General features: G+C 37.0%; 12 protein-coding genes and 7 pseudogenes across 12 annotated transcripts; 10 read left to right on the top strand and 9 right to left on the bottom strand.

The window, feature by feature from the left end:
- Window positions 1–27,970: 27,970 nt before the first annotated feature.
- SAPIO_CDS7999 lies at window positions 27,971–29,239 on the top strand (annotated as a pseudogene; the record flags this gene model as incomplete).
- Window positions 29,240–29,401: 162 nt separating this feature from the next.
- SAPIO_CDS7998 lies at window positions 29,402–30,268 on the bottom strand (annotated as a pseudogene; the record flags this gene model as incomplete).
- Window positions 30,269–32,837: 2,569 nt separating this feature from the next.
- SAPIO_CDS7997 (L-xylulose reductase) lies at window positions 32,838–33,792 on the top strand (the record flags this gene model as incomplete). Its single annotated transcript, XM_016789735.1, has 2 exons — window positions 32,838–33,154; window positions 33,312–33,792. The coding sequence occupies 2 exons, from the start codon at window positions 32,838–32,840 to the stop codon at window positions 33,790–33,792; spliced, it is 798 nt and encodes a 265-aa protein (XP_016640639.1).
- Window positions 33,793–38,290: 4,498 nt separating this feature from the next.
- Window positions 38,291–39,901, top strand: SAPIO_CDS7996 (Uncharacterized protein; the record flags this gene model as incomplete). Its single annotated transcript, XM_016789734.1, has 3 exons — window positions 38,291–39,143; window positions 39,199–39,320; window positions 39,374–39,901. The coding sequence occupies 3 exons, from the start codon at window positions 38,291–38,293 to the stop codon at window positions 39,899–39,901; spliced, it is 1,503 nt and encodes a 500-aa protein (XP_016640638.1).
- A 526-nt stretch (window positions 39,902–40,427) lies between these two features.
- On the bottom strand, window positions 40,428–42,074 carry SAPIO_CDS7995 (annotated as a pseudogene; the record flags this gene model as incomplete).
- A 1,028-nt stretch (window positions 42,075–43,102) lies between these two features.
- On the bottom strand, window positions 43,103–44,295 carry SAPIO_CDS7994 (uncharacterized protein; the record flags this gene model as incomplete). Its single annotated transcript, XM_016789733.1, has 2 exons — window positions 43,103–43,641; window positions 43,701–44,295. 2 exons carry the CDS (start codon window positions 44,293–44,295, stop codon window positions 43,103–43,105), a joined length of 1,134 nt encoding a protein of 377 aa, XP_016640637.1.
- Window positions 44,296–44,628: 333 nt separating this feature from the next.
- On the bottom strand, window positions 44,629–49,584 carry SAPIO_CDS7993 (annotated as a pseudogene; the record flags this gene model as incomplete).
- A 483-nt stretch (window positions 49,585–50,067) lies between these two features.
- On the top strand, window positions 50,068–51,018 carry SAPIO_CDS7992 (annotated as a pseudogene; the record flags this gene model as incomplete).
- A 2,165-nt stretch (window positions 51,019–53,183) lies between these two features.
- SAPIO_CDS7991 (uncharacterized protein) lies at window positions 53,184–53,804 on the top strand (the record flags this gene model as incomplete). The annotated part of the gene is made up of 2 exons (XM_016789732.1): window positions 53,184–53,468; window positions 53,559–53,804. 2 exons carry the CDS (start codon window positions 53,184–53,186, stop codon window positions 53,802–53,804), a joined length of 531 nt encoding a protein of 176 aa, XP_016640636.1.
- A 1,266-nt stretch (window positions 53,805–55,070) lies between these two features.
- On the bottom strand, window positions 55,071–55,725 carry SAPIO_CDS7990 (uncharacterized protein; the record flags this gene model as incomplete). Its single annotated transcript, XM_016789731.1, has 2 exons — window positions 55,071–55,439; window positions 55,498–55,725. The coding sequence occupies 2 exons, from the start codon at window positions 55,723–55,725 to the stop codon at window positions 55,071–55,073; spliced, it is 597 nt and encodes a 198-aa protein (XP_016640635.1).
- Window positions 55,726–57,444: 1,719 nt separating this feature from the next.
- On the top strand, window positions 57,445–58,725 carry SAPIO_CDS7989 (Glycosyltransferase family 32 protein; the record flags this gene model as incomplete). The annotated part of the gene is made up of 2 exons (XM_016789730.1): window positions 57,445–57,866; window positions 58,038–58,725. The coding sequence occupies 2 exons, from the start codon at window positions 57,445–57,447 to the stop codon at window positions 58,723–58,725; spliced, it is 1,110 nt and encodes a 369-aa protein (XP_016640634.1).
- Window positions 58,726–59,631: 906 nt separating this feature from the next.
- On the bottom strand, window positions 59,632–60,134 carry SAPIO_CDS7988 (uncharacterized protein; the record flags this gene model as incomplete). Its single annotated transcript, XM_016789729.1, has 3 exons — window positions 59,632–59,678; window positions 59,794–59,971; window positions 60,066–60,134. 3 exons carry the CDS (start codon window positions 60,132–60,134, stop codon window positions 59,632–59,634), a joined length of 294 nt encoding a protein of 97 aa, XP_016640633.1.
- A 2,738-nt stretch (window positions 60,135–62,872) lies between these two features.
- SAPIO_CDS7987 (uncharacterized protein) lies at window positions 62,873–65,944 on the bottom strand (the record flags this gene model as incomplete). The annotated part of the gene is made up of 6 exons (XM_016789728.1): window positions 62,873–63,500; window positions 63,576–63,851; window positions 63,957–65,030; window positions 65,139–65,450; window positions 65,639–65,772; window positions 65,864–65,944. 6 exons carry the CDS (start codon window positions 65,942–65,944, stop codon window positions 62,873–62,875), a joined length of 2,505 nt encoding a protein of 834 aa, XP_016640632.1.
- Window positions 65,945–73,367: 7,423 nt separating this feature from the next.
- Window positions 73,368–73,874, top strand: SAPIO_CDS7986 (annotated as a pseudogene; the record flags this gene model as incomplete).
- A 545-nt stretch (window positions 73,875–74,419) lies between these two features.
- Window positions 74,420–76,470, bottom strand: SAPIO_CDS7985 (uncharacterized protein; the record flags this gene model as incomplete). Its single annotated transcript, XM_016789727.1, has 6 exons — window positions 74,420–74,634; window positions 74,758–74,941; window positions 75,036–75,482; window positions 75,562–75,851; window positions 75,920–76,274; window positions 76,390–76,470. 6 exons carry the CDS (start codon window positions 76,468–76,470, stop codon window positions 74,420–74,422), a joined length of 1,572 nt encoding a protein of 523 aa, XP_016640631.1.
- A 1,607-nt stretch (window positions 76,471–78,077) lies between these two features.
- On the top strand, window positions 78,078–82,859 carry SAPIO_CDS7984 (ABC transporter CDR4; the record flags this gene model as incomplete). The annotated part of the gene is made up of 6 exons (XM_016789726.1): window positions 78,078–79,112; window positions 79,191–80,732; window positions 80,791–81,729; window positions 81,819–82,052; window positions 82,143–82,372; window positions 82,451–82,859. The coding sequence occupies 6 exons, from the start codon at window positions 78,078–78,080 to the stop codon at window positions 82,857–82,859; spliced, it is 4,389 nt and encodes a 1,462-aa protein (XP_016640630.1).
- Window positions 82,860–83,626: 767 nt separating this feature from the next.
- On the top strand, window positions 83,627–84,574 carry SAPIO_CDS7983 (annotated as a pseudogene; the record flags this gene model as incomplete).
- A 687-nt stretch (window positions 84,575–85,261) lies between these two features.
- Window positions 85,262–86,521, top strand: SAPIO_CDS7982 (uncharacterized protein; the record flags this gene model as incomplete). The annotated part of the gene is made up of 2 exons (XM_016789725.1): window positions 85,262–85,349; window positions 85,455–86,521. 2 exons carry the CDS (start codon window positions 85,262–85,264, stop codon window positions 86,519–86,521), a joined length of 1,155 nt encoding a protein of 384 aa, XP_016640629.1.
- A 215-nt stretch (window positions 86,522–86,736) lies between these two features.
- SAPIO_CDS7981 (uncharacterized protein) lies at window positions 86,737–87,904 on the bottom strand (the record flags this gene model as incomplete). Its single annotated transcript, XM_016789724.1, has 5 exons — window positions 86,737–86,755; window positions 86,840–87,000; window positions 87,071–87,105; window positions 87,164–87,237; window positions 87,363–87,904. 5 exons carry the CDS (start codon window positions 87,902–87,904, stop codon window positions 86,737–86,739), a joined length of 831 nt encoding a protein of 276 aa, XP_016640628.1.
- Window positions 87,905–107,948: the final 20,044 nt, after the last annotated feature.

Genomic DNA, 107,948 nt, shown 5'->3' with positions numbered 1-107,948 from the left:
TAAAAACTAATAATAACTAAGTTAATTAAAAGAAAAACTAATAACTAGAATAATTAAAGAATTTGTAAAAACTTATAAAGAATTTATTTTTCCTTTTAAGAGAGGAAGGGAAAGAAAGGAAATAACTATAGCTATAGCCTATAGTAAGGAATAATATTCTTCTACTACTACCCTTGCAGAGTCTTAAGAATATCTCTTTTATTACTAATATTCCTTTTTTTACTATTATAATAATATTAGTTTTTTAAACTTTTAATAATTATTAAAAGCTTTTATTAGCTAGTAAACTATCTTTTTTTAATATTTATAAGTTTATAAGATTAAAAAATAATAAGGTATTATTTTTTATTAAATAATTAAAAAAAATATTAAAGATTATATAAATAAAAATATTAATTTTTATTTAAATTTTTTAATTAATATTTTAATATTATAATATTAAAGCTTTTATAAAAGCTTATTTTAGTTAATAAAAAGCTATTATAGTTTTTTTAGATTATATAAACTTTTCTTTTTTAATTTTATTTTAGTTTCTTTTAATAGAAAAGTAATTAAGTAAATTATTGAAAAATATTTAAAAATAAATTTCTAATAAAAGTTTATAAATTCTAAAAAGACTTAGATATCTCTAAATAACTTTAATTCTAGTTAATCTTAAATTAATTAAATTTAAATAAAGTTTATTTAAATTTTATCTTTTCTAATAATATAATTTAGGAAAGTTACTTTATTTTAAAAAAAACTATATTTCTTAATATTTATATAGAATTTTATAATATATAAATACTTTAAGATTTATACTAGATATTTTTAATAATCTTTTTAAATTTTAAAAAAGATTAAAATATTATTAAAATATATAATATAATAATAATTTAAAGATTTAAAAAAGTAAATATTAATTTTTAATAATCTATATAAAACTTTAAAATTTTATCTAGTTTAAATATAAAAAAAATAGATATATTAATAGAATTCTTTAATTTCCTAATCTAATTACTTTCTAATATTTCCTTTAAATAATATTAAAATTAAAAGATCTTAAAATTTATTTAAAATTAATTTAAAACTTAATTTTATTATAGAAAGTAAAGATATATAAAAACTTTATTATAGAAATATAAATAGTTTTAAAAATTCCTTTAAAAATTATTTTTTAAAACTTATTTTTTAGTCCCGGAAGCCCGGAGGCTTATTTTTAGTTTTCTAGTTTTCTAGAACCTTAGAAACTTATTTTTAACTTTTCGGGTTCTGGAAGTCTAGAAACTTCTTTATATTCTAGAAGTCTAAAAACTTTTTCATATTTCGTACTAGTTTCTTAGTTCTAGGCTAATTTCTTAAGTCTAGGCTAGTTTCTTAGGTCTAGGCTAGTTTTTATTTTAATAAAAAAATAGAGAAATTAAAAATTAAAATCTAATAAGAAAATAAAAAATAAATAAATAATAGTAAAATTAAAAAGTTTTCTTTTAAAATAGAAAATAAAATTATTAATAATAATAATTTATAAAAAAAAAGTATTTATTATATAAATAAGAAGTAATAAGAAGTAAAACTAATAACCCTAGGATCTAGTACTTACTAGAACTAATTACTATTAGTTCTAACTAAAAATAAAACTCCCCTAAGTATAACTAATATATATAAAAAGCACTTCTAGTATATACTTTTTAAAAGAGAGAACTAACTTTTTATTATTATAAATTACTAATATATAACTTATAACTCTTAAAACTTCTATATTTACTATAACTAATAGAAGTCCTTTTTAATATTAATAGAATTATTATATAAAAATATTTTTAATATATATTTTTTTAAAAAAAAAAAAAAATTTTTTTTTTAAAATTTTAATAGTTTTATAATTATTATTTTTTTAATTCTAAGCTAGTTTCTTCTAAACTAGTTTTTTTCTAAACTAGTTTCTTTTAATAAAGAAATAGAAAAATAGTTTTTATTTTTATTTTTATTATTTATTATCCTCCTTCTTATATACTTACTTACTATATAAAATATATTTTTCTTTTAATATTTAATTATTAGGGTTATAAAGGTTCTAGGAATTAAAAAATAATAGTTATAAAACTATTAGAATTTTAAGGAAATAAAGAAATTAAAAGTAAAAATAATTATATAAAAATAGTTATTATATTAAAATTATATATAAGAAAGTCCTTATTCTTCTATTTCTTTCCTAAAAAAAGAAAGAGGAATCTAGGTCTATATATAATTATCTTTCTTTTTCTTTTAGGTTAAAAAGTAACCTAGTTACTTCTTATATACCTTCTACCTTCCTAGTTTTAGTTTCTTGGAATTCTAAAAGTTATTTCTAAAACTTATTTTTAGCTTTTTATATTTTAAACTAGTTTCTTAATTTTAAGCTAGTTTCTATTTTAATAAAGATATAGAAAAATAATTTTTCTTTTTAATAAGTTAATTTTTATTTAAATATAATAATAATATTATTAATATTAAAAAGGACTTCTATTAGTTATAGTAAATATAGAAGTTTTAAGAGTTATAAGTTATATATTAGTAATTTATAATAATAAAAAGTTAGTTCTCTCTTTTAAAAAGTATATACTAGAAGTACTTTTTATATATATTAGTTATACTTAGGGGAGTTTTATTTTTAGTTAGAACTAATAGTAATTAGTTCTAGTAAGTACTAGATCCTAGGGTTATTAGTTTTACTTCTTATTACTTCTTATTTATATAATAATAAAAGGTTCTAAGAATTAAAAAAATAATAATTATAAAACTATTAAAATTTTAAAAAAATAAAGAAGTTAAAAGAGAAAATAATTATATGAAAACAGTTATTATATTAGAATTATATATAAAGAAGTTTTTAGACTTCTAGAACTAAAAATAAGTTTTAGAAATAACTTTTAGAATTCCAAGAAACTAAAACTAGGAAGGTAGAAGGTATATAAGAAGTAACTAGGTTACTTTTTAACCTAAAAGAAAAAGAAAGATAATTATATATAGACCTAGATTCCTCTTTCTTTTTTTAGGAAAGAAATAGAAGAATAAGGACTTCCTTATATACAATTCTAATATAATAACTATTTTTATATAATTATTTTTACTTTTAACTTCTTTATTCCCTTAAAATTCTAATAGTTTTATAACTATTATTTTTTAATTCCTAGAACCTTTATAACCCTAATAATTAAATATTAAAAGAAAAATATATTTTATATAGTAAGTAAGTATATAAGAAGGAGGATAATAAATAATAAAAATAAAAATAAAAACTATTTTTCTATTTCTTTAGCTATCTATAATCTACTTTTAAATTATATAATTACTTTATTCTAGCTCTTAGCTAAGCTAATTACTTTTATTACTTCTTCTTTTAAAGCTAATAATACTTTTAGTTTAGTTATAGTTAGTTTAAAGTTTTTACTAAACTTCCTTATAATACTTTTTATAGTACCTTTTAGTAGTTATAGAACTAGCTTTTAAGTCTATTCTAAGTTCTTTCTAGTAGTACTTTTTATAAATATAAAATAAAAAAAATAATAATAATAAAATTAGTTTTTATAATAATATTAAAATTAAAAGATCTTAAAATTTATTTAAAATTAATTTAAAACTTAATTTTATTATAGAAAGTAAAGATATATAAAAACTTTATTATAGAAATATAAATAGTTTTAAAAATTCCTTTAAAAATTATTTTTATTTTTTTTTTAATTTATAATTAATATTAATTTTTTTTAATATAGTATTTATTTAGAAAAATATCTTTAATTTAATTAATATTTAAAATATTAAATTTAATATTTAAATTAGTTAAATATTTATATTTAACATAACTAATTTTACTATAATTAAAATAATATACTTTACTTCCTACTATATTAATATCTTATTAGCTTTAAATCTAATTAAAGTTTATATAGTAATATTTACTTTAATATAAGACCTATTTTCTAGATTTTAAAGAGAAAGATTAGTATTAAGATTACTTAATATCTTAATTTTAACCTTTAAATTAATTTTATAATTTTTTAAAATAGTTTTTATCTTTAAGCTAGTTAAAATTCTAATAATATTTCTTATTTTAACTATAAGCTTTATTTTATTTTCTCTTTTAATTTTTATATTCTTATTTATAAAATATAAGAGCTTATTAATAGCTAGCTTTAATAGAAACCTTCTAGTAATTTTAGATTTCTATATTTTTCCTTTTAAGTTCTTTTTATAATTTTTTATTAAATTATTAAAAGAAATCTTAGATAGTAACTTTATTATTTTTAGCTAGTAATATTTTATTTAGATAAAACTTAAAATTATATTATTTTCTATAGAATTTATTTAAAATCTAGTCCTTCTATTTAAAATTATTAAATACTTAATATATCTTCTATTATTATAACTTAAGAAATTAGTAATTATATTTAATAAAAGTAAAAAAATTTTCTAATATAATTTTTAAAAATATAATAATATATTATTTTTATAATTTTTAAAACTTTATATTAATTTTAAATAAAGCTTATTAAACTTTAAGTTTTTTAAATATACTATTTAAAAGAATTTTATTTTTATCTTTAATAGTTTAGTATTAATTAAAGATTTTATTTTAAATAATATTTTTCTTTAATTTTTTAATATAATATTTTAGAATTTTATATTAAATAGATTAGCTAAAATCTAAAATAAATAATCTTTTAATAAAATAAGTTTATTTAAACTTATTAATTTATTAGAAAAGTACTATAAAGGCTTCTAAGGTAAAAGTAGATTTATAAAAAAAATAAAAATCTTCTTTAAAAAGTAAAGATATCTTCTATAGTAAATATAAACTTTATAAATTAGAAATCTTAAATAATATTAAAGATAACTATCTTTTTAAATAATATATATATTAGTTATTTTTAAAATAAAGAAGATATCTTTACTAAAAAGAGAAATTAAAAAATTATAATAATATTACTTATAAATAATAAAGGAATTTAAATAGAGATAAGCTTCTCTATATAATTATAAGTTAAAAAGTTATTTAAAGTCTAGTTATAAAGGTAATAGATTCTAATTATAAAATTACTAGTAAGATTTTAGTTTAGAAAATAAACTTTAATTATTTTTAAACTTTTTTTTTTATTTTCTAAAAGTTTTACTATTCCTTTAGCTATCTATAGCCTACTCTTAGATTATATAATTACTTTACCCTAGTTCTTAGCTAAGCTAATTACTTTTATTACTTCTTCTTTTAAAGCTAATAATACTTTTAGTCTAGTTATAGTTAGTTTAGAGTTCTTATTAAACTTTTCTATAATACTTCTTATAATATCTTTTAATAATTATAAAACTAGCTTTTAAGTCTATTTTAAGTCCTTTCTAATAGTACTTCTTATAATAAAGAAGAAAAAAAACTTTTAAAATTCCTTTTAGAAGAAGAAAAGAAAGGAAATAATTATAATTATAATTTATAGTAGAAAATAAAGTTTTTCTAACTTATTTTTATAATTATATAAAAATATCTTTCTTTTTACTAATATTCTCTCTTTTACTATTATATATTTCTTTTTAAGTTATTATTTTATATATTAAGTAAGAACTTAAAATATAAATAAAAGGAAGAACTAAGTAATAGGAAAGAAAAAAAAATAAAAAAGAAAAAAAAAAGAAAATAGAAAAAAAAAGGAAAAAAGAAAAAGGAAAAAAAAAATTAGAATAACTAAAGAAAATAAAAAAGTTTAGAAAAATAAAAATAAAATAAGTAGATAGGGAAGAATAAGAAATTAAAAACTAGAAGAAAAGAAAATTATTTTAGCTAGAAATTAACTTTTAACTTTCTTAGTTTACCTTAACTAGCTAGATAGTAGTACTTAGAATAATAAGCTAGCTATATTAATTAGTAATATCTATAATAATAGGAAATAAACTAAGTTAATAGTAAAAAATAAATAATTTTAATAATAAGAAATAACTAAAATTAAAATAGTTAGAATTCTTATATTATAGTTGTTAGTAGTAATATTAAGTAGGTTAGAAATATTAGTTAGAATATCTAGAAATACTTAGCTAGTAATACTTAAGATAATTAGATTAGCTATATTAGCTATATTAGTTAGAAATATTATAGTAAAGTAGAAATATCTAAATAATTAGAATAGCTATTATAGCTATATTAGTAGAAAACCTTATAAAGAAATTCTACTAAGAAATTCTAGAAGGAATAGATATAGAAGGAATTCTATAGTAAAAGCTAAAGGAATTATTAAAGGAAATATTAAAGGAATTCTAGAAGAAATAAAATATCTAAAGAAATACTATATAAAATATTAGAAGAAGTATTAAAAGTTTAGGTAGCTATAGTAATATAAAATATTAAAGAAATAGTTACTAGTAATGGCTGGGAATTGTAAAATACTACTAGAAAATATAGGTTGAAGAAATAAATATTAGAAATAGTTAAAATAGTTACTAAAACTATACTAGAATAATTAAAGAAGCTATTTCTACTTTAATAAAATTATTACTAGAAATAGCTAAAAAGAAGTAAGAAATAACTTTTTTATTTCTAGAAATTATAAAATAAAGAAATAATTAGCTAACTTCTTTATAATATTTCTATTACTAAAATTATAGAAGAAATAACTTTTTAAAGTTATAGAAGAAAAAAGCGAAATAGAATAAAAAATAGAAAAAAATAGAAAAAGAAGAAAGTAGAGGAAAGGAAGATATTTAATAAGTAGGAATTTATTAATTAATAGTTTATAGACTTTAATAACTTCCTAAAATTAGAAGAAGTAGTAGAATTAGTAAATAGCTTTTTTCTTTCTTTTCCTCTTAACTAGAAAGAAACCTTTACTACTCTTTCTCTTCTTCTAATTTCTTTATATAAGAGAAATCTCTTTTAGTTTCTCTATATAGAAATAAAAAGCTACTTCTTTTATATAGTAATAGGCTAGGTACTAGTACCTCTCCCTAACTTAGCTAAAAAGAATAAAAATATTAAAATAAAGAAAGATATTAGGAAGAAATAAAGAAAGCTAGTATATAAGAAATATAGTAGGTAAGGTAAGTATAGGAAGTAAGGGAAGTATAGAAAGTAAAAGAAATATAGGAAGTATAGAAAGTATAATTAAAGAAGAATCTTCCTAAATATTATCTTCCTCTTCTTTAAAGGAAAAGTCTACTTTCTCTATTTTTTTTACTTTTACTTTTTCTATAAAAGAAAAATCTACTTCCTTACTATTAATAAAAAACTAAGTACCTCCTCTTAACTAATAAAAACTAGATAAAGATATTAAAAAAAAAAAAGATATTAAAAGAAGTAAAAATAGCTAAGATCTAGAAGGTATAATAGTAAAAGTTATAAAAAAATCTATTTAGATATTACTATAATAATAAAAAGGGAGATATTAGTAAAAAAGGGGATATTCTTATATAACTATAAAGATAAGCTAGAAAAATATTATTCCTTACTATAAGCTATAGCTATAGTTATTTCTTTTCTTTTCCTTTCTCCTTTAGGAGGAAAAATAAGTTTTATAAAATTTTATAAAGTTCTCTAAGTTATTCTAGTTATTAGTTCTTTTTTTAATAGACTTAATTATTATTAATTCTTATAGATTATCTTATATAATAACTCTAGATAGTTTTTCTATTATTTTATATATAAAAGTATTTTCTATTTAATACTCTTATAATCTTTAGCTTCCCTCTATTTAAAAGCTTCCTTTAGTTATAATATAGCTCTATTTTCTATTAATTAACTATTTCTAATATCTATTTCTATTCCTACTAAAAAAACTATAGTACTTTTTATAAAAACTATTCTAGACCTTTTTAACTAACTATTTCTTCTTATTTTTATAATATTTTAAGTAAACTATATTATTTTATCTTATCTAGAAGTTTAATTAAAATCTACTTAGAGAATTTTATAAGCTTTATCTATAAGTTATTATTATTATTATAGTAAATAAATTACTTAAGCTAAAACTAGAAAAATTAAAATATAATAGATTATAAAAGTAACTTAATATAATAATATCTAAAAAGTAAAGTAAATATATTAGCTAAAAGAAAACTTATTAATTAACTATTTTTAAAAGTAGTAAAGTTTAATAAAGACTTATCTAACTTAAATATTAAGGAGCTTAAATATAATAAAATCTAGCTAGATTAAAGTTTTATTTTAGCTTATTTAGAAAAATTAAAGTTTAATCTTACTTAATTTAGAAAATTTATATTTATTAATCAATTAATTATCCTTAATAGATTTAATATATAAGAAATTATAACTAAGATCTTTATCTAGCTATTCCTATTAGGAATAGCTTTAATAGCTAGGTAGTTATTAATAATAAAAGTCTTTAAATATATTATAATTATTATTTTTATAATTTTAATAATTAAAAATAAAATAAATAAAAAAGAATTTTATTATTATAAAAGCTTTTTTAATAACTATTTTAATATAATAAAAAAAGCTTTTCCTAATAGCTTTAAATATTATAAATAATAACTATTTTTACTTTTACTAATTTATTTATTATTAATATATTAATATAATATTTATTTCTCTAAAACTTAAAATTTAATATTATAATTAATATTATTTTTTATTTTAATCTTAAATTTAAATATAATTTTTAAAAATCTTACTTTAATAATAATTAAAAAAAGTAATTTTAATTAAATAAAATCTAATAATAGTCTTAATTATAAGATATTTCTTAATATATTTACATTTCTTATAATATAAACTATTAAAGATAAAGAAAAGTTTCTTTCTTTTAATAAAATAAATATTATATTATTTATAAAATATTATAAAAGAAATATTTTTTTTAACAGAAGATAATAAATAAAAAATTATAGTTTTTAAAAAAGCTATCTAAAAGCCTCTTCTAGCTATAAAAGTAATAATTTAAAAAACTATTAAAAGTTTTATATAATTAAAAGCTAAGAAAAATTTAATTTACTAATTTAAAGATAAAAGTATAAGAGTATATAAGAATTATAATAAAAAGTATATAATATTAAATAATAAAAGCTAGTCTAAATATAATTAGAAGAAAGTTATTAAGTAGATAAGGAATTAGTAATAGTTTATTAAAATATATAAGATTTTACTATTAATTAATATAAAAAAGAAAGATTTTTTAAAAACTACAAATAATATTTTTTATTTAAAATTTATAATAGATTATATTATATTTTATAAAAAGCTTAAAAATAAGACTTTAGATAAACTAATTAACTATATTTAGGATATTTGTAAAGATAAATTAGAGAAGGAAAGTATATAGTAGAATAATATTAACTATTAATAAAAAACCTTTTTTAAGCTAAAAGTTAGCTTTAAAGAAGAAAAATAAATAATTAATTATAATATTAAGATCTTTTAATAATTAAAAATAGTTAATTAACTATTTTATATTAAGAAAAATATAATAAGTATTTAAATTAATAAAGTAATAAAATAGATATATAAATTATAAATATATTTCTATTAATTAACTACTTTCTAAAATATAGAAATAAATAGATAAGCTATTAGAAGCTAGTTACTAAATACCTAAGCTAGATATTAGAAGACTAGAAGACTAGAACTTAGTATACTAGTACCTAAGAAATAAAGTAAATATATTAGCTAAAAGGAAATTTATTAATTAACTATTTCTAAAAGTAGTAAGGTTTTAGGAGCTATTATTAAGCCTAATTATTAAAAGATCTAGATATAGTAAAAGTTAATTTAATTAAAGTTTTTTTTTAATTTAATAAGAGAAATTAGAAGCTAACTTTACTTAATTTAGAGAGCTTATTTTTAAATTAGTTAATTATTAGAAATTATCTAATAATAAGTAGTATATAGTAACTAAAACTATTATCTAGCTATTTCTATTTAAGGTAGCTTTAATAACTAGGTAGATATTAATAATAAAAGCTCCTAGATTTATTTTAACTACTACTTTTTCTATATTAATAACTAAGATAAAAATAAAGAAGCTTTTTATAAAATTAGAGAGAGAAAGGAAGTAAGCTTTAGTAGATAACTTTACTTAAGTCTCTCCTAGTCCCTTTATAAAGTTAGGGGGAGGGAGAAAATAAGCTCTAGTAAATAACTTTACTTAGGTCTCTTTTATAATTTCTACTATTATATACCCTATAGATAAGCTACCTTTAATTTTTTTAGCTTCTTTATCTATTCCTATCTAGTTAGGGAAAGGTATCTAGTCCTTTACTAATACTAAGGAAATTAATTCTTCTTCTAAAAAAAAAGAAGCTAGCTAAAGTAGTTAAAGCCCTTAATTAATATCTATATTATTTAACTATATTAAGTAATAGGTAGTAAGCTATATAGATAGCTACTAGATATATTAATAATAGGATAGAATAGCTATTAAAAGCTAATTTACAACCCCCTATAATATAATATAATAAGAAGTATTTATTAAAGCTATTAGATAGCTACTAGGTTTTAATAAAAGTATACTAGAAATACTTATTATAAGAGCTTCTTTCTAAAAAAAAGAAGAAAGGTAAGTTTCTTCTAGTTTCTTTATAAAGTTAAGGGGAGGGAGGAAGTAAGCTCTAGTAGATAACTTTACTTAAGTCTCTTCTATAACTTCTACTATTATACTTCCTATAAACTAGCTACCCTTAATTTTTTTAGCACCTTCTTCTTTAGCCTAGTTAGGGGAAGGTAGCTAGTCCTTTACTAGTAGTAAAGAAGTTAATCCTTCCTCTATAGAAGAAGTAGAAGAAGTAGATTTTCTTTTTATAAAAGTAGTAGAAGTAGGTTTTTCCTCTATAGAAGAGGAAGATAATATTAGGATAGATATTTTTATAACTTCTACTACTATACTTCCTAGATCCTAGCTTTCTTTACCTCTTCTATTATCTTCTTCTTTTCTATTATCTTTATCTAGTCTCTATTAGTTAAGGGAAGGTATATAACCCCTTACTAATAGTAAAAAAGTAGATTTTTTCTCTAAGGAAGAAGTAGAAAAAGTAGACTTTTCCTCTAAAGAAGAAAAAGATAATATCTAGAAAAATTTTTTTTTAACTTTACTTTTTATACTTTCCTTACCTACTACATTTCCTACTACTATATTTCCTACTACTATATTTCCTACTACTATATTTCCTATATACTAGCCTTCTTTATTTCTTCTTAATATCTTCCTTTATTCTAGTATTTTTATTCTTTTTAGCTAAGTTAGAGGGAGGTACTAGTACCTAGTTTATTATTATATAGGAAAAGTAGCTTCCTGTTTCTATATAGAGGAATTAAGAAAGATTTTTCTTATATAGAGGAATTAGAAGAGGAGGAAAAAGTAGAAGAGGTTTCTTCCTAGTTAAGGAAAAAAAAAAGAAGAACTACTTACTAATTTTACTACTTTTTCTAGTTCCTAGAAATTATTAAAGTCTATAAACTATTAATTAATAGGTTTCTATTTACTAAGTATCTTTCCTTTCCTCTACTTTTCTCTTTTTCTACTTCTTATTCTATTTCTTATTCTATTTCTTTTCTATTTTATTTCCTTTTTCTATAACTTTAGAAAGTTATTTCTTCTATAGTTCTAGTAGTAATAATATCATAAAGAAGTTAGTTAATTATTCCTTTATTTTATAATTCCTAGAATTAAAGAAGTTATTTCTTTCTTACCTTCTTTTAGCTATTTCTAATAGTAGTGTTATTAAAGTAGAAATAGCTTCTTTAGTTATCTTAGCATGGTTCTAGTAGCTATTTTAGCTATTTCCAATATTTATTTCTTCAGCCTACATTTTCTAATAATATTCTATAATTCCTAGCCACTGCTAGTAGCTATTCCTTTAATATTTTATACTATTATAGCTACCTAGTCTCTTAATATTTCTTTTAATATTTTACATAGCATTTCTTCTAATATTTTATATAATATTTCTTCTAATATTTTATTCCTTCTAAAATTCCTTTAAGGAATTCCTTTAATATTTCTCTTAATAATTCCCTTAATATTAGTTATAGAATTCCTTCTATATCTATTTCTTCTAGAATTCCTTAGTAAAATTCCTTTATAAGGTTTCCTACTAATATAGCTATAATAGCTATTCTAACTATTTAGATATTTTTATTTCACTATAATATTTCCAGCTAATATAGCTAATATAGCCAGTCCAATCATTCTAGATATTACCAGCCAAATAGTTTTAGATATTTTAGCTAATATTTCTAGCCTACTTACTACTACTACTAATAGCTATAATATAAAAGTTCTAGCTATTCTAATTTTAGCTATTTCTTACTATTAAGTTTATTTATTTTCTATTATTAGCTCAGCTTATTTCTTACTATTATAAATATTACTAGTTAAGCTAAGCTAGGAAAATTAGAAGTTAATTCCTAACTAAAATAGTTTCCTTCTTTTCTTCTAGTTCTCCTCTTCTTATTCTTCCCCCTTTACTTATTCTATTTCTATTTCTTTAAGTCCTTCTTTCCTCTCTTTCTTCTCTATTTTCTTTCTTCTTTCTTTTTATTCTTTCTTCTTTCCTATTACTTAGTTCTTCCTTTTATTTATATTTCGAGTTCTTATTTAATATATAGAGTAATAACTTAAGAAGAAGTATATAATAGTAAAAAGGGGGATATTAGTAAAAAGGGGGATATTCTTATATAACTATAAGGATAAGCTAGAAGAATATTATTCCTTACTATAGGCTATAGCTATAGTTATTTTTTTTCTTTTCCTTCCTCTCTTAAGAAAAAGAATAAGTTTTATAAAGTTTTATAAAGTTTTCTAAGTTATTCTAGTTATTAGTTCTTCTTTAAATAAACTTAATTATTATTAGTTTTTATAGATTATCTTATATAATAACTTTAGATAGTTCTTCTATTATTTTATATATAAGAATATCCCCTATTTAACTCTTTTATAATCTTTAGCTTTCCCCTATTTAAAAGCCTCCTTTAATTATAATATAGCTTTATTTCCTATTAATTAACTATTTTTAATATCTATTTCTATTTTTATAAGTAGAACTATAATACTTTTTATAGAAACTATTCTAGACTTATTTTAACTAACTATTTCTTCTTATTACTTATAGTGTTTTGGGCAGGCTACACTACTCTGTCTTATTACCTTCCTCTTCTATAAAGGAAAAATTTACTTCCTCTACTTTTTTTACTTTTACTTCTTTTATAGAAGAAAAATCTACTTCTATACTATTAGTAAAAGACTAGGTACCTCCCTCTAACTTTATAAAAAGATTAAAAGAAACTTACTTTTCTTTTTCTACTTCCTAAAAAGGGGCCCTTAAAATAAGTACTTTTAGTAGACTACTTTTAAAGCTTAATAACTTTTTAATAATTTTAATAAAAATATCTTACTATATAATTTTATAAAGGATTATAAACTAGCTTTTAATAAATATCTTATCCTATTATTAATATATTTAATAGCTATTTATATAGCCTACTATTTATTACTTAATATAGTTAAATAATATTTATTTATTTTAGTTTACTTTTATTACTTTTACTTCTACTTCTTTTATAGAAGAAGAATTAATTTCTTTAATATTAGTAAAGAGCTAAATACTTCTCTTTAATTAAGCTAAAGAAAATAAAACTAGCTAAGCTAAAAAAGAAAATATTAAAAAATTAAAGATAGCTTATCTATAGAATATATAGTAGTAAAAGTTATAGAAAAATCTTAAGTAAAGTTATCTATTAAAGCTTATTTTTTCTTTCCCCCTAACTTTATAAAAAGACTAGGAGAGATCTAAGTAAAGTTATCTACTAGAGCCTACTTTCTTCTTCTCCCTAATTTTATAAAAAGCTTCTTTATTCTTATTTTAGTTACTAATATAGAAAAAATAGTAATTAAAATAGGTCTAAAAGTCCTTATTACTAATATCTATCTAGCTATTAAAGCTATCCTAAAAAGGATTAGCTAGATAAAAGTTCTAGTTACTATATACTACTTATTATTAGATAATTCCTAATAATTAATTAATTTAAAAATAAGCTTTCTAAATTAAGTAAGATTTAATTTTAATTTCTCCTATTAAGTTAAAAAAAATATTAATTAAGTTAACTTTTACTATATTTAGATTTCTTAATAATTAGGCTTAGTAATAGCTTTTAGGACTTTACTATCTTTAGAAATAGTTAACTAATAGGTTTCCTTTTAATTAATATATTTATTTTATTTTTTAAGTATTAATATACTAAGTTCTAGTCTTCTAGCCTTCTAGTATCTAGTTTAAGTATTTAGTAACTAGCTACTAATAGCTTATCTATTTATTTCTATACTTTAGAAAGTAATTAATTAATAGAAATATAATTATTTAATATATTTACCTTTATTATAAATTACTATTATATTAAGATATATATATAGCCTATTATTAATCTAATTTTAATTTCGATTTTAATTTTAATTTTAAATTTAGTTTTAGTTTTTCTAATTTTAGTCTAGGAGACTTATTTATTATAGTAATAATAATAATTTATAAATAAAGCTTATAAAGTCTTCTAAGTAGATCTTAATTAAACCTCTAGATAAGATAGAATAATATAGCTTACCTATAATATTATAAAAAATAAGAAAAAATAGTTAGTTAAAAAGGTCTAAAATAGTTCTTATATAAAATACTATAGTTCTTCTAATAGAAATAGAAATAGATATCAGAAATAATTAATTAATAGAAATAAGGCTATTTTATAACTAAAGGGTACTCCTAAATAGAGAGAAGCTAGAGATTATAAGAATATTAAATAGAAAATACTTTTATATATAAAATAATAAAAAAACTATCTAAAAATAGAGCTAGACTAGATCTATAAAAGATAAAGAAGAAGTTTATTAGAAGAAAAACTAATTACTATTAGAAAATATAACTTAAGACTTTATTATTTAATAATAAAGAAAAAGAAGAACTTTTAAAATTTTTCTTAGAAAAAAGAAAAAAAGAAAATAATTATAATTATAACTTATAGTAAAAAATAAAGTTCTTCTAGTTTATTCTTATAATTATATAAGAATATTCCTCTTTTTACTAATATCCCCTTTTTTACTATTATAATATAATTATATTTCTATATTTAAATATATACTTTTTACTAATATCTTATAAATACTACCTAATTATCTTATTTACTTTTTAATAAGCTTTTATAACTTTAATACTAGCTATATTTATTTAATATATTAAGTTTTAATATTAAGATTATAATAATTATTAGATTATATTAAGTTTATTAATATTAATTTCTTTAAAAATAAAATATATATTTACTATTTAGTTAGAACTTTAGCTCTCAAGTAGCTACCTTATTTAATATTATAATTTTAGCTAGAGTACTATAAGGTATTTACTATTATAATCTTAAATTAGCTTATTATAAGATAATTATAAGGGGTAATAATTAGTATAATAGCTTAAAAGATCTATTAGTTCTAGCCCTATATAGCTAGACCTACTCTTTATATTACTTATATATTCCCTCTATTGCGGTGGAACCTAGCTACTTCTAGAATATTGTTATACTACCTCTGTGGTTAAGTACTAGTTACTTCTTAGTAAGAGTAACTATATAACTTCCTAATCCTCGCGCTGCTGGCTTTGGGGATCTCTCCGATCCTGCCGCTCCTTACTGCCCTTCCGGCGGCCTAAGTCGCGGCCAGGTCGTGATACTAGTCTCTGATAGTTGTTCTTGGAATTTCCTATTCCTTAGCTGCCTTGCGGATGAAGTAACTATTTGCGATTGCATTAAGGAGATCTTGAAGGTCTTCTTATTTATATTTATTTATTTTTAGTTAGGAAAGGTTTCTGTAAAATATGAAGAAGACTAGATGTGAAATGGGGAAGAAAGGTAAAGTTGAAGTTGGATGGGATGAAATGGCGGTGTGGTTTTTGGGGGCGCGGAAGGTGGGGTCCTAAACTTATCTCTCACAGCAGGGCGGCAGTTCCATGGCCGAGTCCGACAGTGCAAACAAAATTGTCCAGGACCTCGATATATTGCTTAAAGACCTAGTCAAAGAGAACCGGCGCAGAAGTGGTGGCAAGATAGATGCGGGGGGCCCTTGTCAAGGCGCCTGAGTGCGTTGTATTGTCAGCGTTCTACGTCCGATTCCGGGCGGCCACCGCCGCCAAAGCGATGCCGGCCTGCAGGATCTCCAAGGTGTGGATGTGCACATTCGCAAGATCACCGTAAACAGAGTTAAGAATCCTTTATCAATCAATGCCAAGCTCTGTAAGTTGCCGCCTGAGGTAGTAGTGGGATTGTGATGGCCCGAGAAGATCGGCAGGATTCTGCGTCACCCCACGAGGTTGAATAGTAAACAAGACAAGCTGTGCCGCCGCCTCGCTTGAGATTATCAATACTCACCATAATTGCGGCTTGGCGACAACACTGATTGGGGCTTACTTCCTTTCTCCGGGAACAAGGCGAATCAGTGATAGGACAGACAGCATAAAGAACCAAACAAATGTAATCCCTCTGAGTCAACCCTGCACGGGACCGACGGCTCGGTCGAGTTCTTCAAAAGGAATAGTTCAAATACACCCATATCCATGCTGGCCATCGTTACTTTATGGCAGGTATAACAGCCCAAGACCGGAGAATGTGCGTATGGGGGCAAGTGGCATATAACGGCCCCCGGTCTTGTTAACGTTGCTGCACTGAAAAAAACATCATGATACTTGAATACCCTATAAGCGCGTCATGAGCCGTTATGATAGCCTTAGCGATGTTCTCCCTTTAAATTATAGGCTGTAGGGATCGGTCGGTGGTGCGGCATATCGTACGGCCAGAATCACAGAAGTCCGAGGTCGTTTCGCAGCATGATCTGGGTGCACTAGCTTGAATCCTGAAGGATTTCCGTTACACTAGCTGAGGTTTTGAGGGTAGGATCGATGACCTAATTGTTTGGCTTGGGGGGTGGGTTGGAGATGGTGGGGTTATAGGGGACAAGAAGAAAAGAGATACCATCCAATCTTTAAAACCAGATAAGGACGAGTATATAGAATTGAAGAGAGATATGAGGAGAAAGGGGGGGTTGAGGAATATAAATTAGGTCTCTTCTCCCCTTTCCCAACCGATTCAACACCTTCACTCCAGGAAGAAGTCACCTCCCAAAGACCACAACTGATCCACGCCCAGATCCAGCCTCAGAATATCTTCTCTACATTTTCTCATCTCTTGCATGACCACTGAGGAGAAGTACATATTAAGTCAGAATGAAGTTCACCAAAGCCGTATGTTAACTTTCCTTGTTCTTTTGAGATTCGCCCATCAAAAAGAAGATTGGGACTAACAGAGGACATAATGCTCCCCTGAGATAGTTTACTGCTGTAGCCTTCCTTGCTGTCGGCGTTTTCGGAACCCCGATCAATTCTGAGGCAGCTGAGAACCTGGAGAAGCGAGATGACTGCCTCGGCGGCAGCTATGGCTCATGCGTCGCAATTCTGTCCCAGCTTTGCGTTCTCCAATGTTGGTCGAGGAATCCCGCGGGGCAACTCTCGTGCCTGCAAGGATGCAATATGAACGCCCACGACGTTTGCCGCGACGCATGTTCGGGATAGTGACATGTGCTTTCCCGCGCATGAAGCTGAACACGCGAGATTCCAATTCTCCTTCTGCGAGTGTCAATTTCTATTGGGTCGATGGGGGATTTTGTTCCAGATTGCCCACTACATGCCTCCCAGCTACAGGAGTAGGCACAGTCACCGGGGTCGACACAGACATAAAGAGAAGAAGAAGATCCGAGAGAGAAAGAGAGAAAAGGGGTCAGAGGGGTGAAGTCAAAGGACGATGAGGGTAGTACGATATGTGGTGTTCAGAACAATTGAATGAATAAAACCGACTGCCTCCATTTGTCGTCCCTCAGCTCTCCACATTCTTAATGCTTGACTCCTACGAAGTACATCCTATAACTTATACTACAATCCTATCCTAGCTGATGTACTGGTACCAAGTAGATAATATGACAGGCGTAAGGTTGAGTAGATATATATTAATGGAAAAAGAGACAGTCAAGTAATATTCTCACAATAGTGCTAGTAGCGCGTGTATAATTAGAGTTTGGGAAAATAGATAAGATATATGGGCCTTTCCGCATCTCATATGCTGCTTCCTTGCAGCTGTTCCCTGAGCCAATCGCCGACCTGGTGTGCGAGACGCCGTATTTCGGGGCAAGGCCTCTAGCACAAACCAGTCAATATGATCAGTTTTGTCCTCCGCGTTTCCCATGATACTACCTAATGCCAGGTTGTGGCCCCACGTCTCCTCATAAATGAGGCTGGATTCTGTCATCTGTCCAGTTTTCTCTGCCCATGGCTCAGGCGCCCAATCGAAGGCCGAAACCAGGGCTCGATTATCTTAATTTTTTGTTTCTTGGGCGAATAATTGACGCACCCAACCTGAACATGAACTAGCCCAGAGAGGAAGCCTACAACAGTGGTCCCACATTCCAGGTTCAAGTCTCCAAGAATACAGCGTTGTTCGGTTTCAAACTGATTCAATAATCTTCCAAGGCTTCGGCAGTCATCGTCAGGAAAGGGCGTTACGGACGAAGAAGAGAAAGGTTATTTGCACCCCGCCTATCCAGAGAGCATCGATTTTATCGCTGCTCTAGAAAGTCTGTATGTAAAGAGCTTAAAGAATAGTAAAGTTATTAGTTAAAGAAGTTAAAAGGGAAAAAAGGGGGGAAGATTATCTTATCTTTAAGGAAAGAAGTAATATAGTTTATATACTTAGCTTATATATCCTAGCTCTAATAATATACTTATATAAATATAAAAAGAGTTATTATTTAAGTATTATTTTATTATACTTTAATATTAAGTTTAAAATTATATTTATAAATAATAATCTAATAAAAAGTATTTTATTTATTATATAAAGTAGTTAATTATATTAATTATATTTTATTTTCTCTTATTTTTTTATTTAATTAAAGTTATCTTTTAAATAATACTTTTTTATAGTAAGTATATAATAAACTTAAAGATATTTTTTATAGCTAAGTTTAGTTTTTATATAAAATTATCTTTTTTTTATTTTAAAATTATTTTATACTTCCTCTTTTAATATTAAATATTTAAGTCTATTATATTAGAAAGTTAATAAGTATAAAACTTTATATATTTAAAATCTATAATTATAAAAATAGTACAGTAATTATTATATAAAATATTATATATTTTTATATTATAATAAAAGATTTCTAACTTATATATTATTTTAAATATCTTAATTACTTTAAAATAAAAGCTACTTACTAGCTAGACTTTATTTAAAAAATTAAAGATAAATTATTTAATTTAATTTAAAAATATATATAAATATTATTATTTTAATAATATAAGAGAGCTAAATCTATATTATTAAAATATATTAGAATATACTTTTTTTAAATAATTTAATATTAGTTATATATTTAATTTTTATATTATAAGTAAATAAAATTAATACTTTTAAAATCCTTAATTATAAGCATATATCTATAAAATAATAATTATATTTTAAAAAGTAAATTTAATATTTTAGATTTATATAATAGTATATAATTTATATTATTATTTTAATCTATAGTAAACTAATTTTAAATAAAATTAAAAAACTTATATTAACTAATATATTTTAGTTTATAGTTATTTAAGTTTAGATATTTTTTATTTATAAACTTATTATATACTAATTTTAAAAGATATTTTATAGTATAAAATAGTTAGCTTTATATATTTAGTTTTAATATTTAATTATAATTATATTATTTACTTTAGCTTTACTTTTTACTTTACTAAAAGCTACTTAATATTATAACTTTCTTATTAAGATAATCTAGTTTAAGAGTAGGTAATAGGAAATATTTATTATTATTATTATTTTCTAGGTATTTAATATTAAAATTAGATTATAAATAATAGAAATAAATCTAAATTAGTAACTATTTAAAGTCTTTTTAATATTAAGGTTTATATAGAAATATATATTCCTTAAATTTATATACTATTACTAAAATAATTTTAAGAATATTATTATATTTAATAGCTTAAATATTTAATTTCTCTACTTTATTATAGTAAGACTATAGAAATAATATTATATAAAGTACTTAAAAAATAAAAGTAAAAACCTATATAATAACTATCTAATAGAACTATATTTTATTATTATCTATTATATCTAGAACTAGTATATATATTAAGAAATATATATTAAAAAGATTATCTAAAATATAAAGTAAAATAAAAGCTAAGCTTATATATATATAACTATATTAAATTCCTTTACTAATTATATAAAAAAAGTTAAATAATAATAATAAGAGAAAGTACTTTAGCTATAAAAATAAAGCTTTACTTATTTTTATTAATTATATTATAGTTAAATTAAATTTCTAATTTTAGACTTATAATAAGTTTATTAATATTTAATTTATATAGTACTTTATATTTAATAGCTAAAATAAATATATTTTAGCTATCTAAAGTCTTATATATATAAAATTAGTTTATTTAATTCTCTTTTCCTTTTATCTTTTAATAAATCTTATTAACTAATATTATTAAAACTAATATTAACTTTAATTTATTAGTATTACCTATATTAAAAAATATATATCTTAAATACCTAGATATAAAGTTATTATTAATAGTATTAAGATTTATATAGCTTTTAAAAGATATTATTTTTTAAAGTTTAAAATTATTTTATAATAGTAGATCTATAAATATATTATTTACTAACTTCTAAACTATATTTTTAATAATATTTTATATAAAATCTTAAAGCCTAAGCTTACTACTAATAAGCTTAAGTAATAACCTTATATATTTTAATTAATATTTAGATAAAAAAATAAATAAAAAAAATAGAATATTAATTAAAAGATTATTTTAAATCTTCTCTTATAAAATTATAAAGTTATTATTTTAAGATATAATATATTAAAAAAAGATTTAGCTAGTTAAATGAATAATATTATTTTATATAATTAGAAAATAATTAATTATTATTTATATAATAAAATAGAGTTTATAATAAGCTTTAAGATATTACTAAAGAGCTTATAGTTATAATTATCTTATTAGTTTTTTAGTTTCTTTATATTAATATTATTTTTCTTTATATTAATATTATTTTTTTATATTAGTATTTTAAATCTTATAATAATTTTTAAAGCTACTTAATTTCTCTTTCCTAGTCTATTATAATTATTATATAATATAATATATTACTTAACTAAGTAAAAAAAGTAATATTGTAATATAATTTAATAAAAAAATAAGTAAAAGAAAGTTTAAACTTAGTAAATAATAATAATAATTATATATAATAGATAATAAAATAGTAATAATTATTATTTTAAAGATATTTATATTTATATATAAATACTTAGATTATAGAAATATATTAAAATTAGTATAGCTAGTAAGTATTATATATTAGCTGATAATAATTACTAATAATATAAGATTTATTTTAATTTTTATTAATAACTTAATATTTAATATAATTACTACTATACTATAATATAAGTTACTTTAAATAATATAGCTTTTTTTAATATATATATATATATATATATATATATATATTAATCTTATTAACTCCTTTTTTAAGATTTCTTACTTTTTTCTATAACTCCTTTAATTACTATTATAATTATCTTACTAATTTATATTATAAATAAATTCTTTAAAGCTTTTTTAAATACTTAACTAGATTTAGATTTTATAAGTACTTATAAATATTATTATTATAAGTTAATATAAGTATATATCTATACTTTAATAATTATATTTTAAAAAGTAAATTTACTATTTTAAGTTAGTATAGTAGTATATAATCTATATTATAGCTTTAATATATAATAAGCTAATATTAGATAAGTATTTATTAAGCTAGTAAGATAAAGACTTAGCTTTAGATATATTTTTATATTAATATAAATAACTTTACTTCTAGTTAAAATATAATTATATAATATACTTAAGCTATATTAGTTAATTCTAAAATATAATTAATTTCTATAAAATAGATTAATACTCTTACTTATTATTAAATAAGTTTTATAATACCTTATTAATTAATATTAATCTTTTTTATTACCTTTTACTTTCTAATAGTATTAATAATTCCTTATAATCTTAAATTTTCTTTAAAAATATAATAATATTAGCTTTATTTAATATTAAAATAAATAACTACTTTAATTAATAAAAGCTTTTTATATTAATTATAAACTATTTATTTTAAAATATTATAATAGTAAAATATCTTAATATAAATTAGTATTTTATTATAAAAAATAAGTTACTAAGGTAAGTAAAGCTTTTTTTAAACCTTTTAGTAAATATTATTAAAGTAGTTTTTATTATATTTAAATTATATACTTTTTTAATATATTTATATATAAAAACTATAGAATATAGGTCTTAAAAGATTAGTAAGTATTTTAAGATTATCTTTATAAGTAATATTAAGATATAGCTAGAAATAGTAAAAGATATTTATCTTATTATATTACCCTTATCTCCTATTTTATATTAGCTTAGCTTATATATTATAATTATATAATTTATTTACTAAATTTTAATTTAATTTCTAAAATATTTTCTTAAGTTTAGAAATATTTTCTATTTAAGTTTTAATATATCTTATAATATAGATTATTAACTTTAATATTTAATTTAAAAAGAAGTTTAAGTTATTATATATATATTATTAAATATTAATATAGAAAATATTATTAAAATAATTTCTTTTTATTTTTATTTATTATATTATTATAATCTTTATATAATAATATTTCAATTTAATTACTTTTCTTTAATATTTTTTTTACTTTTTTTTATAATTTTTATATTATTTATTATTAATTTTATAATTAGCTTAAAAATTAATATAACTTATATATAAAATAAAAGTCTTAAATTTAATACTAGCTTATTACTTACTACTTTTACCTTTAAAAAATTTAAAAAGTAATTTATTATATTTTCTAATATAATTTTAGATTTTCTTAAACTATAATATTTTAATAAAATAATAACTATATAATAAAATATACTTATATAATTAAAAATAATTATTAGAAGATATAGTTTATTAGAGTTAAATAGTATAATTTAATAATGTAAATAGATCTACTACCTACTTACTAAAATAGCTAGCTATAGCTAAAAGCTATACTATAAAAGAGAAATCTTCTAATAATTATTAGATTACTTTAATAGTTAAATAAGATACTTAAGAAATTATTAATTAATTAGAATTTATATTATAAAGTATTATATCTAAAAAAAAAGAAAATTTAAAAATAAGAAAAAGTATTATTAAAAAAAAGTAGTAAAAAATAACTAATTACTTACTATAATAATATTACCTTTTACTTTCTTCTATATTATTATCCTTTCTTAAATTCTATTCTATAAAATAAAAACTACTATAGCTTTTTATATATAAGTAAAGGTTAGATATATAATATTCTAGACTTTTATAGTATTATTAATCTATAATATTATAATAGTAAAAAGGGGAATATTAGTAAAAAGGGGGATGTTCTTAAGATTCCACAAGAGTAGAAGCAGAAAAATATTATTCCTTACTATAGGCCATAGCCATAGTTATTTTTTTTCTTTCTCTTCCTCTCTCAGGAAGAAGAACGAGTTCTTCAATAAGTTTTTATAAGTTCTTTAGTTATTCTAATTATTAGTTCTTCTTTAAATTAACTTAGTTATTATCAGTTCTTATAGATTATTTTATATAATAACTTTAGATAGTTCTTCTATTGTTTTGTATACTTGAGTGTCCTCTATTTAATACTCTTATAATCTCTAGTTTTCCCTTATTTAGAAGCCTTCTTTGATTGTAATATAGCCCTATTTCCGTTAATCAACTATTTCTGATATCTATTTCTATTCTTACTAGAAGAACTATATTACTTTTTATAAGAACTATTTTAGACTTAATTTTGATTAACTATTTTTTCTTGTTTCTTGTAGTATTTCGGGCAGGCTGCACTACTCTGTCTTAATATAGTAGTACTATTACTAGTTGCCCTATATACTAATATAATAGCTTTTTCCTAGTTTTAATATTATAGTAGATTAAAACTTTATAATAATATTATTTATTATTTAATATTTTTTTAAAATATTTATAATTTAGTAATATTTATATATAAAAAAATAATTAGTTAATCTTAAAATAGTTTTTTTTATATAATATAAATTTTATTTTATATTATATTTAATATAAAATAATAATATCTAAGTTATTTTAATTAATTTTAAAAAGTTATTAAAATAATCTATATTAATAAGCTACTAATAGAGAAAATATTAAATATTAGATATTTTAAAGTTTTTAAAATTAAATAAATATTTTATAAATATAAATAAAGAAGTTTATATTTAATATTATTTACTAATAAATAGATTATCTAAAATCTTTAAGCTTATAAAATCTATATTTTAATTATTAGCTTTATTAATATATATTTTTTAATATTAAAAATATAAATATTATAAGTTTTCTTATTATTATTTTTTATATACTTTTAATATAAATAAAATAAGAAAAATAAAAGTTTCTTTTTTTTTATTATATCTTTATAATCTTTACTATCTTTATTATTAAAAATCTATATAATATTATTATATAAAGATCTTTAGCTATTAAGAAAGCTTTAAAGTAATCTTAAAATTTAGATAAGCTTTATTAAATAAAAATATTTTAATTAAAATATATAAGCTTTAATATTAGAAAAGTAAATTACTATAGCTACTAAAAGTATTTATAAGAGGAGAGTAAAAGAGAAAGTATAAAAAGTTAAAAGAAACTTATTTCTAAATTTATATATTTTTAAAATCTTTTAATTATATAATATAAGATTATTTATAATATTATTTTAATTTCTACTATTTTTTATTAAATATTTTTAAAAAGGTCTTATATTAATTTAAAAAATAGTAGAATAATATATATAATATATAATATTAATAAAATAAAAACTTTTATTTAAATTATATTTATAGAAATATTATAATATTAAAACTAAATATATTAATATATAATTTATAAGTAAAATTTAAAAAAAAGAATTTTATGAAAAGATAAGCTTAATAAAAAAGAAAATAATAATAATTAAATAATAATATATAAAAATAAATAATAGAAAAGTTAAATAATAAAGAAAAATATAAAAGTTAAATATATTTTAAAGAAATTAAAATATTATATAACTTTATTAATTATAACTTTTAATATTTTATAAAAAAATTAAAAATTATTAACTTTAAGTAAATATATAAAATTTTTCTATTATATTATTTAAGTTTTATAAAGCTTAGTCTACTTTATATAAGATCTATTATATATAACTAACTAATTCTTACTAAGTAAAGTTAATTAAATCTAAGATTATATATATCTTTTATATTTCTTTTAATTTTATTTTCTTCTAATAATATATAATCTTTTCTTTTATAAAAAAGATTTATAAACTTAATTAAATATAGAAATTAGATTTTAAAATTATAAAATATAATTTATTTTATTTTTATAAAAGTAATTATTTTAATATAAAAAATAATAAGATTTTTAACTATAATTTATTAATAGCTCTTTAAAAATTAATATTCTTAATTATATAATATTTACTATATAATCTACTTTTATAATTTATAATTTTTAAATAGAAAATAAATAAATAAATAGATTTTTAATTAAATAATCTTCTATATTTTATAAAATTTAATAAATTTTAATTTAAAATTATTTATTAGTTAATTACTTATATATAAACTCTATATATCTTCTTATTTTTTATATATATTTTATAATTTATTATATTTAACTAGCTTTTACCTTTTATTATTTATATATAATTATATAATCTTTTTATATTATTTTTTAATCTAATTTTTTTAAGATATAAGATTTCTAGTTTAAATATAAATAAAAGGATTTTTAAGTTAATAATTATAGTAAAAAATATTATATAAAATATTATAATTAATAATATCTTATATTTATTATATAATAAGTAGATATCTTTTATTATTTTTTTCTAAGTAAATTAAGAAGATTACTAATAAAAAAAGATAATTAAAAATAAAAAGGTTTTTAAATTAAAGAATTATATTATAATTACTAATATATCTATAGTTAATAAATAAGGAATTTTATATTTCTATAAATAATATAAAATATTAAAAAATAATTTATTTTAAAAAGTAAATTTTAAAGTTATAAAATATATTATATATTACTTTATAATAAAGTTCTCTTAATTAAAAATAGAGTAATAGTAATTATAAGATTTTCAAATATATTTTATTAATAACTTCTTTTTTAAAAACTAATTTTATTTCCTTAATATTAATATTTTAGATTATATAATCTTATTATCATAATTATATAGTTTTTTTTAATAATTTATAACCTTTAAATAAAAATATATATAAAGATTTCTAAGATTATATACTATAAAATAATATTTTATATTTTTTTTATTTAATAATAGTTTAAATAATTAATCTTTCTAGTTAATTAGCTAAATAATATATTAATAAATCTTTCTAATTTCTAATTATTAATTTTAATACTTTTTATAAAAAATTTACTTAAATAATCTTTATTTATCTACTTTACTATTATTAATAAAAACTAAATCTAAACTTAAAAAAATATAAACTTAATATATCTTTTTATTTCTTATATATTTCTTATATATTTCTTAAATTAATATAATTAACTAGCTTTTACTTTATTATTTATAAATAATTATATAATCCTTTTATTTTAAATATTTTAATTTAATTTTATTAATTAATTAAATACTAGATAAATTAATTTTTAAAATATATTAAAAGATATTATATATTATTTTATAATTAATAATATCTTATAATTATTATATAAAAAGCTTAGATTATAATTTTAACTTTTTATTTTTTAATTTCTTCCTAATTTAAAAAAAACTATTAATAAAAAAATAAAGATAATAAAATTTTATTAAAATATAATTACTTTAATAAAAGAAAATATAAAATAAATTAAATAGCTTTAATATAATAAATATTTATAAATTAACTTATTATTATTAAATAAAAGTAACTTTATATTATTTAATTATAAAATAATATAAAATATTATATTATATTAACTAATTAATAATAAATACTTTTTAATATAATTATTAATATTCTAATTTATAATATATAATAATAATTAATAAATTAATTTAAAATAAAAAATAATAATATTATTTACTTTTTATATAAATTATTAAAATATTTTATTTTTTTAAAATAGATAAATTTAAATTTAAAATAAATAGTAATTAAGTAATTAATTATAAATATTATTAAAATAAATTAAAATAAAGTCTAATAATATAAGGTAGAAAAAAAAGAAGTAAGAAGGTAAGAGAGTATCTTTAATATAAATAAGATTCTATTAATAAATCTATTTTCTTAAATAAGGGAAGTATTATAAAAAAAGAGAAAATAGTAATAAAGTTAAATAATAGTAATAATTAGTGAAGTGTTAAATCTGGATAGTAAAAATTTTGAGATTGTTCTGGATAGTATGGATCCTGGGTGCATCCGGTCAGTGTTGATTTCTTTCTCTACATTCTGCACAGTCCTTGACAGGATATGAGGAAACGGATTTAAGAGATTTTTTTCCCCCTACTTTTCCCCTGCCATTGTTCCTTTTATCTCCTTCCCTGTCTTTCCCTTCCTTCGAGGCCGTTACGAGCGGGATCATTACGGCCGAGTCGGGCCAGGCGGTATTTGTGTTTTAGTTGACGGACATATCGGTCTTACATAAAGAGATCCCCTAATCGATACTTAAGAGACCGAAGTCCCTTCCATTGAGTTCCAAATATTTATCTAATACATCTTCGGATCGTTATACATACGAAACTATTTGATTTCGAACACTCAGTTCCTCTCTCTCAGATTTGTCAAATACATTCCTGTATTGTGACCCATGGCACCTCTCAGGATTCTCATCAGCGGTGCTGGTATCGCCGGTAACGCCCTCGCGTTCTGGCTCTCCAAGCTCGGTCACGAAGTCACCGTCGTCGAAAGGTTCCCGCATCTCCGGACCACCGGCCTCCAGCTTGATCTTCGGGGCCATGGCATCCAGGTCTTGAAGCGAATGGGTCTCGAGCAAGCCTTCCGTGCCAAACTCGCCCCGGAACAGGGAATTCAAATAGTCAGTGGCTCTGGCAAGAGGTGGGCCTACTTCCCTGTTAAGAAGCCGGGCAAAGGGCTGCAGGGGTTCACCACGGAGTACGAGATTCTAAGGGGCGACTTATGTCGACTCCTGTACGATGCGGCCAAAGATCGGACCAACTTTGTCTTCGGGACTTCGATTGATAGCTTCGAAGAAAAGGGCGATACCGTCGAAGCTCGATTCGCGGATGGGAAGACCGATAGCTTTGATCTCGTCGTTGGAGCCGATGGCGTGGGATCTCGAACCCGGAAGCTGATGATTGGAACTGAATCAAAGGATCCGTTTTATCCCGTGGAGAACATGTACATTGCATATTTCACAATGCCTCGAAAGATCCGAGAGGGAGAGCAATACATTGCTTCGGCATACACCGCCACTGAGGGACGGGCTATCATGACTCGAAGACTCAACGCCGACGAATTGCAAGTCTATCTCAACTGCAAGTCGGATTCGGAAAGGCTGAGAAACGCCCGTCGGGGAGACGTGGAGGAGGAAAAAGTTGCCATGGCTGAGGTGTTCAAGGGCGCGGGGTGGATAACGGACGACATCCTGAAGTCACTAAGGGACGTTGGCGATTTTTACTGTGAACGCCTCGGCCTCATCAAAATGAAGCCTTGGTACAAACGTCGGGTGACGCTTGTGGGGGACGCAGCCCATTGCCCAGCGGCACTCACGGGAATGGGCACCACTTCTGCGTTTGTGGGTGCGTACATTTTAGCGGGAGAGATTGGAAGGCATTGCGGACGAGTGAGAGGCGCCAAGGAAGGAAATACCAAAGATTGCCTCCCTTTGGCGCTCAAGGCTTACGACGACAAGTTTCGACCGTTCATGAACCAGGTGCAGAAGGGGGTGGGCGAGAACACGGACTCCTGGCCATCGACTCCACTCGGGATCACCATCATGAACTGTATCTTGGGAGCAGCTTCACTGTTGAGGATCAATATTCTAGGCAGGTTCGTTCTCAAAGAAGATGTGAAGGGCTGGGACCTCCCCGAATACGATGAGTTGCTGCGGGATTAGGCGCCGAACGGTAGCGTTGTCTGAAACAGATTTTTCATTGATAATTCTCCACTCCCGTAACCAGCGATAGAAAACTAGAACGTTGACTTAATAGATTACAACATGCAGGAGCGGTGTTCAAAAATCTCGCACCGATGTATATCGCCTCATTTTGTTATCCATTCACTCCCGTAGCAAAGCCACAGAGACCGCACTCATGGCCCTCGCCATGGTGTTCTCGATGTGGTAGAAACAAGAATCCACAAGCCAGAATAAACCAATGGGATCCCGGTTTCCGAAGCTGGACTTGGCGTTCACTCGAGGAAACTGGCCAAGCCTGGGAACATCGACATCCTCGATATCGAGGAATGTTAGGAGCTTCTCCCACCGGGCGTCTCCCCGAGTTGCGTTTTTCCCGACCTCCTTCGGTTCGTCAATGAAGAAGGTCAAGAGCCTATCCTCTTCACCCCTTGCCGAGAAAAATTCAAGGGCATCTTCGGTGTGCCGCTTGTAGGTTTCCAAATACGCATCGGGGCAGTCGTCTGCTCGTAAACATCCGTAAATTTCCGCATGGCCTTCCCAGGCTCTTCTCCTCGTGTGAGCTTGTATGCTCCTGAGCCAATCGTGCTCGTTCTTCCTCAAGCTTAAGATGAACCTGGCTGATGGGAATTCGTCTGCTAATTCGCGATAGGCGATACACCAAGGAATATCCTCGAAAGCGTCGAATTTGTCGACGTGACGCTTCAATGCCTCGACATGGCCATGTATGTAGGCGTGATAGAGCCAGCGTGAGCGAATGTCCTCCCACCCAGATCTTCGATATCCGAGTCCAGCTAGCGCGTCCCCAATACTTGTTGTTCCGGTTTTGCTGAGGCCGATGACGAAGACCTTTGGTCCAATGCTGGGAGACTGGCTGCCGCTGAGTGAGGTAATAGGTGCCCAGGACAAGTAACCCAATGCAATTGCGAGCAGCAGGAAAACGAGAGAAGCCATTCGGAGCAGCGAGGAACTCAGCCCTATGGACGGGATCATATCCCCGCGAGTGGTCATGATGCCAGCGACTCAATCGGTTCAAGGAATACGATGAAGAGGGTACCAATTGTGATGCGAGGGGTGAGTGATTGACTAGTTGGAGACAGAGATTCCCCCCGAACATTTCGAGAGCGGCACTTCGGCACTTTTTGTTCATACTACCAGTTTGCTTTCGTTGAGTGAAATCTTGGCTCTATACATGAAATCTAACAGGGGTCGTTGACGCCGAGACCCACGAGGGTGACAGGTCTCGTTTGATAGGTTCGCGTTGCCGGCGCCAAAGAGCTGGGGCCGGCGCCGTGCCGTCCTCCGAACTAAACATGGTGAAATGGCGTCACTAGATTGGTGGTCCATTGCCCCGGGTTTTGTTTATTTCATTTTCTAATCACCCGCAATCTGTTGGCGTGGAATCTCTTGATAGGTGTGCCATTCGAGCAAAACATCCATCCATCTAGTGTTATAAGACGGCGTGTTTAATGCCAAGCCACGCCCAGACCAGCACCAAGTATCTCACTCGCTATCGACTTTACGGTGCGATCCGGAAAGGATTTTAAGATCCTATGTACTCGACCGGACCTCCACATTGGTTTCGGTTCGTGAACGACAACCTTAAAGTCTTTCCCTTCCCTCTCATCACCTACTAACTATTGCGGGAATACCCTGTTAGTACGATAACGGAACGCGGAGCAACATCCGAACTTGAGGTGGGACTCTGGCTAGACCCTAATTCTCCGAAATGACGGATGGTCGGTAACTAACATGCCAATATGGGGATCAAGTCATCCATTGTAATGTCTTAGTCAAAAGTCTACGATGCAGGCATACGGAGTTCGAGTCTCTTGGCGCCTCTACCGGCCCGAACCGTTAACCTTTAAGCGTTGTTTCGGTGAACTGGACATTACATCGCCTCTCGCGACTCCATACCTCCTGCCCGAACGCGTATCGTGAGTGCAGAGTCTACAAGTACTACTGTAAGTGGGCAGTACACTATACTATATCGCGTTGGAAAAATTAGAACCGGCCCTTCTGCCCCCGCTTCTAACTAGCCGGCCTGGAGAGGGGAGATCTTAACGTGGGGGGGCTGTTGACGATGGAGAAGGCATATTAAGAGCCAAAATCGTTGTGTATCGGAGGATGGGATGACCGCAGCAGTTCAAGCCCTAAACCTGACGACAGCCAAATTTCCACGGAGCACGGAGCTATGTTGAGCATTTTTATCAGATTCCTTTAACTGGACTAGTGCCAACGATGGACCTGAGACTAGAGGACAGATTTGCTCTGGGGCACTATCCTGACCGCCGATGAGTCAACGTCCCGTGTTCGGGGAGAACGTTGAATGCGTGCGATCAGGGTGTTTCCGCGGCGTGTGCCTCCTTGGCATTAGGTTCTCATAATATTTTCCAAGTCTATACTTCGTATTGTGCAAGTATTTGCAATTTGTCCATGGCTTCCTTCCTCCTCGGCTTCGTTGTTGGTGTTGATTTGATTTCTTGTTGAGGCAGGATGGCGGGATGTAAGACCTAGAGGCGGTGATAATTGATGCTACGTCCTATCTAGGGCAAGGGCATGGTGGGAACCTAAAATTCTGCAGAGAGCATGACCAAGCTCTGGCCGATCTAGTGAGCTTCGTGCAGTTAGCGTGAGGTAATCCTGGGATAAGCCATTGTTGCGGTTGTATCAATCATCAATCTCGTCAGCGATTAATCAAGCTGTTACTTATTCTCTCGCCTTCAGTTATATTCGATGCATCACAATCTATTATTTATGTCTGTCTGTGTAATGTGCGTAATGCGTCAGCTCGCAGCTGGGAGATGCACCTCTCTTCCATAATCATTTCCAATTATTCCAATTACCAACTTCAGCTCGTGTTAATGGTGACAAGCTTTCATGGTTCGGTAGTTAGGTGCAGCTCTGACGCACATGGCCTTTGTCCTGAGACATTATCACTTCTGCTTTCACATAGCTTAGATAGCATTCCAGTGCGCAGCTCGGACCTGCCCCTGGGTATCCGGAACCTGTGGGCACCTGGAGTGCGTCTAAAACACGCTGGGCGTGGGTGATAGGTCGGAAACGGCAGCCCAAAAGCTTAGCTCGCAAATTTATCAGACATTATCCAATCATTACTGAATTCATCCTGGTTAGCCACCTTCGTGGTAGAGAGGAGTGGAGAGCACGAATGGATTCACTTCATTTCCGTCAACACTCTAGCTCTTGTGTCTATTCCTGATTCTTCATGATCATTGGTAATAGCTGATGCAACGGGCCAAAGTTAGGGAAAGCTCCCCCCGCGCAAATCCGCGCCAGCTCACCGATAAGCCCACTGCCACCGTGACTGCAAGGGGGCCAATTTGGCTTTTTGTGTGGGCCGCATCGTCGAAATATTGGGAACCGATGGAGCCGAAGTCGCAAGCTACCGCAAGGAGGGTATAAAGCTCCTCGTCCACCTCTTCCCCTCCCCCCTTCTCTTTCCACATAGCTCGAAGCACTCGGAAACCCTAACCGCTACCATTCTCTGTGTTTCCCTTCAAACTCCGCCCACTCTCCAGAACTCCCCCATACAGACTCCTCTCGACAAACCTCATTCATCATGATCCCCATTCCCAAGGCTGACAGGCTCCACGACCTCTTCGACCTCAAGGGTCGTGTGGTCGTCATCACTGGAGCTTCTGGCCCTAAGGGCATGGGTATCGAGGCCGCCCGCGGATGCGCCGAGTACGGCGCCGACGTCGCCATCACCTACTCTTCCCGTAAGGAGGGTGCCGAGAAGAACGTCGAGGAGCTCCAGAAGGAGTACGGTGTTAAGGCCAAGGCCTACAAGCTCGATGTCTCCGATTTCGACCACGTCCAGCAGCTCGTCAACGACGTCATTCGTGACTTTGGCAAGATTGATGCCTTCATTGCCAAGTAGGCCCCTCCCCCTCCCCCTCCCCCTATTTCTCCATGTTTCTTTTTTTTTTTTCCCGTTTCTACCCCTCCTTCCCTCTTTGCTTTTCTTTTTTTTTTTTTTTTTTTTTTTTTTTTTTCTGTTTCTCTATTTTCCAAACACTAACCAATTCGACAGCGCTGGTGCGACCGCCAAGGGTGGTCTCCTTGACTGCCCCAAGGAGGACTGGGAGAAGGTCATCCACATCGACCTGACTGGTACCGCCTACTGCGCCAAGGCCGTCGGTGCTCACTTCAAGGAGCGCGGCACCGGCTCCTTCGTCATCACCGCCTCCATGTCCGGCCGCATTGTCAACTACCCCCAGGAGCAGGCCTCCTACAACGTCGCCAAGGCCGGCTGCGTCCATCTTGCCAAGTCTCTCGCCAACGAGTGGCGAGACTTCGCCAGGGTCAACTCCATCTCGCCCGGCTACATCGACACTGGTCTGTCCGACTTCATCGATGAGAAGACTCAGAAGCTCTGGAGGGACATGACCCCCATGGGCCGCAACGGTAACGCCAAGGAGCTCAAAGGTGCCTACGTCTACCTCGTCAGCGATGCTAGCAGCTACACCACTGGTGCCGACATTAGCATTGACGGTGGCTACACCGTCCGGTAAATTGCTGGAATGCGCAGAGGATCTGTGTGGGGAGTCTGGGCCCTGTTCGTCTAGCTTGTTTCGCATGTTGACATGGGCTTCTTTCTTGCCATCCGGATATCATCGAGACGGGCTAGCTAAGGGCTATTCTCAGCGGGATGCTTGGCGACAGAGACTGGATACATTTCTTACTTAGGAAAAAGGAGCTTATGAAAATAATCTATATTAATCATGACCATGGGCGTAGGCCTTCCCGAACCAAATGTGAACATTGGTGAATGAATTATAGGGTTCGCATCCCTGTCTAGAGTTTAGACTTGTAGACAGTCTAGCTGTAAGAATGCTTTGCATAGGTCTGGGCTTCGATTATGACGTAACGTGGCGGAAGAGAGCTTGGAGCTCCATTGAGCTTCATCAATCCGACAGAGGCGTTGCTATATCGGGCCTAGCCAGGGGCACACGGACGTCTCTTCCATGTTCTTGCAGTTTTCAGTTACAAATTTCCTCGAATATATCAAACAGTTGCTGCAATGTATCTATTGGACTCGTGTTCTATGTGTTCTCTTGGATGAAGCGGCTATCTGGACTTGCCACACCTGGCCCGGAAAAATCTCTAGCTACTTGTACAAACCGCCACTTCCTCAGAATCACAATGGCGCTTGTGATAATAGTAGTCGTCGGGCGAGGAGAAAAGAAGGAAAGAGAGAAAGAATATTATCCTCAAGAATGGGATTCTTATAGGCTTGGATGTACCGTATGCGAGTATTCTCTAAAGCAGGATATTGGGCTCTCTGAGATACATACATTAGCGAAACCACTCCCTTGAGAGAATGTCTGGGGACTCCACTGAACATCACAATCTCTTGTTCCCATAAACCGTTGCATCCCGGTCCTCGCTCGTCACTGGTACTTTACTCGATTGAATTTGGTTGCAGATCATAGAGAGCACATATCATTTTATGGGTATTCCCTTGCATGGACTCGGTAGAATATTGAGGAAGTGCCTCAAGCCTCTCGACCTGCAGCAGCGCCACGGTGCTCACTTAAAGTACATGACTCGCCCATCATCCACCCTAGATCAATATTGCTAAAAATAGGCCGGCATGAGTGGGACGATCAGTCCAGGGTGTGTCCCTCAAGGGTGTCTCTGTTGTAATGGTGTTGGGACAATGGGTTCCTGGCCCATTGATGTAACAATATTATTCCGTCAAGGCACATTTGAGTTGCATATATCCAACGCCACATCCTTGGTTTTTTTTTTTTTTTTGCGCTTTATACGACCTGACTACAGTGTGTAGATGTTAGTTGTCCACGGTTGAGGGATGGCAGGAAGTGCAGTCAATGGACTAGTTTTCCCGCCTGTCTCCGAGAAAATGTAGTTAGATGTAAATGCCACGTCCTAACAGTCAGATTCCCAACAACAATTGCCATCTCCATTGCTTGCATTTTCCTGCCTGCGTCCTGTCATACGACCTGGTCGGTCTGTCTCACAGCCGTATTATTAAACCACTTGCAGGGGACCTCATATCGAGCATGCGGGTTTCATTGCATGTCCTCGGCGGCTCACCGACAGGGAAGCTAGTGACGGGGAATACTCCCTCCGTCTTGGCTTTCGTTCGTTCTGTAGCAGGCCTTGTCAGGCAACTGACTCGGTCTTTGTCGACGCAGCCATGCAGATCTTTGTTTTCCATAAGCAAGGGGGAGACTCTGGAGCTCGAGCAAATTCCCAATATATAAGGGACACATCCTCTCTTGAAGGAATCGCCCCAAGCTTCGATCCAACCAGATAAAAGGAGAAGAAACCTAAGAACATTGTGTCAACCTCGGCGGTCAACAAACCCGAACCTCTCCAAGTTATACAAGCATCTCGATCGTTCTATTCAAAATGATCTTCTCCGGCGGCGCCATCTCCACCATCCTCGTCCTCGCGGCAACGGTGACAGCAATCCCGACATCCCTACTCCCTGTTGATGGAAGGGAATGCTGTTGCTGTAATCCTTCGATCCCCGCCATCGTATGCAGCTCCGCCACGAGCGATATATGTATATGCCCGGCTGTTGCCTGCCCGCCCACCGCGCCGAAGATGAAGAAGTGCTGCTGCTGCGACGAGTGCTCCATCATCCCGTACGACAAAAATTGCTACTGTCCGGCTGTCGTTTGCCCTGTGACGGCCGTATCCCCTTAGGATATGTCAAGGCAGATTTCCGATGAGTTGGGGGAGACGGTGGATGTGCAGAGTATGTGGCTTTTGAGTGGTTTCTAAGGGACATGGGAAGAGGAAAACGATAACGGGGATACATACTTCGCATGTATACCTTCTGATACGCGGGCGGTCATCTTATGTGGTTGAGTAAATGTAATGGCAATTCAATCCTTTTTGTTATTTTCCACGTCAATCGAACTCCGTGATTAATATGAACAGAGAGAACAATAATTGGCACGTTGAAACCTCAACCCCGACCTCGGCTTCGCGAGTCCGAAATCCGCGGGTAGTTTGTGAAGTATCTATTTGCTGAACCAGGCATAACAATTGCCAACTCACTGGGGTGAGCAGAAGTCCTAGGGATGAATGCTTCCTGGTTGGATGTTGGGACAGCGGAACGACTTCTGGGTTTGATTATGGACGGATTTGATCCAGTACTCAGGGAGGTAATTCTCTTTAGAAGTTGGATGCGAAGGTAGGTCGCATTTGACACGGCTTGCGAACCGAGCAGTCTTCGGCGAGTCCGAGAGAGACTAAAAATCACTCTTGGCCGGACAGCGTCTTCATTGTGGCTTCATGGAAGGTTGTCGCATTCTCCTAAGTTCCGTTCCCCAGATTTTAGGTCGGCACCTGCAATTTTGACGGTTGACAAATTGGTGTGACCTGGCAGCAGCGAGCTTTAGGTGAGGACGTATCCGTATCTAGACGGAGAAACTGGTGGAATCGGTGTTAGCTAGTCCGTCCATACTCTAACACCCTGGGAAGCAGCGTGACTTGCAGCATTGGAGCAATCTCATTCTCAAATCCCTGTCAAAGTGAGTGCTAAAGCAAAATTTGATTCTTCAGAGTGAAATTCAAGGAGACGTCAGGATCAGGAGCGTTACATATCATAGGATGAAATTTGATTTTCTCATCCTCACTCATGTCTGCGGAATGGCGGTGCACACGGGCTGATCCTTCATCAACCCTACGCTGCGACCCTCCTAAGTTAGCGCCTACCACTCTCTGTGGGTCTGGAAAGAAGGTTGGCGAATTACCATGCTCATGGGGCTTTTGCGGAGTGAATGATTACCCGGAGTGTTGGAACGGGAAGCAGGGGTATCGACAGCTAGAAATTAAGGCTTGGCACCCTGAGTTTGATGGATGGATGGGTTTGGCGATAATATCCATCTGGCCCCGGTGAAGTTCCTCTCTCTTCCTTTTACCAACTATGCGTCTCTCTCAGCTCTTCACTCTGGGTCTTGCCGCCACGGCACTTGCCCACCCAGTGGCCGATGTCGAGGCCGATGTCTCCAGCCAGTCCACACCCTTGAGAAGCGAGCGAGTTACTTCTATTCTTGCCAAGTTGTCGCCAGCGCGCTGAAATACAGGACCTGCCCGAGCACCAGCTGTGCGGCCGTCGGTCAATACCCAAACGGCAAGATTCTCAAGACCACTAAGACCAGCCTGGATCATATACCGTACGTGTAGCCCTTGATAGAGAGAATGATCCCTTTCCCTTGTTGACTCGATATGGTTCTAATATATTCACAGGACCTGGATAAAACTTGCGAACGGCTACTACGTTTTGGCGATGTATTGTCTCCCTGTCTAAACAAGGGGCGGAGAAGGATACGGCGATGCGGTTTCGGAAGTCGATTCTCTTTTATACATAGGATTACACGTTTGGTATGTACTGGAGACCCTTCAATGCAAAGAAGCACACATCTCCCGCCGTAATACTCCTTGTGTAGATGCATCGCGGATTCGTGTGTAAAAGAGTTTCGACGCTGCTTAGATCACAAATACTACACGAAATCCACAGAGCTCGGACTGGCGCCTCCCGACTCCCGACTCCGATCCCTGGCTGCGCAAGTCCCTGATTTTATTACATCCGGCCCTAAAGTGGTTTGTCCTCGAGGTTCTCGAAAGTTGTTGGGCGTAACTGACGGACAGCATTTCGTATTTGAATACATAGAACTATATTCTCCTTCCATTGCAGAGACAAGTTTCTTTGTTTATAATAACTAAGAGTTCGCCAAAATCGACATTAATGGCTGTCAAATCAATGATAAACTCTCAACGACTGTGAGTCCGATGTTAGACTTGGAAGGTGATGAGTCTAGCGTGCCTCAAAGAGGAAGCTGCAGAGCTTATATAATAGCATCTACACAACGGGTATTGCGGGTAGATCGGACCTTAAAACCCCTCTTGAGAGATGGAGTGACTCCATGGATATCTCCCTTTCTCCCAAGGTGTCCGAAATCAAAGAAAACTAGACGCTGCTAGACCAGCGTCGTTTCAAACATCAAATCTTGTCTTCCGTCTGACTCACCGATGAGTGACCTCTTTGACCTTGACGTTCAAAAGGCTCGGCTCTCCCGCCGTAGCCAAGCCACGCATCCAGACGAGCCAACACTTCCGCCTCTCACCACCCTCCGCGCCGCAGAATCTACGCTGCCAGACCCAAACTCTGCGGGCTATTTGTCCGGCGGGTCGCAAGAAGATACCGTCAAGCACATCGTGCGCGATATCATACCCGCCCTAAACGGTCAAGGCCTCTCGCCTCACTACTACGGATTTGTGACCGGTGGGGTCTTGCCCATCGCCGAATGGGCCGATAATGTTGTTTCTCGCATGGACCAGAACGTGCAGGTGCATCTACCGGACCAGACCATCGCGACGGCCCTAGAAGATGCGACGTTGAAGATGATCATTTCACTCTTGAGACTCGGAGATGCGGAGGCATGGAAGGGAAGAACGTTCACGACAGGTGCGACTGCGAGTAACGTGCTGGGATTAGCGTGCGGGAGGGAAGCACTTCTCGCGAAGAGACTGGGATCAGGGGAAAGTACCGGCGAATTGGGGCTACTGGGCGCATGCTTAAAAGCGGGCGTGACGGAGGTGCAGGTTCTAACTAGCGGCGGGCATAGTTCTCTGAGCAAAGCCGCCAGTATAGTCGGGCTCGGAAGACGCTCGGTGAAGGAGCTGCGGGCGGGTGAAGACGTGCCATGGCGACTCGATCTCGTGGCCTTTGAGCGGGAGCTGCAGAAGACGGGTACGCTGAGTATCATTTCAATAAGCGCTGGGGAAGTGAACACTGGCCGATACGGAGTGAATGGAGTTGAGGAGATGAGAAGAGTGAGAGAATTGGCGGACAAGTATGGAGCCTGGATCCATGTCGATGGCGGTATGTTTTTCTTGCATTTAGGCTGGATTTCCCAAAGTACTAACAAACATGATAGCTTTCGGTATATTTGCTCGTGCTCTAGAGGCCAAGCCAGAGTATAAAGTTGTCAGGGAATACGCAGAGGGCCTCGAACTTGCTGATAGTATCACGGTAGATGGACACAAGTTACTCAACGTAGTAAGTTCGCTTGACGCCCTGGGAAACAAACCAGCGACTGACTCAAGCGTTAGCCATACGATTGTGGTATGTTCTTCACCAAATCACCCGAAGTCTTGCAATCCGCCTTTGTCAACCCGAACGCCGCCTATCTCGCGTCTGGGTCCCAAGCGAGCATCCCTTCGCCGTTGAACATTGGTATCGAAAATTCGCGACGGTTCCGCGCCCTGCCTGCTTATGCTGTGCTTTTGAGTGAGGGTCGATCGGGAATTTCGAGCCTCTTATCAAACATGACGGACCTCTGCCGACGGGTCGCTGGATTCATTCAGCAATCAGAGCATTATGAACTATTGCCCGACGAACAGGCTCCCCTTGATGAGATATTCATGATTGTCCTGTTCCGAGCAAAGAATAAGGAATTGAACGGTGTTCTCGTTCAAAAGATCAATGATACAAGAAAAATATACGTAAGTGAGACGAAGTGGAAGGGCGAGAAGGCGGTGCGGATAGCGGTGTCGAATTGGATGGTGAATGTGTCCAGAGACTTCGATGTGATCTCATCGACCTTGAATGCGGTTGCAGATGGGAATGGAGACGATTGATATTGTGAGACGAGATTCATTAGGAAAGCCCGGTATTAGCCTATCCCCAACTGTGGCTCCAAGCCGGAGCGAATTTGGCCTGTGCCTAGATGCACTACGATATCAAGTGTATACCATAATTAAACCCCAAAGACTCATGTCTAGCCACCGCGGCTGGGGTTGTATTTGTGTTTACTAAAGCAGAGAAATCTCCCTAAGCCTCAGACCTAATAAACCCTGTTGCTGAAAAAGACACCATGAGCCTTGGGTTTGACGAGATTACTTTGTACTTTTGTTGGTGTTGTGCCAACAGCAAATCTGAAGATAAAGACGATGTGGTCGTCTTGGTGTTCGCAGTTTCTCGATTCTTCCCCCTGTGAGCTGCTGCGCGAGCTGTCCCCTGACATCCGGATACTCCCTCACCCACTCAACTTAAGAGCGTTCGAACTTATCTCGTGGCACCCTTCGAAACTAAACTGAGTAAACATTTATTCATTTTACAATAATTTCATGGTCTGCTCAGGACACAAGAACCCAAGTTCCATCCTCACACTTTCCGGCAGAAGCAAGAGAACTTAATAGGGACGTCAGTTATTTTCTCCAGAGTTTCGATCTTAGCGCGGACCACCTCTCCTTCCTCAGTCCGACCCAGCCTCTGCAGACATTCATGGTAGCCTTTCAGGCTCCAAATATTGTCTGGGTGCTGGCAGGGACGTGGAAGGGAATTATTTAGTCCTAGGTCGGCCTCGTAAACGGCTAGGGACTCTTCAACGTGTCCCTGTTCAAGCAACAGCGCCCCGAGCGCGTGACGCGCCGGCTGCATCCATCCCCAGGGCTCGTCGTAAGGGAGCTCGTCGTCTAGCGCCACCGCTTTGCGCAGGTGCTGGAAGGCCTCCTCGTAGAGTTTTTCGCGATACTTCATCTCACCAAGCATCATCTCGCGGGCAACCGCCAGGATGTCGGTGCACGTATTGTTGAAGAGGGTTCGGCTTTCCTGTACGCGTGAAAGCGCGGCATCAAACTCGGTCGCACATGCCTTGGCATCTGGGATGTTATCAAGGACACTATGAGCCACCGCCTTGGCATACCAGATCATGGCTGTCGTGACGCTGAATAAGTTCTGGTCGGTGGGAAGTTCTTGAGCGATGATCTCATCCCAGCGGCCGAATCGGACCAGTACGTGCTGTTTGACGGAGATGAACGACTCCAGCCAGTCTGCCATCGGTGGGGATTCAACCCTCAGAAGTTCCTCTGGCAGGGTTTCTAACATCTCGTTGGCGGTGGTGATTGCGGTTTCGTACCGTCCCGCGAACATGGCACCGTAAATCTTGAAGTGGTAATCATGGCATCGATACAACGAAAAGAAATTGAGCGGACCCCTCTTGGCGAGGAATTTTGAGTCGGCTTCGATTGCGGCCGAGTTCGAATCGATTGCAGAAGCGTAGTCTCCAGTGAGCACATCTATATGGCTGGGCATGTGGTTCAGGTGGCCTGCATCTGGAACAAGATTCCGCAGCGCATTGGCCGCCGGAAGCGCACGTTCGGGGTTCGGTGACATTTCGATGGCGTGAATATACAGGTGCAGGATGCCCGGATGGGCTATTCCCCCGTCAGAATTTATAGCCTTCTCGAGGACATCGATAATCTCCTGCGTATCGGCTCCACTCGCGGCAGTTCCCGTGTTGATATCCCACAGCTGCCAGGGAGTACGGTTCATCATCGCTTCGGCAAAGACGGCGGCAATCTCCAGGTTGTTCGGTGATTGGACGTAGGCCTTCCGCATCGCGGCAGCGAAGTCATCGACCCACTTTCCCATATCGTCGCCGGGCGACTCGGCCTGATACCTGTAAGGTAGCGCCTCTATCAGGAGGCGCTCGTTTTTCAATGCGCCCTCACGAAGTTCCATCGCCTTCTGCGTCGCCTCAAACGCCTCTCGGATCGAACGCGCGGCGTCTTCGGGGTCGAACGCGGCCCAGGGCTTGTTGTAGTTACAGCCCAGCACGTAGGCGATGCCCCAATAAGCCATTGCACAGCGGGGATCGGCCGCAAGTGCGAGCTTGAAACATTCATGGGCTTCCTGATGGTTGAAGGCATAGCAGAGTACGAGGCCACGATTGAACCACACCTGCGCCTCTGGTGAGGAGGTGGTGATTGTGGCCTGGTAGGAGCCGAGGTTAAAGTAGGGCGGGTCCATCTTTTGGCGCGGTTGATTAGTTTTTTGTAGTCTGGCTATGCTTGTCGAAACCGGGATTCGTGCCTGCCTCTCATTGAATGTGAGAACACTGTGAGGTCTTCAGCTGAAAGTCGCATGATCGATGCGGCATCAACTGAATCATCCACGACGAAGGCGAGTGGCATCACGTGATAGCTGCTAACGTCGATCGGGGTGCTCCTTCCCATCTTTGGTATCGTCAACCATCCTGCTTGACTCTAAGTGGGAGACGGAGCGAATCAGAGAGCGAACCCAGCTACTAATCCCGATCCGCCACTGCATCGCTTCCCATCCTCACGTGCCACATTTCAGTCCTTAATGATGCGGACTGAGCAAAATAGTCGGCGGAGAGCAATAGCCAGGGGTGACGATCCATGCAGGATCACTTGAGGCAGGGCAATTCAGTCCATCTGCCAACGGGTGGTTGCTTGGAATCGACGGGCTCCTGTAATCGTAGCGACACGTATCGCTATCTATAACGTTGGACCTGTTGGGTGGAGCGGAACTGTCGAGTCGACTGGAGATTGAGACGCCTTAGGTCTTTTGCATGGTATTATTGCGTTGGTCCTTTTGTCGAGTTGAACCGTGAGCTCCCCTGATCCCCTGAAGGCTCGAAGATGAGGGGCTGGACTTCACTAATGTCTTGGTGCCTACCGCCAGCCACAATACATAAGCCTAGTGTATATGTGGCCTATGGACTTCCCGCTGACCAGTCCCAGTTACTATAACATGCTGCCTATGCTTTATGCACGCTTCTCCTCGTGTCTTCCGCCTACTCTCCCTGACTGTAAAAGTGGCAATGTGAACACGGTGCAGAATGTTATTCAGCGTCCCGTCCCATTTCCCGAGATTGGTACGAAACTGCTTGCGTGCTTGTTCTCCTAATGGTCGGCTGGGTGGACCGGCAAACTGGGAAATCTCACACTCCGCCGCGAAAATAATCACGATCATACAAATTCAGCACCGCTACCAAACATGGTCTCCTAGAAAACCAACCTTATACCAGCTTCTCAGCCTGACAGAATGGCGTCTACTTGCTCATGACGTTTCAGGGCATCGTCAAAGGTAGGGTACCGCCCTCCATCTCCATCCGCAAACGCCTCGTACAAGCCGCCAACATTCCTGGAAATCTCAGGCAACTCCTTCTGCCAGTCGGCCCAGTCCCAATTGACTCGCTCCACCGAGTCCGTTTCAAAGTCGTGAACCTTTATCACGATAGGCTCCGTGAAGGCGTTGGCTTGGATGGCGGTGCCACCCGGCGATACCAGCCGGATCTCACCTTTCTCGCCATTGATGGTCCAGACTAGGGGTTCCTCACCGGGAAACGGTTGGCCACGGCGGAAACGGAAGAGAAGCGTAGATCCGTCCTGGACAGTTTTGGATGGCAGGAACGTTCCGGTGGCAATCACGAGATCAGGAACATCGGATTTGATAGTCTGGACGATTTTCTTTGTCTCCCGGTCTTGAATGGGAACACTGGGCCGCTGAAGTTGTACGACTGATTGTAGGTTGCCCACTTCCCCGATGGCAGTCAGAACGGCGTCGAAAACTTACAAGGCGCTGTTAGCGAAGGAAAAACAAGAACAGCATAGCGGCCCAAAAACTCACCATGTGCAAATCCGATAGTAACAACATTTCCACCGATGCTTCGGTCAGCGAAGTACGAGATGAAAGTCGGCAGAATGCTCCTATCATTGGTTCCTCCAGCAGCTCTAACCTCGGAGCTGAGGACCTTTCCAATCCGCCCCTGCTCGAGCAGCTCCCGGATCTTGAGAACAACTGGCGCTACCCGTCCCTGGGTGCCAATCAATGTACGAACGCCTTTCTCGCGAGCCAAGTCGGCTAAATCCCTGGCGTGGTCCAAATCTTGCGCCAGTGGCCATTCGGAATACACGGCCTTTCCCGCCTCGATACTGGGGCGGACTAGTTGGTGGTGCTTGTCAACACGCACGCTGCAGACGACAAGGTCGACGTCCGGGTCCGCGGCCACTGACTGTGGGTCCCCGTAGGCCTTTGTCCCGGGTGGAAGGTTAAAGTCTTTGATGGCCTTTTGCGCACTCTCGATCGAGGAGTTAACCAGGGCGACAATCTCGTATTTGGCCCGTCCCCGAGGCGACAGTAGGTACGGAAGGTGGGCGCCCTTGGCCCAAGATGTTGCAGCGGAATTAGATAGGCCGAGGAGAGCGACGCGGATGGGAGCCATGTCAAGATGTGATCAAGTGATCAGGTGGGATATGTCGTGGATTGTTGAAACCTCGGGTCTTTGTTTCTTCATGATCAAAAGTATGGAACGTAGGATGGAAGATGGGCTCAACTGAAATCTGCCAATCTCGATTACAAATATTGCCATATTTCCAATCCACGCGTCTGATGCAATATGGCGTCTTCCCAGTCCAATGCGGTTGTCCATAGTCTCAAGCCATCAGCCCGAGCTTATAAATCAGTTTTAGCTCTCAGAATATTCGCACAGTATCTACGATCTTGTCAAAACGTGATAGCCTGTATTAAAACTCGTCCCCAACTAAAGGCGATTCTGTTAATCTAAGAAACAATAACCTCCCTTGCAGTGGCACTGGCAACCAAAGGGCCGCCTGAACTGTTGTCGATTATGTAGATATGGCCCCCAATACTCCTCCTCCTCATAGTCGTCATCGTCACATTCGTATTGATATTTCCTAAGGCGCCGGCGTGCCCACGCTGTCCTCCTCCGTATGCGCCCCACCCCACGGACTCGGCGAAGTGGCTTTTGCGCGAGGAGACGTAGAGACTGGATGACCCATTCCCAAGTCACCTTCGGTCTCCGTGGGTGCGGGGGAACGACATTGCGCTCGTACTCGTCGCCACTCACGTCTTCTGGAATTCCCGTACAGGAGCTCTTGTCGTTGCCAGCCGTCCGCACCCACCGCGCACAGCCGATGCACCCATCCTCGTAAGCCTGCCTCATGAACTTTTGGGCGTTAGGTCCCACAAAGAAGAAGAATTCTGTTCTGTGCATTCCTCGTGTCGACCTCTGCTGCGCCGCTATGTCGGACAGCTCGTCGATCAGCGAGATGCATTTGGCAAAATCCGACGCCGCTTCCGCCTCCATGAGGGTATCCCAGGCAATGGATATTTGACAGCGGCTTCTCATCTGGAGGCACGTATCATAGACGCGTGGATATTGAGCTCTGACGTCTTGCATTATTTCCATGAATTCGTCGCAGAAGGCGATTCCCTCCCTCCATCGTTCCTTTTCGATTGCGAGCTTGATTAGTGCGTCGAGTATGCGCGCAGTAACGTCGCGGACATGGTCGGGATCCAACTGTGCAAAATATCCCTTGGCCAGTAGCCGGGAAAGCTCCTGATTTCTGGCAAGTAGGAAATCCCAGGTTGCGTTTTCCAGCCCCGTCTGCATCTTGATGAGCTTGAACTTGCTGATGGCATAGCGCATCCCCTGGATCGCCTCATCCGAAAGCAAGGTCATCCCTCCATTCAAAGATGGCATGGCATCTAGTTTATCGATCACCTCCATCGACTCAACAATGTCGGCCTTCCATACCTGTGTAAGGCGATCCATGAGTGCTGAATGTTCGAGCGATATCTCCAGAGCGTCTCTAACAGCCTGTAAGGGTAGTACTTCCACCGCATGTGTCGAGAAAACCCCATCGTCACAAAGCGCCTCCAGCCGGTTCAGCAATGTGAGGCCCGCTGCGTAGTTTTGCACGCCGAGAGCGTCGACGAGTTCGTCCATAATCCGCACCTCTTCCCCATAGTGCTCGGTGTTGTCGTAAATCAACTCAACCCACGCGGTGTCCTGGCCAAGAGCGGCGCTGAATCGCAGCCACCAATTCCGAAAGTTACCGTCCGTCGTTCTTTCCTCCGCAGCTGCATGCGCCCATGCGCTGAGAATCAGATCGTCTATGAGTCGCGTCTGCGATAATAATATTCGCGGAACACTCGTGCTAAGCGTTCCCCCAACGCGACCTGGGAAGAGAGATGTTTCGTACAGGTAGACTAAGTGGCGCATGAAAATGCGCCGTCTGCAGCGTTCCGCAGCGGCCACAGTAGACTCTGGAGCAGAAGCCTGGCGGAGAATGGTACTCATTAATTCCATGTGGCTAAGAGCCTTCTGGAATTGGTTTGAAGCCAGTGCGTCTTGTGTCATGTTCATATGGCTTGCGCAAGTATCCTCCCAATTCCCAGCTTCATGATCTTGTTCGAGCATCCCTAGGAGTAGCGCTTGATTTTGGTCGGTCTCCGACGTTTCTTTTGGTGGCGGGATAATTTCTCGGCTGAAAAATACTGATTGTTGAAACACGGCGAGGTTTACAGCCTCCAGGTCGAGCGTTGAATTATCCGTGTATTCCGCGAAAACCTCGTTGAGCTGATCCTCAAATGTCTCGTGCTTCGCTTTTGCATCAACCTCGTGATTGAGGTCAAACAAGCGCTCAAGGTGCTCAGAAAGCGTGAATATCGCAGCGAAGCGGTGGAGAAGCAAGTCGCCATCTTCAGAAACTTCATCTGGACTTGTATCCTTTCTTGATTTGAGAATACTATCTATTCCCAACGGCCCCTTGATTGCCTTCAACTGCTGCCAGGCTGCATGACTCTCCTCAAACCTTTTGAGTAAAGTGAGTGAGATGAACTCGGCGAGCTCAAAGTGGCCACGGCAGAGTAATAAAGCCTTCTCGTCGAGGCCGCCCACGCTCAGCGAGGTGAGGAGGGAGGCCCCCCGAGTTGCCAGTTCTAAAGTCTGTTCCCACCACTTCGCATCGGTGCTACTATCGCCGCTACCTCGGAAGGCGAGTGAAAGAAGGCTAACGCTCAGACATCTCAAGTATCCTTCTTTGTCTGCAAGCTGCGGTAGCTTGTACGGCATGAGTTTCAAGAGATCGAGATATTTCTGCCGTATCACGGCCTGCAGTTTCCTTGGCAGATGCGGATCGTCTAGGTCGGCGACCGCGGCAAAAAGCGCCAAGGGCCAATCGTCTGCCTTGACTTCGAATAGGCAAAAGTCTAGCGCGGTGAGTACGTTAAGACCGTTGATTCGAGAGTCGGCATGACTTTCCAGCATGCAGAGACTAAATACCTCTAACAAAGAGGAGAACGTTGTTTTCATCAACACGCGGTTAGAGAGGGATATAAAACTTGATAGATACGCTCGGCCGATTATAGTGAATAAGGGATGGACCTCCAGCACGTTGTCGTCGACGCCGGGTTGAACATAGCCTCTGTCGAGAACAAAAGTGCGAAAGCAATCATTCCAAACCTGTGCCGAATCGCTCTTTCCATGACTAAAGTCCTTCTTAAGATCTTCAGTGGCGATAGAACGGAACATGAATGGAAGGGATGCCATGCCGATAGCTTCTTGCCAGTAGTTGGCGAGGAGACAGAGCATAAAGAAGTGACTTGGACTAAATGTCATGGAGAGGTTGCGAATTTCATTGAACACTGTTGTATGCCTGATATCACCCCAGTCCACATCATCCACAGAGCTGAATAAACCCCTGTGCAAGGAGATAAAGAACTGGCGCCACGAGAGTCCCAGCGACTGTTGTAGTGGAACGACTGAGAGGATTGCTGAGGGGTTACCCTGCAGCAAACCCAAGACACTATCGAGCCAGTTGGCATCTTCATACGTCCACTTTTGTGTGTCGCTGTTGTTAAGTAGCTGTCTAGAAACGACCTCTACTGAGCCCGCCAGCGATAGACCTTGCAGGGTATAATGGTAGGGCCCAAAAGTATGCCCTAGTAGTTGTTCTAGGCCGTTGGGTTTAGACCTTCGCTGTGTGAAGATCATTTTAGTATCCCCTGCTCCTGAGCTAGCCAGTGCTGTCTCTAAGAGCGACCTGATATAGGGAGTGGTCTTAATTGCCTCCGTGCTATAAATGGAGTCAGGTAGGGGAGATATCGGGGCCGGTTCAAGCCCTTCGATAATGATGATGGCCTTGATGGGAGATAAAATTTCAAGTATCATGCGGAGTAGTGAGGTATTGTCATGAGACTGGATACACCTCTCGGGTAGACGCTGCTCTGGGTTGAGCTCAGTAGGCAGTTGGCGGATAAGGCTAGCAAGAAACTCGTCCGCCGACAACTCGCCCTCAAAGGCAAAGTCGATGAAGATGACAGCATCTACGTACTTAGACGCCTTCCATATGGATGCTGCGTACTTGAGAAACGTCGTTTTCCCCGCGCCACATAGGCCTGTGAGATAGACAACCCGCCCTTTAGCGAGCAGTTTCTCGAGTCGTAGAAGATCGAACTCGCGATCGTATACGGACCCGTCGATAACCGCTGGGCAGCAACTACACGAGCCCACACTTGCCCTTTGGCACGGGACAAAAGATGACTGGTGGTCCAATGCTGGATCTGCAAGGGACAAGTCCTTGGCCTCGCACCCATACGACACGACAACGAAATCGTCTTTGACGCGGCGCTTGAGCAAGTATCTGGCGGGGCGCATTGGTGACGAACGGAGAGCCTTTCGGGCCAGAGCGGTTGATTCGGAGATAGACATCCCACCCAGGATCAGAGCCTGGTAAAATGTATCGAGAAAGATGCGCGCCGCGGAATTGCTAATTTTGAACGGCATACCCACGACGGCTTGGACACCGCAACGCATGAATTGCACGGCGAGATTGGCCTCATCCCCATAGAAAGAACTAGCTGACTCGCAAGCGTTCAGAATGACGATAGGGACTCTGTACTTTCCGAGTTGTTTGGCCACTTTGGAACCTAAGACTGGAGAAGTTTCGTCCGAATCTTCGCTTCCAAACATGAGCACGCTCGCCTTCACCTTTGTTTCGGCGCGAGATACTAAACGCATGCTTCCGTGCATGTCAAAGTGAACTACGTGGAAGTAGCCAGGCCCATGAAGCTTTTCGCTCCTCTGCAAATGCTTTTTGAACGCATCCCAGGTGCCCGGTCGGACTATTTCCACGTTGAAGTGCGTGATTTTCCGCCGGTTGTTTCTCAACCGAGACTGAATATTCAGTAGGGTATCAGTGGCTAGAAACGGACTGACATCTTCATAGGTGGACGGATTAATGGACAAATCCCTTGCCACAATGAGAAGGATGTTGAAGGTTTCCGTTCCCTTTTCGCACACATACGAGTTGACTGGCGAGAGGGTCCGCGGCAGGCCTGGCCAAATCGATCTGGTAACAACCACTTCCCACCGGCGATGGCTCCACAGCCCAGGTTCTTCTAGGGTCTCCCAGAGGAGCCGGTGGATGTTGTTGTTAGTGGCTTCTTCTTCCTCTTCGCGACAGATCTCGATGCCCAGGATAACGCCGTCGATGCTGTAGGCTCCTGCCTCCAGCTCCGGTAGGAGAAGCGTCCGTAACGGGATCTGCCGTAGAAGGTCGCAAGGGTACCTCCTTAAGAGCTCTTCGGCATCGGCCGCTTTGTCCATGGAAAAGGGAGAGAATTGAACATATTTTTCTAAGTACCAGCGACAGAGTGAGGCTTCGTCTGGGGAAAGGGGGTCTTGTAGGTGTACATCCTCCAACATTTTGACATCATTTTTCGACACAGTAACAACCCAACCGCCATCATCAGAGCCCTGGGCTGTTATTCTTAGGGATATCCGGTGCGTTTGTGACATTTTGCTGGTCTCGCAGTGTCTCGCCCGCTCCACATTTGTTGAACTGCGAGGAATTTGGGAAATATGAAATTTCATTTCTGGATTTTTCGAAGATGGCGTGGGATAGGTAAGAAACAGTTCTTCCAAACCAACAAATCCCTTTCCAGCCCCCTTTGTTTCGACAGAACCCAGGGGGGCTCATATCCGACATTCACCTTCAGCCACCAACAGATTCCTGCAAGTGGCTGTGCAAACCAATCGCGCACCATCCAGACAAACCAGGGCCGCTGAGGCCTCCCTCCCCCAGTACACTCCCAGTCATCATTTAAAGCCGATATCAAATTGGGACTTGAGTGTGCTGGTGGAAAATTCCTTGTCCGCTTTTCTTTTCACAAGACAGAGGTATCCAAGATGTCGAATAAGAAGTACTTTGTTCTTCAAGATCCCATCCCCGCAGAAGACTTGGAGAGTTTTCCATGTCGCGTTGTCACCTCCAAGATCTCGCCCCTAGACCAGTGCGTCCCAATCTCCTTATCCGGAACTGGAAACCCCTCACGAAGCACCAATGACATCCTGCCGGGGATCCTTCCAAATCCATTGGAATATTCCGTCGAGAATGATATCCTACAGACCTCAGTTGAGCGAGGCATGTCTATCCAACTTTCATCTCTCTTCGGCAGCCACTGGTCCTGTGGTGAGGAGAAGAGTATAACAATAGAGAGCGCAGCCGTGAAAAAATATGCCCTCCATAACCCCGATGCCTATTTCCAGGAGTTGATGAAAGACAAGAGCTACGCCCAAGGAGTGCGGAATTTGCTTTTGAAAGTCTGGCCAAGCAACGCGTACCTCATCACTGGGTTCGTCACTGTGCAAGACTGCAAGCTGAAGATCGAGGAAACAACCACAAAGGGACGGGGTTTCGGCGCTGGGGTGCCGTTAGATGGCCTCGTGCCTAGTGCAACTCTGGTTCCACCTGGGAATGTGGGTGGCGAAATGAATCGGTCCTCGTCAGCACATCGCAGCTACAGTACAACCATTACAGATGAGAGGATCTTCGCCATCTCCTATTCTGCGGTTAAGCTAGCGTATAAAATCGACACTTCATCTCGATCGCTATTCTCTCGGACACCAGCTATCGGCCGTCCACAGAGATCTAAAGCCCACCACCTTGCCATGGGGGAGGACGGTGACCAGGACGAGGAGATCGGCTGCGATTCTGACTCCGACTCTGGTGAGGAGGATGCACCCGCCCACCCGAAGAAGGACCCACAGCTGAAGAGCGAAGAGTATAGCGAGGTAATTATCTATGATGGTGATTACCTTTTCACTGGAGGGCAGCAAGGGGCATATATTGAGTTATAATGCATGTAACCTGTTGGGTGAGAGAGAATGTTACCGAATTTGACATAATGCAAATTTCCAAGTTCACGGCCTGTATCGAGTCATTGGATATATCAATAATAGAATGTGGCGGTGCGGGCGAGGTACGGTTTCACACTTAATCGCCTCACCTGCCTCAGCCAGCTCTCGCCTAGTCTCCTGTAGTTCTCGTTCGTTCCAGGGGGTCAATGGTGATGTGCCTGTCATAGTTTAGCTGAAAGCCAGGCAGGAACCTGGGACGGATGCAAACTAGCGCCATGAGTCGTGTAATGCTTAGCTGAGCTTAGGTCCGAACATGTCTGTACCGGGACCGGCCTGTAGAGACCAGTAACCGCATCACCAATATAATGCGATTAGCCTTAGATGGCGCCCAAAGAGCCAGGAGAAGATCACGACTCTTAGACACCTGTTGACATGTATCCCTGCTCAGCTAGCTTTCGGTATGACTGTCCAGCTCTTACAGCAAATAAAACCAAACTTCTGTCCTTGTCTATTCCTCTAGCAGATGAGATAATTACCTTGAGGCCAACAATGGTTTGTTGGATTTGGCCTCGAGCGTGTCTTCAGCCACTGGTAGCAGCCAGGAACACGGCTCCTCCACTCGTGACAGACCGCTCCAGCAACTCATCGGTTGGCCAGCATCATTCAAAACAGGTTACTGGTATTTATTTGCGAAATGGGCCGTCGCTGTACCTCGGCTGTCTACTCGTAACCGGCGTGTCATTTCAATTGGCGGTGCCACCACCAGGGCTGCTACTGGTAACATTCCACGGCGAGAGTCTGATGCAATATTATGGTGTCTTCCCTTCCCAGTCCAATGCGGTTGTCCATACTCGCAAGCCAGAAACCTGAGCTTACAAATCAGTCTCACTCTGCACAACGGGTGATAAGACATTTTGGTGGGATGTAGATTACAGACCCTTGGGAGAGGCTGCATTAGTTTGAGGCAGTCGTGACTTCGTATAGAGTTGGAAAGGCTTGGGCTGAGCGATAGGGACAAAACGAGATTAATGGGGGGATTCACTTGGGGTTGGGCTTCTGGAATAAGTGATCACAACTGCTCTTTCGACCTCGTCGTCCCATAGATACGTAGACTTTGTCGATTGCGATACCCTGGCGGATACATCCTCAGAACCCCGTCCTCGAATTACTCGAAGAACGCCAGTAATAATGAACGTGTATGACACGCATACCTATGGTTTATCATGACAATGCCGCCTCTGTTACTGAAGATGGGGATGTGTGCAACACTGTGTCAACGTTTAGTCTCTAATTACTTCCAACACCTTTCACTGGAGGAAAATGAAATCCTCCAACAACTTGATCCTCCTTACTCCAGTGATAAGACTCCCACTCAAGTCATAAACCTATTACTCTAGTAGGGAATCTAGGAATTATTACTCCAGATAGCGATATGAAATAACTCTAGAAATACCAGCTCCTTTCCTCTTCCTTCGGATTAGCGGTTGGTCGCTCCATCACTCCCTCTTCTTTGATCCAGTGATCAAAGACATCAGTCAACAAACTATTAAAGGATCCTTCTCTCTGTCTCTCACCCTTGTCAGTCAACGTCTTTTCATCCTTCCATCCTCTTCTTCATCTCAATCCACCACCCAATTGATCCATCACGATGACACAGCCAATAATGGAAGACAGCTCGCCTGCCTCTATCCTCGATCTCCTAAAGAGAAATCCTCGAAACAAGCTTTTCGTCCATCCCCTTCTGTGGACCGAGGTCCATTTGCGGGTGCTTGAGTGTAGATTCACACAAATATCCATCAGCAACGCTGATATGAATACAGCAATTCTTGGACAGGGCTACAGTATCAAGATAACCCTAAGTCAGCTCCAAAGCGGCCTCCGCGATTCCAACTTTTACGTACGGCAAAAGGCAATAGAGGCCTTGATTGCCCAAAAAATTCATGGGCAATTCACCGCCTCACGGTAAGCCAAGCTCAGTCTCCTCAACATCGGACCTGTTGATGATAAATGTTCCTTTGTCGTCACGAGTCCGCCTTCCAGCGCCTTTGGAAGACGTGATGGCTGACCTGGGACATTCATTATGTAGCAATTGGTTGAGTCTTCTTCTGGATGGAAAACCCGTCGCGTCACTGCGACTGCCCGTGTTCTATCACACGAACCCCAAAATGGGAAATGGGGAGCCGATTGTCGCCTACATCGATGACCAGCTCATCGAATGTGATCGAAAGAACCTCCTTCAACCACCGAGTTTTCCCAATCCTCCCCTTTGGGGAATAGCGAGGAAGAGATTGAAGGCGGTTACGCCTGACTGTCCACTACAAGATCCGTACATCTTGGGGATTATGATCGCTCTTGGACAGGAAAAACTACTCGCTCGCCGTAAGGCTATCGCCAAACAACAAGGTCGTTCTCAGGGTTGTCAGGTATCACTAAAAGACTTGGAGGTCACGGTAAGTCTCTACTTTCCCGGTTTGTCTGCGTGTCAACATCTCTCCCTACTCGGGTAGTTCAGCACGCTAACATGGCAAATCTCATCTTAGCCCCAGGTTCTGTTCACAAGCAGGAGTGATACAGACAATGTGTATCTTTATCGGGCCCAGATCAGCTACCACACACTCCAGATGTTCCGTTATCCTAAGCAGGCTCCACCCTCCACAACGCCGCCGATCGAGATCGAAGCCAACAAGATTCCCCTTCGCCCATTTTGTACTTTAAATGCCCGGCTTTGCGCATCGATTGCGCCAGGTGTCACCTTGACCATGTCGAGAGAGGATATGGCGCGCTGAAACCTGCCGCTTGAATGTCTGCGAACGTCTTTCATTGTCCTGGTAGATCTAGCCTACAGGCGGACCCTAAATCAACCTAACCTCGCTTGAGTATCCTCTGTCGGCGGTGAGCGTGATTCCACCTATGAACTCTAGTTTGTAGCATTATCTAACGCCGAGTCTAGACCCAGACCTCCATGTCTTCTTCGATCGAGTTTTACCTCTCCGCAAAAGAACATGAGTGACAGTGAACAACTGGTAGTGGCAATTCAACGGTCAGGTAGCTAGCCACGTTTAGCTGGATTCCAAGACTCAACGGGTACGCTGGCTTTAAGCAAAGTGATGGGAAGGGGGAAGAAGTGTTTTGTTCTTGGGAGTAGGGATAATAGCAGACGCTAGGATACTGAGAGTGATGAATTTCGGCAAGGACAGGATTCAGTAAGAGTGTTTTCATCTCCAGGGCACACCCGAGTCAATCACATTTCCCTCTGTTTACAGATTTCTTGGTTGCTTTGGGATTAGTACTGCCCTATGTTATTAGGTCTCAGATGTCTCTAAAGAAAGGATTGAACGTAGAGGATTAGATCCAGGCGGCCTCAATGTACATTGTTTCCATCTGGTGTTCCTCATATCATAGGCGTCAATGTTCCTCCGCCAATCACTTTGGGAGGAGCCAGAACTGGAGAAGCAGAAATGGTTAATCTTTGATAGACGAGAGATACCACCAAGTCTCACCCACCCCCCGAAACTCGTTCTGGTCCTCCCCTAAATGCAAGAGGTACTGTACGAAAGGTTCGAAAAAAAAAAAAAAAAAAAGGAGAAAAAAAAAGGAAGAAAAAAGAAAAAAGAAACATACAACACCGGGGATTCGCTGGTCGTCACCGACCCAACTACTAGTCCGGCGCTTCGCAGCTTGTGTACAGGGGAGCGGACGGGACCCTCAATATTCTGCGAGCTATGGTCGTATGTATTAGTGGCTGTTGTTAGAAGGACTTATAAGCGGAAGTTCGGTTGGAGACAGGCAAGGCGGTCGGGCGGTCGGGCGGGTTAAACTCCGATTCGGGGACGATGTTTTGCTAGGAAAAAGTCGTCGAGTCCTCGCTCGACCATCCCGCCATTCCTGCCACACTTCGCCTCCCTAGAAACAACACGAAAAGGGAGAAAGGTGAGGGGGGGAATGTAAAAAATACAGGGGCTTGGAATCTATGTATGCCATTACACCATCCGTCACACTAATTAATCCTAGGTAAGTCACCGTCGTACATAAAACAATAACCATACTTTACATCAACCTTGCAATTCCCATATTGGACGTTGTGCCGGCGTATCGAGTTGGCGGGGTGGAATCGGCGCAGCCAGCTCGTGCTTGTCCGTAACGCCGTAAGCTTCCACAATCGGGGGGGGATCAACGTTTGGCTGTATTTCGCTAGTGGTATTATCATCCCTCCTCTTTCTCCTCCGAAACACTAAGAATGCTCCTAGGGCCAAGAGAGCAACGCCGAGGACGACCCCGACCGCGATGCCGGCTTTCGCACCCGCTGACAAGCCACCATTCCCCGACGTTTGTTCCGGCTGGCCGGACAATTGCTCTGGCTGGGCGTCTCCCGTCTTGCTTGGTGTACCTTGCGAAACGTCGGTTGTAGACTCCGCGGCCACCTAATGACATCAGACTTGTTAGCGTCCGCCTCCGGACCTTAAGATAGGACGGTCTCACTAGAATGAATTTTATGCCCCAAGCTTCAATCCCCTCGTCTGTCGATGGCTTCCGCGTCACTGGCTGCTCGGTTGGGGTTTCCAGTCCAATATCGGTTATTACGCCAGTCCAAACTACACCCGGCGTGGCTGTCGCGTGACAACCGTACTCGTTGTTTCGACACATGAAAGAGAAGACGTTGTCGGTAACGCTGCGATTGCTGGTAAGCTTTTTGGATGTCGCGTGCATATTGGGCACGTGGGTGTGGATGAGCAAAATGGATGACACGAACCTCGGACAACAAGTCACCGTACTGACCGGTTTCCCATTGCTCTCGGGCCCAGCGGTCGCACAAGCACGAGTGTAACCAGAAGGGCAAGGACCATCTGTCAGGTATGGAACGCCTGGGGTCGTCGACGGAGGGAAGCAATCGCCCGTCGGATAATTTCCCGTTAGCACCGGCGTGGGCGTTCCGTACATGTTGCTGAAATATCCGCTCCCCAACAGCACGCGGAAGTAATTCGTTGTCGCGAAACAGGACGTCGGAGCCGTCCATGTTGACGGAAGACTTGGTAATGATGCTGGTAACGACGACATTATGTGCGTTCGACTGGATTAGTCTCTGAGGAGATAGAGAGTTGACCAAAAAGTATTAGGACATGAAGAAAAGAATTTTGAGTTCACGATGCACAGGAAGTCAACAAGAAAATAAACACGCAGGAAAGTATCCGCTCCGCTGCGTTTCGCTTGCGGAGGAGGCGTCCTTAGTTCTTGTATGGAACAAGCCGAGCGATGGGTGGTGTCAGCCAGGCTTAGCGTCGGCCGCCGAAAGGCAGGGGCTTGTTACATTGGCTTGACAGTCAACGGCCTGGGCTGTTATTATGAGGGATCAACATGCTAAATTCCGAAGGATCAAGGCATGCCACCCTCGGAATTTGGATTTGATCCACCCTTGTTGATCATCATGTACTTCGTACCTCTCCTCTGAAACCCAGGATCAGGGAACAAATCTGGGATCACTCCCATCACAAAAGATCATTACATCCTCACCCCGTTCTTACGGTGTGCAAGAAGAAGGTACAAATTTCCCCAGCAAATAAAGGCGGGGATGAGCATATTCGAATACCATTGCTGGTGAACCGAAGACGGGTCTGTGAGAAGAACCATGTCTCTGGGGAGATACCTCGTATATATATCCGCTTCGCTGATGAAGAAATTGGAAGATATCAAGCGAGTAAGCTTACTGGAATCATTGCAGGATCTTGAGTCGGGTTGCCTAATCCGAACCGATGGGTCCTAAAACGAAAAGGATTTGGCTCTGGTATGGGCCAACACTGATCAGCCAATCAAGGCCTCCATTCCAAGTGTTGCGCCAGTGTTTCCGTGGCCCGCTTTTGCAATCCTGCTTCAAGGTTACATGGGTCCACTGGAGCGCAAACAAGTGGGAATCTGGAGGCCATGCTCCTCGTTGTCGCCTGTTAATTGGCGGAGATTCAATCAGAGGTTGACCGAGCGCAGCAATGCTCCAATGCGAGTCTCAGGGGGGTTGCTGTTTCATCCCTGTAGGGCGCCATCCCATAGCCCGGTCTTCGCCATTTTATTCCAAGGACAATACGAAGCGGAAAGGAGAATAATACGAGGTCTAAGAAGTACAAGTAGTGAGTGACTAGGTTTACCTTTGTACCCCACCCCCAGACGGGAGCAAAGCCACCTTCAGTGACATCGCAGAACTGATGTGATTTGCTGGTGGTGCAATCACAAGCAAGTTAGGCCTGGGCCGATGGGCACCTGATATTACATTCCAGCCTCAGCTTTCAATTTCGTGATCTTTTTTTTTCTCTCTCATCCAACCCCGACCATTTCAATCTTGACGCCGTCGCGGCGACTTCGCGACCTGTTCCCCTCCTTTGATTTTATCACCGATCGAGTCGCCCAATTTTCGTCGCCGACGCAACTAATTAACACAATATGCATCAGCATGAGCGGACATTATCCTCGGGGTTGGCGCAATTACGACATCATGTCACGCGACGCTGGAACAGGAGATTGACAATCGCGGGTGTCGCGCTCTTCATGACGGTGGTCTTATGGACGTACGGCGGTTCAGCGCTGGATATCTCTGGATTACCCCCGGACGATCGACTCGCGCACAAGGATAGCACCGAGAAGACCAGCAGCTATCTACCACAGCCGACAGCAGGGGCGCACGCGATCGAGAATTGCAGATCGGATTGGCGGACACAAAATCCTTCTGCCGACACCGGCTCCCAAATCCCTCAGAAAATATGGCAGATATCGCTGTCGAAACAATCGGCCAAGGACTCTGTCGTGGATCCCGAAAAACTGCAAGATACGGCCTCGTGGCTCGCGATGAATACGGACTATACGTAGTAAGTATTAGTACATGTACCGAGCTATGGGACATTCCTGGATGCGGGGCGGGGAGCTGCGAGAGCTGATAGCATGACGGGCAAGCTGCTATTGACCTTCCGCGAACTGTCTTCCCGAGAACGCATCTTCTGCCTGACAGCAGGAATGGCTAACTTTTTTCGAAACTCTAGCACTCTAGTGGGCGATAAAGGAGGCAAGGAGTTCGTAAAAAGTCGATTTGCTGACGAACCGAAGATCGTCGAGCTGTACAACAGCCTTCCCAACGTTGGGATGAAGTCCGACCTTCTCCGATACCTCATCCTATACGTCGAAGGGGGCGTTTACACCGATATCGACACCATCGCCCTGAAGCCTATTGATACCTGGGTCCCACTGGAGTTGAGGGACCAAGTTCGTATGGTCGTGGGGATCGAGTTCGATCGACGTGATGGCGGTCCGTGGGCGGATATACCCCATTGGCTTCAGTTCTGCCAATGGACCATTGCCGCGGCGCCAGGCCACCCAGTATTCCGGAAAATGGCTGCCCGCGCCCTCGAGTCGATGAACGCTCTATCGGACGAGCATGGTATCCCAGTTAGGAAGCTCAAGCCTACCAGTTTCGAGGTTATGAACTCTACGGGTCCCGCCGCCTGGACGGACGTCGTTTTCGAACAACTTCAGGAGTACGATCCAACCTTGAACACTACGAAGGACTTGTCGTTTATGACCGAGTCGAAACTCTATGGGGACATATTGGTTCTTACCATCGACGGCTTCGGTATGGGCCAGGCGCACTCGGAGAGCACCAACGACGGTAGCATTCCCGAGGTTGCCCTGGCGAAACATCTCTTCCGCGGATCGTGGAGACACGATAACTGATCCGACAAAATTCTCGAACCTTTCAGCCTTCCTTCGGACCGGTGATGTCCTTCCTCTAATATGTCCCTTACTATATACCCTCTTATTCTTTTTCTCTCTCTTTTTGTTTTTTAATTCTTCTTTTTGGTGATGAAAAGTTTCTGCCTTTCTACTAGACTTTCTCAGGCGTCTACTAGAGAAAGCCCCATGAGGGCCAAGATTCGGATACTTCAAAAGAAAACTACGGGGATGAGGTGTTGGTTGAGATTTTTATAAGAGTCAAAAGTTGACGGTGATGATTGAAATGGCGAAGAGGGGCGGGTTTTGCAATTAGGCATGGGATCGGAGTGTTAAGTTCGAAACGTATACAGGAATGTGTCCAGGAGCTCGGGCGGGAATTATGGCTTATTTTGGGGGGTTTTCTTTCTCAAGGGTCCTATGATTCATAGAGTGCGCTCTTGCAGGTATTAATAGTATGTAGTTGCCCGCGCTGAGCCCGGCTCCCCATCCCCCCACCATACTGGGGCGGTAGACGACATCTCAGCTCAGGGGGACACAAAATGGAGTTCGGTCTTGCTGGAGTTTCGTTTGATCTTGAAACTGGCGGTACAGTCGTGGGAGAAAATGTGTTACTCGGTGAGGATTGTTCAGCCAGATTCTTATACACGAGTGCTGCGCAGCGGTTCACACGAAGAGAGCGCATCCATGGCATTACAGACGAAGTTTGATGGAGCACTAAAGCTACACAGACGTCATCTCGTTTCATTTTATCGTTGGAAATCATTCTACCAATATGGGGCCGTTCAGAAGCGGCTGACCTATGAAGTCCCCGTCCTACCAGTCCCAGAACATAGTATCCCCTCGCTAAGGACGAGACTCTACCCCATGATCCTAGACACTAACAGCGAAATTAACATTTTATCCCGTCTAAGCAGAGCAGCTGGGCTCGAGCCAGTCGATGGGGGATTCGAGATCTGCGAGCAACTTGAGTCAGCCATATTATCAGGTCCAGCTATAGTAGGACATTTCATAGTCTAGAACATAGACAAGTAAGGTGACGGGGTTTGGAGCCAGTCAAGAGCTACTTACCCTCGCAGAGCTCGAGACCGCCGAGAATGACATTGTTGGCGCTGGAAGGGCAGAGGCTGCAAGCGCAGCTCTTGTAGGACTCGGCAAGCTCGGGAATCCTGCAGAAGCAGTAGTACATGTCGGGCTCCTGGCAGGACTTGGCGAGAGGGTGGTTCATGACTTGAGTGAAGCAGAGGAGCTGTGAGAATCTCATAGTCAGCAGAGCCTCATGATCTTACAAGTATGGCGTTCATCATGCAGTAAGTGAAGGGGCATGTTGGGGCATGCAGTACCTCGCAGAGAGCGTTGGCAGCAGCGAGAGAGGCCATGGAGAGGCCAACAGCAGCAAAGGCGATCTTCATTGTGACGGTAGGGTGGTAGAGAAGCGGGGGAAGTGGATGCAAGGCTGGGCTGTTAGCTGTGCAGTGGATGGAGGACGATGCTGATGGCTTCAGAAACGGTCTGAGAACTCGGGGGAATAGCAGGCTTAATATAGTCGTTGCCATCCTCTCTAGTCCTCGGTTCGCGAATCAATGGGCAAAGAACCTCCGCAGGCCATTTCGACTTGAACCATCTTCCTGCCATGACCCGCGTCTTACCCGAGAACCTCGAAGCCGTCGACAACACACCATAATCGCCTTCTTCCGCTAAACCACACTGGTTTCGAACCCATCGATTATGGCTAGGGTGATATCACTCCGTGCTATAGCTGGAAGTGGAGAACTTGCGTGCAGAGGTGCGAGTGATTAGTGCAGCCCAGCGCGTCATTGAACTTGAAGAATCGGCTCTCAGCGTACGATCTAGGGGGGAAACGCCTTGTGAATGGCTAGGATCGCCAGGGTCGTGCTGGCCTGGGCAGTTCTGGTGCATGGTGAGTGGATGCCACTAGTGAGAAGCTACTGAGAAGAGGGGAACGCTCCGAAAATATCACTAATCTGATCCAATCTTATCAGATTATCTGATAATCTACCCGCCCCCTTCTCCCAGTGGCCTGCGTGTCTCCTCCTCGCCCATGACCACTTCCACCCGAGCCTCCCGGGTTCCCGCTATTCTTCTGTGCACGGTATGCCTAGAGAGGTTAGCGCAGGCCTCACGGACCTTGGAAATATGTAAAAACGACGCTTTTTTGCTTTCTGTTCTCACACTAGCCAGGGCATAAGAACGGGAAATGGACAGGGTCCACTCGACTTCCACTCGTGTCTGAAGGACATTGGCCAATCGCTATCAGGGGGTTGTGGAAAAAAGTGCGAAGAACGTGGCGCCGGGATCGGAGAAGCTTAACTCGCTCTCTCAGGCAGGCTTGGTGAGCTCGTTCATCTCGCCATTTTCGACTTGTAGTGCAGACAATTGACACAAGCTCTACCAAGAGCCACCGGACCATCAGAAGGGGGGGGGGGTTGAAAGGTCCAAAGTAGCGACTACAACAGACTAGTCGATCTTCTGAATGTTTAAGCCCATCACTTCGCGGCCAATTTCCGACACATTCTCTGCTGCTCGAGCGTGAAATTCGTTCGGCGCATAATGATCTGCTCTCTCCACAAACCACACTGCTGGGTAGACTCGTTTCCAACTCCAAAGCCTCGGGAGTCTCCACCCCATCCTGTATAGAAAAACCCTTTGGAGTCATCTGACAAGCCCAGTCCCACAAAACCCTCGCCGAGAGGCAGCATTGCAGACGAAGCTGCAGATATTTCCAACCGAGCTCTTGCCATATCCTAAGCGAGCTTTGACTGTTGGGGGTGGGGTTAGATATCCAGGCCACCTGGTTTCAGCGTCACATCGCCCTCGTGGACAACGGTTGAGCCACCAAGCCCTGATTTTCAACTGGCGAGTTCCGAAATGCTTGTGACCATCTACCCAAAGCAAAGACCCCGATTCAATTTTTCCTCAGAATCAGACCATTGTTGACCTCTAGATTAACCACATCTATCACTATAGCGGATGTGCTTCAGGCAGGAGTTGCCGAGGGCTATCAAATCTCCAAAACCATTCAGTGGGTTTCGAAGACCTGCCAGAATCTGCTCCTTCGACAAACCGTCTCCGCCACGACCAACTGCAGCTCTAGTTTATGAACTGCATTGGAGAGGTCGCAGTATTAACTTCCTAACCACTAACCTAGAGGATTCAACCAAACTCGTCGCTGGTAGCCTTCTCAACAACAGCAACTCTTGGCATGAGCTCCTGCATCCAAGCCGAACGAATGGAGAAAAAAATCACCTGTCAAACCTACTTCATGAGTGACATTCTTCTTTGCTTCGCCGCGTTCATATCCTCTTTAGCAGGAACGCCGGAGCATGTCCTCCATTTAAGGAGTTCCTGCTCCGCCTTCGTGATGCGGAGAGTATTCCGCACTCCCCCAGCGCGGACCACTGAGGAAACTTTAGTGTATTCCAAGACGTTAAAGCAGATGTTGCCTGCGGAGTATTACGTCTAGGCATGAAAGAGGGCTCACGTGAGTATATTTCCTCCCCCAAAATGGATCGCGTGTCGAGAGCTTGAACTCAGGTTCCCTTCTACCATTCCCCTCCCATTATCTCTGCAGTGGGTTCCGTTCCATCCATTCCCAAATTCCATCTTCATTAACGGCGGGTGGCACCCAATTTTTCTCAATGCCGAACAAGCACTTTCGGGGGCCTTCGTTCCATCAGCGTCGCGAAGCCAATTCTGTCCAAATATCCATTCCAAATGCGATGGAGGAAGGCGTGAAGCTGGCGGGATTTTCACCCAGTTGCATAGAAAACATCACGGTCCCCATTAGAGCAAAGGCCTCCGCCTTTAGGGAGATAGATACATCCCATGAGCGTTTTCTTTTGTCCTTGGAGTCAGGGAGGATGGAGCTGGGTTCCTATTGATCTGGGTCTGCGGTTTGTGCGACCCAGTTGACGCGTCTTATGATGGGCAGGCCTTCTGTCATCGTCGGAGAGTTGGGCGCCGACAGGCAGACGGTGGAATGATTGATGATATAAATCAAACAATTAACTCGCTTCCACTCCCCTTTCCTCGAACGGGGAGCTACTGATATGAATCAAACAGTCAACACATTCATACTCTAGCAAATGGTATCAGCTACCATCAACTTGCACCTATCGTGCAACGCAATTCAATCCTTAGACCTCCTGCTGCTGAACCACCTCTTTAGAGGGTTCCAACTCTGTTTAGTGGGTGTCCACTCCTCGAGCATTTTGATCATCTCCGGATCAGGATCCAGCATCTTTTCTCCGTTCCATGCAAACCGACCTTGCTGCGCATGTCCCAAAAGCATGGTCCTGATATATCCCATTGATGGTTGTGCCCTATCCATCCAATGCCTGATATATAGCTGCACGTTCCACTTGATGGCGTGGGAGACAAAACCGGCCGAACCCCAATTCCCCCACGGATAGCAGGGCTGTTGAGTAGGGTGATCCGCCGCATGTTTTGTGACAGTGTGGTCTAGGTCGCCAAGTTCTCTGGATAGCGGCTGACTCCTCTCTTTCTCGTACTGAAGGGCGGCGAAGAATATGTCGTTCACAGGCTCCAGGATGGGCCCTCTGCGACGTTCCCGTAAAAACCCGTATTCAATCGGAGCCGATTTGAGCTCCGCAAGACTCGTTATCGCCATGACGCGGTAAGGTTCAAACTCAACCCGGCAAGATGGTAAAGAGTCTGCGAAGTGGTCAAACTCGGCACGTGGTGTGTAGACGTCGACTCTAGCCCACTCTCTAAATGTTTCTATTGCCTCACTTTTTCTGAGAAAGTCTCTAACAGTCCTATGAAGAAAGTCGACACGGCAGTTGAATGGAGGCCCATATCTATCGTCTTACGTGACTTCTAACAGTCCCATACATCGCCCGTTCAATCGTCGCCGCATTTCATTCTGGCGTGCCTCCAGTTGGGGAATGGTAAGTGCCTTCACTGGGATGCGAGACAAGGATTCCCGCTCGTGCTCCTCCAGATCAAGGTACCAATAGTTGAGAACGGAGAGTGGCCGGGGAGCACATAGAGTAATGAGAAATGCCCGAGCAGATTGTGGCCGGTACGTTTCGTCGATGGATTTGAGGATATGATCGAAAAAGTCATCCAGGTCCGACGGGATGGCTCTCAGTCGCCGGTAGAGGTCGACGATTCAGTCCGAGTTTTGTAGCCAATGAATCAACGACTTCACGACAAGATGGACCCAGAGGAAAACGCCCTGTGCTCTGGACGTGATTTCGAGCACCAACTGATCGGCAGAGGGATCTCGCATCCGAAGGATCTGGAAATCGCGGCGATCGACAAGATTATTCTTCACATAAAGCTCAATATCCTGTCTGTTGAAGTCTTCGAGGTACAACTTGAATTCTGGATGGGCGCCGAACGCCGATTCGAAGACATTCCAGGGACGACTGGAGATGCACAATTTGATATTGGGGCTTCGCGACAAGTCTCTGAATAGGTAAATCAACTCGTCACTGTCGCCATTGTACTCATCCAATCCATCAATCATGAGGCAGATGTAGGGAGAGTTATGGTGATTAACAATCCTTTTGAGGGCCTCGAACAAATCCCTTCGAGTCCACTGCGCGAGGTCATCGAGGCCGTATCCCGACCATAACATTTGATAGCGATCAGGGAATGCGCATTGTGCCAGGTTTGGGTCTTGCCGGATGAGGTCGTAGAGCAGAGACCGCAAAAGCCCCTCCTGGGACTTCTGCAACTCAGTCCCGTTGATCCAAAAGAAGTAACTAGAAGTCAGGACTTTCACACCGCGCGACCAGTGCTTAAGTAGTTGCGAGACCTGACGATTGTCGACCAGGAACTTCATCAGCGTACTCTTCCCGCTCCCTGGCTTGCCACTGACCCAGAAGAGGGGAACATGTGATAACACCCACCGCGAGAACTGATGGTTGAGCATCCAGCGGCACGTATTCATGTGCGCGTCTTTGATCTTCGAGTGGCGGAAGTTCATTAGGTTGAACCACAGCGCTCGTAGCAGTGTCAGCGAAACCATCATTGACCGTCCTAACTTGGCTGTCTTGGATAGTGTCGCAATGTGCGGAGTGACGTCGATGGGATCCTGCTGCGCCATGTTGCGGAAGAAGACATCATCATCCGATGCTTTCGTCTGCCGATCAATAATCATACGAAAGTGCTGCCGGAAGAGTTCGTTGCGCAAGTGACCGATGGCGGTCAGTAGCTCCTGACGAACCCCGTGAATGCTGTCGGTTAGGTGTGCTTGGAGACTAACACTTGCATCTTGTAAAGCGTCGACTCTCCATAGAATGGCCGACTGTTGCTCGCTGAGTTTTCTGTCAGAGCGGAGTGTTCGACCAAGGAGTAAAAGCCAAAATAGAAATAGTTATAAACAATAATAGGACAAAAAAAAACGGTCGCTAACGTTCTCTCACCTTTGCAAAACCTTCAGACACAGAGCAATCTTATTTCTGTAGTCTTCCAATTGATCCCTTAGACGCGTTATCTGGTCCGACTTCGCGACCCCCATCAGCGCACTGAAGAAGCTTCCCCATTTTGACCCTGGCCACTGCGATCGGAGTCTCTCGACCAGACTCATCAACTTCAGGGCCGTCTCGCGACAGCCTACTGCGAGCCTGGCCAGCCGCCCATAGACGAATCGAACACGTATGGTCTTTGCAACGTATCGCTTGACGCCGTAGGCACCAGTCGCATCGATAAGTCGTGGAGCACTCGAGCGATCGTGTCTGCATCGTCAATCTGTCTCGAAGCACCCGTTGCCGAGGAGTAGATCTCTCTTGTCTGCGAGAAGAGCTTGCATCCAAAGTCAACGAATTGTACGATGTTGCCAGCCAATCCTATCGCTGAAAATGGATCCATTTGGGTGTATTGTTCAGTGCCCTTAACCAAATGGAAGCCCTAGATTCGTAAGTACTGCTTGTCGTAGTAACTTGTTCGATTCGGAACACGATCATAATCGCTCTCAAGGTCCAGCCGCACGAGAAGGCTCGCGGCCTGAGATCCGAGGCACTGATGCATAAACATTGCCTGCAAGATATCAATAGCGCACTTTGATGGTGGTCAGCCGCTTTCAGTTTAGCTCTTTTTGGACATGGACAGGTACATACGAGTCAAGCAAAGGCCTCTTCCCTCATCTTACTCGCCCAGATGAGGAAATGATGAGGTTAAAATTCCCCAACCCGTGGTTCTCCTTTTCCGGGGCTCGCGCGATGTACTTCATATATACGAAGTAGAGGTGCTCCTACTGTCCCTCTGGACTTCCACTTCAGTATTTGTTGGAATAAAGAAACAATATATTTAGCTCCAATTATGCATCCAGAGTGACATGCAGCTCATTTTTGGCGTGGGCTAAATTCAAATAGTATTTGATTCCCTTGCCCGGACTCTGTGACAGCAATGGAGGAGACGAAATTCAAGTTTCTGAGCGAGGGTTTCGACTTCTTGCCTGTGGTACGGTGATGGAACTTACGTAAGTAGCTTGTCAGTTCCTCTGGATGTGGCTACTAGTGTCCTAACTCTGCCGACGCTGTCCTCCATGGGGGGGTCGCTTCCCGAGTCCAAATCTAACGATCTCTCATCCTCAAGTGGCTCGGCACACTCATCGTCTGAGTTACGATAGCGGATACCAGTCAATGGGTCTTCGCCATTGTCAAGCCAATGCGCTTCCGTGGACGGGAAAGCTGGGGTTGTAACTGGCAAGAGTTTTGCTTGGCTGAGAGACTGGGATGGAAATGGGGGCGTGGCTGGTTCAAGGGGTGAGGTTAGCAGAAGGGGAGAGGGGCGTATTTCAGAGACAATGGCAAATGTCATTGTCTCTGAAATACGCCCTACTTCCTGTTTAGAACTAGTCAAGCCATAAGCTCTACTGGCATGTTTATTCCTTAAATGAAGGCATTTTGACAGCGAGCAACAATCGAATTGTGCATTATTGTGGCGATAATCAACGCCCTTCACATTTCAGATTGCACTTTCGTTGGGCTTCCTTGTATCTGCCCAACACTATTATGAAGGGTCAACGTGGTCTGAGGGAGAGCCTGCCTTTAATAGACCACCAATTCTTCAACGTACCTCAATATTCCTGGAAGAGAATACAATCACCGGATTCTTTCATAGTTACCTACTTGTCGTCCCCGTGCCTCCCTTCTTCAATAGCGCTGCCATCCATGGCTGAAATTGTAGCTATCATAGCTGCCTCTCTACAGCTTTCAGAGCAAGCATTCCGGCTGCTTGCGAAAGCGAAGCGGTTTTGGAATGAAATTGACCAGGCCCCATCGAGGATAGAGGAGGTTGTAAGGAACCTTGAAAACTTACAACCGATCCTCAAGCGACTCAGGAGCTGTGAGGATCAAATCAAGTGCGGCTCGCACATCGTTGCTAGCTACTCTTACTTCTCCGAAGCATACGATCATTTGAATGAGTTCATTCAAGATCTAAATCGTGAGATCGACACAACTCATGGTGGTCGGCGAAAGGCTCTTGCCGCGAAGTTCATCCGTCGGAAGGCCCTAATCGACCGCCTCGAAACAAGACTAGGCAAGGCGATGAGAGTGCTACAGGTATCATTGCAGCTTAGCAACATGTAAGATTCCAGTCTGTTTCGGCCGTTTGTTGACTGGGAATCTAACCCTCTTCACTATTAGAGATCAGGCAGATCGGCACTATAAGGTGTCCAGGCGGAACTACGGTCTATCGAAGGAGCACTACGATTTGTCCAAAGCGTATTACGAAATAATACTCTCTCACCTCCTTGAAATAAAACCTCATCAAGAAGATGAGCCGACCTCCAACCCGCGGGACAACAAGCCCCAGGCCATATCTCCAGCGAGTGCTCACGGAAACACCTTCATCCCATCTGATAATGCACCTTATGAGTTTGTTTTCCAACTTCCTCGTTGGTTGACCGGGGCAATGTGGCGCATTCACATGAGCAAGTCACTCTATTGCTGGTCATTCGATTTCAGGCACTATAACCCTCAATATTTCGAAGATGATATCTTTGAAGTCGTGGGCCGCGGGGATATTGATAAAATGCTTCTCTTGTTTCGCACGAATTATGCATCGCCGTTTGACTGCGATGCTGCTGGAAGGTCCCTACTTTATGTACGCAGTCCACAAGGTGCTCTTTACCGAATGCAGGTCATGGAGCTAACTTTGGCAGCATGCGATCACTTTTGATCAGGTTGCCATCTGTTCGAAATTGCTTGAATTGGGACTCAAAGATTCTGTGGACAAGAAACCCTCTAGAGACCACCTGTAAGTAGATACGAACAAAGAAGCTACTTTGAACCACATACAAGTTGAGTCTAATATATCGGTATAGTTCTCCTAGAGAATGGGCATACTTGCGGTATTTGCCACACGTGGCCAGAAATGGGGGCAGTAGGGTCATAATCGATATGCTTCCCGACTCTATTCATCAATCCCCCAACGTTGAGAGCTGCAGAATCTTTCCCTGGGGTTGCTGTTTGGGGCCAACCAACCTAGCCAGTCTCGAACAATTCCAGCGCGAAATTGTTCCCCAATACTTCAGTCTCTCAACCGAGGAACGTCTGAGGGTTGCCAGAGCCTATTGCCTCTGTGGCCCTTCTAGACAGCACCCGGACGTGAACGTTTTTACGTTCCTAATCAGGAAGGGCGGAAAACTCCGCCCAAATGACTACAAAGTTAACTCGACTCGTCCCGGATGCTCCCTTATCCACTCAATTGCCATCTCGCTAGGAAGAGCCTACAGAAGGATGGAGATCTCCGCGTCACGACCCTGTCCATCACAGGAGATGGGATGGGTCCGACTGCTCCGAAAAGTTCTGATAGGATCACGGGAATCACGTCAAAATGTGCTCCACCTCGTTGAGGGCATCCAGCCTCAACACTCAATCCGGATCGGTCTAATATGCAGAACTAGTTGGACCGGAACGCCCCTATTATCGGTATTGAAAGCCAGTGTGGCAGAAATATTTTGGGAAAGTAACACGCGACCCACACCATTCAAACAGGAGTGGAAAAAGTGGCAGTCTATCCCAGCATCCGCGTTACAAAGATGGCTCAGCAGGCTTGAGGAATTTGGAGTGGACTTGGTTGAATATGGGCGACAGGAGCAGAAAGCGATGTTCCACGCCGAGACCAACGGGGGAGCGACGGCACTCGACTTCCTGTGGACTACCCGTTGGTGGTCCCACTCGGAAAATGAAGCCGTGAAGAAACAGCTACCGATTCGTCTGCGTCGTGTCAAAGTTGGACATGCTCCGAATGATTGGCTGCTGTCCTGGGAGATTGATGTCGAGAAAATAGCAGGTGAGTTCTGGAGATTTGTTGATAGTCCACGAGTCGCCTATCAATCCTAGGGTGGGGAAAGACTAGCCACAGCAGTATCATGGAGGAATAGGCTTGTTTGTTGAGGGAAAAGGAGGGATAGAAATAAGAATGAAAATCAATAAAAAGTTGGAGAAAAAAGATTCAAGGATTAGTTAAGGGAGAGTGAAAAGAAGGGGACGGAGAAGGATCTCTTATATCTAGGTTATAGGCACTCAGTAACATCATGCTTAACCATTGAGGCTCGCCAAATGTGAATTCTACCATTGGGTTCATGTGTAACTACCCATTTAGCATCTCGGAGCGATGTTGAATAGATAGGTAAGAAGAATGAGAGTAAAAAGTTCTATTCGTTAGAGTTATTAATAGACCTTTCGTGAACAACCAGTAGCTTCCACATGCATCTAGTGGGGACTAGGGAGACTGGAGTTGACAAAGAGAGCTTCGTTGCCACTTTGCTCATGTTTATTTAGAGCGGAGAAGACACCGGGCAAGAATCACATCTTTTGTGATTACATTTGCCATTGGAACATTTCTCATTCAATATGGAAGTGTTCACCTGAGAGCATTTGCACTGGCCGGGTGATGTTAGCTCACGAGCTCTGGGAAGATATACCTTGATCAAACAACGTACACACTCCCAGACTTGGTCTAAGGCATTCTCCTTTTGCTGGATTGTATTTGACTAGTGTTCTATTAGTTAATATATTTTATAATGCTCTTCAATAGAAATGCATACCTCATTCGGAACAGCAGGCGGGTTGCCACTCAAGACGATAGTAGATTTGCGAGGCATAGTCAAGGTGAGATGGTGGAAGGTACGTTGCTGAATGTATGATTGAAGGTAGAACGTCGGTTATGGACACTCTTAATGGGCTTTCGAGGGAGAGTTTCTAGAAGGCAAGATGAAGCTGGGATGTTAAGGTGTTGCTGGAGACCTCTGAGCATGAATCCCCTCCCCGGGGCAAGAAGTCCTTTTATATCTAATGTTCGAGGATCAAGCGTAAATCATCCGTGGAACATTTTTCTTTTCCTGGTCGTTAGGTTCGCGCAAACAAGCTGTTAACAATCTGTAATCAAGCTGTTAACAGTCTTTCATGCCATGGATGAAACCACTTATGGCTAATGATCAATCATAACACGATGCGACACAATCTAACCCGGGCTCCATCGTCACGTCTTTGCGACACAAGGTCCTGCTGAAGTATTCGTGTCGTTGGAAGTATAATGAGTGAGACTCGAGCGTTACAACCGATTATTCGGCTTTTCACTTGTCCCTCGAGATGACCTGGGGAACACTGTTAGATTGGCCGTATCGAAGACCGCACTTGCGAATCCCGACAATCAAATGTTGCCACGAGAAACCTGAGTTCACCATATTCTGATGTCATCTGTTCGGCTTTTGGCTGGTTCAAAGGCATAGATTGCCTGTAGATTGGTTAGATTGTTTAGATTAGTTCGATTGATTAGATTAGTTAGATTGGTTAGATTGGTAAATTGTGAGATTGTTCGAGCATTAGATTGCTCGAGTGTTGGAGTGTTCGAGGGCTAGACCGCCAGAGTGTGGAGTGTGGAGTGTGGAGTGTAGAATGCTAGGATGTTGGAGTGTTAGGGTGTGAAGAGCACCGCAATTCAAAGCCAGTCGATCCAGAATATGCAGGAAGCCTCCACATTCCATTCGTCTTTTACCTTCGGCCAGTTTCTGCAATGGTAACAGGCCTGAAGCACTACTGAGTAGACTCATCGCTATTGCAACGGAGTTTCTCTGACGAGATGGCTTTGCCTGTGAGATACTTTGATCTATCAACAGATGGTATGCGGTGAGGTTGGGGTCCCCGCTCATATGAAACATGAATCTAGTAGAATAGGGACAATGGTGGTAAGACAGCCAGGGACGGACGGCACTTTGTATGACATATCCCTATCGTCGTCCTCATTTTTTTTATTGTATTTTGTTCTTTTTGTCTTGAATTCGATGGGGAGATGATCGGAACGAGATCAGGAGAAGGCAAAAAGCCTTCGTCAACCAATACCAGAAAAGAGTATTGAAGGCAATCTAAGACATGTCATTGGCATTGGGAAGCAGAAAACATCGTGCGCAACCAACAAGCTTGTAGCTCTCAGAAGGGCTCATCGTCTCGTCGGAAGGTTTAGGAGAAAGTTGTCAGCAATCTTCGTATCTAAGACACTACTAGTGGTGATGGGATAGACTCCGGCGTGCGTGTTAATGGAGAGAAAATAAGCAACGGTCTAGTCCAATGTCGTGACGTCGCAAAAGGGGCATCTTGCCCATCAACTGAGACGGCTGTCTAAGACCTGTCCTGCAGGTTCATGGAGAATCGACCTTGTCCCTTTTTTTTGGGCGCCACCCAGGGTCCATCCAAACTGCGAGTAGAGTAGGCGACAAAGCATTTCACTCCCACTCCCTTCTAGGAACGCGAGGTCCACATCAACTTCCGCCTTGTGCAGAGAGCGCCTGCAGTTTGGGGTTTTTGCCGCCGAATATCACATGCTTCGTGGCTCGTTTATGGACATCGAGTCTGCTGGAAGTGACTTTTGTTCCTGACGCATCTGATCAAAACGGGGTACAGTCGCTTAGGCCGTATCTCCAACCGGCCTCGAGGGAATTACTTTTTACGGGGTGCCCATTTCTTATGCATTTCCAGTATAGCTTCAAGAATGTGCCCGTCACGTTATAAACTATCATGGAGCAATATCGCTGACGGGGCTGGGTCAAGAATCTTGCTTGTCCCCCAAGAAACTATTGGTCGATAACCAGCATCACTTAGCGTCTTCAGGAGGACTTATTACGTTCTTTGGCAGTGCGGCTTCTCCGAAGAACCTGACAATCATGTTAGCAGCCTTGCTGGTCCCTTGGCGCTTCCTTGCTTGCAATCCTTGGGTCTTAGCACCAATCACCCTCGGACTTGTATGCCTTACTAAAACTTGACAATCTCTTTCTCGAGTTGAGTCGCTAGTTTCACTTCGTCTTAATAAACCTGTCTACACGGCGCCTGGCGACAGCCTTACTCAGCTTCTGGCGGGCTTACCCGGCTTACCTACTTTAATGCGACCATCATAAAAGCGACATTTCCTCAACAACATCAAATGGTCCCGGGCTAGGTGCGATCGTATGTCTCAGACTATGTGTGATACTCAGCAGACCGTCTAGTGTGTATTAGTCTGAGTGAAGGTTTGTCAATCTCGCGAAAAGACCTCCGCATCTAAAAGATGCTGAAATCACCAGCGTTGATATTGGCATCTTAAATTTACAAGCTAGTAACCCAGCGACAGTTTCTAGAGAATCACAGTTAGACAACGAGCTCTTTACTTGTTGAAGGAGAGCATCAATTTTACAAGCCGACAGTTCAAGAATTCTTGGGGCGCGGTAAACTATAGGAGAAAGAAAGAATAGCCGAGCAGACTCGTCAGACCCTTGCAGCGCCAGGTTTGAAGTAATTGCGTAAGCAAGCGGCCGCTGGACGGGACGGCGAGAGGGCGGAGAGGGGATCGAAAGAGGACGGACAGGGACCGAGGGGGGGACGGAAAGGGGGCGAAAGGACGACGCAGAGGGGCGGAGAGAGGACGGAAAGAACTTCTAGGAAGAAGAACTGCCTTTATATGTCAGATATAAAAATCTAAACTATTAAATTATAATAAAATAGAAGAGGAAATTGCTTTTTTAAAATAATGCGTAATAGTTAAATTCGATCGTCGGAGAGTTCAACCTGCCTATAAGTGGAAAGAGGAATTATTGATGTGAGAGAATTTGCCCGCAAGAGGCACTTGATTTACGACGTTCAGGATGCTCCGGGAGATTACATCGTCGCCTAAAAATGGGTCACCTCTCTGATGTAAGCGTAGTCCTCGAGGAGGTAGTGTACCTCAATTGTTGTATATGCTTCGTATTCTCCGTTGAAGTCGAATGGCTGTTCTAATCTGCGCTGCTGGATTATGGAGCCCAGAGGTAAGTGGGGTCAATTAGCGGTGGGGATGAGGTTGGCCAGACAATCCGAATGCGAATGCGAATCCTTCGATCCTTCAATCCTTCGAGAGCCCACATAAACTGCATCTCTTCCTGTCCAAGATGTCTAAACGATATCACGTGCCCTCCTGTCTTTTACAAATTCATCTCGGAGTGCGAACCGGTGCTGTCACGCCACTCTCCTTATAGACCGAAACTGGTTCTCTATATTACGGAGTACACTCACCTCTTTCTCTCCCGCGATCAACAACGTCTCGGCAGACCGTCAAACTACGAGGAGTCTCTCGAGCGTCACCCACTCCCTGAGATATTACACCCATCACACACATATTACAAACCCGTTCTCATCATGGCATCTGGACTTATATTCGACCCTCTCGTCGTCCTCCGGGCAGCGCCGCTGGTATCCTCAACCTGCTCGCTTCTTTACGCGTGGGATCAGCACTTCTTCCTCAGCATATTGAACCGCCCCGAAAACCGCAAACTCAGCAAGCCCCTCCTCCCTTCCTATTTCAACACCTTCTTCCACAAGGGGGTGTGGATCGTCCTCGGCTGCTTAGCCGTCACGTCCTCAACTTCGGTCGCCAACCTCTACACCCAACGGTCCGTACTCCGAGCTAGAGACTCCTTCTGGTGGTACGTCGGCGGTGCGGCGCTTTCGATCGGTCATCTCTTATTCGTGCCGCTCATTGCGCCGAGCGTGCAGAGGACGGTCGAGGCAAAGCCTGACTCGGAGCCTGATGCGAACGCTTCCTTGGATGAGTGGCTTTCTATCAATTTTGTGCGGATGGTAACGGTAGACCTGGCAGCCTGGCTCGCTGTTGGCGTTGCGGTCGTGAAGACACTTCGTGCTTAAGAAGTGGGCTACTTCTACCTGCGGATATGCTCGTGTTTAATCTTTGGATAAGTTGCAAATCATAGATGCCTAGTATTTCCTTCACTCTACCACTAAGAGGCATTTTCGGAGGGCTGTATATTAGATCATCTTAGAAAAGCCATGAAAGTCACTTTTCAATCTAGGCCTTTGTTGGCATGAAAGTCTATAGAAATAGAGTCTTCAATCGAAAGTCCTTAAAGCACCTCACACAGGGTTGGTGCGATTTGTAACGATCTATTAAGGAGACGACAGTAACACTGCCAGTCACGGGTTCCATATTGCAATCAAGCAAGAGGGTGATTACGGGACGGGTGGGAACCCAGCCCATCGCAGCTTTGGCCAACTCCTTGCGTGGTGTCACAAGGAGGTAGAGATTCTGATGCGCTGCTGGCGAGGTGAAAATGTGGAAGCGATTGGTCGATTCATATTAGTCGCTATCATCGCCTCCGCTCAGCTTCCTTAAACCGAAACTTGCAATCCATGTCCGAGATGGGCGCGTTATCTCCAGTACATGCCGATGTGCTCTATCTTAGAACGATTGCATGTCTTGTTCGAACCGCATCCGCTGCTTCCTGCACCCGCCTCTCGACCTCGATATTCACCAACCTAAAGGCCCGCGCTGGAGGATAGAACTCGGTGCCCTCTCTCGCCAATCCCTCGACGCATTCAGCTACATTCTGCAGGAGCCGGAGGTCTTCCCTGGCTGTTGGCGCCGTAGGATCGTGAATCATTGCGCTCGCTAAATGAGCGTGTGCAATATACGCTCGGTAATACCCAAGAATCATCGACATTGCTTCTTGCTTTGGTAACTTCATAATATGTATCATATGATGAACAACTTTGAGGACTCTTCGAGATGTACGTATTGAAAGGTCGTTTCTGGGAATCATGTCGTCATTATCTGATAATAGTGGGCGGCGGTCGTTGCACCCGGGGAATGACGCTTTTCGGAGCATGAAGAGTATGGAGGTGTAGCCTGAGAGCGCAAGGTCTCCCAGAACCCAAGCATTAACATCGTCGTCTTTGTAACTCTCCAGCCATTCCTCCTAATCCGTCATCGTCAGACATTCAGATGGACGTTCTTTGTTGACGACTGAGTTATGGAAGGGCCTCCAGGAAGCGGCAGCGACTTAGACTTACGATTTTCCATTCCTCGAAGATTTTATCCACCTCTTCGCAGAGGGAGTTGACGGCGGATAATACATCGGCCTCATCTTGCAGCGTCTCTGAGACCTGGAAATAGCTGATGAGAATAAAGGTGAGGCGGCTCCTGACTAAGAAAGCCATGGTTGGAACGGCATCATCCCGCTCTCGCGGGACGTCAATAGAGAGGCGGGGCATGTTGACTCTCCAGTCTTTAAGGTGGGATGAGAATGCTGCCGGTTTGTTGTTGATGAGACGGAAGAAGAGGTCGAGCTGGATGAGATCCCACATGCCAATGCGATCGTCGTCACTCATGGAAGGCTGGCCCGCGGAGGGTTCGAGGCTGTCGAGAATATGCAGTTGCGATGCCTGGGCGTATTCACAAGCCAGCTTGTGCATCTCCCAACTTAGGCTGAAGTCGAAGCTCTCTGTGGCCGTCTGAGTCTTTATTTTTGCAATGCTGGTTAGGAAGGGGGTAACAACAGGTAGGTGTGTTTGGGATGGGAGAGGGGGCATTTGTTACCATGTACATGGCCGCAATGAAATCCGTGACAGTCCTAACGGCCTCTTCCTGCCAAACCGGGATGGTCCGCCGACAGCATATGAAGATTTGCCTTGCGTAATGTTTGTTGAGGTTCTCTGGTGACTCTGCCTTCTTAAAGAAAAGTCCCTGCCAGAGTATACAGTAGTATATGAGAAGCATGGAAGCATCGAGGTGGACGTGGTCCGTGCCGAGGAGATAGGGGATCATGTCAATTAGCTTGCGATCTACCATCGCAGGGAGTAGTTTCCCATTGATGTTGGTGAAGTAGTCTGGTAAAAGAATTAGCATCAACATAATAATAGATTAGAGGCTGCTTAAAACGCGTCTGAGTCCTCACTGTCAATCAATTGCTCGGCACACTCCGGTGGAATGTTGACGTATTCCAAGGTGATGGCTTTGGTGCCGAAGCTGTGCTTCTTCCTATGCTGTTGGACTTGGTCGACAGCATGGCTTAGGATGGATGTGATATCCAGAGGAGTGGCCACTCCACTATCCTCAGGGCCCGTGAACCCCAAGTCGCCTGGGGACGCCGGCGAGCTAACGTGTCTCGAAGGTCTGGATGATTCGGCTCTGCCAAGGCCGGAGCCGTCTTGGCTTCTCGCAATGTCGGGAGTAGTGCCCTGGGATTGAGGTCCGGTGGTGGTAGAGGCCTCCGGTGGTGGGCTTCTGACCGTACCTTGCCGTTCAAGACGCTGGAGTCTCGAGAGAATGGCTGAAAGAGCGCCGCATGTGTCTCTAGGCCAAGATACTTTAGTTCATCAAATGCCTCCTAAACTCGCTCCAGACCGGGGCACACGGGCAGCATACAGTGTTGACAATTCTGTCTTGGGGCGAGAGTGCCGGGGCTGCCGGTGGGGATAGAAGCATTCGATTCCCTGGGAGAGACATCTTTGGCAGGAAGGCTGAGTGCGATTGCACCCAACTTTCCTGCGGCGGCAGTTCGTGCACTATAGAGTAAATGAATACGTTAGAAGGGCCCGAGCTCGTTGGCCCAATGGCCGGGTCGACCCAAGACCTTAAATGCATCAATGATGCAACTTCCTTGATGGCGGGGAGGGGATCCACCTCAACATGGGACATGGCAACTTACCGAGAGTTTGCTCTTGGATGCTGGAGTCATACGGTTGGCTTGAGCAGCTTATAGGCGAACGGTTAATATGAAGGGGAACAAGGGAGCGGAAGAAAGCTGCCAATATGTCCCGCCAGACCGGAATGCTCATGGTCTTTCCCAGTATCGTCATACATAGATAGTATATTATGAAAAGCGGGGACTCCGGCTCTTCGGCTAGCAATACGAAACGCAGTTTTCCCAGCATTCTCCACTACTCGATGTCAGCCAGGCTAAGAGCGCCTGCCAAGGCCGTGGGGGTCTTAGCTGAAGCTAAGGATAAGATCGACCCTATCACAGGTAGCGGTAGCGGACACTACAATTGCGCTTACCGCCACTTTCATGTAATCTAGGTGTTGATGATAGCCGCGACCGAGATGGTTCTGGAGGGTTCTTCCCAAAAATGTGGCCTCGATCCGCCAGATCTTACTAGGAAATGAGATGCGAGGAAGAAGGTAGAGTCCACTACATCCACGGTCCGCTATCTTCCTGGCAACGGGTCGGCTCGTGTGATTTTATGTCTGTCCCGAGAGGCCCAATACCGAGATTTCCTCCATCACCTAGCATACAGGCAATCTTTCACTTTGCCTAAGGCCCTAAGCTAGAACACAATTTGGAAAATTATCATCGTGTCGATCAACGTGTTCTGTTTGATTTAGATTAGCACTTCCGTGGCAAAGAAAGCCCCACAGATAATGGACTTAGAGACTAGTGCCAGTGGGACAAATTGGCTGTGTGGAGCTGCGCAGTTTCGCAATTTCGCAACTTCGCACTTTGTATAAGTCCGGTCTACCTCCACCCGCACGACACGAGAATGGGTGGGAGGAGAGCAAAAGCGTGGGCCGCCGTTGTGACTTTCTCGTGACCCGTCGGCGGTCGTCTAAGATAGGCCCACTTCGGCCTCCGGAGACGTGCCGACCTTTCCCTGTACGATTGCAAACTAGCATGAACTTGCAGCGACCTATGAGTCCATCTAAAGCTTAAGACCTGTTGGAAGCTTCGATCCAAATACTGGGGCTTCGCACTTTCGGATGCCGTCATCCACCCACGATGCAAACTTGCGGTGGAGTGAGCGGCATTGATGCTAACGACGGTGGGGAGGGCAGAGGGATAACCGGTGATGGATGAGAAATCTGCACTTCAGTCTTCAGCACATCGTACTCCTCGGTCGAAATATATATAGAGCAGCTATAAACCGGGCACTTTACCCGTTTTTACGCTCCCGCAGTAGCAAGAACACCATTGAAGAATCCTCTCTCTTTGGCCGTACCATTCCCACATCGTGTGACCGCGCCGGCGGCCTCCCGTACCCTACCCAGTATTCTTCAGTCCCCCTACTGGCAAGCTTTGACCTCCTTGGCCAGTCATATCGCCCATAGCTGTCAGGATGCCGCCCAGTGCCGCCTCAAACCCCGAGCTCGAGCACGGTATCCCACATGTATTACCTGACAGCCGCCCTTTCACTGCCAGTGATTCCGACACGGCGGAGCCGATAGAGGACGAGATCCACGAACTCGCTCGGCGCGTCACAACCCTCTCTGTCACCGGGGGCGGTGCCATCCTACCCAAGCCAACGGATGACGTCCTCGACCCTAACAGTCCTGACTTCGACTCTAAGAAATGGGTAAAGGCCTTCTATGATACCCAGAAGCGGGCCCTAGGCGGAATACCACCGAACTCGGCCGGCTTCGCCTTCAGGAACCTCAACGTCTTCGGCCAAAAGGCCGTGGCGGAGTACCAGAAGACCGTCGCGGAACTCGTCTATGGGCCGATGGAGATTTTGCACCGCCTGTTCGGCTCGACGGTGAGACAGCAGCGCGTGGACATCCTGCAGGATCTAGAAGGCGTCATGGAGAGCGGCGAGATGCTCTGCGTCCTGGGCCCTCCCGGATCCGGGTGTTCCACCTTCATGAAAACCATCGCCGGTGAGACCTACGGTTTCCAAGTTGCAGAAGGAAGCATGATAAATTTCCAAGGTCTCGGGAGAAAGGACATCGACACAACCTTCAAGGGGGAGGCCATCTACACCGCGGAGGTCGACTACCACTTCCCCAGGCTCACCGTTGGCGAGACGCTCTACTTCGCCGCCCGTGCCCGGTGCCCGCAGAACCTGGCAGACCACAAGCACGAATATGCCGAGCACCTCCGGGATGTCGTCATGGCGATGCTGGGAATTTCCCACACCAAAAACACCCTGGTCGGAGACGACTTTATCCGCGGAGTTAGTGGCGGAGAGCGCAAGCGCGTGAGTATCGCCGAGGCCATTCTTAGTTATTCGCCGTGGCAGTGCTGGGATAACAGCACTCGGGGTCTGGACTCTGCGAACGCGGTCGAGTTCTGTCGCACTCTGCGGCTGCAGTCCAAGACTTTCGGCAGCAGCGTGTGCGTTGCCATTTACCAAGCTCCTCAGGAGGCGTATGATGTGAGTTGAGCCTATTCGGGGACTACCCTCGAGATCCTGCTAGGTGCTGTGCTGACGCTGATTTTCCTCTTCATATAGCTGTTTGATAAGGTCATTGTCCTCTATGAAGGGCGACAAATTTTCTTCGGAAGGACCTCCGACGCCAAAGCATATTTTGAGGGCTTGGGCTTCGAATGCCCGCCTCAGCAGACCACGCCAGACTTCCTGACCTCTATGACTAGCCCGTCCGAGAGAATTGTCAAGCCCGGATGGAAAGGAAAGACGCCCCCCCGCAGCCCCGAGGAGTTCGCCCGGGCATGGCACGAGAGTGAGCACCGCCGAGCCCTCATCTACGACATTGACATGTTCGAGGAACGCTTCCCGATTGGTGGAAGCCAGTCTGAGAAGTTCCAGGTCGCAAGAACTGAGCAAAAATCCGCGTCGCTGAGCGCCGGCTCGCCATTCACACTCTCCCTTGCTGGCCAGTTTCTTTTGAACCTGTGGCGGGCCTACCGCCTTCTGATCGCTGATCCCTGGTTCTATGTAACCTTGCTCCTGGCCAACCTCTTCGAATCACTCGTTGTGTCGAGTATTTTCTACAACATGCCCCCTGACAGTTCCAGCATGTTTCGTCGGAATCTAATGATCTTCTACACCCTCTTGATCAATATCTGGACGGCAGCCCTAGAGGTTCTTACCCTCTATTCCAGGAGAAAGATTGTGGAGAAGCATGTGCGCTACGCGCTATATCATCCTAGCATGGAGGCCCTGGCGTCTATTGCGATGGATATCCCCTTCAAACTCGTCAACGCAGTCTGCATTAACGTCACCCTCTACTTCATGTGCAATCTCCGCCGCGAACCGGGGCCTTTCTTCTTCTTCTACCTGCTTTCTTTCACCATTACAATCACCATGTCCTTGTTCTTCCGGTTTCTCGCCTCCGTTACTAAGACGGTATCCCAAGCCCTGGCGCCATGTGCAATTGTCACTCTCGGGCTCATGATCTATGGCGGTTTTGTCGTGCCCCAGAACTACTTGGACGACTGGATTGGCTGGCTGAGGTGGATAAACCCACTATTCTACGTGCAGGAGAGCCTTTCGCTGAACGAGTTCGTCGGGCGCGAGTTCCCCTGCGTCGAATTCGTACCCAGCGGACCGGGCTATTCTACTGACTCGGTTCCATCTGTGGGGCGCGTGTGCTCCGTCGAAGGGTCTGCCGCCGGTCAGAACTTCGTTGACGGAAGTGAGCATTTGCGGGTAATGTACGGGTTCATCAACAGCCACCGCTGGCGAAACTTCGGCATCCTTATCGGCATCACCGTCTTTTTCCTCGCGATCCATTTGGCCGCGGTGGAGCTGATTTCATCGGAGCGCTCGAAGGGCGAGATCCTCGTCTTCCCCCGCCGGGTGCTCAAGATGCGGTCTAGCGGGAGCGATGACGAGGAGAAGAGGGGGTCCCCAGCCGATACTAGGAGCCATGGACAGCACGTTCGAAATGACGAGCCACAGGGGATCGGAAGACAAACGTCGGTCTTCCACTGGCAGGACGTCTGCTACGACGTCCAGATCAAGAATGAGAAAAGGACAATCCTAGACCATGTAGATGGGTGGGTGAAGCCGGGCACCTTGACAGCACTTATGGTGAGTTCTTGTCCTTGGATATAGAGTGACCATCTTCGTTAATAACTATTGTTCTTAGGGAGTTTCTGGGGCAGGGAAGACGACACTTCTAGACGTGCTGGCCAGCCGAGTAACGATGGGGGTTATTTCAGGGAAGATGTTAGTTGACGGCCAGCCTCGCGATGCTTCATTCCAACGCAAGACAGGATACGTCACTCAACAAGATTTGAACCTGCACACTTCCACAGTCCGCGAGGCCTTGCAATTCAGCGCGCTGCTTCGGCAGCCAGCTCGGTACAGCCGGCGGGAGAAACTCGACTATGTGAACGAAGTAATCAAGCTGGTTGACCTTGAAGACTGCGCAGACGCTGTGGTCGGAAATCTTGGCGAGGGCCTGAATGTAGAACAACGGAAACGCCTAACTATCGGAGTCGAGCTAGCGGCACGTCCCGAGCTGTTGCTGTTCCTGGACGAACCGACGTCCGGCCTCGATAGCCAGACATCTTGGGCCGTCTGTGACCTCATGGAGAAGCTGACCAAGAACGGCCAGGCAATTCTCTGCACAATCCACCAGCCGTCCGCAGCCCTCTTCCAACGATTCGACCGCCTCCTCCTACTAGCAAAGGGTGGCCGGACTGTGTATTTCGGGGAAGTTGGCCACGATTCGTCTATTCTCTTGGACTATTTCGCCCGCAACGGCGCTCCGCAGTTCAAGCGCGGGACCAACCCTGCGGAATATATGCTCGACGTTGTCGGGGCCACCTCTAACTCGAAGGCTGGGCCCAAGATCGACTGGCCAAGCGTCTGGCGTGAGAGCCCCGAATATCAGGATGTACGACGGGAGCTTGATCAGCTGTCTCACGTGGGCAAGGCCGGGTCTCCCGCTTCCGAGGAGGCTGCGGCAGAATTCGCCTCGCCTTTTACGACGCAGCTAGGCCAAGTCACAAAGCGAGTCTTCCAGCAGTACTGGAGAACCCCCAGTTACCTTTTGTCAAAGTTTGTCCTCAGCGCTGGCTCGGTACGTAGTATCACTACTTTTGGAGGATTCCTTTCTTTCTTTTGCTTTGCTCGCCCTTGCAGCATGTCCCAGCTGACAATCCTCTATAGGCCCTATTTATTGGATTATCACAAGTAAATGGCGACGTCACGCAGCGCGGCCTCTTCAACCAGATGCTCGCGACATACATCTTTCTCTTCATCTTCAGCCAGGTCGTCGAGCAGATCCTGCCCCTGTTCGTCTCCCAGCGCACCCTCTACGAGGCGCGAGAGAGGCCAGCGAAGGCTTACTCGTGGATGGTCTTTCTCGCCGGGAATATTATTGTCGAGCTAGCGTGGAACTCGGTAGGTCTCAAGTTCCCACACGAACTCATTATTGATATGGTCTTTTTTTTTTTTTTTTTTTTTTTTTTTTGCGCTAATAAGGGGTTCTAGCTCATGGCGGTCTTCTGCTTCCTTTTCTGGTGGTTCCCTATGGGGCTTTACCGCAACGCAGAGTGGACGGATGCTGTCCACTCGCGCGGCATCACGGCTTTCTTACACCTCTGGGTCTTCTTCGTTTTCACGAGCACGTTCGCGAACGCGCTCATCGCTGCCATCGAGACCGAGCAGGTCGCCGGCGCATGCTTGAACTTCTTCTTCAACGTCATGTTTGTCTTTGCAGGGTAGGTTCCCACCACCACTCACACTCACACTCACTCATTCTTCCCTCGAAAATGTCCTAACTTGAATCGCTATCTTAGAGTTCTCGCCGGACCCGATGAGCTCCCAGGGTTCTGGATCTTCATGTACCGCGTCAACCCCTTCACTTACGTGGTAGAGGGCTTCCTCGGTACAGCCCTCGCCAACGCCCCCGTAACCTGCAAGGCGAGCGAACTCGTCCAGTTCGAGGCACCGGGGGGCACGTCATGCGGGGAGTACGCCGCACCGTACATACGGGAGAATGGAGGGTATCTCGTCGATGACAATACTAGCAGCTGCAGCTACTGTGGCACGGCGGATACTACCTCGTTCTTGACTAGTATGAACATGGACTTTGACAATCGGTGGCGCGACTTTGGATTCATGTGGGCGTTTTGCGTGTTCAATGTCGCTGCGACGATTGGTCTGTACTGGCTCGTGCGTGTTCCCAAGCGGAGGGCGAGGGAGTGAAAGTGCCGAGCAAGTATTAGTATACTACGAAGAACGGGCTAGCCTCATGTACTAAATCAAGACGAGAAGACGAGACGCCTACAAGAAGCATAGTTGGGTACATTGATATTAGACGTTCTCTTGGAACGGTAAACGGTGTTTTAGCTGGCAATGGGAACGCTGGCTAGCAGTAGACAGACCTAGATTGAGGTGAAAGCAATATTAATCGACCTATACTATTTACCATCATCACCTCTACCTACCTTCTATGAGTAAAACTGGCAATCCGTATCCGAGAGGGAGGATTACATACTAGATTTTTTAGGCTTATAAGTAAATTATTAATAAATTAAAATTATATCCTGGTACAAGTTACAATTGAGCTGTCACGAGGCCTTCCTCGTGTCGCACGAGCTTGTTATCTCGAATCCAAACTCTGCGGGAACATCAAAAAGGCATCTTGATTTCTTGTGATTATTACGTGATCAGTTTTATTCAGATTTATTCTTCACTGATAAGGGGAAAAAGAAAAATTAAAAATTTAAATAAAATAAAATAGAAATAAAATAAAACGAAGTTATCTCTGCCGCCATTCGTCACAAGTAAAAAAAGCTGGTCTTGGGATGGTCTGAGAGAAAATTTGGTGCGTCTTTCTCCACCCCAGAATTGAATGCATCGATGCCCACAAGTTGCACATCACCGTCAATCTAAAAATCCAAAATAAATTGGAGAAAATTCCTACCAAAATTCTCCTTTCAGCTTTTGAGCGTACACACCATCATCACATCATGGCGCCAGCATCGTTTGGGGAAATGGGCTATTGGGACGAGCGGTATGAGAAAAGAAAGGACTTCTTCGACTGGCTCCAGCCAGCAGAAGCCATGGACAGCACCATCAAAGCAGCGTTGAATGCATCTCCCCGACAGGATCCCAAGATCCTTCACCTTGGTTGCGGGACGTCGACGTTGTCGTTTGATCTCCGCAAACTGGTTCGGCGTCCCGAGCTGGTGCACAACGTCGACTTTTCCAAGCCGGCAATCGACCTGTGCAGAAAACGAGAAGCCGAAATCTTCGGTGAAGGGAGGGAAGGGAGAGAAGGGAATGGGGTAGGAGAGAGGAATGGTTCCGATCCTTCTCTGTCACCGGGTATGAAGTGGAGTGTCGTCGACCTCCTCTCCTCCGAACAGATATGGCAGCTTCGTAAGCAAGAAGACGCCACGGCCACTTCAGAGCCCTTCGATATGATTGTAGACAAGTCGACCTGCGACTCGCTGTGCTGTGGAGAAGACGTCGTCGTTCGTCTGCCCTATAAGATCCCTCCGCGAGCATCCGACGACCCGTCAGCCCACTCGGGCCCGGATGAGGTGGTTCCATCCGCAGCGGTTGCCCAATCCAGTGTTTATCCCCTCAACCTGCTCGCCGTGCATCTGGCCTACCTGTCTCCGCCCGGAGCGCATTGGGTCGCATTGAGCTTCTCCAAGGGTCGCTTCGACGACTTCGACCCGAGCAGACGTGGTCATCCGAATCCTGTTCTCTTGAAGACTGCGGGGCCGCTAGGCGAGGCGGATAGATACCTAGCGAATCCTGGAGAATTGTGGGAGCTAAAGTCGGTGGAGGAGATCCTAGTTCCCGAGGATGTCAACGACAAGAATGCGGGACAAATAATTCATCGCCCTGCAATATTTCACTATCTCTCCGTCCTCGTGCGGACCGACACGAGGTTCGAATGCAAATAAACCAATCAACAATCTCACGTTCCCTTCGTGGCGGAGAAGACTAGACCTGGGATATCCCCTCTTTCCGCTACACCAGTCAGGGCCACCCCGCCGCTGGCCTGCATTAAAAGCAATATTCTGCAAGGGAAATGTGGGTGACGGGCCAATTTTACGCAAGTGAGACTGAAGATTACTACCTTGGGCTCCAAAAAGGGCTGATCCTTGGGCTGAATACGAGAAGGCCCCTGCAGGAAATTGTGGAACCAGAACCGGATGTTATGGATGCGATAGGTGCTATGGAGTATGATTCAAGGTGTGTTTTGGTGGTGCGTCTTCAGATTGCCTGGCTTTGAGCTGAAGAAATGTGGGTAAGATCGGAGGATTATTCGACCTGGGCGAGAATGAAAAAAGTACGAGTTACGACGAATGAGATCCTCCGTCGTGCGTGCGGGAGAATTGGAAGCGACATTAGCTTCCAGTGGTAGGATATATGGATTCTGGACCAATCGGTACCCTGCCTGCTTCGCATTCATCATGACAGGATCAAGAGACGAGACTAAGAGCTGACTCGTAATATAAAGATGACTTTAATATAAAATCAGGCCGAGAGAATTTCAAGTCTCTGTTCCCAGCCATTTGACGACCCATCTTCCTCATTGCTCCTTCTCGTCGAAGATAATTTCAGCATCACGATATTCAGTAGGCGAGATGCAGAGCTCTTGGATTGCACGAGCTCCTTTCTTTATAGGTCTCTTTCAGGCCCTTCGGCTTGTCTCTCTCGGCCATGCTGCACCCAGTAAGTTCCCGGACCACCTGGCCTGTTAAAATGGGAAAAAAGAAAAGAAGAAAAAAAAAAAAAAAGAGCTGGAGATGAGATATGTCTAATCAGAGAAAACAACAGCTGCCGGGACGTGTCCTGATCTGTCATCTCCCGAGTGCTGCTACAATGCATGGTACTCCTGGACCTCGTCCAAGTCTGTGTTTGAGGAGCTAACTCCCAGCACCTACTTGACAAAGACGACCTCTACTGCGGTCCCAATTCCTGACCCATCTCTCACCACGCTTTGTGATGGATTTCCGCGCCTGCTCGGCCCGGACTATTCGTATTCTACCTTTGTTACCACGTTTGACGAGCCTTCCACCACTTGGGTTGGCAATTCATACATCACGCCTGCGCCGGACTGCACCATTAATGAGGCCGATTGCACTCCTTACATGCTCGACTACGAGTCTTCCACCTCTGCTTATCAGACCAACAACTCGAACCCTTACCCCTTCCATCCTCCATGCACCACCTACTCGGCGTGTCCGGGAGAAGGAGAGGGCATGTGCAAGATGATTGTCAACGTCGAGACGGTATACTACTGGCCGGTTACCATGACGGGAGACTTCTGCGGAGACCGATCAACCATTACCAATCCCGAACCGACGAAGTCGACTGTTATCGCGGGTACGACCTACGTCTCGCCCAGCGTCTACGTCATCGTGTCCCAGTTGAACCCCGCCAGCTACGCAGCGAGATACAGAGCCAAAGACTGCGGCCACGACTTGACCAACAAAGTCTTCAGCATGCATCCCACCGACGTGAGCACTCACTGGGGTCCCCTGAAGCGAAACACCGAGACCTTCCGCCAACTCAACCTCGCCGATCTGAACACCCCCATCCCGGCCACCGCTTACTTCTGGCTCACGGAGCTGCCCAACTGCCAGGCCGACCCAGAGACCTGCAAGTCAACGATCAGGACCGATTATCAGCCTTACCTGTCGGCTGCGACCCAGTCCTTGCGCGGCCTGGACCCGGATGAGCTCGCTTACTGCGATCTTCACCCGAGCCAGCATAATATGCTTGGAGCGCCGACTTGGATTCCGTTGGAGCCTACACCTGATGACTGGCCGACGCCGACTCCCACTCCTACCGTTGGCCCACAGGCCGGTACTAATAGTCCTGCAGAGACTGGTACCGCCTGAAAGCTGAAGTGAGGGAGATATTAATGTCGTCTATGACTCATGGGATTTTCTGAAACGCATGGATGGGATGACTACGAGCAAATAGTGAAGTAAATGAATTGGATAATGAATGTGTTTCGATTATTCTCCCTTCCGATGACAGTACACTAGTAGAGGCGTCTATACCGCTAACTCTAATGCCTTGCCCATGCGTAGGAAGATGTACCGCGAGAGCTCTAGAGTTCTAGCTGAATCCTGTTTGACCGTATCAGTATCATCAAGACACATTTATATCGAAGGAAGTAGACTTGGGAAAGGAGTCGGTACCAATCCATAAACCAGGACAGTGTCCCACCGAGACTCTTGCAAAGGGCCTGACTGTTTGTATTGTCCGGGGATACATCGGCTGCACACCAGCCGTCGTCGCCATATTTACCCGTGTCTGCTCTAAACAGCTTCGCGGACAACGCCTTTGCGAATCCCCGTCCTCGGTAGGCCTCCTGATACATCATTCGTTAAAATCAGGATCATGTCTGGATAGAGCATGGCATGAGCGACTATTCGACTTACCTCACAGTAAAGACTCGATAGTGAACCGTCGACACCTGGAGCACCGGACAATCTTAGATTGATGTCATCAGCAACAGCCAAGGGCTTGCTTACCGAGAAATGCCCATGCAATCGGAGTCTTGTCCCTCGTCTTGATCGTGAGACTGGGCAGTAAAACGAACGTATGCCTTATATACCTAATGTGTCAGTTCATAGTTTCTGATTTTCCAAACGGGCAGAGATCCCACACATTTGCCTTGGTAAATATGTCCTGGATATGGCAATTTGGCAGTCTTCGTGCGTTGCTGGGGACCAGTGCAAACCATCCGCCAAGTCTACCTCGCCACTTGGCAAGTCCTCCATCCTAAACAGCCACTTGTTGGACCCGAGGTCCGCCGAATTTGATTTAAACTTGATTCCCTTCTCTTTCATGACTTCTTGAATGGCTGAATGCAGAGTGCCAACCAAGAGATTCCCGGGGTAAGCCATCTCTCCGTCGTAGGCATTCCCAATTCTCCGAGCTTCTTCAACAACGGCCACGATCTGCTCGGCGCAGACCTCCCGGTCCGAATCCGATACTTTCCCGTCCTCCAGCGTTGAGTAAACCCACATCTGCGTCTCGGGTGACGTTGCAGGGTCTAGAAAGGCCGCCGTGAAGTGGATGGTCTCCTTCTCCCCATCTTGGCGAAAGGCATCGGGCGGCGTTACGATGATTCTAGAAGTTGGAGCCAGCCCTCCCTTGAAGCGAGTGAACTGCAGCCGGCGGAGGAGGGGTAGGGAATAGGGCAAATGACCGGCGAGAAGCTCGACGAGGCCCTCGGGGACGGAGGTAGAAGACAGGACCGTGGGTGGCATTCTTGAGGCGTTGTCTGGGAAGGGTTCTGATAGGGAATCCCGCGGCCTATTGTGTTACGACTCAAGATTGGCCTTCTCAAAGCTGCCTCATTTAGTGAGGGGTTGGTTATGTTACGAAGCCCGAGCAGGGAGCTCTCATTGATGCCTGCCTTGACGTGATTAGTCGGAATGGGATCCAACACATTCCCATACGAAAACCATGCCCGTATTTTGTGACTCAAACAGCTCCACGTCACAGCCTCCTGCCTAAAACAGTTCAGTCACAAACCTATGGTGAAACGGTGCCATTTCAGTGGTGCGACACGGAACTTGGATCCGAACAATGTCGTTAAGGCCCATTTTGCTGTGGTTCTTTTGGGAGAATTTTTCGGTAGTGCGAAACAAAGTTCTCTGGTTTCGACTTCGATTCTAATATTTTCCTTCTCTCATTTTGGCTAGTTCCTCGCAGGCATAAGTACACTGCCACTCTATTATCATGATGAGGTACTTCTTTCTCCCACCATGGCCAGGCTATTTTTAGCCCCCACCCAGCGCATGGGACTCCTCATCAGGCAAGCTGTTGTTCTGACGAGCCGGGCTGTTGTTCGAGAATAATTAAAATACTCTCTGCTCACACTTATTTGGCTTTATGCAAGCAGAACTCCAGGAAAGCAAAGCTTTACAGAGTTCATACATTAAAATTGAAATAGCTCAAGTACCATTCTAATTTTAGTTTAGGATAGGTGGCAATTATAGCTTAAATATATACTAATTATAGCTTAAGTATAAAGTATAAAGGGAAAAATAATAATAGAAATAAAATAAAAATAAAAACTTTTAAAAAAACTCTTAAAAAATCTTTTTAAAAAATTAAAAAAATAATAGGAAAAAAAAAAAGAAGAAAATTACTAGAAATTAAAGCAAATTCTATATTAAACTATTAAAATTAATCTCCTTATTATCTTAGCTTTCTTAGTTAGGCTTAATAAAAATATTATTACCTATATTAACTTAGTAATAGGATTAACTAAGGGAGGAGGTGGGAGGGAGGGCTTTAGTATAATATATTACCTATATAGTATTAAGAGTAACTAATTTAATATTAAGTTAAGCCTTTTCTTAAGAGAGTTAGACCTCTATTTTATCTAATTACTTATTTATTATTTTAATAAAATAAGTTTAATATATTTTAAAGTTTTAATTATAAATTTTAGTTATAGTAGTATAAGTAGGGGAGGGGGTAATAGATATAGATAATAGAGAAATAAGGGATTTATAGGCTTCTATTTTATAGCTAGTAATTAGTAGGTAATATTAAAAGGCTATTAAGAATATAAAAAAGTATTAGGATTATATTAGAAGAAAGGAATAAATATTTAGAGTATTATCTATTATAGTAGTAATTAGTATAGGCTTCTTTAGTATTATTAAGGGCTTCCTTTATAATAGAACTAATAATAATATACTAGTTTTAAAAATTAAAGTTTTTATAATAGTTAGTATAAGGAATAGATATTATTTAGCTATTATATTATAAGAAAAAAGTAGATTAATTTACTATTTTTTTTAAGTACTATATATTTTTAGAATAAGGGTTTTTTTTAATATAGTAGGTAGGGTAGAGGTAGAGGAAGGGGATAGTACTAGTAGCTAATAAATAGTTTTAAGATTTAAAGAAAAAGGTATTTTAATAATAAAATTTAAATATATCTATTTTAATAATAATAATATTATTATTATTATTATTATTATTTTTATTTTTTTTTCTTTTTCTAATTATATTATTAGTAGTATTTCCTTTAGTAATATACTTTTTAGTAATATTATTATTATTATTATTATTATTATTATTATTATTATTATTATTATTATNTCTTCTTCTTCTATATTATTTCTAGGTAGTTCTTCTATTATAGTATTTTTAAAAGTTTCTTCTTCTTTTAGGAATTTTATATTATATATAGTTTATTTTTATATTTTTATTATTATTATTATTATTATTATTATTATTATTATTATTATCTTTATAGTTTTTATTATAGTAAGTAGTAGTCTTTTAAATATATTTATATTACTTTAATAACTAGGTTATATTATAAGAGGTATCTAATAATTAAATTAGCTAGAATTTATTAAATAGAATAGTAGATAGAATGTATTAGAGTTATTTATTATTAAATTATAGATATTACCTAATTTAGTAATTTTTATAATTATATAGTTTTTTATAATATATTTAAAATTATTTTTAATATTTAAAGATATTTTTTAATTAATTTTAATTATTAATTAAAAAAATAAATAAAAAAAGAATTAGTAATAATAATAGTAATAGTAAGTATAGTAATAATAGTAATAATAATAATAGTAATAATAAGAAAAAAGTTAGAAAAGGAAAGGGGAAAAAAAAAAGGAAGGCTAAAAATATAGAAATTTCTATATCTTTAATATAATATATTTAAAATTAAAAATAATTATAATTATTATTTAATTATAAGCTAATTAAATATTAATATTAAAAATAATTATTATTTTATAATTAAAGTTTAATTATATATATATATAAATATAATTTAGTTTTAATAGATATTAAAGATAATTATTTATAATAATATTAATCTAAGAAAAATCCCTAGAGGCTTCTAAAGCTTTTATTTTTATAATAATTATATAAAAAAGCTTACTTTAGTTTATAATAGTTATTTTTAATTAAATAATTTAAATATAAAGTTAGTTATTTTTTTTATAAAGTCTTTATATAATAGCTTATAAAATTTAAGTCTTAATATTAGTTTTATTATTTAGAAGTAGAGGAGGAGGGAGAAAAGGTAAAAGAAGAGGAGAAGGAGGAAGTAGAGGTAGTAGTAGAGGAAAAGGAGGAAATAGAGGAAGTAGTAGAAAAAAAGGGGCTTATCTTTAAATAGTAAGCTAATTATAATAAAGATAAAAATATTATTAAATTATATTAAGATTTCTATTAATATTAATATTAAAATAAAAGATTATATTTTTATATTAGATTTATAAAACTAATATATTTAAAATAATATTATAAAAATAATTTTATTAAAAGTTAAGAATTTAGCTAATTTAATTAATATTAGAAAATAGAATTTTAAGCTTATCTTAGATAATAGTAATATATTTATTAATATTATTAAGAAGTATATTAAAATCTTAATTATATTAGTTAAAATAATTAATTTATAATAATAGTATATCTTACTTAGTTAAATATATTAGAATCTTTAAAATAAGTTAACTTTTTATATTAAGAAGGTAGGTTTAAATATTAATTTTTAATAATAGAGGAGTATTTATATAAGCTATAATATAATATACTTAGTTATAGATAGCTTACTAGCTATTATTATTATTTTAAATATTATAAGAAAGAGCTTAGATAATCTAGTAGATATCTTCTCTATAATATTTTTACTATTAATATATAAGTAAACTAATAAGATAATTTTAAAGGTATATTATAGTTTACTAGCTAGATTTAAGATTAGTAGTAGCTATAATATAGAAGAGATAAAGAGGAATATTATATTTAATATAAAGATATAATATTAAGATAAATAGATATAGAATAGAGGAAAAAGTAATAAGAAACTAAAAAGGATAGAAGCTATTAGAATAAATAGGAGATAAATTTAATATTAGGAATAAATAAGTTATTAACTTATTATTAGAAATAAAAATAGAAAATAAAATATTATTTTAACTAAAATATAAAAATAACTTTTCTTTTTTTTTAATAAGTTATAACTAATATTTAATTATACTTTAATTACTTAGTAATTAACTTATAACTAAGCTTTAATTATATATTAATTATATACTAAAATATATAATTAGTAAAATAAAATAAAATAAAAATAAAAATAAAAATAAAATTAAGGGGCTTTTAGTAAATATAAGCTTTAACAAATCTAATTACTAAATCTTACTTAAGCTATAGTACCTAGCTATCTCTATAAGGTATTAAGATTAAAAGATATTTTAAAAAGAAGTTTTTAAAGAATATATATATAGAAGATTATAATATATATTAAACTAGGCTAAAACTTAAGATTTAATATATTAATAATAATAATATTAAAAGTTAAACTTTATAACTTATAAATTATTATAATATAAATAATAACTAAAGGAAATTATACTCTCTAGTATAAAGTATTTCCTTTAAAAAACTTATAAATAGACCTAAAAATAAATATAACCTAATAACTATTATATTTAAATAGTAATAAACTAAAATAACTATTAAATATAATAAGAATTATAAAAAGTAATATCTATTAAAAATTATCTATACTAGATTTCTAAATAATATTAACTACTTTACTTATAATACTATTACTTAGCTTATTAATAGTTTAAAGGTTTTTAATAAATATAATTTAATAACTAATATAAATAAAAAGCTTAATTTTAAAATTACCTACTTTTCTAGTTAATATCTAATTATAATTAAGATTAGTATTTATTATTTTAATTAGAAGAACTAGTATCTTAACTTTACTTATCTATTTAAAATTAAAGTTATTAACTTTTTTATTTATAATATAAATATATAAAGCTTACTTAAAAAAATATACTTCTTATAAAAGTAGATTTCCTTATATATAGGTAGCTAATATCTACTAAGATTTTCTAGATAATCTTATATTTTTAAAACCTTTTAAAGTATTTCTAAAAGTAGCTTAATTTTAACTACTTTATTTTATAGTAATATAAAGTTAAATAATATAATTAAAAAACTAATAAATATTCTACTTTAAAATATTAAAATTATAAGCTAATATATTATAATAGTAAAAAGGGGGATATTAGTAAAAAGGGAGATGTTCTCAAGGTTCCGTAAGAATAGTAGTGGAAAAATATTATTCCTTACTATAAACTATAGCTATAGTTATTTCTTTTCTTTCCCTTCCTCTCTTAAAAGGGAAAATAAATTCTTTAATAAGTTTATTAAATTTACTAAATATTCTAATTATTAATTCTTCTTTTAATTAACTTAGTAATTATTAGTTTTTATAGATTATCTTATATAGTAACTTTAGATAGTTTTTTTATTATTTTATATATATAAGTATTTTTTATTTAATACTCTTATAATCTTTAGCTTCCTTCTATTTAAAAGCTTCTTTTAGTTATAATATAGCTCTATTTCCTATTAATTAACTATTTCTAATATCAATTTCTATTCCTATTAGAAAAACTATAGTACTTCTTATAGAAATTATTCTAGATCTTTTTAATTAACTATTTTTTCTTATTTCTTATAATATTTTAGGTAGGCTATACTATTCTATCTTATCTAGAAATCTAACTAAGATCTACTTAGGGGGCTCTATAAGCTTTATCTATAGATTATCATTATTATTATAATAAATAAGTTACCTAGGCTAGAACTAGAAAATTAAAGTATAATAGATTATAAAAATAACTTAATATAATAATATCTAAAAAATAAAGTAAATATATTAACTAAAAGAAAACTTATTAATTAACTATTTCTAAAGATAATAAAGTTTAATAAAGACTTATCTAATTTAAATATTAAAAAGCTTAGATATAATAAGATCTAATTAAGTTAAAGTTTTCTTTTAACTTATTTAAAAAAATTAAAATCTAATCTTATTTAATTTAAAAAGCTTATATTTAAAATAATTAATTAATAGGAATTATCTAATAATATATAAGGAATTATAATTAAGATCCTTATCTAACTACTTTTATTAGAAATAGTTTTAATAGCTAAGTAATTACTAATAATAAAAGCCCCTAAGTATATTATAATTATTATTTCTATAGTTTTAATAATTAGGAATAAGATAAATAGGAGAGGATTTTACTATTATAAAGATCTCTTTAATAATTATTTTAATATAATAAGAAGAACTTTTACTAATAACTTTAAATATTATAAGTAATAACTATCTTTACCTTTACTAATTTATCTATTATTAATATACTAATATAATACTTATTTCCCTAAAACTTAAAACTTAATATTATATTTAATATTACTTTTTATTTTAATTTTAAGTTTAAATATAGTTTTTAAAGATCTTATCTTAATAATAATTAAAGAAGGTACTTTTAACTTAATAGAGCCTAGAAATAATTTTAATTATAAAATATCCCCTAATATATTTATATTCCTTATTATTATAATAATAAAAAGAGGGATATTAGTGAAAAGGAGGATATTCTTAAGGTTCTGTAAAAGTAGTAGTAAAAGAATATTATTCTTTACTATAGGCTATAGCTATAATTATTTCTTTTCTTTCTCTTTCTCCCTTAGGAGAAAGAATAAGTTTTTTAATAAGTTTATTAAGTTTTTTAAGTTATTTTAGTTATTAATTCTTCTTTAAATTAACTTAATTATTATTAGTTCTTATAAATTATCTTATATAGTAATTCTAGATAGTTTTTCTATTATTTTATATATAAAAGTATCCCTTATTTAATATTCTTATAATCTTTAGCTTCCCCCTATTTAAAAACCTCCTTTAGTTATATTATAGCTCTATTTCCTATTAATTAACTATTTCTAATATCTATTTCTATTTTTATAAGTAGAATTATAGTATTTTTTATAGGAACTATCTTAGACCTTTTTAATTAATTATTTCTTCTTATTTCTTATAATATTTTAAGTAAGTAATATTATTTTATCTTATCTAAAAGTCTAATTAAGATCTATTTAAAGAGCTCTATAAGCTTTATCTATAGGTTATTACTATTACTATAGTAAATAAGTTACTTAAGCTAAAATTAGAAAATTAAAATATAATAGATTATAGAAATAACTTAATATATTAGTATCTAAGAAATAAAGTAAATATATTAGCTAAGAAGAAACCTATTAATTAACTATTTCTAAAGATAATAAGGTTTAGTAAGGATCTATCTAATTTAAATATTAAGGAGCTTAGATATAATAAGATCTAGTTAGATTAGAGTTTTCTTTTAGTTTACTTAGAAAAATTAGAATCTGATCTTATTTAAATTAGAGAGCTTATATTTAAATTAGTTAATTAATAGGAATTGTTTAATAATATATAGGGAATTATAATTAGGATTTTTATTTAGTTATTTTTATTAAGAATAGCTTTAATAGCTAAGTAGTTACTAGTAATAAAAGCTTTTAGATATATTATAATTACTATTTTTATAGTTTTAATAATTAGGAATAAGATAAATAGGAAAGGATTTTACTATTATAAAAACTTTTTTAATAACTATTTTAATATAATAAAAAAAGCTTTTATTAATAACTTTAAGTATTATAAATAATAATTATCTTTACCTTTACTAATTTATTTATTATTAATATACTAATATAATTTCTATTTCCTTAAAGCTTAAAGCTTAATATTATAATTAATATTACCTTTTATTTTAATTTTAAATCTAAATATAACTTTTAAAGATCTTATTTTAATAATAATTAAAGGAGAAACCTTTAATTTAATAAGGCCCTATAGTAGTTTTAATTATAAAATATCCTCTAATATATTTATATTTCTTATTATATAAGCTACTAGAAATAAAGAGAAGTTCCCTTCCTTTAATAGGATAAATATTATATTATTTATAAAATACTATAAAGAAAATATTTTCCTTATAGTATTTTATAAATAATATAATATTTATCCTATTAAAGGAAGGGAACTTCTCTTTATTTCTAGTAGCTTATATAATAAAAAATATAAATATATAACTTTTATATATAAAAATAATAAAATTTATAATTATAACCCTTATATTAATACTTTAACTTTAGAAATAGAAAGTAAATATAGGAAATATTAATTATTTATTTTTAAGAAGATCTTTATAAATATTTAATATAATAAATTCTTATATATAAAATTTATTATAGTAATTTTATCTAAATAAGATATCTTAAGGAGAGATAATTACTAGTTAAATAAATATAAATATATATTCCCTAATATTAGTAAGAAGATATAATTTAAAGTAAATAACTTTTATAATATTTTTAAAAAGCTAACCTATAATAAGTTAGTAACTAAGTCTTATTAAAATAATATAAAAATAGATATAGAGTAAAGTAAGTTTTTTAAATTTAAGAGAGCTAAGTAGAAAGTAAAGTAAGCTAAAGAGAAAATAAAAAAGAAAGAGAAAGTAATTAAAGAAAATAAAGAAAAAGAAAAAAAAGAAATTAATATATATTTAATCTTAATAGGAAAGAAAAGTAAACTAATAAGTAATTAAAAATTATAATTTAATATTATAAACTTTTTTATTAAAAAAAAATAAAAGGCTATAGATATCTTTACTAATATAAGTAGCTTTAAAAGAAGATAAACTTTAGTTAATTAATTAGATTTTAATTTAGATAAGAGTAGAGAATAGTTAGAAAACTTTAAACTAAGTAATCTCTTTAAGAGCTTTAATAAAATAGCTTTTTAAAAAATATTATTTATAAGGTCTTTAGTATTACTAGAGGAAATTATTATAAATAGGATTTTTAAGCTTAAAGTTAATTTAATTATAGTAGAAATACTATAATTATCTTCCTAAATAATAATAGAACTAGAAAAGTAAGGGATTAATATTATTAATAGTATTTAAATATAGATCCTAACTAGGGAACTAGCTAGGAAAGAAGATTATTAGAAAGGGAAACCCTTATAAGGAGCTAGGGTAGCTATACTAGAAGTATCTAAGAGGAAAGCTAAGAATATTTAAGAGGTTTTCTTTATATTTAATATAAATATTATTAAATTACTTTTTATAGGGGAAGAAGTTATTAATTAACTATTTTCTAATTAAAAAGCTAATATATAAATATTAAAAGTTAATTTTAATTTAATAAAAGTTTACTTAATATAATATTTATTATATATAAAAATTAAAATTAATAGTATTATAAATAAAGATATTATTAATATCTTTGATATTAATATAGAAATTAATATTTTTTATATTTTTTATATAAAAAAAAATAACCTTTTATATATTAAGATTAATATAATCTTATACTTATTTAGTAATTAGTAATCTTTCCTTTTAAGAAGCTATTATAAGACTTTAATATAAATAGAAAGCTAAAAACTTTTTATTAGGTTTTATATCTTTATAAATAACTTTTTAGATATATCTATAGTACTAGGAATATTTTTTATAAAGGTATTTTACTTTTCTTTTAATTATAATAATTTCTTAAATTTTATTAGAAAGGAGGTTATTATTAATAAAACTTAGCTTATTATACTACTTTTAAAACCTCTTAGGATAGTTAAGTACTAGGAAAACTAGAGGAGGAATCCCCTATTAGGAAGGATTTCTTAGAAGCTATATTAGTATCTACTCCTTTACTATTAAATTTCTTCCTATTATTTATCTTAGAAGATATTTCTAAATTATTTAAAAATTTTTTTAAAAAAAATAAGAAAATTATCTATAAAATATTATATAATATAGCTAAATATATATATTAGATCTTAGTAAAATTTAAAAAAAGGAGCTTTATATATAAAGCTCCTTTTTTTAAATTTTACTAAGATCTAATATATATATTTAGCTATATTATATAATATTTTATCTAATAGATTAATTTTAAAAATAGATTTAAAATAAGCTTTTATATATTCTAATATATTTAATTTTTATTTTAGATAATTTAAAAATAAGTTAATAAATATAAATATAAGATATTAAACTACTTACTTTAAAAACTCTTTAGCTTTAGAAAAAGTAAAAATATTTTATATTATCCTCTAGTTTACTTTTTAATAATTATTAAAAAGTAAACTAGAGGATAATATAAAATATTTTTACTTTTTCTAAAGCTAAAGAGTTTTTAAAGTAAGTAGTTTAATATCTTATATTTATATTTATTAACTTATTTTTAAATTATAATTAAGTTTTTCTTATAGAAACTAGTAAAGATCTAATAGCTTTTAATTTTTCTATTAGATTTCTAAATATATATATACTATCCTAAGAAGCTATTAATTCTATTAAGTAGTTTATAAAAATAGTTATTATAATTTTTTATAATCTTATATTTTATATTATTATAGCTTACTTTAATAATATAATTATAAGAAAGCTAATAAGTAAATATAATAAAAAAGAGGTTTTTAAATTATCTAAAATAAAAATATATATCTTTAAATATTTATAGAATATTAATAAGATATTTTTAAATTTAGAATTAGTTAATTATATAACCTTAGTAAAAAAGATAGAGTAGTTAAAGTTTTCTTATAAAGTTATAAGCTATCTCTATAGCTATAGAAAGAGGTTTTTAATTAATTAAAATATTTAAAAGATTATAAAATAGTAGATTTATAAGAATATTAGAGATATCTAATAATTTCTTAATATTATTAGGTTTTATAAGATTTAAGTATTTAAATATATTATAGTTATATTACCTTTTACTAAGCTTTTAAAAAAGAAGGTTATCTTTATCTAGATTATTAATTAATAGGAAGCTATAGATTCTTTAAAGAAAGCTTTTTTATCTAAATTAATTTTAAAAGTTTTAAATTATTTTATAGATATTAAGCTAATCTATTTAATTATAGATACTTTACTATTAGGATAGGGAATTATTTTAGCTTAACTTTTTAAAGTAGAATAATACTTTATAAGATTTAAGAGTAAAGTATAGATATTAGTAAAATAGAACTATAATTAGATTAAGTAAGAGTACTAAAAAATACTAATTACTTTCTATAAGCTCTAGACTTATTTTATAAAAATCTATTTTATTTTTAAAATTAATTATTAAGTTTTTACTTATTAGTTTAATAAGTAATCCTCTAAAATCTTAAGTATTCTAATTATATAATAGATTATATATATTTAATTATTTAACTTTAAAGTCTACTATATCTAAAGAAAAGATAATATAATAGTAAATACTCTTTTAAAAAAGGAACCTAGTTTATCTAATATATAGGAAAGGGAGAATAAGTAGGATTTAGATAAATTTATTAATTAATAGATCTTATATATAAAGGTCTTATAGTTTCTTAATAAGAGCTATTTAGATAAGTATTAATAAATTATTTAATTCCTATTTTCTTTTAAAAAACTAAGTAATATAATTATTAAGTAATTCTATACTTTTAAAAATAAAGTTTTTAAGTTTTAAGTTAAGTTAAGTATTTTATAGTTAAGAAGTAGTAATAATTATAGAAAAAGAAAAGTAATTAAAAATAAAAAAGAAAAAAAAGCTATTTAGTAAAAATTATATTAGAAATTAAGTTATAGAAGGAAAAATAATATAAATTAACTAATTAATAGGTTTTATTATTAGGAAGGCCTTTAGAACTAAGTAGTAGAAAGATATAAGAGCTATTTAGAATATTAGAATTTTAATATTAGAAGACTTTAAGATTAAATAATATTAACTTCTCTTAGCTATTTATTTTAAAAGATCTATATTAATATCTAATATATACTTTCTAGTTATAAATATTATTTCCTAGTAGAGGCTAGATATAATTTAATAAGATATATAGTAGCTACTAATTTTATAAATATTATAATAAAAAATATTATTAAATAGTTTTTAAAATTAGTTATTAGTTTTTTTAAGCTATTATTAAGTATTATTATTAATAATAACTTAGAAAATAAAGTAGAACTAATAGAGCTATTAAAGAAATATAAAATTTATTAAGTATAGATTATAGTATATAATCTTTTAATAAATAGAATAGTTAAAGTTAATTATTATATTTTTATTAATATTTTTATAAAGTTAGGGAGAAGAAAGAGAGGATAGATAAAGTTTCTTAACTTTACTTTACTAGTTAATAGGATTATTATTAGAATATTAATAAGATATAGTTTATTTTATCTAGTTTTTAGATATAAGCTAGTATTATTAATAAAAATCTAAATTTTTATATAAAGGTTAATTAATTAAGAAGAGGTTATAGACTATATTTAGTTTATCTTATTATAAATTAGGATTTTTAAATAAAAAAAGATTAATATAAAACTAGTAAGGTAAAAAGTTATAGAATATTAAAAGAAACTAGCTTAGAGAATAGATAAGAATAATATTTATAGGAAAAAAATAAAGTTATTTAAATTTAATAATCTAGTTTTCCTATATAATAATATAAAAAAAAATAATATATCTATTAAGAATAAACTTAAGCTAAGGTAGTAAAGATTATTTTAAATTATTAAAATCTATAAAGAAGAGAAAAATCTAAAACTAAAAAAGCTTAATAGTATATTAATTAATAACTTTTAATTATTATATTAAATTAAGAAGTTTTATAAAGATAATAGGTAGTAGATAAGTAAGATAGACTTACTAGATAATATTTTAATATTTAATAAAATTAAAGAAGTTTTAAAAAAAGATAATAATTATAATTTTCTATTATATTTTAAGATTTAATTTTTAAAGAGGTTAGAATTTAATTTAGATAAATATAAGGACTTTATAAATTAGAAAGAAGACTAGAATAGTAAGGAATAGTATAATATAGTATTAGTAGTAGTTAGTTAAAAAGAAAATTTTCTTTTATTAATTTTATTTTTTACTATTAAATTTTCTTTAACTAATTTTTTTTTTATAAATTATTTTTATTTTTATTTTCTAATTTTATTAATTAACTATTTTAAGCTTTACTATTTTTTTAAAAATAGAAAACTAAAAATAAAAAGTTATTTTCTATATAGTAAGCTATTATTTCTAATAGTCTTTTAGTAATCTTTATTAAAGAAATTAATATTATAGTTAGAATTATTATTATCTTCTATATTATTAGGATATCTATTTATATTTAAGATTAAGTAATTATATTTATAAGTTTTTATATAAAAGAGATAATTAATATAAGCTTTATTTTAATATCCTATTAAGGAGATATATTTATTAAAAAGTAAAGTAATAGATATAAGTATTTTAAAAAGCTAATTAAATTTAATAAATAAAAGTTTATAAGTATATTTATTATAAGTAATTAGGTTTTAATAGTTATAGAAAGTTATTATAAGTCTTTTAATATAATTATTTTACTATTTAAAAAGCTATTTTATTAAAATACTATAAAAATATTTAATAATTTTTAGGATAAATATATAATTATAAGCTTTAAAGGTCTCCTTTAAGATATTTTATTTATTAATAACTTTAAAAGTAGCTTTAATAATTATATTTAATTTTAATAAGTAATAGAAAAAGTTAGTAAATATATTTTTTATATTATATTTTTTAATAACTTTATAGTTAATAATTTACTTTAAAAAAGTTAGGTTATATATTTTCTAAATATAGATAATTTTATATAATTAGAAAATAGTTAATTAATTAGTTTTATATTTTTTTTATTTTATAAAAAAATTAGAGAATAGAATTTATATTAGAAGCTAGTTTTAGATTAGTATATTAGATCTTAGAATTAGGTATTTAGATAGAGTAGTTAATAAAAGGATATTTAGTTTTTAGATTAAATTTCTTAGGAAAGTTATTATTAAGTAAAAGCTTATTATCTTTTAGATCTTTAGTTTAAGATTAGCTTATAATTATAGTATAATTAGGAGATATAAAGATATAGGAGGAAAATAATTAATAGTAAGATCTAAGAGCTATTAGTTTTTTAAATAGATATTTTTAGAAAGGAATATTATTAATTAATTAGAAAGAAGAAAAATAGAAAAATTAATTATAATTTAGTTTTTAAAATAGTTTATTATTAATTACTAAAAATTATAAGCTAAGCTTAATTAAGAATATAAAGTTAATAAGTAAATTATTATAATAAATATAAATTAATTAATATTTTTTTTTCTTTTAGTTATCTAATATTTTTATATAGGAATATTAAATTTATTTTCTTTTCTAAATTTACTATTTTTTTAATTTTCTTTTTCCTTTTCTTATATCTTATCTTTTTATTTTATTTTAATTTTTCTAATTTTTTTTTAATAATATCTATTTAATAAAATAATATCTTTATATATTAAATTCTTTAATTACTTAATTAAAATCTAATTTCTAAACTTCTCTCTCTTTAGCTAATATAAGCTTTTTATATTATAATATTCTAATATTTTATTAAAAAAAGTTAATTATATAATAATAAATCCTTTTTTAGTTATTTTTTATCTAATAGGAAAGGAGAAGCTTCTTCTAAAATATTTTAATTTTCTAAATTAATAGAAGTATTTAGATATTAAGGTAATTATTTAGATAGGGAATATCTATAAGATCTTATTTTAAGATCTTATAGATAATCTTTATTTTCTAGATAAGTAGCTAGTAACTAAAGAGTAGCTAATAAGGGATAAGGTAGTTATATGCTTAGCTTTAATTATATTAAGGTTAGGGGATATTACTTTTTATTTATTATATTATTTTTTAATAAAAGTTAATTTTAAAACTTTTTTTAAATAGTTAATTAATTATAAAAAGGAGGCTTTTAGTTATAATTAGGTAGGAGGAAGATTTTAGATAAGAGGAAAATAATTTTATGTTTTAATTTTCTATTATTATAAAGACTAATATTAAATAATTATAATTTAGGATAATTAGAATAGTAAACTATATTACTAGGATATTTTTAAGATAGGTAGAGAAAAGTAAAAGGATATTATTATAGGAGTATAGGAAAAGATTTTAGAAGTTTAAGGAGCTTAGAGATAGTTTTTATTAGTAATATTTTAATAATATTTTTAAATTTCCTAGAAATATAGACTTTTATATATTTTTAATATATTCTTTTTTTTTATTTATAGAGTAATAAATAAGTAATTAAGAGAGGATTAATAAGTATTTATATAGTTAGAAGCTAAGTAGATAGAGGGTATTTAATAGAAGTAAGAGCTAGAAGAGAATTTTAATAGTTTATTAAGTAGTTAAGAAAAATAGTTTATTTCTTTTTTAATAATTTTATTAATATTTCTCTAAACTTTTTCTTCTTTTTTACTTTTAAAAAGCCTAGTAGCTTAATAAGGTATAAGATTAATTAAAGATACTTTATATAGTATAAGGTAAAGTTTAATTTTAAGGATAAGGTTAAAGATTTAAAAGTAGTTATATAGGAGAAAAAGGATTTAGGAAAAGAAATTTAAGAATTTATTTAGAAAATTATTAAAAGAAGAAGAAGATATTAGGTAATTAGAAAATTAAGCTTTAAGGAGATAGTTTAATCTAGAAAGATTAAGCTATTATAGATTATTAAAGAATAGGTTATAAATTATAATTTTTATAAAATAGTAGTTTTAGGAAATATTTTTAGTTAGTTATATTTATTAATTATTAATTTTCTAATAAAAGCTATTTTAAAGAATTTAATAGCTTTTAAATTTATTAATTAATTAATTTTTATTATTAAATTAAAATAAAAGGTAATTAATATTTTTAATAAGCTAATAAAATAGGAACTTTATTTTTATAAGAGCTTTAAAACTATAGAGCTTTTTAAGAAAGTTACTAAGCTAATTATATTTTACTAATTTATAAAATTAAGTTCTTATCTATTTTCTATATTTAATATCTTAATATAATAACTCTAGTTAGGAGAGAAGGCTAAGTTTTAGTTTTCTATACTATTTCTACTATTATTTTATTTTTAAGTTCTAAAAAAATAATTACTAGGTCTAATTATTAAAGACTTAATTAATAGTTTTATTTTTAAAATAACTAGATAAAATATATAGTTTTCTATTACTATCTAAAATCTATTTAGATATAAGTAGTAGCTATATATAAAGGTTTTTAGGAGTATAAAGTTTAATATTAAAAAATTCTTAGAATAGGGGAGGGATTTCTTAAAGATTAAGTTTATTAAATACTTTTAAGATAGCTAGAAATACTAATAAGTAATTTACTAAATTAAAATATCTAATATATATAAGTAAATAGTATAAGATATTTTCCTTAAATATTTAAGAAAGAAGGTATTTAAATAAAAAATAAAATCTAATTAATAGGTTTTTATTATTATAATATCTTTTTTTATATTTTTATAAGTTTTACTTTTATTTTAAGTTTTTATTTAAGGTTTAAAGTAATAACTTAAAGGGAGGGATATAATAGTAAAAAGGGGGATATTAGTAAAAAGGAGGATATTTTTAAGATTTTATAAAGGTAGTAGTAGAAGAATATTATTTTTTATTATAGGCTATAGCTATAATTATTTCTTTTCTTTTTCTTTTTTTCTTAGAAGAGAAAATAAGTTTTTTAATAAGTTTATTAAGTTTTTTAAATTATTCTAGTTATTAGTTCTTTTTTAAATTAACTTAATTATTATTAGTTTTTATAGATTATCTTATATAGTAATTTTAGATAGTTCTTCTATTATTTTATATATAAGAGTATCTTTTATTTAATATTCTTATGATCTTTAGCTTTCTTCTATTTAGAAGTCTCCTTTAGTTATATTATAGCCCTATTTCCTATTAATTAACTATTTTTAATATCTATTTCTATTCTTATAAGTAGAATTATAGTACTTTTTATAAGAACTATCTTAGACTTTTTTAATTAATTATTTTTTCTTATTTCTTATAGTATTTTAAGTAGGTAGTACTGCTCTATTTTATTATATAAACTATTAAAGATAAAAAAAAGTTCTCTTCCTTTAATAAAATAAATATTATATTATTTATAGAGTATTATAAAGAGAATACTCTCTTTTTAAGAGAAAATAATAAATAGAAGACTATATTCTTTAAAAGAGCTATCTAAAAAGCTCCTCTAGCTATAAAAGTAATAGTCTAAAAAGCTATTAAAGGTTTTATATAATTAGAGGCTAAGAAGAACCTAGTTTATTAATTTAAAAATAAAGATATAAAAGTATATAAAAATTATAATAAGTAGTATATAATACTAGTTAGTAAAAGCTAGCCTAAGTATAATTAAAAGGAAGTTATTAAGTAGATAAGGAACTAATAATAGCTTATTAAAAAGTATAAAATTCTATTATTAACTAATATAAAAAAAAAAGATCTCCTAAAAACTATAAATAATATCTTTTACTTAGAACTTATAATAAATTATATTCTATCCTATAGGGGGCTTAAAAATAAAACCCTAGATAAGTTAATTAACTATATCTAAAATACCTTTAAAGATAGGCTTAGGAAGGAGAGTATATAATAAGATAATACTAGCTACTAATAAGAAAAACTTATTAAAAACTTAAATAATTAAAAAAAAAAGGGGCAAAAAGCTCGCTCGGGGGTTGCTCCCAGGATCGAACTCCTGGATCATGCCACAAGGCGGCCTCGTACCTGTTTGTATGATGGACATTGGCCGTCAGAGATCGACGGACGCCCGTCAAGACGTCGACAAGACGGAACCGGCCCAACCCACCCCCAGAAAAGCAATGTAATCCCACGTCAGGTCCAAGTTCACTCAACGCGCTTGCAACCACTCTGGGTCGAGAATCTTGATCCCAGTTGCACTTCGCGAACATACGCACAACACCCGCCCCCCTCTTGTACCACTGACCCGCCTCTTTACTACCTTTCCTTCCTAGTCAACCCCCCCCCCTTGTTTCTCTTTTCCCACTCACTCATCCCCCCCCTGCTCTGCAGATAATATTGAGGTCAGAGATATCTCTGACCTCAATATTATCTGCAGAGCAGGGGGGGGATGAGTGAGTGGGAAAAGAGAAACAAGGGGGGGGGGTTGACTAGGAAGGAAAGGTAGTAAAGAGGCGGGTCAGTGGTACAAGAGGGGGGCGGGTGTTGTGCGTATGTTCGCGAAGTGCAACTGGGATCAAGATTCTCGACCCAGAGTGGTTGCAAGCGCGTTGAGTGAACTTGGACCTGACGTGGGATTACATTGCTTTTCTGGGGGTGGGTTGGGCCGGTTCCGTCTTGTCGACGTCTTGACGGGCGTCCGTCGATCTCTGACGGCCAATGTCCATCATACAAACAGGTACGAGGCCGCCTTGTGGCATGATCCAGGAGTTCGATCCTGGGAGCAACCCCCGAGCGAGCTTTTTGCCCCTTTTTTTTTTGACATTGGATTGTTTTTTTACCACCTATTCATCTCCCCAATTACAGATAAATTTAAATGGTTATTCTATCGATATATCTCTTATATAGTAACTTTTAAAATTAACTATTAGAAAATCGCAATTTTCGTAGCTCGCGGCAAGCAACCAGGATTCGATCCCGGGAGCGGACGCGAGGAACATCGACTATAACTAGGTCATAAGAAAGTAATATAGTACTATAAAATAAAGGATCAATAGAATAGTCATACCTACAACTAACTAACTAGTTAGTTATAGGTATAATTATTTTATTAAGTAATATTTATAATAAAGAAGTTAAATAGAAAATTAATAAAAATTATACCTATAACTAACCCTAAAGAAAGCTTAAAAGGGAAAATAAGATTATTATAATCTTAGAAAACTTATATATTATCTTATATAATCCTTTATTTTATAGTATTATACTACTTCCTTATAATTTAATTATAGCTATAATTAAATTATAAGGAAGTAGTATAATACTATAATTCCTAGATATTAATATCTAGAAATTATAATAATCTTATTTTCCTAGTATAGTTACTTTTAAATTATTGTAAATATAACTACACCCCTATACTTAAATATATATTTTTATATTAGGAAGAGGAGAATTATTCTCTGCCGGGGCCAGCCAGAATTGCCTGTGGAATGCTCTTGCGTCAGCATCGAGAGGTACCAAGATAAGTAGAGATAGCTAGGCTTTATATACGCTGCCATGGAAGGAACTTCCAACCGAGCAGCTCAAGCAGTGGTGACACTACGACCAGTGGCCAAGTGGTCATTGGAGCGCTCAGAAGGTTAGAAAATTGCAATTTTCTAACCTTCTGAGCGCTCCAATGACCACTTGGCCACTGGTCGTAGTGTCACCACTGCTTGAGCTGCTCGGTTGGAAGTTCCTTCCACAAGATATAGGTAAGAAGTGTATATTTAAGTATAGGGGTGTAGTTATATTTTTCATCTTTATTTATTTAGTTAAATAAAAGATTAATAGAATAATTATATTTAAATTAATTACTAGAAAGTTTTAAAAGATAAACTAGATATATAAAGTAAACTATAGTTTACTTTATATATCTAGTTTATCTTTTAAAACTTTCTAGTAATTAATTTAAATATAATTATAAAAAAATTAGATAGGACTAAGTCTAACTAATTAGTTAGACTTAGTCCTATCTAATTTTTTTATTATATAATAAAAAAAACTTACTAAATAGGAATAGAATGTCGGAGCTGCTAATTAATAATAGGATTAAGATATTGTCTATTAGTAGTAGAGTAAGGTAGTTAAGTAGTATTTATAAGATATAAGTAAGAAGTATATATTTACCTAAAGTATATTAATTATAATTAATAGGTCTTTAAAAATAAAAACTAAAGGAAAAGGAAAATTATATTATAATTTAATATTATAGATTTTCTTATTAAAGAAAAATAAAAGGTTATAGATATCTTTATTAATATAAATAGCTTTAAAAAAAGATAGATTTTAATTAATTAATTAGATTTTAATTTAGATAAAAAAAGAAAATAATTAAAAGATTCTAAATTAAGTAATCTCTTTAAGAACTTTAATAAGATATTTTCTTAAAAAATATTATTTATAAAATCTTTAGTATTACTAAAACAAGTTATTATAAATAAAATTTTTAAATTTAAAATTAATTTAATTATAATAGAAATATTATAATTATCTTCTTAAATAATAGTAAAATTAAAAAAGTAAGAAATTAATATTATTAATAGTATCTAGATATAGATTTTAACTAGAAAATTAGTTAGGAAAGAAAACTATTAGAAAAGGAAACTTTTATAAGAAGCTAGAATAGTTATATTAGAAATATCTAAAGTAAAAGCTAGAAATATTTAGAAAATACTTTTTAAATTTAATATAGATATTATTAAATCTTTTCTTATAGGGGAAGAAATTATTAATTAATTATTTTCTAGTTAAAAAGTTAATATATAGATATTAAAAGTTAATTTTAATTTAATAAAAATTTACTTAATATAGTATTTATTATATATAAAAATTAAAATTAGTAATATTA

This window comes from Scedosporium apiospermum (genome assembly GCF_000732125.1).
Source record: "Scedosporium apiospermum strain IHEM 14462 chromosome Unknown SEQ_SAPIO_0115, whole genome shotgun sequence".
Taxonomy (NCBI): domain Eukaryota; kingdom Fungi; phylum Ascomycota; class Sordariomycetes; order Microascales; family Microascaceae; genus Scedosporium; species Scedosporium apiospermum.
Note: the sequence above shows the minus strand (reverse complement) of the source record. Positions and strands in the feature narration are given on the sequence as shown.